General features: G+C 26.9%; 10 protein-coding genes across 22 annotated transcripts in view; 8 read left to right on the top strand and 2 right to left on the bottom strand.

Annotated features, from left to right (window-relative positions):
- Window positions 1-1,121, top strand: part of sns (sticks and stones) — a 118,186-nt gene extending 117,065 nt beyond the window's left edge. Inside the window, exon 17 of the mRNA XM_011495633.1 lies at window positions 289-1,121. Within this exon, the coding sequence (XP_011493935.1) occupies window positions 289-827 (539 nt within the window). The 3' untranslated portion in view covers window positions 828-1,121. The remainder of the gene's footprint in view (window positions 1-288) is intronic.
- An 11,970-nt stretch (window positions 1,122-13,091) lies between these two features.
- On the top strand, window positions 13,092-20,454 carry LOC105359132 (uncharacterized transmembrane protein DDB_G0289901-like). 2 transcript variants are annotated; one of them, XM_011495632.1, is made up of 7 exons: window positions 13,092-13,226; window positions 13,544-13,601; window positions 15,777-15,945; window positions 16,482-16,883; window positions 17,922-18,293; window positions 19,476-19,728; window positions 20,244-20,454. In XM_011495632.1, the coding sequence occupies exons 1-7, from the start codon at window positions 13,218-13,220 to the stop codon at window positions 20,346-20,348; spliced, it is 1,368 nt and encodes a 455-aa protein (XP_011493934.1). In that variant the 5' UTR covers window positions 13,092-13,217; the 3' UTR covers window positions 20,349-20,454. The 2 variants fall into 2 exon arrangements, with proteins under 2 accessions (XP_011493934.1, XP_011493933.1); XM_011495631.1 differs by having other exon boundaries at window positions 20,241-20,453.
- A 938-nt stretch (window positions 20,455-21,392) lies between these two features.
- LOC105359436 (lisH domain-containing protein ARMC9) lies at window positions 21,393-26,571 on the bottom strand. Its single transcript, XM_011496048.1, has 16 exons — window positions 26,483-26,571; window positions 26,287-26,416; window positions 25,980-26,056; window positions 25,661-25,903; window positions 25,294-25,571; window positions 24,778-25,145; window positions 24,567-24,697; window positions 24,327-24,410; window positions 24,159-24,272; window positions 23,718-24,029; window positions 23,521-23,648; window positions 23,334-23,421; window positions 23,074-23,264; window positions 22,264-22,343; window positions 22,158-22,185; window positions 21,393-21,717 (listed from the first exon to the last, which is right to left on the bottom strand). The coding sequence occupies exons 1-16, from the start codon at window positions 26,549-26,551 to the stop codon at window positions 21,585-21,587; spliced, it is 2,454 nt and encodes an 817-aa protein (XP_011494350.1). The 5' UTR covers window positions 26,552-26,571; the 3' UTR covers window positions 21,393-21,584.
- Window positions 26,572-28,350: 1,779 nt separating this feature from the next.
- LRR (capping protein regulator and myosin 1 linker 1 leucine rich repeat protein) lies at window positions 28,351-42,895 on the top strand. Its single transcript, XM_011496047.1, has 23 exons — window positions 28,351-28,673; window positions 30,050-30,147; window positions 30,221-30,271; window positions 30,350-30,546; window positions 31,066-31,243; window positions 31,334-31,572; window positions 31,646-31,782; window positions 31,956-32,143; window positions 32,208-32,285; window positions 32,514-32,642; window positions 32,680-32,875; window positions 33,131-33,527; window positions 33,704-34,136; window positions 34,934-35,151; window positions 35,975-36,350; window positions 37,621-37,638; window positions 37,729-37,888; window positions 38,175-38,439; window positions 38,711-39,079; window positions 39,486-39,820; window positions 40,083-40,361; window positions 40,836-40,912; window positions 42,725-42,895. The coding sequence occupies exons 1-23, from the start codon at window positions 28,637-28,639 to the stop codon at window positions 42,839-42,841; spliced, it is 4,572 nt and encodes a 1,523-aa protein (XP_011494349.1). The 5' UTR covers window positions 28,351-28,636; the 3' UTR covers window positions 42,842-42,895.
- Window positions 42,896-48,091: 5,196 nt separating this feature from the next.
- Window positions 48,092-49,752, top strand: LOC105359127 (uncharacterized protein C20orf24 homolog). The gene is made up of 4 exons (XM_011495620.1): window positions 48,092-48,407; window positions 48,917-49,020; window positions 49,092-49,221; window positions 49,607-49,752. Exons 1-4 carry the CDS (start codon window positions 48,306-48,308, stop codon window positions 49,646-49,648), a joined length of 378 nt encoding a protein of 125 aa, XP_011493922.1. The 5' UTR covers window positions 48,092-48,305; the 3' UTR covers window positions 49,649-49,752.
- Prpk (TP53 regulating kinase) lies at window positions 49,606-59,228 on the bottom strand. 5 transcript variants are annotated; one of them, XM_011495624.1, is made up of 4 exons: window positions 59,152-59,228; window positions 50,522-50,732; window positions 50,189-50,455; window positions 49,606-50,119 (listed from the first exon to the last, which is right to left on the bottom strand). In XM_011495624.1, exons 2-4 carry the CDS (start codon window positions 50,718-50,720, stop codon window positions 49,872-49,874), a joined length of 714 nt encoding a protein of 237 aa, XP_011493926.1. In that variant the 5' UTR covers window positions 50,721-50,732; window positions 59,152-59,228; the 3' UTR covers window positions 49,606-49,871. The 5 variants fall into 5 exon arrangements, with proteins under 5 accessions (XP_011493926.1, XP_011493927.1, XP_011493925.1 ...); XM_011495625.1 differs by lacking the exon at window positions 59,152-59,228 and adding an exon at window positions 54,501-54,524; XM_011495623.1 differs by lacking the exon at window positions 59,152-59,228 and adding an exon at window positions 53,977-53,998.
- On the top strand, window positions 52,871-56,344 carry LOC105359129 (uncharacterized). 2 transcript variants are annotated; one of them, XM_011495628.1, is made up of 5 exons: window positions 52,871-52,929; window positions 53,336-53,846; window positions 54,513-54,831; window positions 55,274-55,629; window positions 56,107-56,344. In XM_011495628.1, the coding sequence occupies exons 2-5, from the start codon at window positions 53,642-53,644 to the stop codon at window positions 56,166-56,168; spliced, it is 942 nt and encodes a 313-aa protein (XP_011493930.1). In that variant the 5' UTR covers window positions 52,871-52,929; window positions 53,336-53,641; the 3' UTR covers window positions 56,169-56,344. The 2 variants fall into 2 exon arrangements, with proteins under 2 accessions (XP_011493930.1, XP_011493929.1); XM_011495627.1 differs by lacking the exon at window positions 52,871-52,929 and having other exon boundaries at window positions 52,951-53,846.
- On the top strand, window positions 56,914-84,160 carry nuf (rab11 family-interacting protein nuf). Of its 2 annotated transcripts, XM_011495629.1 has the most exons (12): window positions 56,914-57,063; window positions 57,946-58,069; window positions 65,696-66,047; window positions 69,117-69,404; window positions 73,248-73,325; window positions 73,516-73,554; window positions 74,203-74,320; window positions 81,042-81,206; window positions 82,128-82,497; window positions 82,929-83,095; window positions 83,177-83,245; window positions 83,678-84,160. In XM_011495629.1, the coding sequence occupies exons 3-12, from the start codon at window positions 65,926-65,928 to the stop codon at window positions 83,798-83,800; spliced, it is 1,539 nt and encodes a 512-aa protein (XP_011493931.1). In that variant the 5' UTR covers window positions 56,914-57,063; window positions 57,946-58,069; window positions 65,696-65,925; the 3' UTR covers window positions 83,801-84,160. The 2 variants fall into 2 exon arrangements, with proteins under 2 accessions (XP_011493931.1, XP_011493932.1); XM_011495630.1 differs by lacking the exons at window positions 56,914-57,063; window positions 57,946-58,069 and adding an exon at window positions 59,214-59,291.
- A 2,171-nt stretch (window positions 84,161-86,331) lies between these two features.
- Window positions 86,332-95,045, top strand: LOC105359126 (D-3-phosphoglycerate dehydrogenase). 2 transcript variants are annotated; one of them, XM_011495619.1, is made up of 7 exons: window positions 86,338-86,367; window positions 89,426-89,564; window positions 91,004-91,155; window positions 92,436-92,788; window positions 92,938-93,156; window positions 93,705-94,133; window positions 94,760-95,045. In XM_011495619.1, the coding sequence occupies exons 2-7, from the start codon at window positions 89,430-89,432 to the stop codon at window positions 95,002-95,004; spliced, it is 1,533 nt and encodes a 510-aa protein (XP_011493921.1). In that variant the 5' UTR covers window positions 86,338-86,367; window positions 89,426-89,429; the 3' UTR covers window positions 95,005-95,045. The 2 variants fall into 2 exon arrangements, with proteins under 2 accessions (XP_011493920.1, XP_011493921.1); XM_011495618.1 differs by lacking the exon at window positions 91,004-91,155 and having other exon boundaries at window positions 86,332-86,367.
- Window positions 95,046-116,905: 21,860 nt separating this feature from the next.
- Window positions 116,906-134,998, top strand: Hipk (Homeodomain interacting protein kinase). Of its 5 annotated transcripts, none has more exons than XM_011495614.1 (16): window positions 116,906-117,369; window positions 121,231-121,587; window positions 122,174-122,266; window positions 122,383-122,601; window positions 122,948-123,320; window positions 123,833-124,047; window positions 124,360-124,671; window positions 124,986-125,165; window positions 125,255-125,398; window positions 125,488-125,652; window positions 126,064-126,545; window positions 127,941-128,222; window positions 128,639-128,798; window positions 129,071-129,294; window positions 131,842-132,300; window positions 134,655-134,998. In XM_011495614.1, the coding sequence occupies exons 1-16, from the start codon at window positions 117,028-117,030 to the stop codon at window positions 134,848-134,850; spliced, it is 4,203 nt and encodes a 1,400-aa protein (XP_011493916.1). In that variant the 5' UTR covers window positions 116,906-117,027; the 3' UTR covers window positions 134,851-134,998. The 5 variants fall into 5 exon arrangements, with proteins under 5 accessions (XP_011493916.1, XP_011493917.1, XP_011493919.1 ...); XM_011495615.1 differs by having other exon boundaries at window positions 123,833-124,050; window positions 126,070-126,545; XM_011495617.1 differs by having other exon boundaries at window positions 123,833-124,050; window positions 129,107-129,294.
- The last annotated feature ends 9,181 nt before the right edge of the window (window positions 134,999-144,179 follow it).

Here is a 144,179-nt window from a genome sequence, read left to right as displayed (position 1 = left end):
ATAAAAATGGCTGATAGGTCTTCCAGTGATTACTTATTAAAAGCTTTAACTGAATATAACGAATTGAAATAGATTAATGACTTAAGAAAGCATACGCTTGTACACTTATTCATTCCAAAGAAATAATTCTACTTGTATGGACAATTAGACCAATATATTAGTACATCTGGCACTTATATTTGTCAAACGGTCTTTCATATTAAAAAGTGAAAGAACTAATAATGCATATGTAAGAAATATGAAGAAGAAAAAAATTTTTCTTTTACGAGGACTTATTTATTTGCACAGCTTCGAAATCGAGCTACATCGGGAACCCGAGCCCTGCCCCGCCCTCCGACGTAAACTTCTACAGCGTGGAAATGGAGAGCGGCCGCTTCATAGGATATGAGGCAAATCCGAGCCCGGCTCCAACCTCGACGATTCTCGAGGGTCCGGGCCCGGGCGCCTACTATCCGTCATTGAGTCCGGCCTCCACCCATCACCATCAGCAACAGCTTCAACAACACCAGCACAATCAACAGCAAGGCAACAGCCTCGGCAGCCACGGGACAAGTCTCCTGATGGGGGTCGGCAGCTTTGGCGGATCCATCGGCCTGGGCCCAGGCATGGGCACCCTTACCCGGACGAGGACTCTGCCACGACCCGTGCCCCCCCCAGACGTCACTGTTATGACTGCTGGAACAAAATCACCCCTACCCCCGACGGTACCCCCCCCGCCAGCTACATTTGCACGTGCGGCCCCCATCCCCGTACATTCCCACGGGCATCCACTGTCAACTTTCACATCGACACCGCAGTACTCTGATATTGACGGCCATCTCGTCTGAGCTCTCAGGTGTGCTGAAGCTGCCGAGACGAGCGAATGGTACAGTGACGAGGACAGCACCAGACTCTAATTCTATCTCCAGTCTATGCTCCGTAAGCCCGCCAAATAACCCATTGAATAAAGATCAAGAGATCTTACGATCCAGACGGTGATAAGCCATCACCATTGGTCGAGCTCTCTATTACACGGCCTTGCATTACGATCCATTATGTTGGCGTATTGCAATGCATACCTATACATATTATAATGGGCTTTTTTGCATACCTGTGTATGAGCAGGACCATATAATTAATGACGTATGGTTAAAATATATTCGACGAACGATTCTAACCAATTGAACATTTCATACTCTTTATTCACAAATACCCTGTGTGTGAATTTAAAATATTTCCTCGTTACTTTATTGAAAAATTTTTATAAATTTCTTCTCAAAAGTTGTATTTCCTTTAAAAATCTTAATACCGATGATAATCGATTGTCTAATGCTCTGAAATCTTTTTTCCAATATGATAATTAAGTGTACACGGTAAAATGACGATAAACAAAACGCATTATAATTTAAAATTTACACTGGTATTAATTGTAATATATAAGTTTTCTTCCATTTTACTCAACTGATAAAAAGTAATTTTTTGTAAAACTAGACACATGACGAGAAGAACTATGAGTTTATCGCTGCAGTTCTTTAGCAAATTGTATGAAGAAGAAATAATAATAATGTACGTATAGACACCGTCGATCAAGATTCGGTGAACTGCGATAGTTTGTACAATAAGAATTTACGTTTGTGTGTAAATACTGCGAGATTGAGAGAAAGTGATTTTAGGATTTTAATATATAATGCGAACGATTATTCGTATAGATCACTATTCGTTTATTCAATTTTTTTTTAATTTAATATTTTATTTAGTTATTATTCTTCTCTGAAAATTTGCTGTAACCAAAGTTTTATATAGTTATTTTAAAGAGATAAAATAGTGTGAAAATCATCGATCTGTTTGTTATTTATTCAATGAAAAATTTTGTGTCCTTCGATGATTTTTATTGCACGCACAAACACACGCACACGCGCGCGTACACACACACACACACACACGCACGCACGCACGCACGCACGCATATATATATATATATATATATATATATATATATATAAATATTCCTTCCTGAATGAAACTTAAGGAAATACAATCTGCATACTGATTCTCTTTTATTGCGATGCTCAATCTCATAAAATTATCAAATTTTCAGAGGAGTTTACTTTTATTCTATCAGATTTATAAGTAAACGAACAAACAATGAACAACACAGACAACCACTAGGTGATCGTGACGTTTTCAGTGTCGCTTCCAGATAAGTCAATATATTCAAAATGTAAAGTTAGTATTTAAGTATATTTAACGATGACTGACGTTTTTCTTATAATAAAAAGATATTTAAAAGTTCACAGTATATTTGCCTTCCATATAAATTGCTGTGTCAATACATAAGAACAACAAAAACAGACAAAAAGAATTCCGTACTGAAATACATTATTATGCATCGAACACGAATGAAAATGAAATTAGATATCATACGGTGAGCGCAAATCGGTGCAGAAGTCTGCTTTTTTTAAAATAATTAATAAAAATGTGAAAAATCATTCAAAAGACATAAATGTCGTTTCTCATATTAGTATCAAATCTTTCTAAAGAAGACAGTAGCATACGTAATGTCATTACGTTGCTAAATAACTGCTTTTTCTATTTTTCCCTATATTAAAAAAAAAAATTCTGTTTAGGATTAATTTATCTTTTATTTTCAGATTGATCAACATGTACACTGAAAAAAATTAATTAAACATGTTATCATATACATAGTACTGATCGAAAATTATTTTTTTAATTTAAAAAATAAATTACATTTTAATCTTCACATTAATTTATAAGCTAAATTAACCTTGAGGCATCGTTAAAATAGAAATTTGTATTAAAAAATATGAAAATTTAAATATTAATTAATTAAATTAAAATATTAATAAATTAAATACATAATTAATGAAATTGAATACAAAAATATGATTAAAAATGATTGGCTAAAATATTACAAGAAAATAATATTCTTTTTAAGTAATTTATTCTTTTCAGTGTACAGTTACAATAAATATGGAAGATACAATTCATGGCAACCGAGGGTCACAACATTCTCTTAAAATCATATTAAAATAAATATATGCATGCATTTCAGCTAAGTGTTTGTATTTATCTATGCAATATATTTTTCCATTTATTTCACATTGAATTGATCATGTAAATAGCATAAAGTAAGCAAACACAAACATATACATCTACACAAACACAATGTGGTAAAACAGTTAATACTAGACATGGGTATAAAATAATAACAAAAGTAATTCAAATGGATCATATGAGGGTCTCGCACTATGCTGTAGGCAATTTATTGAAAAATAATACTCAATACAGTATTAAAATCTATACAAGAGAAAAAAAATACAATGAATCAAGTATACTACCGCGAATATAACAATAATCAAACTTCATCGGCACTTTTTTTATTTCATATCGAAAGCCTAAGTAGTTCGTATATCTATTTTTTAAAACAAAATGAACAAAATAAAATCTGATGAAGCAATATATTCGCGGTAATAAAAAAGTATCTAAAACTTTTAAATATACGTTTTTGGCCTATCGTAATTATACATTCATACACTGAGTATAAAACACTATTTTCCATGTTAATATGTCACGTTTAAGAAAAGCAAATATTCATTTAATTCCACTTATTTATACAAATGGATACATTACAAAATATATATATTTTAAAATCCGTAGATCCTTTTTCGTGGTGAAAAATTTTCTGTGATTTTGTTGTTTCAAAAATTATTATGTTTGAATAAAATATATTAAAAGTGTACAACGAAATACGTACACTGTAAATAATATTACAGCTAATAGCTGTCATATACCGAACGTGTACCGTTATGTTAAAAAATACTTTTAAAAAGAAAACGTTTGTGTAGCACAATATTACATATACTGTTATATTGGTTATTGCGATGATTTGTTATAAAAATGAGAGAAAGTTTTGAGGCTTACGAATAACCGTGTATTGTTGAATGATATACAATAAAAAAGTTAAAAATAAAAAAGAAAGATTCATCTGTTATAAACATATGCGTAGTCGTAGAAATGCGGCTTAGACTGATGAATTGAGACGGAAAAATAGAAGAAAAATGAAAACAAAAAGCGGAGTAATCAACGTATGCTCAATTAAAAAATATGTTCGCGTATAATTAAGAAGTTCTATTTACATATACATGTTTTATATTTGTAATTAATGAATTATGTATCAACTTAAATATTACCTGAAAGAGTGGGAGAAAGTAAAAACAACAATTTCATAGACTATGTAATCTCCAAAGTATTCGCTTTATAAAGCTCTAGAAAACTGTTCGATGCAGCGAAAGTGTGATACACTGATTTTAAAAAATTGCTTTCTACCAAGTTTAAACAAATTTCTGTTATTTATTATAATTAAATACAATTAACTTGAATAAAGTTTGAAAAATAATCTGGTTTTAAATAACTATTTATGAAATATCCTTAGAAAGAAAAATTTAGTTTTACATAAAATATAATATACTTTTTGAATGGAACACCTTTATCAGTATTTACAATTTTTAATCAGTGAAGCGGAAAAATTCAAATGGTGGTAGTTGCGAAACGGATATTCGTCCACAATAGTACCTTGGAGATGGACATACCATCTAAAACGATACGGCACGATGTTTGATATTTACATGATTAACGAAAAAAAATAATTATTCCGTTGATTATTCTAAGACATAGTCAATCCTAATTATACAATCATTAATATTATGAAGGAATGCGAATGAGAAAGAAAAAAAATGTGCGAAATAAAAATTAATCATCTTCATATGTAAATAATGTATATAACAGATTCTTAGATAGCTATTAAAAATTGAAACAGCATTACGAATTACATATATCAATAATTAATAAAAATGAAAAAAGAAAAAGATCGAGAGCTTTTATAACAAGTTTAATGTAGAGTCGATGCTTTCATCGCATACTTTACAATTCTGCGCAATTTTTTCTTTATCAAAAATACTCATCATACGTGGTGGTAGCCCTTTAATAAAGCACATGAAATAATTAATATTACTATGTATGATTTTTAAAAAATGACGAAAACGAATGTATATGCACGACCGAGTGCGCGAGAAATTTTGAAAGAAACCATAAAATAATAAGAGCTGTATAATTTATTTCGAAAATATGTGGTGTATAAATGAAATAAATATTATGAAATTAATGAATAATACAACGTTATCATTAGGTGCACAATACTGGCCCATTCTATTTACAAAAAAAGGCATTCGTTATTGCATTATCTTAATAAAAAAAAAGACTTAAACGATAAAAAATTATAAGGCACTATAAATAGAAAGCATGCCTAATCATATTTTTTATGTTGAGAACGAATGAATATTTTTTCGCGATTTTTTCATTCATTAATCGAACGAATAAATATTTCAGAAACAATGCACCGACTGTACGACTTTTTATCAACAATATTTCCCTTCTTCATTAAACTATTTATTAAAAAATTTATAAATATTGTCACTCAATACTCTTTTCTAAGCTACCTTATGTTTCTATTATTAAAAAGAATACTTTCAAAAAATTCCTATTATTAAATAATTCAGCTAAAATAGCTGAAGTCCGCTACGATGTGATCATATATATACAATTTTCATGATTGAAAACCTTATCTACACATAAACATCTATAATAATATTGGATCTTACAAAAGTATTTAAGAATTTTAATGAGGCAATTCATTTTGTAAATGTATTTCGTAACATCCAATTTATATGTTATAATATTTTCCAAATGATATAGCATATAATCATCCGCCATAAATAAATGCTCTTAAATAATTAATAGGTGAGATTTAATAAAAGTAATTATTGTAACTAAATTAAAGTTAGCTTTAAATGAAGCAGAAGAGAAAGAAAAAAATTCCGGCAATTTGTCCATTTGTGTCAAACTTGTTTAATTTGTCCGCGCAAAAAAAAAAACCAATTGATTCGGTACGTGCGAACGCTTCCACCTATGTGCCAATACATTAAGTAAATGTTTTTCGATGTGTAATGTAAAAGACAAAAGAAAATAAAAAAATCGTGTGAACTTATGCGCAAAGACAAAACATTTTCATCATCAAACTCGTTTATATCCGTAAATATTACGTGTAAACAAAGATTTTAAAAAAAAAAAATGTAAATCCTCCGTCTTAATTAAGTAAATGAAAATGAAATGAATGAAAAAAATACTCTCAAGATCACTCGTGTAAAATTATATAATAGCATCCCATAATGAAGGGAAAAGTGAAAGAGATATCAAGAATGTGTGAGAAAGAAAGATAGTAAGCAAGAAGGGAAAAAGCTCTCCGAAACGATAAAAAAAACTTGTATAATATAAGTAACAAACAAAAATTCATCGTACATTAATTATTGTACATATATATAGTATTTTTACATTCTAATTCTAAATTCCATTTCCGATTCTAAATGGTACAGTACAGCTCTGTGTGCTTCGCCTGTCATCTTTGCATTATTACACTAGATAAACAAAAATCAATCATTTGTTTTATTTGCCGTTGCGAGGAAAGAGACTATGCTTATATAATTATTTCTTATCGTAATTAGTTATTATTTAAAATTATATTACGTTATCTTTATCTGTAGTATGTAAGATAAATAATTTTTGTTTAGTATAGTAAGCTGTTACTCGACGATTCCTACAACCATTTTGAATTATTTACGCAACAGGAAGGTCGATCAATTTTATACTTCTCAAGTCCTTCGCATTTTATTACATTACATCAAGTTATTACCAACTATAATGTAACAATAATGAACAAATTTCTTTTCATTCATTACCATGTCAATGTTAAAATTACAAAACAAATGCACGAAGGCAGAGTGAAGCTTAACATGCTAGTCCTTAATTTAAAACCAAAGTACGACGATGAAAATTACGTATAGCTCTTAAGCGAATCTCAAATTAATGAAGGAAAAGGAATAAGAATAAAGCAAAGAAAAAAAAACAAGGATACGTCATACTTTTATGTCTTCGCGAACAACATAAGGAAGATGATCTATAAAATTATTTTTGTCTTTAAATGACTCAGTCATAAGTAATTACAGCAAAAAAAGGAGAATCAGGATCCGAAATAAGATGCTAGACATTTAATTAAGCCCCCTATTTTACGCATACAATTTACTTACAATCATTTTTTTTTTCTTATTATTATTATTAATTATTGTACTTTTTTAATATACGACGATTTGTATGTTATTTTACATATATAGAAGGACTTTTATCGATTTGCAATACGGAATCTGTCTCTGTACATTGTTTTTCTATTGCAACTATTAAAAATAATTTTAAAATTATGTTTATTTGGTTTTATTTACTCAACCTTACAATATTTATCGCATTTGTTAGTTTGAATATTATTGATCAATTAAATGACGAGGGATATGTAATACAGTACTTATTAAAAATTTGTTCAAAACAACAGCATTTTATATACTTATGAAAATGAAATATTAATACTTGTTTTATTTATGAACTTTCAGATTTGGACAGAAGTATAATTTCTAATATTGTGATACTCGTATAAACGAATGAAATATATTTTAACGATAGTTCCAAATTTTCTTATCGATAATCGAAGAAATTATATTGATATCATTATAATATATTCGTAAGACAAGAGAAAGCAAAAACATTGATTAATTTTTATTGATTTAACATTATTTAAAAAAAATAAATAAATAAATAAACAAATAACCTTATGGTATGAAAACATAATTCTATCATCTATTCCTATGATTACTATCAATTCATTCGAGATATAATGCTGACTACGGGAGTTTTTATGAAAAAATTATTTTCTCCATTCACGTATCGATCAAGCTTTTTTCCATCTAGTAAAACTTACAAGTTAAGATAATAATAGCACGATAATCATAGAAAGCGAAAAAATACTTCGTAAAGAAAGGCATACCGATCTTCCGTCGTTTACCTCGTCCAATTTAATTAATAAAGTTGTGGCATGGTAGTTCCGTGACAAGACTGAACGAAAAATGTCCTCTGTTTCATATTTATTGTTACTCTCAGCTTTCTCCCTGCACCGCGGCTAAGTATTTGCATCCTGAGTATATTGCGATTCCATTTCTCCCACGACTCTCCAAAATATGATGTAAAATTAAAAAGACATATTCAAAAACGCAAATTAGAGGATGTATAAAATAATTACCTTCTCTTCTGTCTTCCACAATTTCTATTGTTATTTCAAGAATATAATACGCACGCACGTAGGTCCAGTTGGTTCGCGCGTACTCCAATATACGAAGATAAATGGTATATTCTCACATTTTGATACATATCTTTCTCCTCTCTCCAATTTAATAAATTTTGGTTCCTATAGTTCTCGAGGGATGGAGCTCTTTGTCCTTTTGCATTTCACATTAACTATGTTTCATAAGCGTATTTAAAAAATCTAATGATTATCTTTTAAATTCAGCCATTTCAACCAATCTCGCAAACAGTTTAACTAAACATAATAGAAATTTGTATTGAAAAACTGTATTGCTCACTTGTGAGTATGTTTTTTACGCTCAGTGAAATTTACAATTTTTACCTCTTAATTTTAACCTTTGAAATTTCATTTCGTTTAACATAATACACAATATTCTTTTTGATATTTTCTCTTCATTACGATTGTTCAACATCAAACTCAGTACTCTCGGAATCGTTATATATTATATTTCTATTACAACATTTTACTTTTATTGTACGTAACACGTATAATGTCCCAAAGTAATTTCATGTACAAAAATAATGATCAACGCCATCAATGCATGTGCATACGCAAATCAAGTATTATTAAGATTCTACGTAGATATCAAGATTAGTGAGTGATTGTATGTGGATTAGAAAAGCAAAAGGAATCACATTACATAGATTAAAAGACCTCCACTCGTGTTTTGAATTCGTACTTTTATGGCACGGTACGTGATTTTAAAAAGGCAATCCTATCGTTTCTCTCTTTCGCCGTTACGAGAAATAATTTTCTCCCGCACTTTTTCTTATATGCAACCGCAGCCTTTTTTTTAACTTTTAAATGTTTTTTTTCGAATAAAGTTCTACAATTATAGATTTCAATAAAAAAATTCACAGATTTTATGGAACTAAATTATAATTACAATATTTATATTTGAAAAAATAAACAAGATATTCTCAAAGTTATGATAATATAATTTTACCTTATATAACTTAAGAACTATATTGAAATACCTTCGCTAAACACATTAGTAAAATTATTATTTAGATATGAACTATATTTAAATAATTTTCTTTAAACTACAACATCTCAGAAGATAAAACAAGTATTATTCAATTTTTTAATTTTTCTATAATAAAAATATATACTTTCATTTTTAAGTAATATAAAGTATATTGATATGATAAAATATTTACATTCTATTATGTATAACTTTATATTATGTAGAATTAATTATAAATAATATTATAAATTACAGATTTCAATATATTCCAATGTTTTAACAGTACACATGCGATTAAATAATACGAAATAATGTAATGGATGTTTACTTAATTTCTGATTTTACTTTTAATAAATGGTTCTTTATACATATTAATAATTCAGGACACACAAATTCACTTGATTTCAGAATACAGATACATAATTTGTCCATATATGTAATATAATTGTAATTTTTGAAAATTATAAAATTGTGAAATAAATTTTTGTTCGGTCGTTATAAAAATATCGATCTAAATATAAAAAGTAAATTTGCATATATAATATTGTAGGGTACACAAAATTGTCAAATTATTATTTTTATATTATTCGCATATTATTATTATTTATTTATTATTATTCGCACTACGCGCAAAATATCTTTAATATTTAAATTATATGGAAGGTAACTTAATTTCCTAATAACATGGATTTGATTATACACAGACATAATAATATCCTCAATTATTCAATAAATTACAAAGGATAATCGATAATCACAAATAATACATAGGTCAACGACCCGATGATTCGACAAAATGATTAAATCAGATGGTTAAAGTTAACCGTTACGAAATGACCATAAAAGTAATTCCGAAAGCATAATTATAAATATCGATGATTAATTAGACATTTTATTATATCTATTAAGGTAATAGAGTAATATTATAAAATATTTTAAAATTTCCAAGGACATAATCGAGAATTCGTGGACGTAAAATCAGTATCGAAAAAACATAAATTTAATCCCGATTTCAGAGGGACTCCATTGAACCAATCTTCATTTGACAATGTTTTTAGAATTATGAGCACGAAGGTGTGATGAATGTCAAGGGCTCGTATCTTCTAATAGCTAAACTCAACTGCCATGACGAGAATGCACACTTTCTCCTGACGAGCGTCGACTATACTTTAATAAATTCATCGTCAGTATGCTGGCTATCGACGCTATCATGAAAACTAGCTCACGGCACGTATTATCTCGTCTCGCTCTTAGGAGTCTGCGGTAGAAATCTGGATTTATCTCCGTGCGGGTTTCACTTGTATTTTACCGCTACGTGTAAAAATGGAAAGTTTCCCTTTCGCCGCGAATGCACAATGCGTAATTGCAGGTGACCATGACCTTGGCATTGGATCGTCAAGCTGATCGAAAACGAAATACGACCTTATCTGCGTTACCTCGATCACAACTGACATCCTTTTTTCAGATGTTCCAATTGGTCAGTCGTGAAATCATAGGTAGTAGATTTGAAACAGATGAATCTTGAAAAATGAAACTTTTTATGGTATTGAACAGTACTGTTTAAATAACAATAAAAAATTTCTTAATTATTCGCTGGATAAAATATTTATAATGCGTGGCGTGCGCATGTGTCATAAAAAATAAAACAAAGTTTTGACACTTTTGGTAAACAGGTTTAAGAAGTAATTATAATACTTTTTACAAGTATTGAACATTAAAGGGAAATTAAGGAAAAAATAGTAACACCAATTGATAAAAACCTTTATTTCAGTGAAATACATACTGTTATATAATTATTTTAAATGTTTAATTAATTTAATAATTTAAAATTTTATTCAAATTTAAATTAAAGTGAATCGATATCGATAATCACAAAACTTTCTCATTTTCATTAATTATTAAATACAATTTGTTAAATACAATAATTTTATCTTACGTATATAGGAATCAAGGATAATTTAATCTGTGTTACCATTAAAGCATTCATCGAATGAATTGACTTTATTGTTTGAATTATCTTTCACAGCAAATTTAATGGTAATACAAAAATCAATAAAATTAAACTTGAAACCAAATCTTTTAATTAGAAATGCATAATCGGTAAACATTCTTTATTAAAAAAACTACCTCGTAAAAAGTAGATTTACAATTTCTTTAATTTTTCATTATTTCAACATGAATTTGTAAATAATCTCAAATAACAGAAAATTATTTTAATAGGAAAATATAAGGTACACTAAGTTATTAACATTATCGCTTAAACTATAGACATTTATCACCCCGACTATTCAATATATGAGGAGATAGTATAAATCAGATCTAACATTCGTAACTAACTGTACTTTTATGATATCTACTATTAATAAAATTAGTTTAAAAATTCAATTTTAAACTAAAGCAGTTTAAAAAGATTACAAATATACATATGAATTAAGTCATATTATATATTTTTATATATAATATCTATATATATAATAAAATATGTTTTGTAATAGCAAATGTTTTACTTTTATATAGAAATACACTTTGTTAAAATTTTATAAAAATGGAAACCTTTTAACAGGACATAATATCGACGTCCCTACATACATTTGCAACATTAATTGTGACAAATCAAATTGAGTGAAAAAATTTATCAAAAAATATCCATCAATAGCGACCACTTTAAAACAAAACGTAAATAATATTAATGTAAACAATTTTATAATATAATTTAAAAAATTTTTGCATATATAGAAGTTTATTTTCATTTAGATATTTTGAAAGATTTGTTTACATACATATACAGATTCAAGTAAGCAAAACTAAATAAAAATAAATTAAAATTTTTCCAAAGTTATTCATAAAATTATAAAAATAATACGAATCATACGAATATTAAATTTTATAGTACTATTTATAATGAAATAATATAATAGACTTTTTGAAGTATAATTAAAAGTACTTATACTAAACGCGTCAAATTTTTTATTTATTGTAAATAACTATTGCAGACTGTCCAAATGTTCATAATTATATTCGCATTGTAGAATAGTAATAATTTTTTATGTTAATATATACATCTAATATATTGAAGGTATGAATTTTACATACACAAATTTTGCAATAAATAGGTTAAAACATTGAATATTAAATTACATCATCATGAAATTGTAAATCAGTCGAATCTTTCATTAATCCTGATAATCCCTTAATCCATTTAATACCCAATTCATTACTAAAATAATATCAAAGTCACTTAAGCTATCCTCGATCGGCATTAATGTTCGCAAATGCGATTATCGATATAACTATCAGAAACACTAAGTTTCATTCGGTTTGAAATATACAAGTATGTTTAAATTAATGAAACATAAAAAAATAATTTCATTATTTCAAATAACATTATGCCTGCACGCATTTAATATCGCTGCTAAGAGTAACTTCTCAATTTTTATTAATTTATAAAATATATGACTTTAAAAAGTAGCCTGAATCAAAATAATCATCAAGTAAAACATAGGCATTGTGGCTCTTGAAAAGTGATAACTTATATCTATCAAGCGTATTCATGAAAAAATAGCGATATCTCTATCGATACTGACATCAAACAAAATGCATAAATCTCTGGTGTAAATGAAGAAAAGCGTCGACGTTAAAAAGTTTTCTCTCAGCGGTAAACGAATCGCGTCCCCTCTCTTCCGCCCCTCAAAAGACGAAAAGCGAATTTTCCTTACCCAATTGTCGCGCTTCAGCTAAAAGCTTTCCCCAGATGCGCATAAACTCAAATCAGGTTGATGGACTCCCACTCTAGGTACCACTGCCAATGACCCGGGGATGCCCAAGAGAGGGTAAGCGTATGCCTACAGCAGTATAAAACGCTAATACGCGAATATGTATAGATCAGTCCGTGTCTAGATATAGGAATCTGTATATCTGCTGAAAAAGATTGAAAAGGCACGTAGTTGTTTATTTGTTATTTCATCTAAGTGCAGAAAGTGCTTTAAGTGCTGAGTCGTCTGAAGAATCAACATGTTGCCTGTAAGTTCATTGTGTTAATTATTTGTTAATATATTTCTCAATTTATTCTCTCCCTTCGTTATAATACGAATTTTTTAATTTGAAACTTTTTCAAATGCAATCGTTATAATCGTCACTCGAGTTTGCGATAATTCAAATTCTATAGAGAAAATCTATTGCCTCAATTCAATTAACGTTCTGAATTATATTATAAAATTTTATTGCTGAAAATTTCTATAATATAATTAATTATATGAAGATTATTTATTATACCATTTATGTATACATATATATATATATATATATATATATATATATATATATATATATATTTTTAGATTGTTTTTGCGGCCTTATGCGTGGTCACAATATCGGCTGAATCTTCATCGATCAACAGTAAGTAAGAAACTAACAGAAAATTCAAATAATTTTGTACATTTAATAAATATTTTATAATTAAATATACTCTATAAATTAAATATTTACCAATATTAAAGTCATATTAACAAAATTTACTTGCCTTTATTAAAACAATAAAGGTGTTATATAAAGATATAGTAAAGGATTAGACAAGTTAAAAAGTAAGTCGCAGTATTAAACTAATATGAAAAACCGAGTAATTAATAAATAATAATTTATTTACATGTATAAATAGATCAAATGTGCATATAATTTTATTTTTCTTTAAATAAAATATCTGTGGAGAATATTTCACTTCCGTCTTTCATAATTTCATTAATGCTATTAATGAAAATAATAGCCTCTAATTTATGGTATTTATTCATTCTATTTTATTGCCGTTATATGTGAAATAAATATAAAAATTGTTATACATTTCCTAGAAGTTATAAGGAATGAATTTATGAGTGATAATTATTATAAAAATTAAAAAAAGCCCTATAGTACTGAAGCAACAGAATAAACAGGATAGAATAATATGAAGTGACTTTATGCTTCCTTTTTGGCGCAGTACATCGAAACTTACGTCAATTTTCTATTCTCCCACTAACTTCAATATTTTCTTTTCCTTGGTCTCTAGTTAATAAGGTTACCATATATGACTATTCTATTATATAGTGTTGTTTATATTACAATATAAGTTCATTGTAACAGCTTATGGAAAGAAATATTTTTCGTGCATTAAATTAAATTCAATAATAATTCAGGTTAAATGCGTGACACCTTTAAATTGCAATTGAAATACGTACTTTAATCAAACGCATACAAAAACGTAATGTTTTCCTTTTAATCGCGCCAATAATCGCATATACTTAAAACACGGCTTTCTTCATTTATTGAGGCTGATGAGCATCGAGCGCCCGTACTTGATATTTCCTCATATCTAATATTTACCGGCTAATGGGCAAATTGCACATTGGCCGGCAAATGAAAATCCAGGCCCATAGTCGGCCGCGTGACGGCAGTTCGGCGCCTGATTGCGCCGTAGCCAAGGCGCAAAAGAAAGCAAACAGTCGTAAAAGGTTTCTGCGATGTGGCCTCCGTCGACCGGGAAATCGTTTTACGTGCCGGCGCTCCACTTTCTTTGCGCGTATATATGCGCGCCCCGTAATTGCATGCACGGCACACATGCTCAGGACCCGGGAAAAAGGGAAAATACGCCAGGTGTCAAGAAGCGATTCCCTCCTTGCCGGCTTTCACCGGAGTGGCGCCTTGTTTCCTGGCCGAAATACCCGCTTGCGTTATAATCAAAGTAGAGAAATCCACGAACAATAGAAATTGATTATCGTTATTATTGTATCCGTTCGGTTGGAACAGAATCGATTTTTTCCCCACGTTGGCGTTCATTGTTTTTATTTGTTTGCCAATAACAACGAAAATAATTATACTAATAGTAGACGCAGGCAGAAACCAGACGGGCTGCTATTCCTTTATGCGTTACTAACGGTATACGGAATAAAATATTTTTATTAACGAACCATTGGAATTTAATTTGCCAATAGTCGATTAATGATTTACATATTTGCCATAAGCGCGAGGATTTTCAAACCAAAGAAAATCAGCAATAACGTTTTTCTGGTTAAGAAAAAATATGAATTATTATTGACGCAAAGCAAAAGGGGGTCTTTTACACTACGAAGAGAAATTAAATTAAAATTTAGTAGAATGAGCTTACAGGCAACAGGTATTTATAATCATAGGAACTATTTAACTTGGTAGAAAAGGCACACATCAATATAAAAAGTTGAGAAGAAGGTTGAGAAGAACTTATAGCCGCTCTACAATCAAGTAGATTCCAATTAATCATGAAATTAAAAAAAAACCGCAAATATAAATATAGTCTTTTTTATATGAATAATTATCAAGATAGTAGATTACTTTACAGATATTACTATATATATCATATTGGATAAACTGTGAATTGTATTAAAGCATATATTCATGTTAGAATGAGCTATTTGTAAAACTATACATAAATAACAGAATTTTAGCCGCCTTTTAAAATTTTAGTAAAAACAAGATAACAAATCCACAATAGTAATGGTAGCTTAAGTTAACTGAGCGAAAATTAAAACGATAGATAATTTAAAAGGTTTCGATTGGTTTTATAAGGTTACTCCTCGGGTCCAAGTAGCACGCGAGACTACGAATATAGTGGAAGCGGATACTCGAATGAAAAGCCCAATTACGGTGACCTCGGGAGTACTTCTTTCGTCACCTCTAGTGGATCTCCTTATTCAAAAAGCGATTCACTTTTCGTATCTGATTCCAGTACTGACAGGTATTCACCAATTTTATCTTAAGTAATATAAGCAAATAACTGCCAAGAATTTAAATGTCCTAGGTCCTAATTCATGATGTTCAAGATATGCCCGATTTTATCATTCTTTAAAAATGTTTAATAAAACTGTAATAATAAATAACACGCGTGAATATTCTCACGATAAACTACAAAAAATTGTTTTCATCCGATTATATTGCAATGCAATTCGTACATTTGGTATAAAATAACTTGTTTAAAATATGTCTTTGATCACTTGAATCCTTAATACTTAATAACGTCACAAGAAAATTATAGAATCAGTGTTTTCCAATTACATACGATGATTCTAAAACACGAATATCCAGATATTTTCCTATAATATTGTGATATCAGCTACTATTAGATTATTGTTATATTAATAATTTTTAATCTACATATTCGTATAAATGGCACTTTCCTTATTTCATATATTGAAAGCGCATACAGCTTAAACAGCTGTTCAAAAAATTTTTAAGGCAATCGATACATAATAACGATTAACTTATATCGCATAGCGGAGACCCTCGCGCAAGCCTTACGAGTAGCTTCTACAAAAGCAAATTCGGTAGCGAGGCCGTAGTAAACGCTATAAGACCAAGTTCGAGCTCCTCATCTGGGAGTGTCACTTCTTCGGCGCCATTGGAACAAGCCGGCAGTCGGTATATCAACGGTGGAGAGTATCCCCAGGGAAACTCTGCGGGCTATTATGAGAATAACGGTGGAGCCGGCGGTGTCCAACCTGGGGCTTCTTCCGCCAGCGAGTACCCCGGAAGTTACGCGTCTGCTGGTTACAGGGAGCGCGGACCCTCCGAGCACTATCGACAACCGAGCGAATACAGTCAGTCTAGACCCATCTACAGTGGATACTCTGGCGTCGGCGAATATACCCAACTCCGGCCGACGAGCTACAGTCATGGGTAAGCATTTATCTTACGTAGGTCTAACATATTCTGGAAGCACAGATTTTCATTCGAGGAAAATTTATTAATACCATCATTTTGTTCCTGTCGCAACACTATCTAAGTTCTTACTAATAAGTGTGTACGCACGTGAGGTGTAATTAGTATATTTTATAAAAACATTAATATTTATCAATAAAAAGATATAATAATAATTATCAATGAGTATGGAACGTAGATTTACCAATATTTATTCGATACGTACAGTCCAGCAACTGATTTGTCCCATTATGAATTAAAATAAGTCGATTCGACAATATATAAAGGAACTCTTTTATGCGATAAGGAACATTTTAATTCATTCTAACACTGTTAAAATCATGAACGAATATATTACGCAAGTACTGTGGTTAACTTTCAATGATAAGTAAAATAAAATTATAATTAGTAATTATAAAACAGATTTTCCATTACCTGCATATTCCCAGGGTTTTAAGGAAATAAATATTTCAGTTTTTCTACATCTCTAAAATCTTATGTTTTATACTTTCTTAGATACTTCTTAGAATTAATTATTTTGTTTGTTACTTTAAATACGAAACTGGAGTACTATTTATGTAAAAGAACATTACCTAGTACAGGCGAATGAGCGTTTAAATTAGAATACTATGGCTTCGTAAACTTTTACTAACAAATTGTAAATTTCCCGGTTTAATTAATAAACGAATGTGATACAAATGCTTAATTACATATCTTTTTAAGAGAAAGTGATCTGTGTGCACCATTAGGCAATAACATCGGGTAAAAGAAAAAGTTTTCACTACAATAACTAAATAATATCCAACTCCTTGCGTTTAACATTACATTTCTATAAAAGACGTAGATATATGAATGAATAACAATGAAATCATCGATCTAACTTTAAAGACATTATAATGACAGAATCTAAATCCAAGCACTTCGAACCGACTCTTCCTCCGCCGCCCCTTTTTGATTCGCTCACTCTTCCTAAAAACTTACACTCTCGGCATGTAAATATGAAATCGTCCCCAATAGGAACCCTATGGCCTCAGCACTCGTTGGGGGTGAATACCCAAGCGCTCCACACCACCACCTCCATCAGCACCAGCAGCAGCAGCAGCAGAACCACCACCACCACCGCGAATATCCCTACATCTACAAAACCTATGTAACGAGTAGTACCGGAGGGAGTAGTAGTGGTGGACCTTCGAGCAAGTATCAGACAGTCCTCGGCGCTCTTAAGAGTCTCTTCACTGGCGGTGGCAGCGGCGGCTCTGACCCAGCATCCAGCGCCACCCACGTACCGGCCTATTATTCCTCTAATAGCGCAATGCACGCAGCTGCGCATCACGGACCAACTTATTCCCAGTCTGCCCCCACAGGACCTGGTTACTATTTTGCCTCGGGGTAGGTTCGATCGATCCCGAGCTTTCGATACGCTTGCAAAAGCTTCTGTTGTTTGGTATGCACTGACACGAGCAACTGTCGAATGCAAAACGTGCCTGGATAAAAGTTATAGCGTCCCTTCCATTGAGAAGAATGACCTTTTGTCAATATTATCGTTTTACTTATCAAGCATTACAAAATCGAATTTTATCAAAAATACTTTTTATGCATCTGTATGCGCATTGTATAGGTGTGTTACAGCTCGATATAAAATATTTAATTGAGTTAAATACAATTTCATTTAACATATAAATCTTCAGCATAAATAGTTAAATAGATTACTATATTTTTCCAGAATTAAACTTTCTTAAGACATTTTTCGGAATTTTTTATTCTAACACAAATAATGAGATTTCCACTTTACAATTCAAATGCCCGTTTCATGTTTCATGCTAAATGATTAAATTTCGTACTCTAAGTTTATTATCATTATTATTATTATTATTATTATTAAATTTTTATTTTTTTATATTTTAAAAAATTCACGCTTTCATATCAGATAATATTTATTCGAATTACTATCGACTTTCGTTTCTTATAATTTTTTGCTAAAAATATATTTTGTGATGAATATTAAATTTGGTATGTCTATCGACTGTTTTTTTCATTCATTAACAATTACACATATATCTTAGTAAAATCTTTATGTAATTATATTCATTATAAAATATGTAGAAATAATTTTGTATTATGATTATTGTTTACAAGTAGTTTCATAATACTGTATAGTAACTTCTCGATGAAAATCGTCAGTGAAAACATTTAATTTAAAATTTGATTTACGTAAATATACTAGGTATCTTTGATAATTAAGAAAATCTCATTAAATAATCAAATAATTCTTTAGTAAGATTATTTATAAAATAGAATTAAAAGAAAAATAACTGTTATTTTTTAAGTGAAGTATTAATTAGTAATAATTTAACGTAGTTAATTGATTTGAGCGTTATTCTTAAAATTACTGAGAATATATGATTTAATTGTAGAAATTGTCTCATAATCAAATATCTAAACAAAAATTTACTACTAACTGTAATAATGTACTCAGGGTTCAAGTTCAAAATAAAGCACTTTAATAAAATGACATATTGTGGTTGATGAAGAATTCGTTTGGATGTTAACACGAAACTTCGTATTCTCTAGTCCTGGAGTTTCTGCCTCTGGTTCACTCTATTCCAAGAGCTACCCGACAATGCGCTTCATGTCAAGCGGCACCAACGCCAGCAACAAAATTATTGTAATTAGAGACAATGGCAGTACTCATTCATCGAGTTACTCGAATAACGGAGGTTCAATCACTGGCGCATCCTCGAGCTACCCAGCGAAGAGTAAAATCTCCAACTTCGCTCCATCCAACACGGGATATGCATATGTCGCGGGCTCGCCAAGTGTCCTGGTTAGTTAATAAAACAGTTGATTCTTTGTGAAGTTTTATGGCTAATAAAGCTCGATGATACCATAGAAACAGGTCAATATCATCAATGCAATGCAATTTTTCAAAGCTGACTTAACATATTTTGTAAGAAGTGATATTTCGCATTATTAAAACATTCATATTACAATACTTATTATTTATTTAATCTAAATTCGGCAACTATGAATAGGATTTTTACATCAGTATTTAACAGTGGAGAATGAGAAAACGTAAATTTATTGATTAGTATTTGTGGCAGGTGATGCCGATTTTAAATATCGAAGAAAACAAATATAAAGCATAAGTTAAATGGAAAACTTAGCTTGCGAAAAATAATTTACAAAACGTATCCTAAAAGCTAGTCCAAAATAAATTATGACATAAATTACAAAATAAATTATTATAATCCAACGACAATTAAATTAATTTGTGAAAGGAAAATAAGTTATCGCGTAACTTATAATTACATATTTTTAATAATTATGTATAAATAGCAGGGTTATACAAGTGGCTCAAGTAGCGGATATCCTGGCGGATACTCAAACGGTGCAAGTTTCACAGGTAGTCACGGAGGCAGTACCTTCCTCGGATACTCGGCTTAATGCGTAACGCTGGATGACGGGCGTTGTGTTGTCCTGGCATGGAAGTATTCCCGTGCACTGCTGAGTTAAAAACGTGCAATTTAAAGCAGGAGTACAATATAGTATAGGGGGAAAAAAAAATTGCCTCGAACAAAATTATTGATGACTTGTTTGACACACGCAATTTGTTGCCTTGCCTTTTCTTAACGAATTCCTTTGATTTTATTTCTTTAAATAATGTATAAAATGGTTTATTTCTCTTTTGTGATTCTTTAAATTATTTTATTATCATTGAGATTTTATTACAAATTTAACTAAAATCAAGAGAATTTATAGTATTATTTATATAATGTATTTCAATGCTTATTATTTTTTTTGTCTATTTTTATTTATTTATTTATATATATATATATAATTAACGTTTAAAGTATTCGAATGGAATGGTCAAAATATATATTGGTAAATATCACATTAATGAAAAAAACGATTGTGATAGAATATCTGACGAAACACTTAAAATAATTTCTATACATCTTTCTAAATACTCGCACGAATACAGTTTGTAGTTATATAGAACTAAGCTTGCATAGAACTGTGCGGTAAAAAGCTAAAAGTTATTAAGCAGCTGTTTATAAGAGATGCGCTAGAAAAGAAATTGAAGTCGAAATCGTAAAGTACCTGAGTCTTTTGCTTTACGCGAGGGGAAAATACGTGTATTTCCATAATGGAACAAACAAAAATAGTAACATGCACATAGATAAAAAAAATTAATTAATACAAAAATTAAATTATATTAGTACGATATAAACTTTTTTTGTTAAGATCTCTATCAATTTTAAGATATTTGTTTTTAGCGCGACATGTAATTGACACGGAAATGTTATTTAAAGAATTTGGATATTATAATTTAAATATTCATAAATAATAGGAAACTGAGTTGATGCATTATACTTAACTCAATGAGTAATCTATTTTCAATTTTTTATAATATTTTATTCAAGATGTAACAAAAAAAATTATATTTTTATACACTGATCTAAATTTTACAGAAGTGAATCGGGTATCTTATCGATACATGCTGTGCTTAAATTTGTGAATATTTATTAAAATGTATTCGTAATATAATGCCTATCTAGCTATATTTTCTAGGCAGTTGTGTTTGTATTGATTTTGTTAATAAAAATATTTTAATTGACAAAGAGTGCATATATTATTTATGAAAAAGAAATTTAACGTTAAATTTTTTAATTTATTTTCTCAATTTATTTCCTTTCGGCCAGAAGATGGAGGAGTGCGCATTATTTTTGGTTTTGCTAAAAAAACAGCTTCTTCATTGTCTTGAAATTTTATTCCGCCTTTACTAATACCCATTGACTTGTTGAAAGAATTACTAAAATATATATTAAAATTAATTATTTGATTTATCTGTAAAACGTATCGTGTATAAATAATTAAATTAATAAATTTATAAATGAAAAACTTTTTAAAATAATGTTTATTTAATTTGTACTTAAATATAAAATATTTTTAACTGATTTGATTGAAATTAGTTTGCCCAAATGTTGTACAATTATTTCTTTTGAATATAAACGTTTATTTGTTATATTCAAAAATAATAATTTATAATGTAATATAACATTAATCATTATTTACGTATCTGTGATTTAAAAGTAAGAAATGAATAAAATCCAATCATATTAAAATAAAATTATTCAAATAAGTATTTACATAATGGATAAGTTTATTTATATTTCAGTTATATATCAATATAGTTTTTTAGAATCCAAAGAATTATAATTTAATTATTTTAAAATATACATAAATACTCACAATTCTTCTGTAGTACTGTTTTTCGTAGATACTACCAACAGAAAATTAGTAGTTAAAAATCATTTGTTCTCATTAAAATATGGAATTATGTTAAATTGTTACATACTTTCTGTTTTACAATCATTGAATTGAGTTCTACTTGGATCAATAATCTTTGAGACATTTAATTCTACCTTCCTACTCTGTCTAAAACATGAAATATATAATAATTATTAAAAGCTAGAAAATGATAAAAAAAAATAAAGTAACTATTTTAGAACTTTTTTATAGCCGTTATTTTATTGCTAAAATTCATGTTTAATTCATTTAATTATATTGATAGAAAAAAATTTTTCTTTATTTTATAATTTTTTATAAATCATTTATAAAAACTGTTTAAAAGAAAATTGTTGATAAATAATTTTTTTTGTTATTTCATTTTCTTGCATTAATTACATTAATTAATTTAAAATATGAAGTCTTATTTTAAAAAGTCAGTAAATGAAGTAAATAAACTTAAATGAACATAAAACAAAATGAAAAAATAATTAATATAACATAAAAATTATAAATTATATATATAATTAAAAAAATACATAATTTAATAAATTATATATAATTAAAATATATTATTATATATAATTATGAAACATAAATTATAAAAAAAATACCTGATGCCTAGTATCTGAACAAATATCCTGTAGCTAATCGAAGATAGACACTATAATTTCTTTTTTTAGTATTGAATTTCGTTGATTAGATTATTTCGTATTTTATTAAGTAATGCCTACAGATTACTTAAATTAAAAATAAATTTAATCTATTCATAATTTAATTTATATTTTAAAATTAGTATAAATTACAAAAATTATAATGAAAATAAATTAATCTTTTTATTAAAAATTAATCTAAATAGAATTATGCAATATTTACTAACTTAGATAAATAATTAACTATAGGTTTAGTAGATATGTTTAATATCTTTTTAGTAGAGTGATCTTTTGGCTGTAAAATAAAAGTTGGAATAGAATAACATGTATCCAATAAATTTTCTCCCTGCAATTCTCCTACAGGAACTTCAAGAGGATCATTTTCATCTAGTTCTTTTTCTAAAACATTAAATATATCCTGTAAAAGAAATATTAAATTTAATTTCGTAAAAAAAAATTTATTCGTTAAATAAAACTGTTAACTTACATCATCTTCATCTGGAAATTCGTCGTCATCTGATAAGCTTTCATTACATTCCCTCTTATGGATTTTTAAAGTATGTAAAATATTTCTTCTTTAATAAAAATATAAAAAATAAAAATAAATATAGATAATTTATTTATAAACTATTTTTTACAATAAATTGAAGTACAGTTTAATATTAAAAATTTACCTTAATTCTTCATCACTTTCCATACAATAATATTCCAAAATTTCTGTAAGATGTAATTTTTTAGCCTCCTTATTTATTTCATTATTTAATAAAAAATTTTGTAATGCACCGTTTATATATGGCAATATCTAAATATAAAAACAAAAACAATATTGACAAAATTTTAAGACATTATTTATGTATAATGTAATACATACTGATACACAATCTGTCGATAATAAGGTTATCATTGTTGAAACTAATAATGATGCAATTAATGATGCTCTAGACCGTGCAGAGCTATGCAGAGAAAGATTCATTAATAAAGCACAGGAATATTCTAATCTATAGGCTCTCACTTTGAAATTTTCAGTATTTAAATGATAGATTAACCACTCAACCAAATTGACTTCAATCATATAATTTCTCTCCTGTTTTCGTAAAGACATTTTTTGAAGAGTAGCTAAAAGCATATCAAGGGTAATGGGATCATTCGCCATATTACTACAATTATCTAAATATACAATAATCTGTAAGTAAAATTAATTTTAATTTAATAAAATGAATAACTTGAATATATAAAAAATGAGTAAAACTTTTTAATCTAGATATACAAAAAATATGTTTACTCTAAAATAATATAATAAAAATATTCTTACAGTGTTTAATGCTATTGGATTAGAGGATAAGTAAATTCTACCACAACTCAATGATGCTAAAGTATTTAAAAATCGCGAAGTTGTTTGCTGCATAATATTTATAGAAGTTGTTGAATTAATTGGTTGCAATAAATAAAGTAAAATATTATTCTCGTTAATATCTAATATATTTTCTTGTAATTCTAATAAATCCTTATTAGTATATTCATGAATAATATCATCTCGTTGCTTCGGTTGATTTAACGTAAGCTTCTAAAAAATTATATCATTTGTTAATAAAAATGTTATATGATCTTAATAATAATTTATATAATAGTCTGTTCAATTTTATTTATTTAAAAATCTATAAAAATATCTATAAAATCAGTGAATGGACTATTTTATGGATATACATTTTATGGAATTTACTTGACGTAATGCTTGCAGTAATAGTAATTTAATTTTAATGTCACCAAATTTTAAATGGAGTTTTATTTTCTTATAGTCCAATAATTTAGGAAATAGTGAAATATTATTTAGAATATTTTTGTTGTCAGTATCTACATCCTGTAAAACAAATTTTTATGACAATAATTGAAAAATATTATTGTTCAAGAAAAAATTGTTTTAATGTTGTCACATACCTCTGAATTAGAATGTGTATTTCTATTGACTCTATTAGGAAATATTTTCAAACAAGCTTGTAAAATCATATCTAAATGAACGGGTTGACCTTGCACAGAATTTTCTAAAGAAACAGTCAGAATTTCAGCAATCTCATTTATTTTCAAATAATCCTCGTGAAGTTTGTAAAAATGAAATTTTAATTTTTGATAGTGCTTGTGAAGATTGAACAAACGCAATTTTATTATATTAAGCTCATCATTATTTATGGAGGGTTTGTCAGCAGTGACAATACTAGAAGTTACTACATTTGATATATGACATGGTTCACTCATTAATGCACTGTCAGTTTCAATAGCGCTTATAAGTGTTTGGGTACTCTTGCTTAAATTAAAATAATTTATTAATACAATCAAATATAATGAATAGCACAATTCAAACATTTTTATTTGTCAAATTGTGTTTTTTTAAATTTAATTAATATATATTTTATTAAAAAATTTTATAACTTTAAATTTAAATTTAAACCTACTTTGTACTTAAATTGTCATCTTCAGTTCTATTGGCGTAATGTACAGCCCAATCTTCTATTTGATTATTTTTAATAGCTGAATAAATAATTTGATCTTTCGATATTGACTTGCTCTTACATTTAGTAAATTTATTTACGTGTTTAATCGCATTATCAGAAAAATTATTACTCGTTAATGGCAGAGTTCTTATTACAGGTACATCTCTACATTTATTTACATTTGTAGATAAAAGATGGCGAAAGACTTGTAATTGTTGTTTGTATAAAAGACTCTCGTTCTAAACATGACAAATAGAAATATTCATATATACCAACAAAAAAGTGTGTAAATATAAAGTGATAATTCTTTCCCATCTATTATTTTTACCTGAAAAAATGCCTGTACAAATTTTTCTATTTCTATAGTTAGTTGTTCGAGCCAATCAATGCTAAATATATGACTCATAGATTCATCTTCTTCTGGATTAACAATATTTGGTAAAGTAAAGAGTGTCATAAATGAGCTATCTTTCAATTCCATTATCAATTTTTGTCCATCGATAGATTTTATAAAATATTCCAATTGCTTCATATTATCAACTGCTATGTTATCTTGTTCATCATCAAACTCCTGTATTAAAAAAAATTAAATTTATTTTAAGATATTAGTAAGTAAATTAAATAATAATTTATTGATATTACAATACCTTTTCATTGCTAATTGTTATATATTTATCAACAAAATTCTCCAAAATTTGGGACACTTTACTTGAGCAATTGGAAACTATAGATTTTTAAAAGTGAAATAGTCATAAAATAAGGTATGATCTTTAAATTATTATTATTATATATTTATATTTAAATACTACAGTAAACAATGAATTAATAAATGACAGTTTTTATATTATATTAATATAAAATTTAATTTATAAGTTACTAATTTTACATAAAATAAAAGCATAATTTCTTGTTGAACCTAATTTATTTAAATTTTACTGAAAAAATTTTTCATACCACAATTGATATTCTGATGCAGTTGAACAATGCGTATTGGTAAAATAGCATAATGAACTCTCAATTTTAATGTCATTATTTTATATTCAATGGATTCTTTCAAGTCTAATGGAAATGATGAATTCCAGATCTATAATAAAATAATATTTAAAATTATTGCAATATTAATATCTTGGTAAAAATAAATAATATATACTTTAAAGAATTTCTGCCAATTTCCAGATAAATATTCTGCCATAATTTTATTACAATTTTGCGAGGCCATTCCACTTGTTATAAAATATTAATTCTTAACATTTATTATTGAATTAATAATTACTTTATTACTGGTACAATGTGAAAAACAAAAAATATAACTACAATATATTTTTTGTGGTTATTTTTTATTTAAAAAGAATTAAGTAAAGAAGATAAATATAGAAAATGTACAAATATAAGATATATTTAAAAAAAAATTATGTACTAGAATATACTTGTTCAATATCAAATTTATATCATTTTCAATGAAAACATTAATTATAATTAATCTTTCGAATAAATTATATAATCATCAATTAATTAATACAATTAAAATAATTATGAAATGCAATGCATAAAATATTCTATTATGTAAAGATATATTTAATTAATCTTCTGTGTTTAACTCTGAATTTTCCGGCGCTTTTATTACATGTGCACAACAAAAACTTGTACGATGATTCATTATTTTCCTTTATATTTCAAATTAGAAAATCAATAAGAAAAGAAAATCAATAATTAATGAAAGTAGAACAGCATCCAAGTAATTCCAAATAATTCTTTAATATTAATATTAGTATTAAAAATCAAATTGAAATTATAATGTTTTATAATTTTATGCGCATATTAAAAGTAATTAATATAGCATTTAAATAATGTATATTATAAATTGTAGCGTAAAATATTTTCTTACTACGTATTCTTACGCAAAGTTTAAAAGACCAAGTACTCAAAAAAGTATTAATTATTAAACTAATTATTTCCGATAAACGAGATAAGAACAAACATTAAAATAAATTGTTAAATTGCAGAGCAAATTTTTTTTTCTAAATCGATTTGTCATTTGATTCAGAAAAAATCCTTAAACATGTGATGACACTGTCGTCTGCGAGACCACACAACAATACACAACGCAACCACTACTCATGCAAATACATAAGAAATACAATTAGCCTATAGATAGCGCAACGTTCGCTTTATCTCTCAATGCCAAATAGCCAAATGTGATATTATTACTAATATGTTTGGAATAAAAATTTTCAAACAAAATGTCTCCTGTCCGCAACATTTGATCTTCGTAAATTAAGCCGTACCCATCATTCGACCATAAATAAAATGTGAAGGAAATAAATGCTTATAAGAAAGTATCCCGATCGATCCTTTTAAGGAATCTCCCATGGAAGGAACATACTCGAGCAACCGCTGGTGAACGAGAGCTAATTTGAGTAACCTGGAAAAAGAAGAAGCGCTCTCTGTATTTTCTCTATTCGTCCCCGTTCTCACGTACCTCCTAATTAAATTTTTCTCTCTAAATACATCGCGCAAAAAGAAACGGACAACCTACATATTATATTCTGGGTCTTTTCACGCTTTCCGCTCTCCGCTCGCCGCTCTCCGTACAAAACTACAATCTGAAAATTGAGTTGCTCGCACTATTCATCCTTTCAAGCGAGTGTGCGAGCGAACACGTATCCTAGTGTAACCTCAGCACACGAAGGTTCTCGAGATCTGTCCCTCCCGTCTGTCAGAATAAAAAACACCAACACCAATCCGACTCCATCTCCACATGGAAACGTTAAACATTATTACTTTAAGACAGTAATTCGGTAAACACGGGGGCGACTTACGGGGACGACCCCGGGATCCTCGTGTGCGAAGAGATAATGATTCAAGTTCCGATTTTCGTTGCGCACTTGGAGGTCGAACTCTGACAGAACTTAAGGGCAAGTATCAACCTGCGTTATATAAGTCCAAGTAAAAGCGCGCGTAAAAGACCGCTGCTGCGGTCCAAATTAATCCTGTGTGTGACGTGCGTGACGTGCGTACTTGCGCGCCCCCCTGCACGTATGCGCTCGCGGTCGTGCATGTGTGTGTATGCGTGCAACATGGCGAAAAACTGCAATACCGTGACTGATGGGTGATCGAGTTACGGCGAGTTTGCTCGTTGCTCGGCGGCAACCTTGTCGCCCTCCGCCTCCTGAATGACCTCGAGGTATCGTTCTCGAGGCCTCTTTGGGGGCAGACCATCTCCATCAAAGTGGATACTTACGAGATAAGGGAAATAACAACTCATACGTGCTAGTTTGCACGTAAGTAGCGAGCGCGCCGCAAAATGTCTACGAGATCGCAGCTAACCAAGGATTTAAACGGTGATTCTCACTTTAGCATTCCTTGTTTCTGCTCGTAGATCGCACGCGACTTTCGAAACTAAGCACCTTCTTGAACATCTCGAACTCGATTTTATCAACCTCGCTGCCCCACCCCCTTCCTTACACAATAATACTGTCTACTGAGTTGTGTGTTTCGTCTTTGTCTTTTTCTTTATTGCCGGTATTGACGTGCAACTGTGCATGCACATCAACTATTTGCTTGGCTTATTTCTCTCTGACTATTCTTAATTTCTTGTTCTCAGTTTTATTTTTTTAAATCAAATAAGATCCACATGTAAAAAGCCATGATTTAAATTGTGTCAAGAATTTGGTAGTATTGAATATTAAAACAGGATTATTACCAATATATGATGATTCATGTGTGAATTATTTACTTTTCGTACAAAGAACATTTTTTTACCTGCTTATTGAATATTGATGATAAAATCTTACATTCATTTTATATCTGTCCTTTGTATCCCATAAGTAATACTAACACAATAATAGCAATGTATATACATAACTGTTTTTAATCTATTTAATGAATATAATTATTGTAATATAATTTTATATTTTAATATCCTATATTTACCTATTTTTTCTACCGTATTCTACCATTGGTTCATAGAATAGAGCAATAAATTAATGTCATTAAAGTATTTACTGCTGTCAGGAAGAATAATAAATAGTTTTATTAATGAAATAATATATTATATATCACAGATGTAAAATATTCAGTCATATTTAATTTATGATTAAGCTCTAAAAGTTATTAAAATATTTTTTATTTGTAGAGTTTTTTCTTTTTTTTAATTATAGTCTTTAATTAAATACTTAATAATTAACCAACAATAATTGATTTGTTTGACATATTTAATAATTTATTTTATAATTTTTATACATATACCAAAAAAATGTATTTTTTATGTTGGGTAAAAATGAAATTTTTATTGTTCATAGTATTAATTTCTAAAATAAAATTACAATCTTTTTATTAATGAATATTATTATTAGTTAGCAATATAGTTTAATAGTATAATATATTGCCATACTTCTATAATAAAAGTTTACATTAAACTTTTTTACTTTATTTCAAATTTTTCGTTAAAAAGTTGTTTAAAGTGTATTAGATAAGAAACTTTTATAATAATAAAATATGCTTAAATTAAAGTTATATATAAGTGAGCTATTTGCAATTAATGTTTTATATAAAAAAAAGTATTTTGTTGCTTTATAGTATATTATAACATAATACAAAATATTTTATGTCAAACTACAATTGATTTATAAATTTATATTTTCAATTATGGTAATAATACATTTTTAATATTTACTATATAATGTATCAGATAATTTACAATATTTAATGTTTACAGAGTCCGTAAAGTCATTATTAGGAAAGCATGTGAAAATATTATTGAAAAATGTTGTTAAACTAGAAACAAAACCAGATAAGCTTGAAAATAGAGTTTTAGTAAGTACTATTTTTGTTAATACTACGATTAAAAAGGGTAAATGTTAATATTTATATCACAATTTATTTTTAGGTATTTTCACCATGTCGGCTCTTCCTTTTAACAGCAAAAGTGCCTACAAGGGTAAATTGACTCAATTATTTATTTACATTTCACTTTATTCAAAATAAATATTTATTTTTATTTTCATTCCTTTTTCAGATTGATTGTCATTTTCATTATTTGGAAATATCATCAGTCGAATCCAAAAGAGCCAATCAACTATCATTAACAGTTGGCGAAAGAATATACAACTTTGTTACTATGGGTTTAGGAAGTGTGGACACATCAGAGGTAGATGCAATGATTGAAGCACTTCACACAGCTATTCGAAACATATTTCCTACAGTACCTTTAAAGTAAATATTTAAAGAATACAAAAATGTATTAAAAATGCCAAAGTATAAAACAAACAGAGCAATTTAAATTTGAAATTATTCGTGTACATTGTAGAAATACTTATTTTTACCATTTTATAACATTCCTATAATGAGTTAACTAAAATATTTGAATTTATTTGATTGTGTGTGTGTGTGTGTGTGTGTGTGTGTGTGTGTACATTTGAAAGTATTTACAATAAACTAAAATATTTAAGTTATTATTATATTATAAAAATTTATTTCAAATAAATTGAGTTATATACAATGTAATAATCTTTATTTTCAAAGAAAGTTATAACTTAAATAAAAACATAATAAATAACTATTAATTTCTATATTTTAATATAACCAACCACTTTTAAATAATATAAAATAAATTTATTAACAGTTTTAAATAATTATCGATGATTATTAAAATTATTCGTTTGCTTTATACTTCTTAATAAGGAAAATTATTTTTACTTACAGTTATTTAATTTCTCATGTTCTCAATTTTAGTTACGTAATCAGAAAAATCGACGTAATACCTGTAAGCAGATTACAAAGCATACGAGGTAGCGATTTAGCAAGAAGTACAGAAGCAACTCGACATACAGGTCCTTGTGGTGGCTTTTCTACTCAATATGCTTGCATGTGTGATTTGCATAATGTACCTTACAGAGAAGAAGTTGCCTGGGTATATATATATATATATATGTATATATATATATTTACTTTATACAAGTATTTTTAATAATATATTATATCCAATTTTTCATTGGTTTAGGATGTTGATACAATATATTTGTCACATGATACCAGAGAATTAGATCTAAGAGATTTTGATCATTTAGACCAAAAAGATTTAGTACCAATTATATCAGCTTTAGAGTATAATACATGGTTTACAAAATTATGCATCTCTCACCTTAAACTTAACCATGAACCTTTGGATAGACTATTACATGTATTGAAAAGATCTCTTTCAATTCAAGAAATTTACTTAGACAATATCGGAGTTAAATGGTATATTTTATCTTATTCTTTACTTTATATAATAAATGAAGTTTCCTATCTTTATTAAATAATAATATTTCAGGGATTTTGCACATAAATTGTCTTTAGCTTTAATTGCTAATACAAATGCTGTGCTACATACTATAGACTTATCCAGCAATACTATCGAAGATAAGGGAGCTTCAAGCTTATGTGGTGCAATAGCTAAATTAACACAAGGTATTGCATAATTTTAAATGATAAAAATAAAATTTTTGATTATTAAGTAATTTCAAATTGTGATAAATGGATAATAAATGAATAAATGTAGAAGTTAATATTTTCAATTTATGTTGAAACTCAGTATATAAATAAGATTTGAAATATATTTTCTTTATTTATTATAATTCCAGGTACTCCTCACACAACTGGACCACTGGGAAAATTACCAAAGGGTTTGCAAAAATTGAACTTGGCACGATGCGGTTTAACAGGAAAAGGCGTAGGTCAAATAGCGCATGCTTTAAGTTTAAATCGAATTATGCCTACGAGTTTGCAATATTTAAACCTTGCTGAAAATACCTTAAAAGATGATATAAATGTAAGTTATTTTATACTTAAATATATAATGTATAACAATTGAAAATAATATTTATATTTTTTAGAATTTGTGCAGTTTCTTAGCTCAGCCTAATGGAATTACTCATTTAGATCTAAGTGGCACTGAAACAACATTAGAATGCGTTAGTATTGTAAATAAATTATTTATAATTTGATTTATAATCAATATTCAAGGAAATTGAAAAGTATTGAAAATGTAATGTCATTTTTATTTGTTTTAAATATAATTATTACTTGATCTGAAATAATTTTAATTAATTATTTAGTATGTAATTATATAGAATTATATTATAGTATTACCTCTGAGTACATAATTGCTTAAAATAATTGTTTATTGAAATTTTTTTCAGCTTTTTGGTGCTTTATTACGGGGTTGCGCAACGAATCTAGTCCACTTAAACGTCGCTCGCAACTCATTCTCAAGCAAAAAAACCAAAGAAATTCCTCCAAGTTTCAAACAATTTTTTACAGCCTCCAAGGTTCAAACAATTTTTTACAGCCACTCGTTCCCTTAAGTACTTAAACATCTCGTTCTGTAAGCTCCCCCTTGAGGCACTTAAACATCTATTACTAGGTTTGGCTTGCAATGAAAGTACAGTGGGCTTGGAACTTGATATGAGTGGCAATAATCTTGGCTCAATGGGTGCTCATGTACTCGAATCCTGTATCCATGGTGTTAGATGCATCGCTTCTCTTGATATCTCTGACAGTAGTAAGTTTAATGTTAATTACTTTTATATGTATGCACAAAAGAATAATATAAATTATTTTCTCATATTTTAAAAACGGGCAGACTTGTTTATGATCAAATTTACATCGACAAGTTGGTTATGTATGCAAACTTTATAAATACAAATCAAACTTAAAATTTATAATGTATTTTTTAATAAAACATAACAATTAGAAATTGGCCAATCAACGTCAATTACATTAAATTATTCTTTTTATTTCAATTTTATTTCAACAGACATGGACGTTGATTTAGCACAAGTAATCACTGCTATTGGAAAAAATAAATCTATTAAACAAGTGTATATGGGTCGAAATACTCTTGGTATGAAGAGCAAACATATAGCCGTTGTAATGGACTCCCTTGTACAAATGCTCCAGGAAGAAGACTGTGTATTGCAGGCATTACATCTACCTGATTCTCGACTTAAAGCTGATCTGTATAATCTCATTAACGCCCTCGGCAGCAACGCCTGTTTACGTACACTAGACATCTGTGGCAATCAAATTGGTGACCCAGGCGCTAGACTGCTTGCCAAAGCCCTGCAAATCAACAATCATTTAAAAACTATTGTATACGATAGAAATAATATTAGTTTACAAGGTTATGCTGACATTGTTCATGCATTAGAAAGGTAAACTAATTCCTCGATTTCTTAATTTTCATCTTAATTTTTACAATTCAACAATTATTTTTTAATGCAAATAAACTATAAATTTAATACAAATATAGAAGGTTTATTTTTATAAAAACGTATATCTGAAATATATTATCCTAACATTTTCAATAACATACTACTCACTCTCTCAGAAATTACAGCGTTAGGCATATGCCATGTCCAATTCATGACCTACAACCATGCATGAAAGCTTCCGCAGAGAAAACCGAGCAACTAACAAAAAAGATTCAAGATTTGCTACAACGTAATGTTGCGCCATGTCGAAATAGTCACGGGCAAGCATTCCGACTTCAACAGGGTTTTCTACTCAGCTCCACTCAACACATGGTTGACCGTCTTGTCGTACAAACACAGGATACAATCAAAGCAATTGCTGCTGAAATCTGTAATGCTAATAATGATATCAATTATGCAACGGGATTGATTCGAGACGCGGATAATTCAAAACAGTTACTACCACGGCTGCACGAGGTGCTACAGAGACGAGACGAGAATAATCCTGTGGAAACTAAGCTTGCAGAAACAGCAAATCAAATTCATAAAGTTGTGTCTACCTATCTACAGGTAAGTTTATCATTATTTTTGTTTTAACTTAAAATGCGTATGAATAAAGACATAATTAGGAAAGTTTAGTAAATATTTCAAATCGAATATGAAAACATTTATTTAAATTAATATTTTAATATTCAATTCTTACAACTTAGCAAAAAAGATTTAAAAAAACATGAGAACTAATTTAATAACCGATAGATACTTTTTTTAACACAATTATCGCATTCTAAACAATTTATTTAAATAAAATAACGTTTTTAATTATTTCAATAATATTGTTAGACGACAACTGACCTTCAAAGTTAATAATTTAATTAATCGCTTATGCTATATTAATTAATTCTATAATCAATTGATTGACTTATTAAACTTTTAAGAAGGTCATTTAAAACAAAATTACAATATTTACTAAACATCGACAAACATAATTCTAAAGATTTTTCAAAAAGTTGCTTATAAATATCGCACGTATTTTTGTATTATTAGTTTAAACATCTTTATATTACAATAAAACAATTTAATGATTTCAATTTTATTGCACGTAAAATAATTTATGACTAAATTAGGAAACCTATTAAACTAGATGATTCGCGTGTTATTATTTTATAATTTCAATGTAATTTACAAATAATTTATTTAGTAAATATTTCACAATTGGTTACTTATATAGATGAATAAAGGCGATAATATATCATTTAACAAAAAATTCATTATCGCCTTCAATTTTAAATTACGCAAAAGAACAAATTTTTATATTTAAATGTAGATTAAGTTTTATTTAATTAAAAGCACAAACTTATTATTTATAGGATTCCTTAGATACAATGCTTAAATGTGCTAGTGAACAATGCCCTACAATTCTGGAACAAACTGTTGTTAATAGAGATGATGATTATGATGATAACGAATCGCTAACTTTAGAAAAACACCTTCGAAATTCCTGTAAAGAAAAAAATAAATTGACATTAGATTTTATACACAGTACTATTACTGAACAAGCTGGAGCAGACATCATAAATAGAGTAAAGTAAGTAACTAAATTATCAAAAGTTTAAAAACTATTGTTAAATATATATATCAGATTTGTCATATTTATCTATTTAAATAAATCATTTATTTTTCTATTTTATTTTTATAGCTTATTATGTTATTTTACAAATTTTCTAGTTTAAAATATTTTGTTTACTTAAGCAAATATCTCATAAATCCTAAATTTAAATCACACATAAATTATTAACAATATAATCTGTAATATAAAATTGTAATGCATAAATTACCGATTATAAAAAAGTTACTTATTTATACATTTTAACAAATGTTATCTTATTAATAATATAAAATAATATATTAGAAAAAAAAGAATAATTTATTGAGAGAGAAATTTTGTTTACAAATTATCTAAATTAGAAAAATAAGTGCAACAATCTATTTCACACATAAAGTTTATCACGTTTACTTGAAAATATATATTTACAAGACACTTTAAATAGTCTCATTATATTTTTAATTATATAATTTGATAAGATCATTTTTACTGTTTTTTTTTCAACTGTCCAGATATTTTTATAAATATGCATGGTACAGAAAATCAAATTTCCTAAAAACTTTAAATCACGTGCTGAGCAGGAAGAAGGTCTCATTATTGTAAATTTCAAAAACAATTTATCCATTATAAAACTTTTAATCGCAAAAGTTGTGTATAAAAAAAAAATATTTTATGAAAATATAAGAAAAATTCCTAATGAAAAAAACTAAAAGAAAATCATTCGATTGCCCTCGCAGCATTCGATGAAAAAAATCGACATGCCGTATATATTAATCGATTAAATTTGTATTTCGTTGCTTGTTAGCGAGCTGAATCTCGTTGTCGCCGCGCATATCTCGGATCGCATCACGGACCAAGTAATCGAGTCCCTTTCTACGAGCTACAAGTCGCTTATAGGCGAGTGTGAGATCCGTACCCGTAGTAGTACACCAGACGTTCTGCGCCCGAGCGCCGGCTCAACGAGCAGCACTGGTGGTAGTGTAATAGGTGTGGGGACGGGCGACATGTCACTCAGTCTTTCCACGGGGACACCAGTCGTTGAGCGAATAAGCCTCGCAATGGACGAGGAGGACGACCGGCATTCCGACGAGCGCTCCCTCCTTATCGCCGGGGACAGCGATAATCGCGCCCTACTGGGCAAAGCTATGGTACGACTCTCAGCCGAAGATGAATCGCCGCTGGTAAGTTTTGCACTTATGAAATGTAAATGTGCATATGTATCCGTGTAATATGCCAAGCTTGTGGTGAATGACAAGGGTATGCACCGTAAATACTGATATTGCACAAATACATATCCTTTCTTTGATTTATCTTGCAGAATATTTTGAAAATTATTTTAAAATGATCGTTGGATATATTTTTCAACATTTTTAGAAAATTTTTAATAATACCTTCTTCGATGTTTTTTTTATTTAACAAGCTAAATCTAATACAGGTATTTATTTGTATACCGTCTATTAAAAATGTACAAATATTATTTAAATAATGCAAAGCCTTGATTTTTAACTACAAAATATTTTATCTATTCTATTATTTATTACGTCATTTGCTATCTTCTAATTATCTATTATTATAAAGTATAAATTTTTATAATTTATTTTTTCAATTATTACACTTTATTTAATACTTTTTTTTGTATCCTTGTTTAAAATTTAAAAAAATTTGTAAATAATTCTTCAGTATATATTTTTAATAAATAAAAATTACGATTGATTCAATCGAAATCAGTGCAATAGTTTTCGACAACAACCAATGATACTGTTATAATAATATTTCTTCGGGTCAAATATGTTTCATATTTTAATTTAAACATATTTTAAAGTAAAATATATTTTTAATCGACTAAAATATCATTAACAACTATAAATCCTCTCTATTTTTTTCTACATAAAAATCTTATGTTTATGACATATTTACTTTTAATAAGTTCAATAAAATCATAGTACAGTCAAAAATAAATTCAATATCATTGTTGAATCTACGATACAATGAATCAGATCTGAAATTGTTTATTTTAGGATTACGTTGATTTCTCTTAATGGAAAATGAGTATCTCGAGCGTGACGATTAGAAAACATGTAAGGTTTTAAGACTATACAGCATCACCGATATGCAACAATTTTACTTTTACTTGAATGACTGACATTTTCTTTATTTTACAAAATTTATAACATTTAGTTTGTACATTGATTAACAATTGTTATTACTTTGAATGATGATTTAACGACATTTATATAATCGAAAAATGAATTATTTTCTTATTTTTATTAAGGAATTTACATTTTAGTTAAATAAACTATATATTAATTATTTAATCGTATTCTTTTTACACATTATAATTATTTTATTTTTGAGAAAAATGATATACACATATATATGTTTATTAACGGGTAACATGGTACTAACACATTGGCTGACTCATTCTGCTTTTCCTTACCGCATTACTTGCAGTTGGAGTACTTGAATCTTGTAAGTATAATTTCTTAACGACTATTCATTAAATATTTAAACTTAATAAAAATATATTATAAATAATAATTGTAATAATCATTTCAACAGGCAACGCCGCATTTGTCGAACAAACGAAAGAGTTTGCATGGAAGAAAGCTACGACCTAAATCTGTCGTGGATTCTGTTGAAGGCTTATCCGCCGATGACATTCCAGATCTTTTGCCGTCGTCCTCGTCTTCCTTACCAAAAGGCCAACAAGGTCAAGAAGGTAATTGATAAAAAATATTTATTTATAACAATATTTTTGTAAAGAGATTTCATTGGTATTTATTTCCAAAAAAATATGAAATTAATTCAATAAGAAAAAAAAATTAACAATTTATTCATTTAATAAAAACTTTCTATACTCCTTACGTTATAAAAAAAAAAGAACTAAAATACACGTGCAATTAATTGTTGACTTAATTCCTTTATTACTTCTAATTTTTCCAAGTTTTTCATGTGTAAAAGTTAATCAAAAGCGAAAACAATGTACTTCATCTTTTTCATTATAGGAACATCCGAGAACGAGCATTCCCTGACCGAATCACTAGACTCTGTCTCAGAACTACCATCGAATGCGGGCGTAGGTCAGCAACTACAACATTTAGTAAAATCGAGACCGCGACGAACAAAAACGCGAGCTCCAACGAGACCGATGCTACGACCCGATCAATCACATTCCAACGACGGTATAGCTCTTGGCGAGGGTCTTGATGTTTTTTTTAGACCTACTACACCGACAACACCAATTGTTGGCTCACCAACAAGTGATGACAGGTAAATATATTTTTTATATATTTTATATCAAATATTTATTACTAGGTTTTGCAATAGTTTATCATTTCCAAATTATTTTTTACCGTAGTTTGCCAGTAATTTACAATTATTAATGCAATTAAAATATTGTACAGACGTGAACAAATAAGAATTTTTGATAAATTAACAACGGATAATTAATATATAAATAATACAAACATTTTACAATAATTAGAAATTCATTTCATGCAATGTTCATGAAATTAATCTGATCCTCGCTTGGACTTCATAGCTCACTGAACACATTCCCAACAATGATGACAACAGGTCTAGATAGCGGCAGCCCAAGCTTATCCACAGCTTATCAGAAGGGTGAGTCCACAATTAAAAAGAATGCACCAAACACTCCGATGCTCAAGAACCTCCATACCGAGACATCATCGCGCTCGCGTTCCAGCGATGACGTCGCCAAGTTTTCACCCCTCGTTGGACGAAGGTCGCATGGAGACTCACCACTAACTGCCTCACCCCTCACACGTAGAAGTACGATAGAGAGCACGAAATGCAATTCCGAAAAGATCGGGCAAGAGGTCGCCATCGCCGTTGCTATAGTTGATCAAGCGGGTAGGGAAGAACAACATATTATATTAAAATATCGGAGGTATTTAATGTTGAATACTAACACAATACAGTGTTATAAATTTAGCTTTTAAAAGAATAATAAATATATTTATAAAAGTACTTATAACAATGTTTGTATTATTATACTATAAATAATTAATATTTTTAGGCTTGCAAATACTTTAACATTCTGTTCTTTTAATTTTAATAAGAACGATATAACTATTTTATTATTAATAGAGTTTGAGAGTTTGAGAGTTTAATAGAAAATTACAGAATTTTGTTTCAAATATATTGGAAAACAATGTTTCTTATCACTTATCTATTTTTCTTATTTCAAATTATTCGCTTACAAGTATACCATGCGTTTGCAGTGTATACATTTCTTATTATTTCCTAAATTATATAAAAAAAATTCGTGAAAACTTATTACCATATACGATAAGTGAGATATTTCCATTTTTTATAATGCAAATGATAATTGTAGGACAAGCGTCAATGACAATTACGGACAATAGCAAAGAGCACCAAATCGGTGATTCAAGCGAGAGCACTGGTAAAAGCGTCATATCATCGGTCCGAAGGTTCACCGCAGCCGGACACGGCCACACCAGTCCAACAAACGGAAATATCCCGAAGAATTATATCTTAGAGACGGCAAAGTCGCCTGTGTTACGCTCTCTGACGACCAAGAACAATCAACAGCATGGTGACCGACGCTCACCACCAACCACTGCCCCGAAACCAAGACCTTGGAGTATGGCAGCCGACAGAAAATCCGGTTTGTTTAAAATAAACTTTGTTATATCAAAAGTTTTATTATTTACCATTTTATAAATTTATTACCAATGTTTCAATAAAAATGTATACAAATAGTTTTATTAATATAAAAGTATAGAAGTAAGTAATACAAAATATAAAAGTAACCAAATTTTTCTTAAAAAAAAGGGGGGGTAGTCGACCAGTTTAATTACTAAAAATTAAACTACATTTTCATTCGCATTGAGTGTAATAAAAATTAAGCAATAACTTTAATCGTACAGGAGAATTTAATCAGCTGTTAAGCGATGGGTCGAGTCCTAATACATCAGCGGGTAACACACCGGACTCGGGTGATGCGCTGGACGAGTCGACCGATAGCGGCATCTGCGGCCCTGCTTCCCTGCCCCCGAGTCTCACAGCGAGCTGTATCGTTGGGAGCTCCCTCGGGAACACTTGCGGCCTGGAGAAACGTTCGGTGCGTGAACTGGCAGCGAGCTTATCGAAAGGTGGGAACAGCAGCGTGACCTCGAGCCAGTCCAAAATCAATAAAAAGGAAAACGGTAAAATACAATATAGAGAAAGATAAGAAGCATTTTCTATATTAATATTTGAGCATCAAAATATTGATGAGCACGTAAAGCACGCTTGTAACATCACACGATCTCTTTTAAACGCTAGCCAAATCAACTATTAATTTATCAAACTTACATTTGCATGAGGAGTATAGTTTGCATTGCTGTAACTGTTTATGCCAGATCAAATATTAAAACTGTAATAATAAATTAATAGGTAAATAATAGCGTAGCATCCAGAATATCCTCAAAACATTTGAATTTCAAACATTTATGTTCAAAGACATTTTGTCGTTACTCATTATTGACGTAGTATTGGGCATCGCAAGAAATATCGTATTTTATTATCTTCATTTCTTATAATTATTTATAGCTATGATAATGTAATATCTACCGAGATTCTGTATGCACGAGTGACCCTTATAATTTTTGTTTAGTGTTGCCTTATGTAATTTATTTTAGAGCATTCCACAGCATGGAGATCTGTTTTGCGACGGTATGTTGATCCTTCATCATCAACACAATCAACCTCTCTCAAGGTATCACAGTTTTATCTTCTTTTTTTTTATTCATTATTAATTATTTATTCATTATTTAACTTGCTATTATTATTTAATAATATTATACACTACTCTGAGCTTTGAAATGCAATAGATTTATGTTTGTAACTTGTAATAGGTATCTGCAACTATTAATTCCTTTAATAAATTATTTTAAACTATTTGACATAGTATTTTAGTGTGACGAATACTTTTAATCAATTTTTATGTAACTTTTAACGAAATTAAAAATCGAAAAACTTTTTGAATGAAAATAAAATAATAACATTGAGATTAATCCTCTTTATTTATATTATTTACAATTTAAATATACAAAAGAAATTTAAAATAAAGAAATGCTCAAAAAAAGTTTCAATAGCAAATGTCGGATGCATCGAAAAAAGATATTAATTGCCAAACATAATTCCGAATCTTCTAATACTTTAAAATAATAAAATCATAAAGATCCATAAAACATAAATTTCTGACAATAGCCAATAGCAATTGAAAGTAAAATATAACGCATATTTTAATCATCAATTTGTAGACTATTTAACAAGCTTTTAACTATTTTATTGCTTTGTATAAAAAATCTACAATATCTATCAGTTCATTCTTTACTTACCATAAGTTATAGCATATAATCTATTGAAAAACTAATATAAAATCTGATGTTGTAGGCTAATGACTGTGTCGATTTATAATCAACAGTTCTTTCATATAATTATTTTTCCAAATAAATTATGGTCACAGAGTATAAAATTTTATTAGTGTTCCCAATTAGGTTGTGCACAACACTTTGTGCAAAAGGAACACTACTAACGCAAGTTTACCTTTCATGTAGGCTAATTCTTTCTAAAATAAGAACTATATTTTTTCATTTGCAGAACTTTATTATTGATAAATATATAAAACGATATATTAACTACTGTAACAACTATACTTATTCTTGACATTTTTATTTCAATTTTTATAAAAATGATTAAAAAATGTTCGAAAAATATTATATAAAATTTTTCAAATATTCATCATAAAGAGGATTCATAGGTTGCATTTAGATTATTAAAAAAAAAAAATGAAAATCAAGTTAAATCTAATCACTTTGAGCTTTAAATACTTAAAAGTAAAAGAAACTATTTTTCAAATACAAAATTCTTTAACCCTGTTTTAAAGACATTATACCTGTATTTTGATGCTAATCTAAGTACCCCAGAGAACGTGACGAATTTCGTCGCTTTATCAATAAACATAATTAGCTTACAAATGATAGAACTTTACCTGAACTAAGAAAAATTTGAAGTTCGTTTTAAGAAAAAAAATCAAAATAATAATGTTCGACTTATTACACCAGAATGCCGTCTTAAAATAAATAATTCGTACACTTACTATTGAGAAGACATAAAATAAAGACATTTATAGAAATTTATTAAATGCTTATTTCTTATAAATAGCATGAATTACTAATTTAAAAAATGTGTGTGTTAATTATAATAAATTAAATATAATTCTAATTTTATGAAAATTATCAATTATATTCTTATATATATCGTATCATTCTTAATAATGAATAATGATATAAATTTTAATTTAACTTAATTATTTCTTTGTTCAATTAATAATTCTAATTTTTATTAAATATTCCTTACGTATTAACATTATCTACATATCCTTTTTATTTACAATCAAAACATAAAGATTTATAGTGAAAAATGTTTTTATTTTGTCAAATATATTAAAGCAGGAATAACCCATTTAATGTGAAAGATAAGAGAGAAAAACTTATTATCATCTGTTTTTTGTTTATGTTCTCAGGTACAGGAAACACAGAGAGAGACTGAGCCTAACCGCAGATTGGCTTTCAAACTCCGACGCACCTCATTCCTTCGTGATTCGAATTTCAATTACGATAACGACACAGTTGATGTATAGGGAAAAAGAAAGAAAAGTGTTTTTAATAATGAATCGATAAGAATCATTATTCAACAATATTTGATGATTTAATACGTTGAAAATTATAATAGAAACCAAAGGCCAATGTTTGAAAAGAAAAACTTTTACTTTTGCATACAATTTCAGGTAATATTGACAAATATTTCATAAAAATATATATTTTTTATTTATCAACTGTTTATTAAATAAAAATAATCGTAAATATCAACACAAGTATACTACAAATTACATATAATTAAATTTTTATTATTCTCCATTTTAGTAATATAAATTTACTCTTACATGAATATAAACACTTATAATAAATCAGTTTTACGAAAATCTTGTTAAATATAATAATGCCTTAAATCAAAGAAGAACAGTAAAAATTTTGAATATCAACATGACCTTTGATAAAAAAAAATTGCTTAGAGCAATTAATAAATGAAAATAATATTAAAAGAGATACTACTCTTATAAAGCTGATCTGCTATTTGCTGTTCGGTATAGAACTAAGAAATAATTTGATTATAATCGAAGTAATAAGTCACATATATCAGACACAAATTATACAGTAATTATCTTATTTTTCTTTCTTTTTCTCTTTTTAATACTTGATTTTCTTTAAAATTTTAACAATCAGATGCATTTTTAAATAAAAAATAATCAAAATAGGAAAATTAATATACCATAACAAACATATATTTATAATTCTTTTAGATTTGACTTTATTACATTCCAGATAAGTAAATAGAAAATAATGGAAATGAATATGATTATTATGGCCCATTTGAGGTGCCTCCTGTTTAGTTCCAACAGTTCTAATTTAACTTTTATAATATTGCAAGTTCAGACTTTATTTCTGACAGTGGGTGCTTAACCCTATGTTATTTGCGCTACCTCATTATCTTTCGCTGCTCTCGTTCATTTATGTGAAAGCTTATTTTCAAACTTCACATCTGTATTACAAAGTCAAAACAACAATTATACAATTTAGTATTGTATCATTGTAAGGTGATGATCTCTGTATTATTATAGAATTTTGTAATTGTTATATAATTTGTAATATGGTATTAGTTATACACTTTCTCAAAATAAAAAATGTTAATTTAAAATTTATATAAATTGGTAAATAACTTCAACAAATGTTATTATTTACTGTAAGAATAAAATAAACTATCTTGCAAATTATTTGACAATACGTATTCTACATTTTTCTAATTATTATTATTATTCTCTCTCTCTCTCTCTCTCTCTCTCACTCTCAATGTAATGATATATTTTTTTAATGTGGCTACAACGGTACTTTTAGTTTATATACATTTAAATAATATGAAATGAGTAAAGAAGCACCTACTATTAATTATTGCAAATGATAAAATTATAAGAAAAATTAATTATTAATTATTTTCAAATGGTCAATGATAATTACGCTAATGGTTAACTGACAAAGAACAAATATTAGCATGCGTTAATAAATTATTTATCGTTTTTTGTAATTTTAAATGATAAATATATTTTAAAATTTCAGTATTTCGACGTTATCAAATATCTAGTGAAGTAGAAGTATTTTGTTTATAATTTTTTGTATAACTATTTCATATATATATATATATATATATATATAAAAAACATACTAAATAAACAATAATAATTTTGTAATATTGATAGATTATTTCCGATTTTAATTATTAAAAAAAATTTAATCGGTATTTAATTTGTCAATTTTCTTTTAGCATTGTAAATTTATATGAACTATCTATTTTGGTTGATATTTGAGAGCATGAGTAACGAAGAATAATTAGTTTTTAAATGTTATACACAATTAGATAGCTAATTTATTTGATTAGCTATTCTAAAATTCCAGCTGAGTGCTTATAATTCTGATACACCGCACTTTTCATTTTTCAGAATTAAAATTGGCCTCAACAATTTTTATGAATAGTAATTTTTCATTTTATTTGTAATATTGTTTTAGAGAAAATACCAATATTCTTCGTGTTTAGTATTACTTTAGTCTGCTAATTTATGCACGAATTCGTGCACTTGTAAATAAGGTTGTGTATAAGCAAATTATTTAAGGTACAAGATGAAAAAAATTTATAGTTATACCTTCATTTTTACAATCGCATGACCGTTACATTAAAAAAGCAATTTCAAATTAAGCTATATATTGTATAAAGAGCAAATGGATATTATATTATTTAGGAAATAAATGTAGGAATAATATATTTTATTAATCATATTGAATGTATACTTTAGTATAATTATAAAATTCGAATGCATTTACAAGATTGTTTTAATTGGAAATTTCTTTCGAAGATTATGAGAAAATTTATTCCGAAGAATGGATTTTAGTTAATTCATCGATCTTGCGAAATACAATCTTTTTACAGTAGTTAAAATGTTGAATAATAATCTACTTTGAAATCTACTATCGGCATTGATATAATTTATAATAACTTATTAAGCATTAAAGAATTATATTAAAATATTGAATTGATTTGAATAATATTTTGTGGTACCATATATTTGTATCAATTGCATGAAAAATATGTTCTTCGATTTTCAAAATTCGTAGTTATTCAAAATCTGTTGGAATGTTAGTTTGCATTAGACTAATATAAAAAGAATAAATTATGTATTACTTGCAATAGTATTAATTTTAATGATGATCTAAAAAATGAATGATTTTCACATATTTGCCGGCTGCTGTTATCAATTCTGGATAATATATTTATTAACAATTCAAGATTTCAATTTTCAAAAATGTCTTTATTGAAAATAGTAATATCCATTTTCTCATTTATGAATAAAAAAGGAAACGATAATTAAATAAATGTTCAATTAAGACGAAGATCATTAATAACGTATACAATACACATTATCTTATCGAACTGCATTACTACATGATTAAGCTTAATTACGTTTTTATTTACTTAAGCACGCAACCTTACGATTTTCAATATTACTTTTAATAATTTAAAATGTCAAATTTTTATATTTATAAAAAATTTATACACAATAGTAATAATTGCACGTGCTTTAAGTATTTTAAATTATAAACACATTTAAATAATATATATTATTGTATTAAAATATTTTAGCGTTTAGTAATATGTATTCATTAAAAAAAGCTTTTGAAAAAAGTTGATAAATGAAACATTTACTATTGCACGAAAATAGACATTGACTATGTTTATTTTTAATAATGGAGCATATCATATAACGAATTTGATGTGATTTATATCAATATTTTAGTAAATTCATTATGGATTAAAATTCAATTCTTTGTCGAACAATTTTGTAATATAAAAAGGACTTGACTATTTCTAAATATTAAATTAAGCAATTTTTCAATTTTATAAAGCTAATTATTTAAAATTATTCTGTTTAATATTTTTAATATAATTTTAAATATATTTATCTAAAAATCGTAAGTAACTTTAAGAGAGTTCATCGGTTAATATAAAAATTATATTAAATATAAAATTAACATACCAAATAATAATTATAAAATTATTTAAATTATTTAAATTGAAATATTGAAAATTACAAGCACGTAGAACTGAATTTACTGGTAACTATTAGGCCAGTAAAATTCGATTCTTAAATAAATAATTTAATGAATAAATAAATAATCGAATCTCAAAACTGCGTGTGCCAAAATGAAGTAAAAAAAAATTAGCTAAGATTGAAACACGCGCCTGTATTGAAAATAAATCCTAGTTAAAAAATAAATAAACTTAAATTTGTGATTAAGATATTCAAGATGTTTGAAACTTGTTTTAATAAATTTTTAATTAGAATTAGATATATTAATTTTATAGTAAATGTATATATAAAGCAATTATCTTTAGCAGCATTTGCGGGTATCGATAATGTTTACGTAAATGTATACCTGTATAATTAAAAAAATTTTCCCTGTGGTTTTGAAAACAAATTTTTTTAATTATGAGTAAAAATATTAACTTGTTTACGAAATAATAATACTTAAAAATGTATGCGTGCGTCAAAGTATGTGTGAGTGTATATAATTTTAATTTATATAGTTGGCTGAGCGCTCATGGGACTAAAACTTACGATAAGCGCATTTTATGAATGGATATGGAACGACCCACGTACATGCACCATGGTGTTATTTTCTTTTCCACAATATATGTATATTTTGCCATGAGCCACTGTCATCAATTTAATAATCATTGTCTTGTCATTATTAGTAATTATATGGAACTGATAATATTAATTTTGTTGTTGTTATTATTATTATTATTATTATTATTATTATTATTATTAATACTGCTATTATTAAAAATTTACATTGTTCAGAATTTGCGAAATATATTTGGCAACTAAATACAATATGAATTGTATTTAGTACTGACATTTATGCGTATTTATGCACATGTCTCTTTAACAAACAATAAAAATATGGGATCGATTTAATGCAAACATTACATAAATTAATTCATTTATATTCATAACCGTACATATGTTTTAATCCTCGTTCTTTAATTATTTAATATTTTACACTCCAACGTATAGTATTATAATTCTTTATAAAGAAATTAAATTCTGAATTTACGCGTTGAATTTTGTATTATACGATGAATAATACTTAACTAAATAGAAAGTACAAAATTAAATACTTTATTAAGTTTTATTCAATACATTAAATAAGTCCATAATTACAGTAAAATTAATTTATAATACCATAAAAAATATATAAGTATTATATAATAAAAATTTACACACAAATTAAAATAAATATTGCTATGATATTGACTTTAAAATAGTATAAATAATCATATTTAGTATATAATTCCAAGTAATTTCACAAAACAATATTTCTTATTTGAATTAATGGTATATATTAATGGTATGTATTATTCAGTATAACAATTAATACAAAATATCGCTGCTATTCGACATTACTAAAATTTTATACATAGTTAATTAATATTTATTGATTTGAATTAAATTATAATTTTTTTAAAAATTGATTGAATGCATTTCGAATCATCCTAGCTGTCCATTTTAAAACGTTACTATTATTAGACTAATATTATATATTTTTGCCATCAAATCAGTATATTAGTTCAATGTAGTAGTCATACACTTGAAAACACTTTTTAATATTCATATTCATGAAGGTGTTACGGAGTTTAAATTTTCGCGCTTAATAGTGATTTAATTTAATAAAGCATATCACATGATAATAAAAAATAAGATATACGTGTACCTCTAACTGTAAAAATTTTTGCGCATAGAGATTGGGGACGGTGGCACAACAAGAGATACACCAATTAGTTTCCGTAGTGGTGTGGCTGGAGAGAGGGTCGCGTGAAATAAATATCGAATTTGTACAACGATGATTACAATAATTATCAGGTAGCAAGTGATATATTCCGCGAGGAATTATTGAATAAAAGATCGGTGAAAGAAAAAAGAAAAGAAAAAGAAGATGTCACGCGTGAAAGGCACAGATAGGCTAGGAAATGGCAACAAGAGCGAACCGAGCATTTGGATACGGGCGATCACAGCAAATTCCGAGTGGACAGATAAGGTAAACATAACCTTATAGTCACTTGCTGATACATTGCCAAAAAAATAATTTTACACTCATGTTTTTAGAAATTTTACACTACAGAATTGTTTCTTTTTAATATTTAAAATATATTTATAATGAAACATTACAATCTAAGAAGAATTTTATACATAATAATATAAATATTCAATTTTTTAGTCAGCTGATAATGAATACGGAAATATGCAAAACATTCGTTTCACAATTTTTGTTTTATTTTATTTTCGAAAACAGACTATGAAAATTGACCTAACGTTTCTAAATCAATAAAAAATATATCTATGTTTCAAATTACAGTTGTTTAAATACATTTTGTACATTTATTTTCTACCTTTTAACTATTAAAACATAGAGAAAATATATTTAAATAAATTAGAAAAATAACAAAAATACTGACAAACATTTTTATAAATATTTATTTTTATTAGTATTTTCTGTTAAAATTTATTTGTTAATATATGTAATTTTTATTTTATTTTTTAAAATAGGAAGAATTTCTTGATGTAATTTATTGGGCTAGGCAAGTAATTGGAATAATTGTTGGAATTGCATGGGGCCTAATACCTCTAAAAGGTTTTCTTGGACTATTATTGTAAGTAATTTAATTGATTTACATACAAAATAAATTGTTTAAAATAATATTTTTATTGAATGACTTTTTAGGTTTGTTTTAGTAAATGCTGGTAGTTTATATTTATACTTTAGTAGTTTTCAACAAGTAGATGAAGAAGAATTTGGAGGTGCATGGGAACTGACTAAAGAAGGATTTATGACTTCGTTTGCTGGATTTTTGGTGCATATCTAATGTTAAATTAATCAATTTATTTTACAGATTGAGATTATCATTTTTCTAAACTTTTTGTTACTGTTTTTTTTTTATATCTAAATAACTGGAATTTTATATATAATATATAACAAGTATTTGATTTATTTAATTGCATATTAAGTGTACAATAACAAATTTCACATTTAATTTAATTTTTTTAATATTACATTATTATTATTAATATTATTAAAATTGATATTTTATAATTAACTTGGAATACACATATTTATGTGAATTTATTAAAAAATATGTAAGTTTACTTGCTACAAATATGAAGTGTAGATAAAATTTTTATGTATTTTAATAATATATATATAACTAATAAAAAATATATAATTAACATTGATTACAGGTAACATGGATTATTATATACTCTGGCTTACATTATGATTAATAAGTACTTCCGCATTAAACAGCTGTAAAAGTGTATAAAAGGAGGAAATGAATTGTGTGTGTATTGAATATCGTGGGACATTCCTTTGCAAAAAATATTTATGAAAACAAGTTTAATGTATCCCGTTGATGACATTTTTATGTATATAAAAAATACATTTATTCTCTACACCTATAAATGTATATAATATTTAACATTTAAAAAAATATTATGTTTTATTTATTTATCCAATCATAGTACGTTTACGACCACGAGCTTTTACATCCTTATATTTAATTATTATTTCCTTTAACCTAGATTTATTTGAAAAGAATTTCTTATAATTTGTATATATTATTTCAAATAGCTCCGGTAGTTCTGCATGTGCACTCATTAATGATCTTTCTAAAACAAATAAATCTACAGCTGCATCTTCTGCTGTTGATTCAACTCTAGCTAAACCAAAATCAATCAATACTAGCTTATCTGAAACTGAATAAATAAATAATCTTATAGAGTTAAATTAATTAATTTATGTTTATACAGAAATATTTATCTCACGATTAATCTCAGCACTAATGACTTCTGATACATTTTTTATGAGAATATTTGATGTAGTTAAATCTCCATGGACAATATTTGCTAAATGAAGATTGACTATAATTTGACCAAGTTTACCCATAATTTTTTCTATTAAATTCTTTGCACTGTTATTTTTATAAACATATTGTTCAATAAAGGTTTTAAGCATTATGGCATTTTCAATGTACTGCATAAAAATGCTCCGACGTCTGAAATCGACTAAGTAAATAGCTGGAGTACTAACGCCTAGAAAATATGATTAATTTTTTTATTAAAAAAAATGGAATTTAAAATATGGGACAAATTATATACCTGCTAATTTTGCTCGAACAATGGCTCTAACTTCAGCTCGAATTCTTTCTTTAGTTAATCGTAAATCTAATTCTATATGTCTATATTTTTTCTCAAATCTCTCCTTTATTACAGTTAGTTTTCCCAAATATACTCCTTTATAAAGCCGAGCCTCTGCTCCTTGAGAAATTAATTCAAAATCTGGTATTTTGTACACCATAACTGGATTTTTCTTAAAATAAAATGTAATTGATTATTAAATGAATTGCTTTAATATATAAATTATTCTACATCTCATGTACATTCATAAATATTTGAATAAACCTCTTGTTATTAATAATTCAAAATAATTATAGATTACTTCATTTTAAAACTTTTTAAATGTCACCTTTTACCTAACTAATATAAATAACAATTGTAAACTGGATATTTATTTTCTATTTTTCATTAAATTCTTACCACTTTTACAGCACAAAATGATTATTGCAAAACATGTTTTATTTTATATGGTTATTTAAATATCTCACTTCAGAGTTGAAAAAAATATGTAATTTTATACTCTTTAATTTAAATTTTCAGATATATATATATGTTATTTTTATTTCTAATGCTAATATAGAAATATAATTTTTAATATTAATTAAAGTACAATTTGCATTTTTAATTTTCACAATAAGGCATTTTTAATTGAGTTATCGTATAGTTTGAAATTACAACGAATTGTTTGAAATTATAAAAGATTATTTTTTTTAAACAGATTTTCTGTGAAGTAGAAAATTTATTTATATTTTGAAATGAAATATAATTGTATTTTTGCTTTAATGTGAATAGCGGATATTCATTTTTAAATAGCATTATTTTGATTCTTATAACAACATAATTTTACATATCATGATAAATTGTTATTTTTTTGTTTTGTTTTGCTTTTATATATAATTAATAATCCGTTCATACTAAAATAATTACTTAATTACATACTATATTGGCGAAAATGGAATTTCGAATGTTATATTAAATATTAATATATTCGATACATAAATTCAAGCATATGAATTATAATATGAAAAATAACGGTCTATTATTTTTTATGCATAAGGCATGTAAATGTATTTAGTGGAGTATGATAACGTATGATAAAAATATATAATTATTTAAATATCGTTGTACATAATAAAATTAAAATAGAGTATAAATTGCATAATATGTGTCTATGTATCTAAATAAATGAAGTGAACGTCACTGTATTATATTTTATTATTTAAAATATTAATATTCGCTTTGATTTAGTGTCATAATAAAAGAAAAGTTTTTTACGTGTCACTATATTTCAATTACTATTTTTGATGTTTTATACAGTGCTAATAGTACATGCATACGCAATATGGCCTCCGTCATCACACAAAACATTACGAAATTGTAATATTCAATTTTTGAAATAATTAATGTTCTGTTGAATTATTATATATTTAATTAAAAAATCTTCAAATATTAATTATTCTGACATAATTAATTAGTCGGCATATTTCTTGCACATTGCTTACTTATCTTAAAATTTAAATGCTAAATTGAAAAATAAAGATGTTTAAGGTTGAAAAACTTAAAAATTCTATTAAATTTTAAGAAACCAGATAGAAAAACTATTAAATTCCTTATACAATTTATTTCAATGGAATCATAAAAAGCAAAATCCATAATATAGTTATATATTATATATATGCTCTTTCAGTTGTATGATACTGCGCTTGTTAAAATAATCCTTTCAATTCAATTTACAACTACGTAATTACAACTATGCACCTCTCAAATTTATATAAAATTTAATATTCAGTTTTACGTGCGTTTAATAAGGAATTAATTAACAAATATACATATTCAACTATATATATATATATATATATATATATAACAAATACAACACTTAATATTTCGATATTGCATTTAAAAACTAAAAGCTTTCATATTCACTCACTACGTTTCGTATTTTACTATATATAATATTTTAACTAGCGAAATTAGTATTAGATCATAACGCTGTACAAATTGTTAATAGTTATTCGATTAGAGAGAGAGCTAGCATACTACATAAAATTACCCATCATTACAAATGCATCGATTCAATTGTACAGAGCTTGAAATGGTACTGAATGTCATCGTTATATGCTTATACGTGACAAAAAAAAAAGATGAATAAATGAGATATTAATACGCTCTGATCCCATATTGCATTTACAATCCAGGACACACGGCAAACGTATAATATATCTGTCGCGTGCTACGACGCCGATTAGCCCCATGCGCTACACTCACGCACACCTACGTATACCCATATGCATGCGCATTGAGTGCGCGCGAATCGATCGGACGGCATACGTGCACATTGTTGCTGCTGCTGATGCTGTGTTCTGGGAACACAAGAGTAAAGGAAAGAGGTATGATAGCGTATCCTCCTTGTTACCTATCTCTCTCTCTCTCTCTCTCTCTCTCTCTCTCTCTCAGCTCGAGCGGGAAAGATCACTAAGAATCCTGCGCTAATCGCTTTCTCTTTCGATACTCTCGCGCGCAATGCGTATACGCGGACGTACGTATTTCGTGGGTCGCAAAAACATTTGCCTACACTCGTTAATGCAAGTATAAATTTTGTCGGATTGTGTTGTCATTGGGGGTAGAAATCAAAAGAGGTTATAAGTATATCGCACGAGTAATATACGTTAAAATTGAAGAGAAGAGAAAGGCGCAAGGGCTGCGTAGGAGGAGAATAATTTTGTCGTCGAAACGTAAAAAGTGATCGGACTGCAGCAAGTTTATTTATTTATTCTTTTTTTTTCTTTCTTGTAGCGAGTGATTGAGCCGGGCTAGACAACACTGGCCTTGTCAATTGAAATGTAACGTAGCAAGGAAGGTAAGAGAAACACTCGATTTAGATACAAACGATTAGATACGATACGCGAAGATTTTATTTTTTGAGAAGTTTTGAGGAATCGCGTAAGCGAATTATAAAAGTAAAGTGACGACGACACGCGAACAACATAATTGGATGAAAGGATGAATAAAAACACCTGTTAGTGGCTACGTACAAGTACGCAGAGTTAATTTAAGTTTAAACGTGAACGAAGCACAAGCGGCTTCGTCGGCTAATTTTTTATGCTCCACGCGAGCGGAAATAACAGGAAGGTCGCAAGGCGCATGAGGAGGAACATGAGGGACGAGATGAAGATGGACGCTAATCGACTGATAGCCGAAGTCTACAAGAGGCCCGCGCTCTGGAATCAACGGCACATATCTTATCACAACCGGGAGATGACTAATCGTGTTTGGATGGAAATAGCTGGGATATTTAAGCTACCGAGTTAGTATTAGTCATAATATTTTTAAATGTTTTTCAAATATATGTAGAAAATAGTTATTTTGCTTCTTGTACATGTTTATGACAAAAACATGACCAAAAGAATTTGTCTGTTTAAGTTAACTTATGTTACCTATGTACGTCCCTATATTATACATAGATTATACGAAACTTAATTCACTTCGGCTTACTGGGCTTATTTAAATGCAAGATTTGAACTAACTTTGCGTAATTATTAAATGTTATATTAAACATCTAAAATATTTAATCTCTTAAATAAATTTCACAATTTCAATACGTACCACCACACTGTACAGTTGTAAACTATGAACCTAACCTCTCAAATATTAAACTTGATGGTTCAGATAAAGGGAGAGCTGATTTATACTTTCAAAATTTTTTTTCTTTTTATTTTTTTTATTAATATTTTACTTATATTTTGTATATCATAAAACCATTATGTTGTATGTTTAAATATTATTACTCATAAAATTAGGATTATTTAACATGTAAATAATACAAATAAAGGTAGAATTTCTATATTAAATTGTGAAACAAATATAATATAAGTAAAATAAAGATAAGTAATAATAATAAATATTATATAATCAAAATTATTCGTATTTTTCAATTAATAATTGAAAAATAAAATTTTACCTATTTACTCAGAACCAGTGTTGAAAGCTAAATGGAAAGGGTTGAGAGATACATTTCGTGCTGAATTGAAGAAGGAACAAGTTTATTGCAAAAGCAAATATCGAAGAAATAGACCACTATGGATTCATTTTGAAAGTCTCCAATTTCTCAAAGAGCAAATGTTGCCTAGACCTCCTATTTGGGAGCTCAACACCCGTTCCATGAATCGTAGTGAAGATGATTGCGATGGTTCGCAAGAACATCATATGAATGGTATAAATGGTGATGATAATCTTCAGGGAGACCATGATGATTCATTAACTGATCACCTATTGCGTTCCTCCATTGCCAGGTTAGTTTCCAAATTATAAAGAATACAATTGTTTATTTTTTGGTATTAATTCGTTAATCATAAAATTCCAAGAAATTAGTTTAAATTCAATTTTTAATTATAGCTTTTTAATATATATTTAAATGTAATAAATTATTATTGAACTATTTAAATGGAGTGAATTCAATATAAAATTTATTTTAGTTTATATTTACATAACATTTATTTATACTTGTTTTCTCTCTCTCTTTCTCTCTGTGTGTGTGTGTGTGTGTGTGTTCATTGTTCAAAAAGAAATTTTCTTATAAATATAAAATGATTTTAAATACAAAAAATTATATATAGTTTTAATTTTTTTAAATTTCTTTACATTAGTCATAAACATCCATTTACTATTAAATATATTATGTACAATATTTTATATTTTACAAAGACGTAAACACAAATAATTTTTTAATTATAGATCAAATGAAAATGTTACTCGACAAGGAACAGAAGTTAAAGTAGAGCCAGAAGAGAGATTTGATGATTTGGAATATCATATTGTTTCACCTATAAATAGACTTAGTGATAGTGAGACTATGTTACAAACACTCTCTCCAGAGCAAGTACTATTAACTACTAGTAGCAGTGGAAGAGATTGCCTACCAGGAATCAATGGTACAGGTGATAGTGATTCCAGTGTTGGTATGGCAATGGATCCACACGATGGTCATCGCCTTGATGATAACTATTATTTTCTGTTAAGTCTTTTACCTCATATGAAACAATTATCAGCAGAAAGAAGGATGTTTCTTAGAATGAAAATTCAAGAACTAGGTATTTCGTTTCCGATTGAATTATTTATTATTTTTTAATTAATTTATCTAATTTTCAACTAGGATCTATATATATATTGAAAATTAATCTACAATTTAATATGAATCTTGAACTATCAAAACCATGTCAAAAAAAATATTTTAAAAAATTAAAATTCATTTTAAAAAAAGAAATGACTAATCCCTAATTTTTTCATTTATTTGTTAAAAAATAAAAATAGTAAAAACTAATAATACAGTTTCTTTTTATTAAAAAAAAATTAATTGCTTAAGTCATAAAAGAATATATAAATCTTTTAAATACTTAATTTTATAATTTAATGATTGAAATGAAATTTTTTAATTTAATGATTTAAATTATTTTTAGATAAATAAATAAATACTTGTTGCAAATTTTAAATTTATTAGACATTTTTCACATTTTATTGTATTTCAAAATAAAATTTAATGTTAATACGCTTATAAATCATGTTTATAGTATATGAAGAAGTTTATCAAAAGAATTCCATGTCGTCAAAAGAAAATCCAACAACTTCTTGAGTTCGGACCAGCCGAAGAAGAGAATGTCAAACCTCTTTGAGGTTCTTAATAAAGAAACGAAAGACTGAGGATGAAGAATAAAGTGTTCTGTGACTTTGCTTTTCATTATAGATGCTCCTCTGTTATCTTTTTACCGATCGTCTGCGTGCAATATTTTCTATTTAATTTTGGTTTTGTAACCTTTAAAAACAAACATTAATAGTTAAAATTCAAGTATTCTAATTAAAATTCTAATTAAAAAATTAACCTTGACTTTGAAAATTTCTGTAAACTACATATAAACTACGTATGTGTACTAAGCAAACAAGATAATAGAAATGTAATTTACATAATTGAGATGAAAATATGTAATATGAAAATCTTATTTCCTTTAAATAACAAAGTACCAGGGTCCAGGTATAAATAATTGGATTTGATTCAAATATCTACTTGTGAATTAGATGAATCAACTAATGATTGATATTGAAGAATTATCATTTTAAAAGTGATAAAGTTTATATTAATACAGTAGGTGCAGACTCTTTAGAATATAATAAGCTATGTGAATTCTTGTTAGTAAAATTTTAAAACCAAAGTTTAAATGAAAATTATATTGACATTGTTTTAAAGAAAACTATTGAAAATACTGATATAACTATTAGATAATAAGAATCTTAGAAAATATTACATGAAGATATTGAAGACATCAAAGTTAACATAATCAAGATAGTAATTTGAAACTTAATAAATTTACAAGAAGACTTCAAACAAAAAATTTAATGAAATAATAAAGGATCATACATTTCAAGAGATTATGAAATTGTGCTATATATTTCAAAGCAACAATTAATGCAAACTCCAAATTTGATGTCAATAAATGTACAAATAGCAGTGCAATCCTCATATATCACAAATAGTAAGTTAAAACATACATATTTATAAATTATTTAGTGCTTAAAATAACTATTTTAAAATAAAAATTCTCATTTTATTATTGTTACAAATTCTTTTAGATTAAATAAATTTTATGTTCCATTAGTGATGAAACTATTTAGCTGCTTCATAGAATTGTATAGAAAATATTTTTATATTATTTGCATGAATATTTCATTACTTTTAAAAACTTATAGTTAAAAAATATGTTAAATATAAAAATAAATTCTGGGCATTTTGATAGTTAAATAAATATTTACTGAGAAAAAAAATACTAAGCTAATGTTTGTTATTTAAATGTATTTCTATATATAAATAGATTATTAATTTCAACTTTAATATTACTGAATATTCATTTCAAATTACTTTCTACTAAATTAATAAACAGATTTGTGAGCAAATCAAAACTTAAACAAATAAATTGAAATATACAAAAAAGAATATTATTTAGTATATCAATAGTCATTCTAGTTATAATTATGTTTAAATTTCTGTGTTACTGAAAATATTAACAAGTTTTATTATTAAAACAACGCATTGAATCGAAGTTATTCGTTTTTTTACACTGAAAAATATCATTTTATATTTATATTTAATAGCAATAACACTAAAACAAGCAATAAATCATCTTAAAATACGATGTTTTGATCTGCTTTTTTGCATTTGCTTCAAAATTTAATTTAAAATTTTTACTTAACTAAACTTAATTTAATAATGTGCTATAAAGCTGCAATCGAATAAATAAAAAAAAGTCCTTATTTAAAACTCGAATGCGTTGCTAGTGTACACGCGTATGCACATTTTGTGGAGATGCTGCCGAAATACGTGACAAAAAAAATACTAAATCGTCATAAAATTGTTTAAGTTCAATCAACGGACAGGAAGGTGGCTGTTCTTGTTACATTGAGAGCCACTGATGCCTTTCGTACCTGACGCTGTTACTACCGAACCACGAGAGATAAGCAGCAGCCAGCGACACATCTATGCTGGTATACGAAACAGTACATATATGCATATTACATTTATTTAATATTCGTCTTCGGAATTCAGAGACAGAGTCGCACATTTACATCTATTGTCAATAAGGACTTACTCTCGCTTTGTATGCAGACTTTTTTATAGTCACATTAAAGGATATAGCCGTTTAGAGGGAGAAAAAGAATTAATGAAAAAACCAATACAAACATAAATGCGATTTTTCTTAAATAAAATTGTTGCAATATGTATATATATATATATATTATATATATATATATATATATATATATGTGCTTCTTAACAAAAAGGCACATTGTTTTAAAAAGGCAAAAGCATCAAGAGTTAATATTTAAACAGTTTATTAACTTTCAAATTTGTTAAATAATACTATAAGACATATTGGTCCAACTTAATTGAAAAAAAAGATTAAAAAATATAAAAAAACTCGTAATTGTAAGATAAGATTCATTTGGTGCCAATAACAAATATATAAATAAGCCACTTTATAGTCATATAATGCATAATTAAAAATTGAGATAAAATAAAGGATTGTTATTACTTTTTTTTATGCATAAAAATAACATAGAAAAAAACATTTTGTTATATGTATAAATATATATATATATATATATATATATATATACATATACTTAAGAAAAATAAAGAAGAATAAGGCTGTAGGCTCATTTAACCCTGCTCTAAATATCGAGCATTTTATAAGATGAAGTTTCTATTAAAAGCGGTTTGAAATTCCTTTGCATAATGCCATAAACGTCCGATGCAATCAAGGGCGCCTAAAATTCCGCGCCAGCGAAGGCGAATGGGAAGCAAATGAGAGGAAAGAATAGAAAAAGAGGAAGAGAGAGAGAAAGGATACCTTCACGTGAATAATATAACGTCCTAACTATGGCATCGTGAGCACCGCTAACAATCGCTGCCAGACTGGAAGAGCGACGTCGCCGCGCACATTAAAGAACGGTCAAGCCCGCGCTCTTGGCGCATGCGTCGATACCATCACGAGACTGGCTCTCGTCTACCTGGGAACTTGACAAAGAGAGAGAAAGAGAAAGAGAATCGGTGGGAGCGTACTTACCGGAGCAGGCGATCACACCGAGAGCGACTCTAGTTTCAGTCCTCGGTCGGTGTTTCACCCGAGTGTGTGTATTATCTATCGTGCGATTTTGCGTGATCAGTGGCATCATCAGTACAGCCGCTTTTGGGTCTTCTTCGCAGGTGCGTAACAATTCATCCATCCTGCTTTCTTCCATTGTCGTACGCCACTCATCGCCTCACCGTCCCGCCGCAGTCCTTAATCCATGAGCTCGCACAAGGCAGAGCTTTTTCAATTGCTACTACAGAGTCTCGAAATTACTTCCGGAGTCACAGTGTGTTTATTTATCGGTAGTTACGCGCGAGAACAAGTGTCCCAGTGTGCACGGATAGGTACGCGCGAATCGGGGTCGCAGGCAGTTGAAACACGAGGAGTGACGGGACCAGTGCGCGCTTTCTTACACCCCCCGCACCTCTTCGCTCACAATGATTCTCTCTCTCTCTCTCTCTCTCTCTCTCTCTCTCACTTACTCACTCACTCTGAATCTTTGACTTGCATGCTCGCTCGCGTGTCATATTAGACGCTTGTCCGTACAGAAAGGCCTTTTTTCGACATATGTTGATGCATAAAGCAGGAAAGAAGGATTGCGTATTTTCGAAGCCCTCAGTGTCCTTATGGTGTTCTTTTTCTTATTCCCGTTCCGAACGTTACGGCGGATCAGTTGACAGTCATCCTCGTGAGCGTGAATCCTTCTCATTCTTTAACTTAATATTTTGCCCAAGTATGACGTACGTTTTATTCTAAATATGAATAGCGCTGAGTATCGATAAGTACCAAAACAATGGCACTTTAAGCCGTGGAGTGTACAATCAGCAAAGTTATATCGTTTTATCTCTTTTCTCGCAAAAGTCATTAAAGAATTTATCCGCACGGTAGCGCACGTGCAATCCCGAAAATACGCTTCGCACTTGTTTTGTATGGCGTTATCGCAACACGACCGTATATCCCGTATTTTTTTCTTTATTTTTATCTTTCAACTTTTGGCGACGCGCGGGAAAAAACGATAAACAGTATAGCAGCCTTCGAACGTCGCATTGCGCTTGGCTTGCCATTGAAGTTCTTTTCGGCTAGTGTAACCGCAACCCCGATCGTAACGACAAGACGAAAAAACAGAAGGGCTTCCGTGACAACTTGGTTTCTGCTCTTTTGTCCTTTGTCAGTGAGGATTTTTCATGGATGATCGCGGTGGCAGTTTCGATTGGACACAACTACTCAAATGGAGATGGTAGCTTTTAATTTAAGTTGGCCTGAGTTTAGTAATGCTTCGATTCGAGTCAATTTGGCGGTAATCGATACGTTTATTAATAGTTATTATTAAGTGGCCTTTCGCTGTGAAGCTTCGACTACAAAATCTTGAATGACAACAATAGCAGTTTATTTCATACGCGCTAGATAACAAATTTTTTATTCGCTTCAAGTAATTTAAAATTTAATACTATACGTATAATACGAGAAAATGTAAGTAATTGTACTTTTAGCTTCAATGTTTTTTTTGTGTAATCCTGAACATGGATGTAAATCGTATATAGCAACAAAATTATTGTTATCAATCATTCCGCGAATAAAAGTTTTTTGCGATCGATTTGTTCGTTTCACATGTCAAAATCCAACATACAAACTTCATGCATGAGATTAAATCTCCGCATACTGAAAAATGAATATTAAAAATTAAAATATATTTTATATTAAATAAACTATAATTTTATTGGCAAAGTGTCACTCTTTTGCAGATGCACTTCAAAAATTATGAACTTTTAAGAAATATGCTTTACTATACATAAATTGTAATTTTACTATTATTAAAGTATTAATTATATATATATATATTTTTTTTTTATATTTTGTTTTTGATAAAATTTTTATTTTATCAAACTTAAATTTTATTAAATTTAAAATTATAACCTTTCAATGATGAAAAAATATTTTATACGTATAAATAAGATACAGTATGATGAAACTCTTCGTCCAAAATATATATTACTAGAAGTTTTAGAAAGTTTTTAATATTTTTTTTTTTGTTTTAAACTAAATTGATATATTTCTACTTATCCTAAGATTACTTTCAAAGTAGTAGTACTTTCAAACCTAAAATACACACATTTCTAACAGTTATGTTTTAATGTTGATTCGGTTATTTTGTAACTACTTGTGTAAATGATTTATGATTTTCTTACCATAATTAATAGAAAAATAGTTTAATATTAAATTAAAGATGTATTAATTAATTTACTATATGATTTACTTATGTAAGTCTTTATTTAAATGTAAAAAAGGATATTAATAAATATTTTATTGCATTTCCATTTGTAAAATAAATTTCAATTATATGATATATTATATAAAAACGACAATTTATTACATAGTTTATAATTTATCTTAATAACGAAACTTTATAATGCTGATTTTGAAAAATTTATTTTTAATCGACTAAGTAGGAAAATTTTAACTCTACGTCATATTTATTTAATGTTAAAATATAATTATTACAAAGATAATGACATTGTTTATATTGGATTGTAATATAATATACTAAAAAATTATTTAAAAATTAATAATATCAATTGAATAATTAAATTCGTTGCACCTATAATGTTAAGACAAAAATTTTATATAATAAATCATTAAGCAAGTAATTGAAATTGGTGTCTCGATTTTTGTTTTCAATCTTCAAAAATATTATTTTCCTATTTTGTTGAAATAGTAAAATTTCTATTTGAAGCATACTATTTAAAAAAGAAAGTATTAATCTATAAAGCAATTGACAGTATTCTTAATTATTCAGTCTTTCTTAATATCGAAATCGATAAGTCACTACAAAATTATAAATAAATCTAATGAAAAGTATTATTTGCTGCTATTATTAAATTGTATTAAAAAAATCCTTACTTTCTACATTGATAAAACTTAAATTATAATAAAAGTTGTAAAAATTTAAACCAATAAAAATTATGAATTAAAGTATATAATACATGCATATGGCAATTAAAAAATTATTTTTAAATCGATAAGTTGAATTAACCAAAAATATATGAATTTTATGATATTCTATAATGAATAATTAAAAATAATTTAAACAAAGTATCAATTTCTAAGCTTATTATAAAAGTCATAAATTAACAGGTGTTTGACAGAGTATTACATAATTTCATTAATTTAATTATATACTAATATATGACAATCAAATAAATTTTGAATTCTTAGAATTCTTCTCATCTTGTTATGTCTTGTTATGTTCATCCAATATAATGTTTTTTTTTTTTAAATATAAAATTAAATAACATATCCATATATATTGGTTATATTATAACATACATGTTTTGCAAGTTGCTTTCATATATATCAAGTTTCTTGTATGTATTTAAGTTTTAGAGGTTCACAATCAGTAATGAAATAATATTTAAACGAATGAAAGAATATAAAATATATTCATGAAAATAATTTTGTGACTTATCGAATACGAATGCTAATGAGTAGGGTAGCAATTTTTTTTAATTTTTCAAATTAATATATATTCAGAATGGAATCATTAAAATTCATTAAAGCACACAATTTCAATAGTGCCTAATACATTTTCAAACTTTAATATAACTTACAGAATAATTTAAAGAAATAGTTCAAAAGAAAGCCCACTTTTTAATAACTACTCAAAATACATTTTCAATAATATTAAATGCTCACGTAATTAATTTTTCTATTTTCACTATTCTAAGTTGTATAGTTTTAAACAAATTATATTAATGGAAAGCCATATAATAAATATAATAGTGCATTAGAAATGTTGTTTTATTTATACAAGAAAAAATCAAAATAAAAAGAAAGTGAAAGAAAGTCCATACAAAGAAGAATAAATAAACACGTTTTCAACCATTTCATAGCAAAAAAAAACTTTATTTTATACACCAAGCAAAATATATGCTAATATAATGTTTTTAAAATAATGAATGTTTTATAAAAATATTTATAATGTTTCTTAGACAAATTTGCTGAGTCACATTGATTTTAATAACAATAATATCCGTTAATATTTACCCAATTTCTTGCAACTCAAGTCCAAATTTTTATGACGTTAATTTTATAAACATACTTTTCTATAATGTCATATTACAGTTTTCAATTAATATTCTTTTTTTTTAATTATTTTAATACATAATTATTATTATCTAGTTATTTAATTATATTACATGAGTTCTTAATATAAGTGACTGTAAGGTACATAATCTAATAGTAAATAATTATTGAATATCAGAAATTCAAATTTCTTATTGTAACGCTTTTTATGTTTATAATTTCAAAATAATTTGAAGAAATTTATTTCTATTAAAAATTACGAGATAAAGGTAAACTGCAATTATAACAACAATGAAATTAAAATAGTAGATTTTCAATAGACATTAGTACAAATATTCAATATTATTTATATTGTGTAATATATATATATATATATATCATTGCAGGTAGTTGTACTTATAATATCGATGTACGTTTCGTTTAAAACATTACATTGTATATTGTGTACCATACCATACGTAGATACCATTGAATTTTAAGTTGAATATTTATAGTTAATAGAAAATGCTAATTTATTGTTATTCTCAACGAAATGCTGGAATTCAGTTTAATAATGTAATCTGGCATATATCGCATTACAACAATTGCTCATCAATTGTTAGGAACATGTAATCTATTATATGTTGCGAAATAAATGCCAGCTATTTGTAGAATATTTTAATATTGCCTTTGCATAGTCTAAATTAACAAGCCGTTCCCGTCTTTATGATTAGTTAATTAAGATGTGGTAGTCGGGAAAAAAAATGAAAGCGCCGGTGAAAGAATTCGATGAGAGTGAGATGAGAGGAAAAAGTAGAAAACCGTTCTGAAAACGTTTTGGAGCGCGAGCGTGGTATACCGTACACGCACATACGAGGAGAAACGAAGAAAGCGCATCAAAGTCAGTCTAATCGCGAATAAAAAAAAAGTATTCGTGATCCGACACCTCAAAGTGAAGAGCTGCCTATAGAATTGTTTTTCACTTGCACGCAGCCTGTTAATACGTTTCATCAAATTGATTCATATGCACTAAAAGCAAATCTTAATAGAAATTTGACGTTTATTAAAATGTTTTTACAACTGGCCAATAGATTAATTCAATTTGCTGAAGTTTCTACCTCGCTTATTTCATCGAAAGCATAATTGTCAGTATTGTAATTTAATTAAAATACTTCGTGCGTTTGTCAAACTAGCAACGAACGTAGTCATTACACTCGGTGATTATGCGTGTAAAATGTCGATGGCTTTTATATTGACAATAAATCAGTAAAGCAGTTGCACTTCGAAAGGACAGATTTGAGTGAAAAAGATTTTGTAGGTTAAGGAAAAGTGGGCGTCGAATATTTATGCCACTCGCCATTACGCACACGCGCGCGCGACTTTTACGTTCAAGCGCAGCCAACAGCATTGTACTCATATGCAAATATATGAAGTTTCTTGCCGTGATATGTACATTATTTTAATTTCAATTATTACAAAAGATGAATGCCTACACAGCCTGAAGACGAAAATTACCATTTCCTAATTTAAATAATCCATATTTGCGTCCGAAGAAACAATCAAAATCAATTAATTATAAATAAAACGAGCTTTATCGGATATGTTATAATACGATTAGATACTAATTTTCTCACATTTAATTAAACGTTTGTATTGACCTTACTACGTAAACGCATTAACATTGTTACATAATCGGTCGATCGCTCATTAATAAAAAAATCGCTTTAATTGTCATCATACTTAAGCGCCACGTGTTTTATAATAAACTGTCAGTGAAATTTAATTATAAGTAATATTATTGTCGAATTCATAAGGCTCATTATACTGACAATCAGGATTCCGTAATTATAATGAAATGACATTGGATTGTTTAAATTTGATCGAAGCAAATGTAAAGAAAAAAATGGCTTTGCTGAAGCCGTGAAGAGACGTGTAGTCGAACAATGCCCAGACAGGCATATCGCGGCCGGGACTAAAAGTAAAAGTTTCATCGCAACACGACACGTAATTGCGAATCCACTTGACGGGCGCCATATCGACTCAACGCATTATCATCTTCCCCACGGAACGTCGTAGAACAATAACATTGAATTGAACGCTTCAAAAATGAAATAAAAGCAGCGAGGGAATGAAAGAGGAGAGCCTAGAAGACGCAATCAGTCCGGCGAACTTACAATCGGTTATCGCTTGCAACGCTAATCATCCAACGTCGAGCTTTGACCAACAGAATATATCATTTTTCTTAAACTCCTTACATCGCGTGTACTCAATCGTTAAAACGTCATATCTCATGGACTATCAGTGTATGCTGGGAAAAAGTCACAATGTATAGATGGTGACAGTATCGATGTAGATCGAATCATTATTGTTGCGTCGTAATTTTTTGAAACCACGCTTAATTAGGAGTGAGTGAGCGAGCGAGCAAGTTGTGGAAATCCAGGCACGCGAGCATAAAGGATGAAACTCAGGTATTTTGCAGAGAAGAGAAGCAGCAGTGGCAGCAGGCTGCGAGCATTTCTTGGACGTGAGTCACCGGGCGCTCGTTCGACCTCCTCTCCAACAGATTGCCGGCAACCTGCGGCGGAGGAGCAACGGCGGCGCGCCGAGAAAAGGAGCGCCGCTGCGGGGGCAGAAGGAAGACAAGGAAGAGGAGGCGGCGGTAGTGGTAAAGCAGGCGGAGAAGGAGAAGGCCAAGGAAATACCTAGACGATGGTGAGCTCCCGAACTCCGGGCCTCAGGAGTGAGAGTCTGCAGGAGAGGAGTAGCTTCGCTAGCATCAACAACGGGGATCCGTCGTCCCTTGACGCCGCACTTGAACGACAACGGCCAAGGTATGTACAGCTCGAAAGAAGAAATAAATTCGGAATTCGTGTATATAAGGTGAGGATGTGCTTAACGTTTCCTCGAAAACGAAAAATTGCTCGCAACTATAGAACTATAAGCACACAAGCACAAGGATGTGCCGTTTGCGAGAAGTTTACTGTAAATTAGACATCCGCAATAAAAGAGGCAATACTTGGTATTTATTAATTCAATGCAAGATGTAACGAAATATCTTTCAATACACACACACACACACACACACACATATATATATATATATATATATATATATATAATTTTAAGTGAAAGGCTTGCAAGCATTCCATAATAACTTCTATCAGATATTAAAATTTCATATTTCCACCGATCTCTTACATAAATATTATGTGCTAGTTTTTTCTTCTTTATCATTCTTGCAGTTTTCTATGTTATCAATTATGGACTATTAATAGTAATTTCTATGGTAAATTTTTGCTTTAGATTTTAGAATTTTAGAGTTTTTTTCAAATTATAAAATAACGTATGTCTCGCCGGAATGGAGAAGGGAGGTTGGACAACCAATGAAAAATTAAAATTTCGTTATGCTAATTGCTGTTATGATTTCTTGCTTTTTAATTTATATTCTACGTGGGAAATAATTTTTTATATTATAATCGGTCACATTATATTTTGTAATAAATATAATAAAAACATTCTCACAGCTAAGTATATTGTACGTATTGTTGGAAATAATTATCTTCAACAAAGATATATACAAACCTTTAGTCAGAAATGTATGTCACGTCATGTCTTTTGTGTATTTTCTCTTGTCCCCGTGAGAGTTTTTGAGAGCACCTTGACATTCGTGTGGAATATTATTATGAACTCAGTGCAAAGAATCATTTTGTGATAATTTGAAGAGTTTTTCTAAAGAATTAACATTGGATGGTCAATTCACAATAATGCATATTTTTCTTTTTAATACAAAATTGACATTTATATTTATCACGTAAAAACTGAATTTTATTTTCATGCGCGTGTAATTCATACAATAATTCAATTCATACATTATGTACTACTATTCTTAATATAAAAAAAAGAAGAAATAAATAAATAAACATCACAGTGACTGATAACACAAATTTTACAGTGAAATAACTAAATTAAAATAAAAATATAATCATACTTTAAAATAACACGTTACTTTTACTTAAATACAAAATGAACTGCCAAAACAAACTTAAAATTACTTTATCAAATTGAATTAGTATATATTAATAGATAATTTAATTGGCTAATTTATGTTGAAAATGCATTTATGTAGTCATTAGCGTTAAGTTGAAATTTGTTTTTGATCCAAAATAAAAAAAATGAAAGTAAATGTATGAAGAAAGTTTTTCATTTTAGAAAGATTAATTAATTAGTTTTTAAAGATGATTTCACAATTAATTCAAATGTTTTTATATTTCTATTTTTAAGAAATTTATAAAAATTGTATTTTTCGTATTTTATCTTTTCGTAATACATATGACTGCTATGATGACTATATGATGCTATAAATTCGATAAACTATACCTATCATATCATATATCATATGATCATAAATATCATATCATATATATATATATATATATATGTCATATATTTATGCCTTGTGTATTTCAGCAAAAATTTATTGCTCAGTTCACTACTAACTATTTGTATTATTTTTTAAAATATATTTCAATAATCATTGCCTTATCAAAGTTAAATAGCTATTGAAATTACAAATATTAAAAGGAAGAGTAAAAGTTGGAATATACATTCATGGAAAAATAAAACATTCGCGACATGAATCTTATCAAATAAGGTATAAAATGAGAAAAATAAATGCAATGCACTATATGCGGCTGGGGGGGGGCGGGGGGGGGGGGGGGTATGTATGTAATAAATGCCAGTCTGTGTCAGTATATAAGGACTTGGCAATCGTTATACTAGCGTATATCTTTCTTCATTTTCACCTTCAGTACGACTATGCGCATGTATGAATTCATACATACGCGTGGATATACGCTACGTGCACAACACGGAATACACAAATTATAAATGTTATAAAAAAAAGTTTTTATAAGATAATTATCAACGTAATGTGAACGATTGTTGTTTTTATATATAATGCTGTACATATGACTAAAATATGATTAGAGACTTTTAATAATTTATTCTATATATTAAAGCAAAGTTTTCTTAACATTTATATATATATATATATATATATAGGCAGACAGATCAATGGATAAATAGATGAATAGATATGTAGATAAATAGATAAAAAGATACATTTGAAATGTCCTTAAAACTCTTTAAAAATTGCGAAGAACATAAAAATAAAAAAGAAAATTGTTTATCATGTCGTAGGAAACCATGTATCGAAAGTATCTATGTAATGCCTCCAATTAATTTATATACAAAAGTTGAACACTGATTTCTACATTATTTTAAAAAGATTTTTATTAATATTGTAATATAGTCGGTTATTAATTTATTAATCTTGTGCTGCTAGAACAATAATTAAATTTAAATGAACTAAGTATTATAAGAGCAATAATAATATCCTGCTTTTAACCATTATTTTATTTTGTATAACTTTGCTCGATGATTTTATTGTAAATAAAATATTGGACACTAACAATAAGGCCATTTAAATGCGATATTATGAGATAAATAAATCAATTATACTATAATAAAAAATTATTGTTGTTGTTGTTGTTATTATTATTATTATTATTATCATTACTATTATTTAACATTAACTATAATTTATTCTATAATTAAGATATTGATCGAATAATGTATAATATTTTCAAAGGCGAATAATAATTGAGTAGAAAACTATGCTATTCAGCAGTGATAATGTACAAGCTAAATAATTGCAGCAAATATATGAATACGATATATTCCCACCAGAACGATTTTTCGCGTTAACAAAAGACAAAAAAAAACGGTCATATGTATTACAAAGCAAAAAGGTGGTATCCTCAAAAAGAGAACAGTTGTTGGTACCGGTTGAGGTATCGATCGGTCGCGTGCACACGTACATTCATAGGTTCTGTTCTCAGCTCATCGACTTGGAGCCAAAGCGAGCCGACTTCACTGTCATCGTCATCGGTGGCGGGGACACAAGATTGCGGCCCTTATTCGGCCAGTCCCGTGCGCTTAAGCAACAACGCAGGCACTAACAGTACGGAACCCGGCAATGAACACGTGGACGTTATCGCACCCATCAGTAACCTCGCGGCCGACGACGAGGAGCGCTACGAGGCCTTCGGTATCATCGACGACACGGACTCGCCTCAGGGCAGTGGATCGCCGACTACTTCGCCAATCGCCGGTGCCAACCTTAACAGGTAATTGTATATGTCATTTGACGATAGGCGAGCGTTTACCGTTTGACTTGCTTCACTGCAAATTTAAAAAAGTGACTAAAAAGAAGTGTTTAGCAAAGGTGTATTATAACGGATGTGAGATACCCATTGAAAAAATTACCTTGCCGTTTAGGATTGTGTTAAATAAACGTTCGCAAAAAAAGTAAAATTAAATTTATAGTCCTCTATATCTATTTTGTACTCTACCCAGCATATTTCACTAGTAAACCAAATAATTAAACATTTAGCAGAAATTATGTGGCATACTAATAGATTGTGCTTACGAACATCATACAAAGCTTCCAATTACTTTACATTAAAGGTAATAATATAATAATATCGATATTTGATATTATTAGCCCAATAAAAGTAAATGTTGCATACAAATAATACAAGTACAAAACTTTCAAATATACCATCCTTTGTATAATCATACGTAAAATAAAAAATAATAATAATTACAATTTTTATTACATAAGACTATTTATATAATAAATTATAAATTTTAACAATACAAATATGGCATTATTTAAAATTTCATAAATTTAAATTAAATCTGTGCAGCTAATGGTGTTTTTTATAACTCTTAAAAAAATGCTCTACTTCAATAAAAATGATGAAAAAAATATTGGCGATAACTAAACAGTATGGTAAATTGAGAACAATAAAGAACATTTGTTCCCATTACTTGCACGCACATTACTACGAGTATAAAACGTTTTATGAGCTGGATTTATTAAGCATTTTAATAAACACAATTTCAATGTTTATTTAAAAATAAAAAGAAACATTTACAACAAATCGTTTTATTCAATGTATTTTGTTATAGTTTATCTTTAAAATTGTCACATTGAATGAAATTATTCAGTCGTGTCTTATTTCTTTCATATAAATTAGTTATTTACCGAATTAAATAAAAATTCGTGAAATTAATTTTATTATTTTCTTATCAAATTATCAAATTAATCACTTATATCTTTTGCACAAATAATAAAATATTCAGAAATATTTTTAACAATTTTACTTTATCACATAAAATTAATTGTTGGCAAACTTGATCAGATTCTCATTAAGATATTTGATAATTATTGCTCTATCATAATGCACCCATACGTGAAAAAGTATTCATGTAACATTTTTTATCGAAATTTCTGTCTACATATTACATTGCTGTCTTTCTAAAATTTAAATAATACAACAATAAATCGTGAATTGTTAAATTTAAAGCATTCAAAAAAATAAATATTTTACAATGCAAAATTTCTTTTCAACTATTCAATCAATAGGCATAATTAGACCATAAAATTAAGATAATGGTAAAATTATTATTAAAAATCAATTACCCACTAGAAATTTCTGTACTATAATGTATGTATTAAAACTTAATTCTGGTGATTAAAATATTTATCTTATTAATATTTTTTTGGTTATTTAATACACACATTAATTTTTTTAATTTAAAAATTACGATTCAATATAGCCATTTTAATTGCATTATGTAACTTGTAAAATTTACCATTTAATTGTAAACCATTTAATCTATTTTTCATTAAAAAAAATCTCAAAATTTATAAAATTAAAAAATTAAATAATTTATATTTTTTTGTAACTCAAAGACATTCTTACAGAATGTCTTGATTTCATAGTTATTACAGTATGAAAATGAATATTAATATCCGTTTAAAACAAATTTAAGATTAAATAAGTCGATTAAATACTATATAAATGAAACAAAGCAAGCTTATTACAAATAATTCATATTTCATATTTCTTATATTGATGCATTACGTCGCTAAGTGGGTCACATCTGTATTCCTGCAAATATTTTGTTAAAAAATATTTTCACAATGTATTTTAACACTTTTTATTCTTTTTATAACAAATATTACGTATATTAAAGATTTTAAAAGAATGTATATACTGATGAAAATAATAATAATAATGTGTGATATATATTATATATCTTATGAATTTATGTATTAGCAGTAATTCAGTATGTTAAAAATTTGTATAAATAAGGCATAATATAAGATATACTGTAAGTGTGAATATTTTCTATTAATAATATATTTATAACTTTGTGTATATTTGTATCATAAATGAACTCACGGACAACTAGTTATCCAAGATACATTTAATCTATAATGTATCGCTTAACTGTGTAATAATTAAATTGATTAATAAATAACCACTAAACTTCATTTATAGATGTTTGCTTGTTCTATAAGTTAAATTTGGCTTATAAAAATATAAAAATATATTCAAGTAATAAATACTAATATAATATAATAAATAAAATAATATTTTACAGAAATTAATTGTTAATGTAGATAATAAGAAATTCTTATTTGCAAATTAAATATCTACTAGCATACAAATATATTACTAGATATATTCGTATTCTGTTGTACTTGGGATGTATTTTGAAAATTACATACATATATAGATGATACATGATACACTTAGTAATATCTGCATACGGATTAGAAAATTGTTACACATTTTCAAATTAGTTTTATATTAATTTTCATTTTATTAATATTCATATTTAGTATTGTATAACATTACATAACTAAATTTAGTTTTGCTGAATATCAAACAGAAAATCCTAATTTAAATTTTAATCACACATTAATAAAACGCGTAATTATACGTAATAAAATTCGAAAGCACTGGAGGATTGTAAGAACGCCATATTTAGATTGAAAAAAATCAATATTTAATATGTAACATTGATATTAAGGCCACAATGTCCATAATTCGGATATGGTTAAATATTGTTGTTACGTACCATGAAAAAATACTAATTTATCTTTTGGATTAAAGCACGTAATCATGAAAGTAACAGAGCAGAATATCAATGCATAAATATAAATATATATATATATATATATATATATATATATATATAATACCATTCGCTACTCAATTTATTACTATGTACTTAATTGACTTTTGTTTTTAATAGTCAGTATTTTAAATTATATTTATAATATAACATTTGTTATATTCTATTGATTCAAATTCCAATAATATAATTTAACTAATTTTATGAAATACACAAATTATACCTGTCCAAACAAGAAATGTGCTTCTAATCCCTTATTATCTGTCCTATAACCATCTTAAGTACAGTTGATTCTTAGAACCACCACTTCCATTAAAACCTTTGTTCATCTTTGCCTGCACTCATGCTATAACATTGAATTCCCTCGAACCTTTTAGAACCGTTAATTTATAATATTTAAAGTCGAGCAACCTGAAATTACGTCAGTTGACAATAAACGTTGTACTAAACTGCAGTATGAAATGAGAACAAGTTACCTTAAAAAGTACTTTCTTCAAGTTGAAAAATATTTGGCTTTTAGTATTATCTCTTGTCAAGTAGATATATCATTTTAATTATCGCCATACATAATGATTCTAGTATCATACGTCGTGAACGTATATTTAAATTATATTCGCCAATCGTAAGTAAATTATTTGATTACGTAAGTTTATTATATCATGTGCAAATGTGGACAGATGTATAATAATACTGTTTGCGTGTGTGTATATGTGCATTCTCAAAAAATATATATGATCTGCAACAAACAACAAGATGCACGCATATGTATACAGAAGGCGATTATTATTTAACTATATATTATATATTATAGTCTATATTTGAAAGCATAAGAACTAATTTTTTAGCGTTTATTATGCATTCTCTACGCGTATAAAATACATTAAAATGTACATTAAAACACTAATTCTATTTCAATAGTAATTTTTATTAAATATATTTGTGCATATATAAAGCCTATTGTTTCATTTGAATTACAGAAATCCTCGCAGCCCTAATTCCATGCTTCTGGGAAGGCACACGTGGCTCCGGGCTTCGCTTGGCCGTTCACCGGCTAGGTAAATATATTTTATAAATTTAATATTAACTTTAATTCATATATATATATATATATATTCATACGAATCCTTATGAAAAGTAAAAACAAAAAAATATTAACGCGATTGATAAGATTACTGTGGCATTAGAAAATCAAGGAGGGAACCTAAAGCGTAACTAATGAAATGCCATCATTTTTCATTCCCACAGTACCAACAGGAAGCGGTTAAGTTCCAGTGCCTTGGCTAGGTGAGTACTTATAGCTACATACAAAATGCAAGTCGACAGACATTGAGCCTTAGCCTTACGATGATATACTTAACAATGAATCCAGCTTTATTGATCGTGTTATTGATTTTTATAACAATTTAATTTCGATAGGAGTTCACGATAAATTAATCATTGATTTAACTATTAAATTTTACCGTCGCAAAAAGTATGATAATTTAATTAATATTCAATCTTATCAATTATTATTAATTTTATAAATAAAAATAGATTGTTTAACTCGTATGATCGTAATAATATTCCATGTTTTATTTTCCTTCAATTGCATTAGCAATTTTATACGACCTTATCTTTTATTTATAAAATTGTATATGGTTTTATTGAATTCTGATTTTGCCACTATTTTGCTTTAATAAGTACTCCATACATTGAATGAAGGTTAACTACAGGCATTATCGAGTAAACGCCCCTATTGATAACCGAAACATCGTGAACAAAAAGACTTATTACATTATTTATTTATATTAATATACATTATACATTATTCATTACTTTAAAAAAAAAGATTGAATGTTGCAACAAATGTATCTCTTTATAAATATAAACGAATTTACATTGATTTCTTTACCAAATATCAATTAATAATATTTGTTATTTTAATATTTATAGTCAGCTCTACAGAAGCAGCAGTTTTAATAGTTCTGGACGAGGATCCATCTGCGATACAGCCGACGACGTCTATAGTGACGTTTCTTTGGAAGACGATGTTATTGACCTCAATCATCGGGTGAGTTTCACTTTGTATTCTTACATGCGTATATGTTTTCCCTTTTTTATTTCTTTTTTTTTCCACCATGTACGTACTTTTCTAGAGCCATAGGTTCAAACGCACTCATTTTAGTAGCTTCGAGAGATCTTCAAATGTGTTAAGATATATCGAAAAACGAATATTGCAGTGTTTCATTTTATATTCTAATGTATTTTTAAAAAATATGAAATATATTTCCGATTATCAGAAATTATTAGATTAAAATATACTTCGATCGACTAATAAAATATTGTTTATATGCATTATCTAGAATATTTTCATAAATTTTGATTATTTGAATAATGGAATTTGGAATTGCAGTAGAATACAGCTAGATCGTAATAAAATATTTTTGTATTTAATTCCCGTTGTAAACATAAGCTGCTTTATGAGTCAATCTTATGAATGGTGATACTATAGCTTTTTTCAATATTTAATTATAGAATTACATTATAAAGAAAAATGCATTATATAAATAATAAATATGGTTATTTTATTTTATTAAAGATCACAGCTTATTCTTAGAATTACTTTGCATTTCAATAGTTCATACACTTTGATAATCACTTCACAATATATTATTGCCAATTTAATACATATTTTAAGATTCTTTAAATATAAATACATTTAAGTAAAAAACGGGTTTTTGACAAATGATGTTGCAATAAGAAATGGATTCAAGTAAATATTTAACTCAATTAACTATTAATCCAACTTTATTATTAATATTACAGTACGCATAAGAAATGAAAAGTTTGCTCAACAAACTAATCTTTTCAAATGTTAAATTTCATTTATATAATTTATGATACTCATTTTTTAATAAGAATATTAAAAATAATATTAGCTTTATTACTACAGCTTTATTTTGTTAAAATTTTATCAGTATGAGTATATTTATATAAATATAAATATGTACATTAAATTATTCGGATACACAAATTGTTTCAAAACAATTAATTTTCGAAAAACATTTTGTTTATTATCTATATTCTATTGTGAATATACAGTATATAATGTATGAAATAAAACAAATATTGGCTTAACATGAAAATAATGAAGTTGCCAATATAGCGCCTAGTTCGTTATTCATTTTTATAATAATTTGCAAAAAAAATCAAATCCAAAACATCTTTTCGGCGTTAACATCACAAAATCAATTATTTCAGAAATCCTCCAAATTAACAAGTTGAAAAATGTTTAAGTAAAATATACAAGAATTATTTTTATAAAAATATAAATAAAAAAAGTAAAGAATAAAAAAATTAATAGTAACTAATTAAACAACCGAAATATGGCTTGTCCTGTTAAACCGAAAATACCAATGTTCGTTTGGCCTGGATTGCCAATTTTAGCCTTAATATGCGCTGCTATATATTATTACTTATATGTAATGTCGGAAGTACCGACAGGAAGACGACGATAATAAAATTGTGCAAAAGGTTTGTTAACTGTTGGTTTTTTTATATTAATGATTATTTTTTTATTACAATAATAAAATTGAAATAAGGAGCTTAAGCTTGACAACAAGATAAATATTTTAATTAATTGTAAATCAATGCATATAGAATCTTTGATTAGATGTTTTTCAATATATAATGTTTGACCTTTTACTTAAGCATTTTATATTTTTCGTCGGCTATGTAGAAAATATTGTAAAAAATATATTTTGAAACTTTTTATACCTCAAATTAACTCACGAATTTAGTTGTTAATAAAATTTAATAAAAGATCTGCTGAATTGCATGTAAATTGTCAAAAGCGAAAATTTTGTAATTTTACTAAAGTTAAATAATATAACGAATTTATAAAGAATTTTAAACTTTTTCTAATTTTAATTTAAAATTATTGATCCTTCAAATCAAATTAAACTTTTAATTTTATTTTAAATAATATAGCCATGTTATTATCAGTGCATTTTCATTATGTCACTAATATATTCATAATTTTGTTGCGTTTAATATTCAGATCTAAAAATTATCAAAAAATTTTCAAAATTTCTTGAAACCAATTTGTAGTATAATTCAGGCTTTTAAATATTTTTGATATTTAAAGTCCAATCACTCATCTAAAGTTATGTAATGGTAAAAAACAATAATTAACTAATAAAATAATAAATATATATAAGCTGTGTTATAATACATATCTATGTACATTATTTGCTATAATACATGATAATAAAAACTAAAAGTAAACCTATACTAGAAGTGCAAAATACATTTATTTTTTTTTATTTACTGGTTAATAAATATTTTGTAAAAACAATGTAGTTTCGTAAATGTATCCATTTACAAATGCATATGTTATGTTACTCTATATACTACATCAGTTTTTTATATAAAAATTAGATGCTCTGTTTTATCGACTTACATCCATATCAATTCTAATCATATTAATGAATATTTATTGTAACATAAAAAAAAGTTATGTAAAATAATCTCAAATTAAAAAAATTTTTTTTTTTTTTTTTTTTTTTTTTTTTTTTTTTTAATATTAATGTTAATTTTTTAACGCTATTCTTATAGAATAACAATAACGGAATAAAATGTATTGTTCATTACCAATTATCAATAATGCCAACGTCTAACTCTCAGGCATTATATCATATTTTTAGACAGGCGATAATTGGGTTGATAAAACAGTTATCTACTTTATACTTGCCGATCCGATTCAATGAAAAAAAAGAGCAACGCCAATAAATCACGAGCTGTCGCTTAATATAACCCAATTTCCACCATCTTTTGTGAAAATCTAATGATGCGCTGAAACTCGTTTTCTTAATAAACGAATCTTCGCAAACTCGATTAAAATAGTGAGACTAGCAGTAAATAGAAATGCGCGCGTACACGCAAGTCCCCGTCCATCCCCTCCACTCTATTATACCCCCTCTCTCTTTCTCTCTCTTTCTCTCTCTCTCTTTCTCTCTCTTTCTCTCTCTCTCTCTCTCTTTCTCTTTCTCTCACTCACTCGCTCTCTCTCTCTCTCTCTCTCTCTCTGTCTGTTCTTCCTCATGTACACTGCCATGTAGCTATGTGATATTTCGTATGATCGTCAAGTCACATCGTCGTCGTCGACGCGACAGTGAGCGCTGCCTACAATTTACGAATATAGAACCGCTAGTGTACTATCGCCGCCGAGTCGTCCGTATCCACGCCTGCTTTCTCTTCTCTCACAAAGAGGGGGGCAGAAAGACAGGAAGAAGAAGAGAGAGAGAAATATTTCACGCGCATATATATTATAAACAGTCCGTATCTCCCCCTGTGTATGCTTGTTTTTATTTATTTGTTTTTGTTTTACTTCGGAGAGTGACCGATAGATTGTGTATGGCTCTTTTCGTACGCTGCCGTCGTAGTTTTTCGTCAAAAAAGTTACGCCAGTAACTACGTGATCCGAGCGAAGAAATAGGGCTTAACGTTGTAATTACGAGCTGTGCGTGCATACGTGCGCGTGTGAGCTACATTTTGTTTTCGTTACGTTTCTTTTACAATTGTACGTGCTGCCAGTGACAAGCTTTTCCGCCGATTTGCTCGGGTCTTGTTGATTTTTTATTTATCTAAACCACATGGCTTTCTCCCGTGGTGCTTTATTTGTGCGTGCGCTTGCCCGCCGCGTGAGTTAACGATGCTACTTTGTAGTATTAATTTTTTAGATAGAAATACCTGTGAGTTTTTAATAATAATGATAATATGATAATTTAAAGAGTTGTCGAGATACAAGCTGTAATGATGTTAGTACATATGATGTGCGCGTATTGATTTTTTAAGTTTTGTTACATATTGTTTTAATGAAGCAAGAGCTTATAATTTTCACTTACTTCGAGAACCGTAAATGCACATTTTCACATTAGCAACAAATATATTAGATCAATTTAAATTAATTATAATAATTTTAATTATCTATAGAGCTTTGATTGCACGTTTGATGAATTTAAATTATAATAATTTAACCAAATTTTTATAATTTATACGGTTATGTTGTAAGCGTGTTGTGTATAATATATGTTTACAAGCAGCAAGCACGTTATTAAGAAATGAATTAATTAAAAATATATAGGGGTATCGAACATTATTTCATTTTAATTCAATGTATGATCAAGCAAATATTATATAAACTAGGAACTTTATCTTAACAGAAAAATATTTTTAACTCGATTGATAATATAATTCGATAAAGTAATCGCCTTGATGTAATTCTTTAAAATGGATTTAATTTTGAGTAATCTTCTTCTGATTTTGGATGTATTTTATTACTTAAAAGCATAACGCGATTAGTTATATTTTTTGTACAATCTTGGTAATGGATGGAGATGATTTGTGAGACATGATATTAGAACACTAAATTATTATAAAATCAAGCAATCCTACGATCGAAGCTTTTTTAATTGATGTAAATATTTAATGAATAAGTCATTATGGAAGTTAAAACTAAAAATGTCTTTCTCAACGAACTATGAATATTTTGTAATTAAATTATATCACCAAATTGAGAACCTTATTTAAGAGATTAAAATTTTGTATTCATACAGCGATTCCGAAGATTGCTTGATTTTCAGTACAGAATATACATTATATTATTACTACGTTTTTAGACTATTTTAATAAGAAAATGTTATTAATAACAAACAATGAAAATGTTCAAAATATTTATAATGTAATACATAAATAAATCCCGAGATAAAATTTTTCCGGTGAGTTATGTTTTAAGTTTTATTAACAATTTTTATCATAAAAAATCTTAATGAATACATTTATTTTCATTGATTATGTTTATTTGTTATGTAAGTATACATTTAGTTTGATAAAAATACAGTTATATTAAATCTGTCGAGCTCTCGGTCAGTTAAAAAAATTATTCATATTATTTTTATACAGAAAGGAATTATTAGAATCTGCAAAAATAAAGTTATTTTTCGCAAGATAAAATGTAATTTATAATATAAATATATGGTTTATTTGTATTTATTTATAACACAAAGAACGATTCGAAAATTTGTATATAGTATTTTACCTATAATATAAAAAAGTATTATTTATAATTGTATTTGTATAAAATTAAATGCATGTAACAGAGGTATAAATAAGATAGATTTTAATAGTTTTCTGCAACTCAAGTAAAGTTTATTACTCGATAATTACGTTAAAAAGAAAATTAAAATAATATTAGAAGGCTTGAATAAGCATACGCTTATTATGAATAATATTAATTATTAAGTATAGATGCATTCATATTGAAATATACGAAGCCATGCAAAGAAAGAAAGCATAATACGTATATAAATAGCATCTTATAAATTCGAATTCGCTAATTAATTTATTTTGTTGATTGTTGCTTTATATCTTTGCATTATAATGCTTTAATATCTTTGCAATTTGAATCAGTTTCCCGTTTTCGTTTCAAGCTAGGCGAAGAACTCGACAGAATCTCGACAGAAACGACTAGTAATATCGTGGGTGGTGGTGGTGGTGGTGGTGGTGGTGGTGGTGGTGGTAGTGGTTGTGGTAGTGATAGTGATAGTAGTAGTGGTATTGGTATTGTTAGTGATAGTGGTGGTGGTGGTGGTAACGACGGCGAGAACATTGGTGTTGGTCGGTAGTTTGGTGCCCGAGTGGCTTGTCGATAAGTCAGGGATGCCGTGGATCGCCAGGGTGTGAAACGGTGAGTCCCGTGCATTAGCATGCGAAGCGATGGAAGCGGCCTCGAAGGAGGAGATGTCCCCAGTGACGGGGTCGTCGTCGCCGCGGCGCAGTGATCGATGGTCTGACGGTTGTGGCAGCAGCGGACCGGCTTCCTTCGGTTACTGCAATAGTGACGGTTCGCCCGGCCTCGAATACGACCTCTGGGAGGGTCAGTTCCAGTTTCTCGGCGAGTCTAGGCATCAGAGTGAGCAGCAGCAGCAGCGCTTATCTGCCCATCAGCAAGTAAGGAACACGAAGATGAAGGAATGGCCCTCGGATTTTTTTGTTTCTCGACTGCGATTAATAGGGAAACTATTAAGATCGTCAGTGTGGAAGAGGAAGTTTCGTTCGATCGTTCAAAGTTTCGTTATACCTTTAATTTTTTTCTATAATTTTACTCGTGCTCATAGGAAAAATTGGATATTTTTAAAATTGACATGTGTATATATATATATATAATTATTATATTTATATATTACAATTATTACCTTGTAAATATGAATATGATTCGAGTATAATGTCTTCCAAGAAAGGAAAAGCTTATTAAATATTCGATTATTTATAATTTCTCCTCGATACTGATTGCCCCTTTCTTTTTTTCCTTGTATTATAATTTGAGATTTTTACAAGTTCAACAGGTTATTAGTATGCGATTCAATACTCCATAATTATATTTCCATTATAATAAATAAATACATTCCTATCTATATTTATAAATATAAGTAATACTACTGTGTATTTGTACTAAATAGTAGCACTGCATATTAGCAATTGCGGCTGGGTTCAACAAAGTTTAAATCGATATGTGTTGGTTCTTGAATAATACTGAAAGTATAAATACCAAACATATTTTATTATTACTATATTAGTTTAAAGCATTTAAGCATTTAAATTTTAAAAACACTGCAATCTTCTTATTAGCATATTGTAGACTCTTGTTTGCTAACAATTTTAAAAGACCAGGCGTTTAAATCACTTTTAAATCTATTATTATCACTCAACCCAAGAACAATGTTTTCTTTCAGGTTCAGATGATCCAGGAACAAATGCATGTGCTCGTGGATACGCACTCTGCAGGCGAGGAGAAGTATGCTAGGGTCAAGCAGGAGAATGCAACACTACATGTAAGGATATTAATGCTCGAGGAAGCGGCTAAGGATGTAGAGGCCAGAGCAGAAGAGAGATTGCAGGTATGTAGCCGTTCTTATTTTTAATTTACGATGTATTTACGATGAAACTGTTTCACAGTGGTAATATGCTTTAGTTTTGAAGCAACGATGTGTACGACAGTCTGATTTTGGCACATTGTAAATTTGTCTTGTATGTTTGTCTACATAGCTGTATATTTTAATTACTGATACACCGAATAAGTGTCGAATAATTTTTTTATCATATTAAATTATAAAAATTAAATTATGTAACGATGCAACCAATTTACCTTGTAATAATAATATTTCTTAAGAGCTTAGCTTGTTTTTTTATGATAAACATCAATATATTTTGCTGATATCGTAATGTTGTTTATTTAATTTAATGTAGTTTAGAAATATTATATCGAAATTGGCACCTAATGATCTTATCATTAGAATTGAAATGTGTAACTGATAAAATGACGACCATTTGACATTTTTTTCAACAGAACTTTATTATCTTTGTATCAATATATTATATTATTATTAACAGAAACGAATAATAATAATAACGAGAAATTTACTTCTTTAATATAGCTAATTATAATTCATACTCTTTAAATCATATTTACTAAACTCAAGACAATTCCTCGTGTAATGAGAATTTAAAATAAATATTTAACTAATTGAGGAGAGACATATTACACATTGGAATTTTAATTATAATATTCAAATATTTATCTATGTCTCGTTATTGAATTATATAGCAATATTATAAATATATTAAAAATATTTATTTTTGTACAAAAAGGATAGACGAATTTTTCAACTATGAAATACGAAATTTGCAAATTTGTGTTAAAAATAAGATAAATATAAAAATTGATGGTGTGTATTCTTTTTTTTTACAATTACATAAATTTATATATTTAAAGTTCTATTTTTAATTCCAAACTAATGAAAATTTACTTTATCGTTTAGATTGAGCAACGGAGACACCGAGATTGGGCAAGTCGACTTGAACGCGAGAAGGAGTTACAACTGGAGAATTGGGCGATAAAGTTACAATCCGCAGAACTTGAGAACACGCGAATACGAGATGAGACATCGCGTCTACGTGAACAGCTGGAGAAGCAACGCACGGAGAAGGCGCGACTGGAGTCGATCCTTGAGGAGGTGCGACTTGAGGTCACAGACGCGAGGGAATCGGAAAGGCATATGTCCCTCAATCTTAATGAGGTAATGCGAGCACTCAAGAGAGCCGAAAACGAGCTCACCCAGAGACTCGATGCTGAACGTAGGATGGAGGATATGACGCAGGAGATGGTGAACCTAAGGACACGAAACAAAAGTAAATTTATTCGTGGTTATTTTCTTGAAGCATTAAAATTTTATATGAATTTAAGATGCAGAAAGTGAAAATTCTTTAGTACTTTAAAAATGTTATTAGTTATTGTATTATTCAAGCAATGAAAGTATTTAAAAATTTTTAATGAGCACTTAATGAAAAATTAAAATAATTCCCATTAATTTCATGGAAATCTTTCTTTGATTAGAAGTAGCAAGCCTAAAGTAATAATAACTTTTAAATTCTTGTTTATGTCAATACCTGGACAATAACACGAAAATCATATAAAATATATTCCTACTTTGAATTCTTTAAACGTATTTATAAATAAAAACATCAATTTGTGATACTCTGTAGTAATTATTTATGCTAACCTAATAAATGAAATAACGTAAAAAAAATGGTAAAATATTATTTATAATATATATTTTCAGATTTAGAAGAATCTCGTGATGAGTTACAAGCAGCTGCTGTTGCTCTACAAGCTGGCCGTGAACTTCTTATGCCAAGTGGACAAGACCCAAACGACAATACAATTAATAGAAAAAATAGTCCAAGTCTTGCAACTGAATTACTCTTAACCAGGTCAACACATGATCAGGTAAAAAAATTTGTTTTAATATATTTTGAATATTGTCAGGATTTTTGTTAATTAATGAATATTAACGTTTTCCTCTTTTAGGCTGATGGTATTCAAACTGAGAAATCTAGCACTACTGAAATTTGTGATAATTTTACTACTCTTGCAGAGGTAAAAGAAATTCCTATAATAATTGATTTAAAATCTAATGTATAAAAATTCGACGCAAAACAATTATTACTATATGAAAGAAGTAATTAAAATGTGAATAATATAAGGCCTATATATTTTTAAAAATACATAACAAATCAACGATTACGAAACAAATTCGTAACTTTTATACTTTTTATCTTTTGAACAGTAATGATTTACGTATGCTAAAGAATTTTATTAATTTGTTTTTAATTTGGTTTTTAATCGCCATATCATTGTGTGTTTATAACGCAAAAGAATATTTATATAGATACTCATTTTATTAATATTTTAATAATTACAATTACAGAATGAATTATAAAATTTTTATTTTATATGCAAGCAATTTTTATATTGAATATTTTAGCAATTTATTAAATTTCGCCCATCAAATAATCGAATCTTTTTCAGGCAAAACAAGCTTTGAAAGAACAACGTGAAGTGAACACCCGTCTTCGATCATATATTGACGGCATTCTTTTAAACATAGTTGAAAATTATCCCCAACTATTAGAAGTGAAGCAGCCACAGTAATGCAAGAATAATATTCCACTCAATACTGATTAATATACATTTATGAGTGCCGTGTGATGAGACAGTAAATGAATACAACCACAAGCGTTGCAATTTGAATGTATAGCTATCAAGATAATTAGAAGAATTGCTTGCATAAGTGCTTACGGCAAAAATTAAAACAAATATTTTGTATATACAAATGCATTTGCAAGATGAATCGAAGAAAAAAAAGAATTTTTAAGCCTACTTCATCTTTATCCTATGCTTCGGCTAGTAAAATCTGTGATGGGAGAGAATAGAGCTTCGTATTAATGTATATACGATTATTAATATTATTGTTTTACTTTAAGCAACTATTAAAGATCTATTTTTCATGACAACAAAGTTGTAATATGTTTTATCATTTCCATAGATTCCTTATACCTTTTCTATTAATTTAACCTTATTTTCATAATGGTATTTTAATAACGATATTTAATAAGAAATAACGTTATTATAATAGTAATAATAGTAACAACGATATAAATAATAAATAAATGAAAATAATAACGTGATATATTAAATAATTAATAGGTAACCTCGTTAATACCGTCACAGTTTCATATTCTATATTAAAATAATTGACATTTATTTATGTTTAAACATTTAAAAAATATTAAAATAATTTGAAAGTTTTTAATAAATTTTTTATTCTAAGTTTTCATATATAAAATGAAAATATATTTCCAATTTAAAATATCACATTAGAAATCGCATATTTTAGTACTTATATTATATTTCTTTTTTTTTTAAATAAACCATTATATTAGTACATTATAATGAATGTACGGAAATATGATTGACCATTTTCATACGGATATTAACATTCACCATTTTCCACCAGCACCATTTCTTTATGTACGATATTCTCGCACATTTACAAACATACTTATCCATCATTAAAACTGATTAAATATCGTATTTTATTATTTTATCTATAAACAGACGATAATTGATGAAGAAATAATTTGATGATATTTATTATGTATATTTGTTTATATACTATATAAATATTCAGTAAATATATATATATATATATATATAAATATATATAGACAAACCCAAGAAGCGTTTAGATACTTAATTTAATATTTTTATTGAATTACGTTAAAGCAGATTCATTATTTGTATTAATTATTATCAAATAAAGATCTGCTATATGTAAATCAAATGAAAATACAAAAAATCAATATTAATTGTAAGTAATTGCTGAAAATATAATTATCGATTTATATTAAATCGTCTAATCATGTAATTTCTATATATATATATATATATATATATATATATATATAGGAATTGCATATATATATAAATTTATAACCAGATAACTATATTTATACGTATACAATAATAAAAGTAATAAGCATCTGAAGCTTATCGTGTATTACACCAAGTGGGTAAATCATAGCACACGGTAAATTAAGATTTATTTTTTAAAACAGAATTCCTGAAATGAAACCTTCCTCTTTCAGGCTTCAATTGGTATATATCTCCACTTTTTAGGATAAAGTGGATGATAATTTTTTAATAAAATTTCATATTACAACTTTCGATATGATTCACGATTACTTATTACTTTACAAATGTAAATCAATGCGATGCATAACGTGGCTCTGCAATAAAGCCTCTTTTGTCTGCCTATAAAAATTTATAGAAATCTGTCCATAGTTTTATATTTTCGGAGCCTAACCCGATTATATGGTAGAGAGTTTATAAGGCTGTGGTATTGCTATTCCATTACCGTAAGCGTACTTTACACGGTAAGCAGTATGCTTGACGGATTAATATTAAATATTGGCGCACACCGAACGAGAGATAAAAGTCGCTATTTTGTCCTCTTTTTTTCGAGCTGGTAAATTTTGTCATTCATAAGATTAAATACATTCTAATCATAAAATGGATCGTCGTGGGCTCGTTATGTTTCTAAAGAAGTCTGCATATAGTCCATTAATTAGTACACGACTATTATTCGTCTTTAAAATGGCGCGCGTGGAGCATTATGGAAATAACGAAGAAGAATCGTCGTCACAGAGTGTCGAATATTTAACACTACTTATAAACTCTTACAACGGCTTATTAGAAAAAAATTTAGTTTCTTTTTATCTAAAAAATTGTAATATTTAAGTGTAAGAGGTGATATGCAGGCCCACCCATTCAATGGCCGAAGCATTTACACTAGCATTCCATGAAAGTACAGTTGAACCTGTTTGGAGGCGTCATCTTGATAAGCATAGTAAGTGTCGTTTATACTTGTAAAAGCGTCATGAATACGTTCGTAAAAGGAGCGGTGGTATGTAGTAGTTCTTGAGGAAGGCTGGAGAAGTCAAAAGAAACCACCGAGATGATATGGTTACTGACGCGTCAGGATTGCTAAGCCCCAATCTTATTGGCGAGTGTTTATCATGGGAGTGGGGTAACATATACCAGATAATTTCGTGGATTCGTTGGCACGATCGCACAAGATCGCACAATCTCCAATATCCGTGCTACCAAACTGACCAAGAGAGTGGTTTATCCAGCTGTTGTTTAGTGTATTATACGAGGTGGGTATTTTAATAATTTATTTATTGTTAATTTCACAATGCACTTATTAAGCTGTTATTATGCTATTATTATGCTGTTTAATATGAAAGAATTCTGAAAGAATTTGCCGAGCGATTTTGCCGGTATTTTTAATGTATTTATATTTTTCATAAATGTTGTGATTGTTTGATTTTAGTTTCAATTTGGTTAAAAGCTTTTTATTTTTTCAAATTACGACAAAAATTTTTTAATCTTATAATGTCGATAATTATAGAAAATATATTTTTTTTCTCATAATTTCGAACTCACGAAGATATGAACAATTTCAAACTCTTGATTAATTTATTTATATAGACTTAAAATGGAAATTAAATATTTTAAATGTTGAAACTTCCTTAAATATTGCATTAAATATGAATAGTTACGTGAGAGTTAAATGAAATCTTTTTGTATTGTTCATGTGAATGATAACTTCATGTGCATGGTAATACAATTTATACAATTTATTGGTAAACAATTATTGATCATTTACTCGAAGACTTAAAGGATTATGAGTTATTATTCATTATTTAAATTTTGAATACAATTAATTTAGTTGTTTTGTATCAATATCAATGAAATCAATGTCATCCAATAATTAATATACATGATTCGCTTAATGTTTACAATTGTAACATTTGATGAAAATAATCTGCAAATAGATTTCACAATTAAAACTAAATATACATAATTTTTGTAAATATGTTTAATAAATAATATTTATAAAGATTATTTTTAATATATATCGTATTATTTTTAAATACACGAATAGTTGTTTTCACGTAAATTTTGTTTATTTCATTTTTTGGAATTTTTAAATCCTAAAATCGTGTACGCATGCACGCCGATTTACCCCCCACCCCCCACCACTGACCAAATGTAAATTAAAAATATTTAAAATCTTTCATAAATGTGATCAAATAACGAGAAAAAATACTTTGAAGAAGAAACATATTATAAGAAAATTATTTCAAAAAATAAGAAAATACCTACTAGTTAGAAACTTATACTCTTAAAAATTAGTAAATTCTATATTGCATAATAATGAAAATCAAATACATAAAAAATTTCTACTTTATGGATTTAAAATTTTCTTAACTCTTGATTTTTGTAATTTTATATATTTTAATATCTTCATCAATATTTAAATCATTACAAATATATAAATTAATAAATATTAAATAATTTAGCAAATAAAATTAAATAATAAATCAGTTAAACATGCAGACCTAATTTTTACTAATTATATTGTAACTGTGGAAAATAAAATGTTTTATTGAAAGTATTTGTAAAAAGTCGAAGGAAAAATTAAATTTTCCACTGTAAAAATGATATTTGTTAAATTTTAAGATTTTATTGATTTTAATATATTTTATTTGTAAATTATGAATTCATTTTATTTATAATAAATTATAATGTCATTTATAATTATTGTTAAATTTCTTATGACGTTTCAACTAATTTATAAAGAAAACTTCAAAATAATTTAATATTAAGAAACTTGCACATATAAAAATCATATTTATAAATTGTTCATATAAATCCATATAAATTGAAACATCTTCACTATTAATATTATTATATTTAAGATAGAACTTCATCATTTTCAAGAATGTGATATTTTCCATAATTTAATAATAATGATTTTATACCATCGATGATAATTCTAATATTTTATACATTACTTACTTTTTTGATAAATAAGTAAATTGATGTGAAATGTACGTGAAAGTGCAGTTTGGTAATTAGAAAGTTAGTTGGACTATTTAGTGCTTAAGTTATGGAAAATATTGATAGTCTTATTATCGATTTAAAAACCTTATATTTAAGAAATTAAGGTATTATTAATAAAAATAATGTACTTTCAGATGTAATTTAGAGATAATTTTCAAATCGTGTTTTCAAACAATTTACAACCAAATATGTGAAATTGTATTATTTTTATCTTCTATAACTATAGATAACTATGTATAACGATTCTTTTATTATCTTGTAAAGATTAAACTTCTTAATGTAAACCCTCAAGATTAGATTTTTTACAAAGTAGAAGCAATATTAATAATTTTATTAAATTGTTATATTGTTTATAACTTTGAAAGAATTCGCGTGGAACTTTCAATCTTTAAATATCTATTGGTGTGTTTGTTGCTTATCTTATTTCAGGTGTTTTGTTAAATAACATATTATTCTATGTACTTTAATGTAAATATTCAATATGAAATAAATAAACATTAAACAAGTATCTTCTTTTAAAAATCTTTTTAATCATTAACATTAATTATGTTTTGAATAATTTGAATAATTATCTGTGACAAAATTAAATTAAAATTTTTAAATTATAGATTTAAATGATTTAAATAAGAATTTTTTAATGAATAAAGCTAATAAAACTTTATTTTTTAATTTATAATCAAATGAAATGATACGTTAAATATAATAAATAGTCTCATAGAATAAAATGTAATATGTATTTTCTAAAGTATAACTAAAATCTTACTTATCGTTCTTTTATTTTATATTATATTCGACAAAATGTTTCAATATTAAAATATTATTTGAATATTAAAATTATTATTTCATTATCTAACATTTAATGTTTTTTAAATTTATGTGTTCGATGTATTTATCTTTCACAAATAATAGTTGTAATAAATGATATTTCAACTTAAATAATTTTCATTAAATTTTATATTCTTTTTAAATATAATTTATATTCTTAAATATAATTTTTCAACTATTACATAACTTATTTATAATTTTAATTTTTACATTTTCGTTATCGGCTACTTTAATTAAACAATTCATATGTAAATAAGATATTTGATATTCTTAAAAAATATCTTAACGAACTAAAACAAAGGTTAAAATATGAACTTTGTTTTTATAATTGATTGAATCATTATATATCGTACAATGCAGTAAATGGGCTCATTTATTTATTAATAGAATGGATGGAAATTGTAATGAATGAATTTGATTTTTATAAATGTAAAATTTTATTGTATATTAAACATGTATATATAATTTCTTTCCTTTTAGTATAATGTCGGTGAGTCTTAAAAGTGTTCTAATCAGTGATGAAGTTGATTCTAAATGCGCCGAGTTATTAAGGAAATATAAAGTTAATGTAGTAACAAAATATAAACTAAAAAATGATGAACTTATTGAAGAACTTAAGGTAAGTTTTTTATATCAATAATATACCTATTTTCACGATAAACTATTATTTTACTCAATAAATTATAAAATAAATTTTTGTAAATAAATTTTTTTTACTTTTTTTCATACTTTCACACGAAACAAATGTATAATAAGTACGATTTTTTATTTCATTCCATAATTTAATTAATTCCTTATTTAAAACGTTATGTATACTTATTTAATTTAAAGTCCTGTTAAATTTATCCAGTACACATATACATTTATTAGTTCACAAAGTTTATATACTTGTTTTATAGTAAATAATTATATGATGTATATAATATTGAAATATTGAAAATATTATTATAATACAATTGATAAAGATCATATAATTAGTTATCATCATTTTTTATTTTAAATTGTATTATTTTATCTCAGAACATACTCTCAATTTAAAAGAATACATAGCTTGGTAAGAATATAACGTACGCATTATAGTTATTGGTATTTTATATTTAAAAAATTCTATTAAAAAAAATGTATTGAAAGCAATAATACGCTATTTATAATATATTTAGATTCGAAAATATTTCTGGAAATACTCATAAAACGTTAGAAATTAAATGAAATTTACTAATCTTATCATTGTGTTCAAGTAATAAAACTTTACAATACAAAATAATATAAAATTATTATTGTTCAAATAATAGTAAAATTACACGTAATAACAATAAAGAGCAAAAACAGAAATAAATAAAAATAAAATTTTAAATATGTTAGATCTTCTGAACACTCGCCAAAGTATTACTCGTCTATAGTGTTTCTTCATACTTCGGTTAAATTTTATAATATACTTTTAAATAAATTATAGACAGATAAAACAAGAAAGTGCGAATATTATTTAATAGTACATAGTATTTCCTACATTCAGACCTTCAAAGTGAAGGATTAAATGGCGAAAAAAATCTATTCATCGTCACTGAGAATTTTACTATTGTACGTAATATACATTCCAAAAAAATTATTGTATTTTTCTCTATTTTAAATCTATAAATAATTATGGAATATAAATATAATATGTTTGAAAGTGCAGAATAAAATCAAAAGACAGTTATAAAATAAGTTATTCAAATATATGAAATGATAATTAGTTATATAAGCGCATTTAGAAACATATATAGTTTTATTACAGAGCCTAATTAATCCACAATCACTTTTCCCTTAAAATAACGACATCGAAGAATAGTACGAGAAGGCAAAAGTTCTGGGGAACTTATATCGAACCATGGATCCGAGAATAGAACATTTCAAATTTGTTACATTGTAATTTTTATTAAATTCATTCAGGTCTCCACATATTAAAAACGATGTTTTTTTAAATTGTCGATATATTTCTTTGCAATTATGTATATAATTAAATAAATTCTGGCGTAATAGTTTTTATAGCATAAATAAAAAGATTACATTTAATTACAGAATCATGATGGCTGGATCGTACGTTCAGAAACTAAAGTTACAGATGATATAATAGCTACAACATCAAAGCTTAGGATTATTGGCCGTGCTGGTACTGGTGTTGATAACATTGATATATTGGCAGCCACTCGTAAAGGAATAATAGTGATGAAGTAAGTATATTATATTTAATTGAAAAGAAATATATCGGCAATTTAAATAAATATACACATATCACTACTATATTCTCTAATTTACTACCCAAAAATTATCCGTAACATTAGAATTTGATGCAAGCTTCTTCGAGAGAAAAAAATGTCTGATTTTTTATAATATACAATTGTTTAAAACAGTTACCCAATTAAACAATTATAGAATTATTTATATTTAAAATATTGTTTTTTCAAATTTTTTTTATTTAAATTTTATATTGCAGACTAAATTTTCAAATTAAAAATACTTTTTTAACAATACCTTTTCAATTGTTATATATCTATTATTTTCATTGTGCATGAAGATTTTTTATCGAATTTATAAAATTAGATGTAACTTTTTGAATAATTTGTTCCTCTGTAACTGAGGAAATTGCAAATAAAATAATACAAAGATCAGTTAAGTTTTTACTATCTATTTTGCGTATCTCATTTAAATCCCATTCAATTTGCAACATTTTTGTCTCATATACTTTAAAAAACTTTTTCATTCTAACACCTTTTATATTAACTATAAAATATTGAATGTTTCGAATCAAAATAAAAATTAAAGTATGTTAAATTTAAAAAGATTAGTTATTTTACTTTTTAATGAGATATCGAGTAACTCCTTCGATAAGTATTCAAAATAACAATTGTGTTTTTGTTAAAATTTTTATATAAATATCCCATATAAATATGTGATGAAAAATTAATATATTTAAATTTTATGCAGTTTATGTATATATTTTTTTATTATAATTGTTTTGGAATTTTTATACTTAGTTATTTGTAATTAAGTAATGTTGATACTGTGGGTTTCATGATGAATATATCTATTGATTTCGTATCATATAAAGTATGGTTATTTAGATATAAAATTGGGTAAATAATTTTTGATTTTCTATAAATAAATTTTACTAATTTTAATTTACGTAAAAATTATATTTCAACGGTTCAGATTGTTAGATTGATATACAAGTACAGATCTATCTATCTATCTATCTACATATATATATATATATATATATATATATATATATATATATTAAATGAAAATTTAATATATTATTTTTAAGAAAGGAAAAGTAGGATCTTTTGTTTCAAATTAAACTATTAAAATAGCAAATCTACAATAGAGTAAACTATTATTTTTGCTATTTATATTTAATGGCTTAAAATTATTTATAATCCTTAAATATTTAAAAAATAATTGTATAATTATTATTACTATTAATATAAAAATGACAAAATTTTGTTAGCTCACCCGGTGGTAACAGTATTAGTGCTTGTGAATTAACATGCGTGATGATTTCGGCCTTGGCGCGGCACGTAATGAAGGCTAGTCAGTCTTTGAAAGACGGCAATTGGGACCGCAAACTGTTCGCGGGTAGTGAACTCTTCGGTAAAGTTCTTGGTATCATTGGCTTTGGTCGCATCGGTCGTGAAGTCGCCCGTAGAATGCAATCCTATGGCATGAAGGTCATAGTTTTTGACCCATTTCTCACTTCTGAGCAGGCTGCTGAATTCAATGTCACTCTGCATAATTTGGATGTTATATGGGTTACCGCCGATTTCATTACTGTGCATACGCCTCTTAATGTGCAGACCAAGAGTAAGAATTACATTTTGCTTTTCTAAATTGAATTTTTTAATTTTTCATAATTTTATGAAAATCTATCGTTCTCTGATCATTGTCAAATGCAGGAGCGCACGCAAATTCGCCTAAAAGTTGCGCATTTATAAATTAACTTTTCTTTCTAGATTTGATAAATTCTGAGACTTTAAAAATGTGCAAAAAAGGCATTTATATTATAAATGTAGCACGAGGTGGTATTGTAGACGAAAAAGCACTTTTGGAATCAATTAAAGCAGGTCATTGTGCTGGTGCAGCTTTGGACGTTTTCACCGAAGAGCCTCCAAAAAATCCAATTATTCTTGAACTTATTAAGCATCCCAATGTTATTGCGACACCCCATCTTGGTAAGAACCAAACAAATTATCAATTTATATGTATATTATATTAAAAAAATAAATATAATTTCTTTATAATATTCTTGAATTGATTTATATTTTTGAAAAAGTTTTTGCAACAAAATTACAATTTTTTATAATGTCGAAACTATAAATAAGCAATATAATGAAGATACGAATATTTAAATACATAACGATTATCGCTAAAAAATATTTTCATTAATCTTTATACATATGCACGTATTATACTTGTAATAACTATTTATAATTTATATATTTTATACCTCTTTATCACCATAAAAATAATTTATAAAAATCATAAATCTAATGTAAATGAATTGTCAATTTTGTACTTTTATTTGTAGTAATATGCTAAAATTTATTTTGGAATATATAATATTGTCTGTTTTATTACAAATTTAAATAAACAGCTATACATTATGTTCTACTTGTAATAAGAAATTGTCGAAAATTTATATCATTAATACATAAATTAATAATAAATTAAAACATAGGAAAAGAAAAAAGTTATTAATTAAATAAAATACATAATATAGGAGCTAGTACAGTTGAAGCGCAGATACGTGTTGGCACTGAAATAGCCGAACAGTTTCTGTCAATTTCTGGTTTAGCTGCAGAGTATCCTATCACTGGAATTGTTAATGCTCCGGCGATAAAAGCAGCTATCAAACCAGAAAATAAACCTTGGATAGAATTAGGAATTCGATTAGGAAAAATACTTAGTAAATTGGTGAATGCTAAATCTCATATTACGATTGAAAACAGTATTCATGGTTTGGATGACATAAATGAATCTTTCTTTAATATTGCAATTCAAGCTGGCTTCCTACTTAATATTTATGAAAATGTGAATCTTGTAAATGCTTCGGTTCTTGCTAAAGAATGTAACATTCAAATCAACACACTTCTCAAGTATTCTTCTTGCAATATTATTTCCCTCAAAGCTGGTGATCATTTAATTACAGGTATTTATATCAATTTTTCTAATTATTATAACATATAACAGATATGAAATTCAAGCTTAGATTATGCACATATACGTTTATTGATTATATTATATTAGATAAATTTGTTGCGTATATTTAAAAACTTTATTTATGTATTAATCATTTATAAATACCAGTATAAGACAACGTTATATGAAATAATATTCTAACATATAATAATATTTTACTTACTTCATAGTAAATTAACACACGTATAAATATCTGTTTGATCATAAATTCATTAATTTAATTATTATGTTGCATCTCTATAATGTCTCTTTCCTTTTTTGCAGTTACATAATACATGAAAGTGTTTACGTAATTGTAATTTATCTATAAATTCCTGGAATTTTCCAATATAACACTATTTAATATATTTTTAAAAATTAGTAGTATTGTAGGACTTTTATACAATAACAATTTATACAATGAAACCGAACATTAGGTATCTAAACGTATAATATTATACAACTTATAGTATTAAAGTTTTCGTTAGAATATTAATATTTTCATATGATTTAATGCTTTGAGCATTAAAATAAGTAATACAAAATTTATGTAAATTTATAATCTTCTAAATTAATGGTGTGTTTTAATTTTTCTAGGCACAATACGTGGAGACAGAGCTGTTTTGTTATCGATCAATGATTCGATTTTTTCCAGTGAAGTTTGTCTACCGGAGCATACATCACTTTATTTAACGCATGAACTTGAAAATCTATCAGAAATTCTTAATACTCATAGGCTGCACAAAGTGACTGTAAACAGTATAAATCTTTCAAATAAGTGGGTTCTTGTTCACACAAACAAACCACAAACTCTCCCTGTAAATGGCATAAAGTATTATTAAATTCGTTTTAAACATTTGTATGTAAACGCATTTTGAATACATTATAAAACTTTTTAATATATATCATACTAATAATTCAATATTTTATGATCAAATTTTTGAACAAAATACTCAATTTTAAACATATTTGTAGAAATTTGGTCATTTCAGCTATTAAATATGATATGAAAATATTGCATCGATATAAATTTAAATCAAATTCTTTTATTTATTAAATAATATGTTCTAATTTATTTCTTGCAATGTTTAAAAATGAATAAGATGGCTTTATAAAAAGTTTTGATCTTATATATACATATATACTATACATTGACACAATTTATATTATATTTTTATTCGAGTCGAGTGATTTAATTAATAATCAAACCAATAATTGAATTATACATTTGTAAATGATAATGTTTCTTTTATAATATATTTCGAAAAATTAATATTTTCAAGAGTATAGTGCTTATTTTTCTGCGTTAAAAAGTTTATAAAAATTTTATTATTATTTCGAATTTAAATATTCTATCCAGAATTATATAAATATTTCATAAATTACTATGAAATCTATTAAATATTATAAATATTATACGAAAAAAATGAACTTCTTAAACAATATAATTTGAAAAATATTTATTATTTGATTAGACATATTGATTAGAAAATGAATTATACTTAATAACTTATAGATAGTTTTATTATTTAAATAAAATTAGCACACAAATTTTTAGAGGAATTTTTTTTTAAATTCAACACGATGAGCATAAATTTATAAAAATTATTAATGTAACTTTTAATTAATTTTAAATATTTATTGAAAATGATAAATTTATTTTATGACACTGATGATAGAAAACATAACGAAAACATTTTATTTCTTGATTTTAAAAACTTAGATAAGAAAGCATAAACTCAGAATTAAAATTCTATTACTAATGGATTATGACTTTAACATATTTAAATATTTTTTTTACAAACAACCATATCGTGTTGCCGAATTCTTTATTGCATTTATAGAAGGGATTGATAAGTATGTAGATGGTATTTTGTGATCTATGTGTTTTGTCAAAATTGTATCTGTTTATGAAAGTACCAAATTTATTAATAAATTGCACAAAAAATGTTGATTAATCTCTTTTTTATAGACAGATTTAGACAATCATCAAGCCTTTTGAATACTTTTACTCCCCCTATGACATTTCATCACTTATCTTGTCTCACTTTTTTTCCTTAAATACGGTTTTATTTCTAATAACATATACAACTTATGTTATAAATTGTTGCATGTAAAAGTTACAATAAAAATTAAAGTACAATTTATCGTTGCTGTTTATGTAAAATAATTGTCAACTAAATTCGTTAAATAATTATTGGAATTTTAATAGACAATATCGCATGATTATAATTAAATATATACCTATTAATTTTGTTAATAAAATTAATTTGCCTAAAATTTGTTAATGAACTATCAGCTTGTTTTAATTGAAATTTGAGAAGAAGCCAAAAGTAATCAAGCAATCAAGAAGTTTAGTAAAAAGTACAACCTAGAAAGTTTTCACAATTTGTAGATGGAAAAAAAGAGAAAATTATTTGAAAATGATTACAAATGTACTTTTATTATTATTCACAAATCGCCATCATAAGTTTTTAATATTTCAGAAATTAAAAATTTCACTTTTAACAATAAATGAATCTATATGCAACGAATATATATATTGAAAACAATCTGTATATTAAAGCTCGATATCGTCGCAAATTCAATATTCATCCAAGTCGTAATGTTTGCGCCTATTTTCTATATAGCGTATGCTTGATGCTATTAAGGCTAAAAGTTTTAATGCTTACTTATGCGGACTATTATCAACTCATAATCAATAATTTATAGACTATATAAGTTGCAATTTATGGTCAAATAGATTTACCATCAATCGAATTAACAATGTATAATTATACTGCACATTAAACACTATTTACTGAATAAATACGCTTATAAATAACTTTTATAATAGTGTAATTAATTATTAATAATAATTTCGATTATTATATTAAAATATTAAAAAGTAAATAGTATCTATTCACTAAAATTCTTTTTTCTTAATTAATTGTTTATTTATTGGATAGTTGACTTATCGAAAAAAATTTGAACTATATGATTAAAACATTTTTGTTATTTTTTTATAAGATTTTTGTATAAGATAAGAAAGTTATATATAATTTGTATAGTAAATTCTGTAGAATAGTAACAATGAAGTATTTGTTTCCATCAGAAAAGTTATCTTTTAATGCATTTGATTATAAGAACTAGCGAAAGCTTTAAAAAACTGTTCAAAACTTTCAATATACTTGTAATATTTTTCTAAGGTAGTGAAGTAGTAGAACACAAGAACTTTGTAAGAGAACAGTTCAGCGATTGCAACCAATATTGGCGGTACATGTAAGCAATAAACTAAGAATCACATTTAAAGCTTGAAGTTAAGTTCATTGGACTCTAAAAATGATAACTAATATATCCATATTCCAGAATCAATCAATAACAATAAAGATAATTGAAGTTTTCTAACTTAAAAATATTATTTTTTAGTTCGATAAAATATAATAAAATATAAAGGAAATAATAAATATATCATATAAACAGGTTATTAAAATTTTATTTATATATTTAAATCGTATACTAATACTTATGAGATATTTGCTATTTAAAATACACTATATCAAGTCACATCATCTTATTAAAAACTAATTAATAACGATAGTAGCAATATCACGATTTTCCAAAATAACCAAAATTAAAAAATAGTTACTGATTTGTACAAACTATTTATTTTGTAAAAAATCCCTGTTTTTATTTTTTAATAAGTTTATAAATACTATTAATTGATGTAGTGTAAATATTATACATGAATTACATGATTAACTTATATTAAAATACTGTAATGTGGATTTTATGGCACGCTACTGCTACTCTTTAATATTCAAAATAATTGTATCATTCTTGTTCTGTTGCAATTGTAGTAATTTCGTCATTACAATTACCATGTAAACTTGATGGTTCATCTATTATATACATCTCTTCGTCGGGAATCTTGAATAAAAATAAATGGAAATTTATTTTAATGTATTTATTATAAAATTTTAAACTGCAAATTTTAACTTGGTACAAGAATTTATTTGTAATCAGATAATTTTATTAACAAAAAATTAAGGAAACAATTTAAAATACTTAAATTAAATGTTTGTGTTATGGATAATTTAATTTTATTTATTTATTAGAAATTATAGAAAATAATGGAAAATAAAAATAATTGAAATATTAGTAATTATGTCCATATAAACATTTCTCCACGGTTATAAGTATATATAATGTCAAGGTCAATTAAAGTAAGCCAATTAGGGGTATGCATTTATCAATTTATTATCATTATTATTATTATTATATTTATGATATATAGAAAAATATATATAATTTTAGCAAAGCAATATTCAATGTTTAGTATGTAAAAAAAAACTTATATTTTTAATAATATTTATTTAATAATATATCGACTTTATTTCAAATTGTTCTTTTAGTCAAAGTGCTTATATGTTCTATTATAATTTGTAATAACGGGGTTTACGCATTACAGTAATAATATTTTTTATTTTCCATTACACGGGTATTGTGTTTTTATACATTTACTTTCGATATGTACATTAAGTGTCTATAACAAAAATAATTTATTAAAATAGCAAATTCTATTCTTTAATAATGAAAAATATATAACTTTTCAAAGTTATCTTTATTCTTATCTAGCAGGTTTTTCAAAAGATATTGACTTTAAAAATCCATATTTTTATTTAAAATTGGATTTGAATTTATATTATTTTAAGATCGTTTTTATTTTATTAATATAAAGTACTTGTGTCTGTTTGATACTCATGTTTATTTTATAAATTTTTTAAATATATGAAAACACATAATTTGGGAACTGAATTAAAATTTAATAGAAATAATATTATATACGTTGAAATAAATTAATTAAAATAACATTAAATTATTATTTCTTAGTAAATAATATATATTTTCATCTATTTTGTAATATTATATAAGATAATTAAGTTTTATAATCTTTATAATGAAAATATTTAAGAAATATTAAAACAATTTTACTGTAATTAATTTCATAACACTGCTTACAGGAAAGTGATTAATATAATATTATGAACTAATTGTGGTCAGTATTTATTTGAGTAAAAGGTAACTAATAATAACAACTAGTGTTTTAAGGTTAATAAATTTAAATTATGATTATAATGTATGATATTTATAAATATATATAAATTATAAATATAAAAGCTGATACATTTAAATAAAAGAGTTTGAGTATGAATTTAAAAATATTGCATTTATTATGTAATAAGAATATTGTAAGAGTTAATGATTAATTTATATATTTCATAGTTTTTAATATTTCCCAGTATATTTATACCATATTAATATATTATATTATATATTTTTATAGTCTATGAAACTTAATTTGCTCATAATATATTTTTTGGTTTTGAATTCTACAATCATTATATTTCTACTGAGGTAGTCGGCTCTTAATGATTTTTATCAAATTATGTATACTAAAACGTACTTATACTTTAAGCCAATTAATACAAGCTAGATGGAAAGCTTAATTTTAGTTTTACTATTAACAAAGTCAAAGATGGACCTATCTTCCTTGGCCGGCTTATCCACTATTATAGATACTAAGAATAAAAACATAAATTATACATAATTGCTAATACACTGTGTTAGAAGTGATATTTTCACAGTGTTCGATCTCTTATAACGTATTATTAATTTACATGTAATTTAATGATCGTAAATTGATCTAACATCAATTTTTGCGTAATGAACAATCACTTAACAGTCCTACTTAATTTTTACTCACCATGAAGTATTTATAATTATTGTCCTACAGTTAGACACTCGTAAACATGGAAGCAAAGCAGTTTAAAAAAAAATCATGGCCTAACCGTTATTTTAATGTTCAGCGCGAATTCTTTCAAAAACATCAATTGAATCTTCGTCTTGAATGTTTCGAATAGTGGACTATAAATTTTACAAAGTTATTTGTCCTTCAGGTCATTACAAACAAAGTTTTGTTATATAATGAAATACACATTTTACAAATGTTGTATAATAATGCGAATTTATTGACATTGAAGAGAACTGAATAAAATTATTAAAATTACTCTAATATCGAAACTTTAATTGATTAAATAAGTTGTATCATAACAAATATATAAAATAGATATAAATAGTTAAATAATAAATAAGGACATAACGCCACAAGAGAAATAATAATATTAGAATTAGAATTAGTATTAGATTTAGAATTAGAATTAGAATTAGATTTAGATAATTAGAATTAGAATTAGAATAAAAAAAATTAGAATACTATTATCTATGGTATTTAATTTAAATGTGAACATTTCAGTTATTTACTGTAATATCTTTTTCAACGTTCTATATTAAGATTAATTAAAAGCTAGAGTTAAGTGAAATTTTTTTAAATAAAAAAATTGATACCGTTCAATATATATTAAAAATAAAAAAAAACTATTGAAGTACCGTGACAAAGACGATGGTTGAATATGATGGTTTTGAAAAGTGAACCAACCTCAAGGATACCATACGGATTCTTAAGAGCCGATGTGTTAAAAGGGAATATGAACATAGACAACATTATTTGAACCACGTTTACTTTTGCAATTTACGGACTGTCTCGTACAGTTACTTAAAGTTAACAAAATTATATAAAAAAAATTAATTTAGTTTTAGTTTGTAAGATACTTCACGTTTTCTGGAATAAATCTGGTATAATAATTTAAAGTACTTGGTTTATCTTACACTGGCTTATCGATATTTAAATTAGGTAGAAATGAGTTTCATATATTATCCATTAATGAAAGGTAAAATTTGTGGCTTCAGCAATATCCAACAACTGCGATACATTGTAGTTATATTGCGTTATACATCTATCAAGATAGGAACAACGTAAATGAGGGACCACCGTGATATGCAATGTAGGAAAGAGGGGTAATATTGCGTGAACAAGGCAACATAAAAGCAGTCAGCGCATATTAAAATCAAACTTGCACTAAGCAACTTTTGGAGATAATAGGCAGTAGTAGTATTCCATATCCGTCAATTATATTATGTAGAATATAATATTATATTATTAATTGTAAAAATTATTATAATAATTTAATTGTAATTTATCCGATATTAAATAAATAAGATATTTTAAAACTCAGAGTTCATGAAACTGCGACAATAGCGTACACTTAATAAATAAATAAAATAAAGAAATTTTGAAAAATAAATACTGAAGATAGTTCAGTATTATCTATGTTGTAAATAAATTCTCATCCCACGAAAGGCTATTAATTAGATGCTATGATTAGTAACTTTTAGGAAGTAAAGTTGCCATATTTACACTTGACATGCAGGTGCTTTTTTTTTATAGCTAATTGTAACATACAAATAACACGAGTCGTTAATTTAAGATGTTGTCTTTGGAAACAGTCAATAAATAAGTAATTTTACTTAATTTGAAATTACCTAATAGACGCTGTTTATCAGTTATTAAAACATAATAGAAGAAAAATACTGTTGACACATGTGAAAAGGATTTCTTCGTTTAATGATTATGTATTACCCACACGAATCTGCAGTGAGAAAAAAATAGATGAAATTCATGGAAGAAAATGAAAATTAATTTTGTAGAAAATAAAAAACTTTGTTAAAATTTTCATTGTATTGTTTGTATATTAAACGATGAAGCTTTGAAAGAGAAGTAGATATTATAATTTAAAGAAAAGCAGATTTTTAAATTATCCAAAAAGATGTAAATCCGTTTGGGAATAACAAACTTTAATAATTGTCTAATATCAAGATAAATTACAAAATATAAAAGATAATACAAAATACAAAAGATAAATACTAATAAAAAAAATGAATTAAAAAATTAAATGCCAAATTTGATATTGTTAAAAATATTATTTAAAAACTTTTAATAATTTTCGAATATTTCAATAAAAATATATAAATTAATTATTTAAAAAAATATAAAATATAAAGATACTGAAATGATTTAGGAATGAATCTATCAAATAAAAAATTTAATTAAACGTAATATAGATGTAAATGAGTTTAACACTCTTGGAATATAAAATCTGACTACTAAGGGATAAAGATTTATTGTTATAGTTAATTAATCTTTACATTAATAAAAATGTATATGTAAAGCTACAGAAAGTTTATGCTAGAATAGAAATTGAGGATTAAAAGTAACTAGAAATGAGAAAAAATTATAACTAACAACTAATTATAGTTGATATTAAAGTTTATAACGAGAATTTTTTGTTAAACTAAAAATTTTCCATGAAGAATTCAATGAATCTTTACTGTGTACGACATTAACAACTACGACTGACTTATACATTATAAATGTTGATTCGAAAGGTTTTAAATCGAATAACAAAAAATAAATAAAATAAGAAATAATAAAATAAGAAAAAATAAATAAGAAATAATTATTGATTTAATTATTCAATTATATAGTTATTAATATAATATTCAATTATATTATATAGTGAAAATTAAAAAATTCGAAATAATGAAAGAATGAATGAATGTACATGAGATTTTATAATATTTTATTAATTAAATGTTATATATTTACTTTATAAATATATTTTTTATCTATAATTTCAATACTTGCTCATTTACATACATGAAATTTTTGAATGAAACAATACATTATATTTTCATTTAGTTTATAATCTTTATTAGTCTTTACCTGGAGTAATGTAAATAACTTTGTGGTAAATTCGTTAAACAATTGGAATAAATATTTATAGTCATGCATAAATTAAGAAGTAAGACTGTCTTTCTAATAGAATTGAATCTAGTTTATATTAATTCAATTTACAAGAGAAACCATGTAAATTCAAAAAAATTAAACACTTTACAAAACCGTTTAGATGTCGAATAAAGAAGAATAATTTATTACGAGATGGCTATTAAAAAATTTTGGAAACACATTTATAATGTTGTTGGCATAATTTATGAAAAGATATAAGGATTGCTTTTTTCTCTTCTTAAGTATTTAGATCGTTGGATTCTTGGCTAATTAATATGAAGTGTAAGCACAAGGGCGAAGTGGTCGACGATGGAAAAACGGCGTGCAAGCTCGACTCCATCGGTGTGTCTGTTACATCGAAAGTGTCGTTTCATTCACACTTGAAAATCATAAGAACAATTTGAATATATTTTGTATATCCTAATAAATAAATTATCTCGTATACGCTTTGCGAAATATGCTTTCCTTGCGTTATTTACTGTGCCAGTCTCATATTGATAATCAATTTCTTATAAATAAAATTTACCCCAATTTTACAACATTCGTTACATAAATAATATAACAAAAATGAATCTTTATTTAATTATACGGGCGCCATCATCAATTACAACTAACAAAGAACGCCATTATTATTCATTAAAGAGATAGCTTGTTGCAAATTTTTCAATAAAACTGTTTGGCAATTAATACGATGCAAATTTGAATTTGCCGCCACTGTTTGACAGCTCGGACACGTTGTAAAAAGTAATGGTGCTGTCGAATAAACCACGATAGGACGCACGGGGAGCACAAATAAACCAAAGCCTGAAGCATTTGGAAAAAGTTAGAAGAGCAAAGTCAAAATTGCCGAGGAGAAACTACATTACAATGGCACATACCTACTTCTCTAAGATATCTTTCTACCTTCTTCATGGCCGGGCCTACTCTACTCGTACTCGATCGTCCCTTTTCTAGGTTACATTCGCAGACCAGAGAGAGAGAGAGAGAGAGAGAGAGAGAGAGAGAGAGAGCGAGAGAGAGTGAGAGAGATTAGATTCGCCGTTTATTCATTTCGGACTTGAGTGCAGTGTCGCATACGGGTCTGCTGATCCACGGGGGAGCCAGGTAGGCAGACCGGCAGGTATCTTTCATGAGAAAGACCGTGACTGTAGTTGCACGTACGGTGGGCAGGTACGGGAGGAAATCGTCGGAGCAGCGCCGCATACATTGGAGATTAGAGCCTCCTATTGGCACAGCGCCGTAGTAGTATCCGCTCGTTTCACTTCTACTAGTGAACGCTCTATACCGTCGTTTCTGTTCCTGACTGAGTCGACGGTGACTAGTGGCCGTAGCGAGGAGCCAGGAGCCAGGTGCGAGGAGCGACCATCGAGCACCGAGGGCTGCTGCTACGCTCTCGTTTTCTCCTCGAAATTAGCGGAGGATATACGTTGCGATTGTGCGAGGGGAGAAGTGAGATAGGAGGAGGCACGGCAAAATTCTGTCTATGTATGCCCGACGTTGTGCGCAAAGTAACGCGCGCGTACACACGAGTAGCAAGAAGAGCAACGTCGGAGAGGAAGAGAAAGCCAAAATGAATTACCACGGACCACGAAATCGGCATTGACGACGATGCACGGCCATCGTCTACAGGAGTAGCTGTCGCGTGTGTGATAATTGTATAAATAATGTGTGTATCAAGGACGGGACGACCGATGGCGATGACCACGTTGCCCTGCAACTTTGGTTGTTGTGTTGCGCAAAAAGTGCCAGCGCTAAGAATCTTGCGAAGGTAGAACGGCTGTAGCGTACGAGTGGTTTAAGGAGTGACAGAGCACCGGAGAGAGTGAGAAAGACCGAGGAGCAGAAGAAGCGATAAAGAGAGTGAGTGAGAGACAGAGAGAGAGAGAGAGAGAGAGAGAAAGTCGGTGGAAACAAGAAAATCGAGGACGCAAGGGCGAAAGAAGAAAGAGAGAGAGAGAGAGAGAGAGTGAGTGGGAGGGAGTGAAAGAAGCCAGTGTGGCTAAGGAGGGAGAGAGAAAGACAGAGAGAGACGGTACAACAAGATGGCTGTGTAGCTGAGAGAAAGCTAAGCTTGTTCGTGTCAGCCAGAAAAGCTGAATTTCGACGGCAGGACAACGAGATTTTGAGGGCTCGGCTCGTCACACTGGAGTCTGTACGCCCGAGCCCGAGTGTACCGAAAACGCGAACCAGGAGGTGTTGCTGGAGGAACATGTCGACCGCATTAAGACGACGATATTGTCGGGCTCATTGTACGTGAGAAGCGGAAAGAGGACGCAATCGAGGAAGAGAAAAATAAAGCCGAGAAAAAGAGAGAACGTGAGCGAGAGAGAACCTGGCTGACATAGAGACGAGAGGTAAGAGATAGGACCCAACGTATTTTTTACACTCTTTACAATACTTATACCGCTGTCTTACTCCATTTTTGCCTGAAAGAATGTTCGTTGAGAATACACCTGCCGATCAACTACTCGTAATTATGAGGTTTTCTCAATGAACATCTAACAAAACATTTCACCTTTTTCTCTCCTCTTCTTTCTTCTTCTTTCCCCTCCTATGAAAGATTTTCACCTTTTACGTGGAGAAAGAATTCTGAGCCTCCCCGTACATACAATAATAACTTTCTCCTATCGCTGCGCCACCACCGCTTAATTTTTCTTTCCTTCTTATTCATCCGTTTTTCATTCGTTAAAACATAAACATTTTACTCGCAATATTTTTTATATTTATTTTCATACTCGCAATTATTTTTCATAAATGACATTTTTTCAGTTTATTTTATTAAAATTATTTAATGTTTTCCAAGTTTTTAAATTATCGAGTCCATTGGAGATTTTTATTTGATCGTGAAAGTCTTGTTATTCTGCAATAATAATGGTGGTTTTCAAGTTCATTTGACATTTAGCATCACCAATTTGATTTGAACAGATGCAAATCTAAAACCCAAAGTTTACAAAAAAGACTTTCAAAAATAACAATGCTATATTTGAAGTTTGCTTTATGAAATGCTTGGATAAAAGACAAAGAGCCAGGGACGCTGAAACCTAGAAATAACATTAAATAATTAATGCAGACGCATCCTTATTCTTTTTATTAATTTTAATCAAATCAATTGAAATAGGTTAAGAGTATAATGATTAATGGTCATTGCTAGACATTTAAGACGAAGATGATGAAATATTTAACTTTGATAATTCTTTGCCAGAAGTACAAATGTTCATATGCATGAAACATTTTGAAGAGATTCCATTTGGATTATATATGAACTAGGCCAATGATCATTAAAATAAATATTGCAACATAGAATCACAAATAAAGTTAATACATTATTTTTAACCATTTGTCATTGTAAATTTACATTTACAAGCAGATGATTTGATTTATTTGCAATATTGTCAGAGTGCGTAATTTCAATTTTAAATATTTTTTTTTTTTAATATTTCAATGATGGTTTACACGATATAATTAAATATTTTATAGTACCGAATGTAGGATATGACTTAATTTGATAAATATAACTGAAAATAAGAATAAAGTTAATTAATAAAAATATATCATTTTTCAATACTTTTAATATTCAAATTTAAGTTTACTCTTTTTTTTTATTTAATGTAAAAATATTTATAAGGTAAATAATAACTTAAGAGTATTAACTTTATGAAACTTTTCAATGTTTTATTCTTTAAACAATATTAAATGATTACATTTTAATAAATTATAAATAATAATTAATTTTACGTTAAAATAAATAATTAAGATAAAATAACATTCTTTTTTTTCTAAGGCAAAAACTGTTTATTGTAATGAATAACAAGAGTTTAAATTGAGAACCAATATTTATATAAACCTTTTAATTCATTATACTGTAATATTTATTTATATAATTTATAAATTTATATAATATTCAAATTCAATGTAATTTAAAGCAAATATAACTTTACATTCTAAATTATAATTTATAATTATATATTACATATTATATATTATACATTATATATTATATATTATATATTATATATTATAAGAAATAATTCCTTTTTTAAGATCCGTATCCAGTAATTGCACTATATAGTATATTTTCATTAATATTTGAAAGAAAAATTTTTTTTTCATTATGTGGAAATAGCATCATTTCTAGACTTGTATATCCATTTAGCTTAAACATTAAACAGTTAAATATTATTGAATTTGGTAATTATGTCAATAGTACTTTAGTCCTATTTTATTTACCTCTATATTTAAATACATAATATTATAAAATTAAATTATCATTATTATGTAATATGGTATATTAAATTGTTTATTAGTTTGTATTCTTCATATTTTATAATATTTTTTAATTGTTATATTTTAACTTTAAATTATAAATTATATTTTCATACGATAAGATTATTATTCCACTATTACTGTATCACCATCAGCATAAATGAATTAATTTCCATTTTATTAATTTTAGAATATATATAAATTATATATTTATATTATATATATAAATATACATAAATTAAATTCATTTTGTATTAATTTATTATTTTCACAAATGATAGTTGGTTTAAAGTTATTTCTGGTATTAGTATTCCATTGTTCTTGCATAATACTCTCATTCTTAATTAACTGTAAATTGACTATTACATTTATAATTTAAAATTTTTATATGTAATCATAAATTGAAAATGTTTTATTTTTATTTAAAGAGCACATTAGAAGTTGACATAAGACCATTAAATTGGGCTCTATCTTAAAAAAAAAAACATTTATTATACATTTTCACATTAACATTTTCATTATGACTAATTTTAGTTGATTACTATTTAATAATTTTTTCTTTATTTTCATATTATTTCACCAAGAAATATTATAATATATATACAATATAATAATAATTATTATAAAATCTTCTTTATAAATCCAATGTTAATAACTTATATTAAATTTTCAAAATTCGATTTTTACATAATATGATTTATCGATTAAATGATTGCTGTAAACATGGATAATTTTTTTTTCTAATATTGACATGTATTAATTAATTATTTATTAAAATTTATTACATACTAAGTACTTATGTAATATAAAATATTAATTAGTTTTAGCAGATATTTATTATTGCACGATCATACAATTGAAATATATTCTATAAAATAATTTGTATATTCATATATCTTTATATAAACTTCATATTTACAAATAACAATTTATTCTAATTGCAAATGTATTAAATTAATAAGTTATTTCAATTGAATTAAGTATTTTTCTTTCTGTATTTTAAAGACCGATAATGCTTATTTCAGAAAGTTTAATTGAATTATGGTAATGATGATAATAAGAATTGTCAAATTTCATAAATTAAACGATTAAATACTAAAATTTCTAAAATGTTATATTACTTACAGCTTTAAAAATTATTTTATTAAATTGCCAAGTATCATCGATTAAAGAATATATATATACTTGAACTTTCATATGTATATTTTAAAGCATTTTTTAAATTGAAATATGGCAAATGTTGTTAAATTTAAAAAAAAGTTCCGAAGAATTTCACCTTACAAATAAAATATTTTACATATATACAATACATTTCAACATTTAAAAAGTTCATTCGATTTTATATTCAATATACGCATGAATTAATTTTTAATATCCATGTAATTAGTGTATCCAATCATTTGATTCGTTAACTAATATCGGCAGTTTAGAATATTTTTGAAGAATATTTTTTAAAACACGCCTTTTATATTTGCATATTATATTATTAAATATCAAATTACCTACCCGCCTAAGCAAAGGACAAAAATAATTGAATTTTATAAAATAAGAAAATTGAAAATGCAAATAAATTTTCATGGAAAATATTGTTAAATTTTAATTAGTTAATGTTATAAATGATAACTTTAATCTTATAAAATGTATTTTATGAAACTTTTATATTCGCTTTATATTATATTTATGCTATATATATATATTAGTATAAACAATAAGAAAAAAATGATAAGCAATTGATGAAACCATTATTTTCTTAATAAATAGTATATAAATATTTTATTTAATTCATTAATATTTAGATACATCAGTTTTAAAGATTTTATTAAAATTTAATATAAAATACTTTAAAATTATTCAATATTTACTGGATGTTGATTTAATAAATGTTTATAAAAACATGTATTTAAAGGTTAGAATGTTTTTATCTTGATCATATAGTCTCATAATATCTTTAAAACATACTTTTTTATTGGATTAATGTTAGTTTTTTATCAGACTATAATGTATGTTTTAATTATTTAAAAAACCGTCATTAAAGCAGTCCAACCTTTTAAAATTTAATTTCAATTTGTCGTTACTTCATAAGTAACTAAAAATATATTCAGTTAGTCAGTTTATTTTTGAAATTTTATAAATACTCAATTTGTTCTACTTTTCTTTATAAATAATTTTTTTTATTAAATATGTTTATATGTAAACATATATGTCACTGAAAACGTTTAATTATATAGTATAAGTCAAATTAGTCGAAGTATAAACCAAATGATTTCACGATGAGAAATGTTATAAGTAATTAAAAAATTCACGGGTTTAATGAAATTTTTAATATATATATATTTTATTAGATTATTATTGTTTAAAAAAAATTATAATTTAGAAATCTATATATTTTTTAAAGATTATTTTTATTGAAAAAATTTTTTCATTTTAAAATGATTTTGTTTGTAATGTAGTTGCAATATATATTACTTATACATTTAAAATTTTTATATTTTTATATATATTACAACATGGTATTTTGTAATATTGATCTTTAAAAAAATCATATTGCTTTCTTACAATATTTCCCTTTCTTTTTTAATGGGTTTTCTTATTAATTAATATTCTCATGAAATTCGAACAATACGTAACCAACACTTTTAACATTTTGTTTATTACTTTTAAAAATAAATTACGTATGGGATACCAACATTTCTTGCATCTTCTTTTAGGTATCTTTTCTCTTCTCGATTGAATCATCATTTTTTATTTAATTTTTATTCACAATCACGCATTGTACAACATTGTATTACAACATTTTATGCACCGTTATATTACGTTTTATTAGAAAACTTTATACACAATCATACGAAACAAATAAGGAATAGATAATAACTATGTAATATTATAATCACATATATTTTCATATATATATATTTATACATAAACATACACAATTTACGTACAAGAACTCAACTTTTCAATCAATGATTTATTTTAATTTCATAAACGAATATTTTTTGTAAAAGTTTGAAGAAATAAAAATGATTCTTTTTACTGTCGCTTTCATGTTTAAATATACTTGTATCAAGCTACAGTAATATAATTAAATAATATAATTATTATGTTTATTAAAAATGTTACATTATTAATTTTATAATCTATACAATTATTATATATTTTTAGATTACTAGTGTTGAATAATACAAGAATAAATTTTATGATAATTAATATGTATATGTAATTAGAATATGAAATACAGAAATTAGTTTCAATAAAAAATATTCACCCTTTGTAATTGTTACTCCGCTTTTACAGAGAAAAACAGTAACATTTAAGAAAACAAATATTTTTACATTTCTTAAATCTATAAAAATTAAATCTTTTAGAATTACGATACCAAAAGCTCTAGATAAATAAATCAAAAATATTTTCGGAAATACTTCAATAATTGCTACAAGGAAAATTTTTCAATAGTTTTTTTTTCAGGAAATTTGGTTTTTAATTAGAAGTCTATTTACTGTCATTTTGTTTATTTTAAAAATTGACAATGCTTTATTAAAATGTCTAGATATTATAAAATCAAAGAAATTTCTGTTGCTTTAAATAAATTCCTTGTAATGTATTACTTTTTGTATGAAATTCTTATATATTAATTAATTAAAGGTTCATTTCTTGAAACCTCTATAGACAATAATAGATACTGTTTATTACAAACCTTTTGACAAATTATAAATAAAACGATTTTATCTAAGCGTGTATTAAAAAATAAGCAAATCATTTAGAGAATAATATTTAAAATTAGATGTAAAATATTGAATATGTTCATTATTTTTTTGTGATTTTTTAAAATATTTAGACTCTAAAACTATTATAAGTATTCTCTTACACTTTACCGTATTCAAAGATATCGTCTAATTAAAAAGTCAAAGCGATTATTTGCTGTAATCGACTTATGATATTTGAAAATAAATCCTCAAAGTTTCCAAGTCCAATATCAAATATTTTTCATGTTACAGTTTTAAAAACAGAAACTTGTAATAAAAGAATTTATAATACTTAAAAATATTGCTTAATTTATTTATTTACATTTTTTTATTCTTTCAAAATTTAATTAAAAACTCAAACATTAATCTAATGAGTTTAACTGCATTGATAAATGATTAATGAGTTAATAAATCACGAACAGTATTTTTCTATATAAGTTAGATGTTTAAATTAAACTAATTTTAAGATCCAGTATTTTATATATTTATTTTATATTTTATATATAGTATTTTATATTTAGCTTTAACGATACAATTAAACTTGTGAGAAAGTTGAGTCGATAGTTAATTAACTTTACTAAAATGATTCTTAGAATATAATAACCAATTGTTCTTTCTGGCAGTTACACACATATTGTCATCTATTGCCTATTGCCATTAGATCCACAACCTATATTATGTTATTTGCAAAATACTGACACCATTTTCTCTAAATTTTTGTTATACCACACATCGCTTTAGCACATTAGCTTTTTCTGTTCTTTTTACTATGCCTGTTGTAACTACATTCAAAAATAGTTCAAACTATTTTCACTTGGTAGTATTATTTTTCCTTATTTGTTAATAGTTTAGTATATAGCATATATTCAGAGATACTTCCAACTACATTATATATATTTTAAATTTAAAAACACAAAATCATTGTCAATGTAATATATTTTGAATCCTTTTCCAAATATTAAGGTTGCATATGTTATTTTAAGAAAGAAATTGTAAATCCAAATTTCAGATAGTTTTCATAATAAGTATTCAATTTTAATTGTAGATTTAATGAAAATGCAGATTTTTAGTAATATAAGTATAATTTTTCATAAAAAATTTTTGTTTGAATCATTCTTATTAAAGATGTAAGAAAATATATATTTTGGTAACTGTTTATTGACTTTTTAAAATATTTATATATTCTTAATAATAAATGTATTTTTTATACTTGCATCATTTCTTATATTAATAGAAAATTTGATTTTCATTAATTGTTATATTAAAGATTAGATCAACAAATTAAATGAAGAATATTCTATAAGATTTCAATGATATTTATATTAAAATATGCTTAGATATTACAAAAATATGTATTGTGTGATCATCTTGTATTTATTACCATTTTAATAGTGTAATCTTTTAAATAGAGTCTTATCGCCTTTCTTAGAAATTATCCAATATTTACATTGCGTTTGTTTAATGTAAATTAAACACAAAAGTTAGGAAATAGATCTAAAAAATTAATAAACGATGATAATCATATAATATAATGAAGAATTTTTCATAAATATCTTTACCAATCCCTATGTATATATTATTACATTTGAGTGTTACCGGGTGATTCTTAAATTTTCTTACTAGGAAATTTTAATTTTACTCCTCCTTCGGGGAAACTATAAAAATTCAAAAACTTAATATTTTCGTTTCTTTGTGAAGATTTGTTTAGCAATTCACAAGCTTGTTATTCATTTTTGTATTGTCTGATGATATTTGTATTTTGTGGATCATACTTTTATAGAAGGCTTCGCATCTGGAAGAATAATAATTCATAATTCAAGAAAAAAAAGAAACAAAAAACAAAATAATAGAAAGATAAAGCATTTATTAATAAATGAAATATCAATAAAATTTTGGTAGCTTAATGAATGATTTTATTATTAATATTAGCTATTACAAATAACAATAAGAGATAAAAATTATGAAAGCAAATATCGCCTAATTATTATTTAATAATTTATTTGTCTTCGATCATTTATAATAAATTAATTCTATTTTGCTAAAGTTTAAAAGTTTTTAAATAATAATGATATTGGAAGATATATTTTAAAATTTTTTATAAATTTAAAAAAAGGAATTTTTTAGATTATTTACGAAAAATTCAAAAGAAAAATAAGTAAATTTTGTATAGGCATATTCTATTTGTATAAATTATTTGTACTAATAATATCAGAACTTGATATACTATTATTGCTTTTTTTTAATTTTCAAAATAGTGTCCGTAGTTAGGATTTTTATTATTAAATTTTTAATTGTAACAAAACATTTTACAATTTATAATATTTTATAAAAAAAACATTTTATAATATTTTAATAGATTTTTTATATTCTTTATAATATATATAATGGATATAAAATAAAAGAGGAATTATTTTAAAATATTCTTTTTTAAAAAGTTTGTTGAAATAAAAAAAAAATCGTCTTACACAGTTTCAAGTATATGTTTAAAAAAAGTCCCTTTTCTGTAATATATATCCACTACATTTTAATACCTAAATTGAATTTTAGCATTTTTTTAAAATTCAAATATAATTATAGTCGGGCTGGATAAGAACTATTTGAAAAATTCATTTGATTTGAAGGTATTGTAACTATTTACAAATCATTTAAAATTTTTATATTTATAATTTTCTATTATTTGTTTTACTCTTGTTGCATCGAAAGTTTATTAACAAAAATATATTATTCTATAAATTATCTATAACAAATGTGTATATATATTATTTCATTTCAATAACAAGTTTACATATGGCATGTATATACGCGTGTGTGGGAGTATAAATGATTTATAAAGTAGCATATAGAATATTCTAAATAAAAAATTTAGAAATCTTCATTTTAAGATACATATTCCATTCACGAAAGTAGATATATTTGGTTTTAATATACTACTGCATTATGATTCTACTTGTAATAATTACCTACAAGACCCAATACGTAGATGTTGTTCTGTAATGATCATATTTGTATCATTCTGTATTCGTCATATATATATAACATATATACCATATATAACACAAGTTGTGTTAAAAAAATATCACTTTAATAGCTGAATCTTCATATTGTTTCAAAAGCATTACAAACTATTTGTTTATTTCATTGCATATTTAAAAAAGTATTGTTTTAAAAAAAAAACAAGTTCGAAACAGAAAAAATAATTACTGTTGTAGATATAAATAATTAAAAATAAAATTTTCAATATCTGCGGTTTTTTTTTAAATTAAAATGATTAAATAATAAAGTCATTAAAGTTTGAAAAATTAAAAACATAACTATATTTTCAAAAATTATTACTATTTAAAGCGATTAAATGAAATATATAGTAATATATATAGTAATATAGTACAATTTGTTTGTAATTTTTCTTACATCATGTAGAAAATAAATTAAATGAATAAGTTAAAATTTTCCGTTCAGCTGCGGGTAACTAATATTTGTACCATTTATGTCCAGTCAAAAGGCATTATTCATTGGGAAGTATGCCTAAACAATATTTGTTACTCCTACACCGTAATTGGAACGAAAAACATTAATGAAAGTGAAATGGGATATCCTACAAGAAAGTTTTGCGTCTACAAGAATGTTTAATGTCTTTTTTATTTATGAATTATAAAAGACTGTATTTCATATTTATTAATAACGTAAACAAACGTGAACTACAGATCATTAATAAAATATAAATGATATTTATAATAGCAATGATCAAGCTCTATTATAAATATTATTGTTAATTTATATATATTACTGTTTTCTATTAATATAAATTTTACTATGCAGCTTACTTATACATATATAAAGCCAAACTTTTAAGTAATACTAAAGGAAATATTTTGCGTATAGTTAAAATTAAGTAAAATTTAGATGAAAATTATAAAGTAGAAAGATTGTACATTAATTATTTCTTATATATTTTTTTTATTTTTCAGACTTTATATTTATTATTTACACATTTATGTATTTATTAGAACTTATAATTATAGTTATTAAAATATCTGTAAATAATTTTTACATATAGATTATTTAAAAAAATGTAGATTCTAATATTTAGATTTGTTTTCTCTTTAAAAATTATATTGATTTTTTAAGGATATTATTGATTTATTGCAATAAAATGTTTAATTTTACAAAATTGACTTGAACGTATTAATAACTTATTTTGAAGTTTGCAGATCTTTGGTTTCTTGCTTGATTTTTTTTCATAATTGATTCACTAATATATGGATAATTTCGATGTTGTTACTTATTTATTTAATATATTCTTGGAACTTTATCTTGTTCAAATTTAAAAGTCAATATTATAAAACTTGATACAAGCTAAACTAAATGTGTAAATTTGCGCGGCTAAACTTTTTTGAATTCGTGGAAAATAATGTTTGGAGCTGGCCACACATTACACGTAGTAGTAATCAACGTAATGAATGTGATTAATTATATATTATAATATATTGCTGTTGAATATTCTTATATTTAACTATTAAAGAGAAATCATAAGCAAAGTATATAAATATTCTCATTTTGTATTATAATGTTGGTGATATTTTTTTCAATTTACTCTCAAGAATAAAAATGTTTTCACATGGCATGTGCGATTCAAGTTTTACATTTATAAATGAATGTGTATAGGCAATTTAAAGATTGATGAAATTGATTAGATATAAGCATATCTTTAACCGATGATAAGCGATATAGGGTTGATTCAGTTATTTTATGCGTTGATTGAAAAGTATTGTTTAGCGACGATAAATACAGAACATATTAATTAGAAGCATCCTATTGCTAATTATATTCTGTATGATTTTCAAATACTTATGTCTATGATTTGACCTACATTTTCATACTATAACATTGAAAAGCATACTTTTTAACAAATATAACTTGCATTTTTTTTTCGTACTAAATTATTTTCTTTACATCTACTTGATAAATTAATAAATTCTTAATTCATATATGAGTTTGTCTATTAATTATTCTTTTTATAATGAACTCGTTTAAGTCATATACCCATATATTTTTGTTATTATTATCTTAGATTTAAGATTAAGATTCTAAGTTATATTATTAAATTACATCATTGTTGCATTTTTATTAGGAAATTGACGTTTATTTTTACTGATTTAAAATAATAGAGCGCTTTTTTTTAATTCAACTGCAACCAGTTGCTTATAATATACACTACCTGCATGCTTTCAGAATTTATCTTATTTGTAGTACATTAATTTTACATCAATGTCGATAATTTTGCAATTTAATCAATAAAAAATAGAATAGTAAAGCGACCGAAAATTCTAGTTTTCACCAATATTCCAATCTCGTAATAATAATGAATATTAATATTAATGATATCTTTAGCGGTATTTCTTTTATCTCTTACTTTACTGTTTTAAACAAATTGCCATTAAACAATGCTGCACAATGATAATTTATACTATCAAGGTACGTTCTTTTATTAAATAAATCAGAATATTTTAGAAAATTGTATAATAGTGTAATTTAAAAAAAAATTAATCTTGTAATTAGTAAATCTTACGCTGTGTGTCGATTTCTAACAGAAAATGAGTGAAAGTATTTACATTTATTAATAAAATTTAATAAATTAAGTGTGAATGATCAAGACTACGTAATATTAGTACCTGAAACATTAAAAAAATCTAGCCCATTATTAGTAAACTATAAAATATAATATATGAAGGCACAGAAAATATAACGACTTAAAGTATCGTTTAAAATTAAAAGACAGTTTTCAACAGTCTAACGATTTTGTAAATTAAGTACTAAAATAGTTTATTTATTTGTTTCAAAATTATGTTAATTGATAAAACAAAAAGACAGACGCTGCATAAAAATATTGAATAATATTTATTTTGCGTTACAACCAATACCTACTACACACAACTACGTAATAACTAATACATTATCTCATATAATATCGCACATTAATGAAATGATAGTAATCCGATAGCCTTATAGCACTTATAGATATTTTTGATTAAATATATCGAACTTCAAATAAATTTTCAAATAACCACGTCTTAAATTCTTGATGTTATATATGACTTTATAATAATTAAATAATTGCTTTGACGCCGCTTTAGGGAATGTGTGACATGTTCATCCAAACACAGCAGACGAGCAGCGTCAACAGCAGCACCAGCAGCAGCAGTAGCAGCAGCGGCAACAATACCGCACACCACCACAGCAAAAAGCGCAAGTTGGAATACGACATCGGCCATTCGGTCATCCAGCACGCCTTGGTCCAATCGACAAGCGATTACCAATTGGATAATCCTGCCCTGCAGCGATACTCTGTTAACAGTAACAATACCGCGTTCAGCACGCTACAGAATAATGGACTACAAAAGCAGAGTCCAAATCAGCAGACTTTGGTGCGAGCCTCCACGATCAAATTATTAGACACGTATCAGCGCTGCGGGCAAAAGGTGGGTGCAATTGTTCGACTCCTTATTATTAAACTGTACAGTTTCGTATATTGAATGAATTTTTTATCGAAAAAAAATGAGATGTTCCGTAAGAATTGCTAATTTTAGCAATTCTTTTTAATTGCTGTGCTAATGGGGATGAATTAATAGACGACAGATTTTCTACAAGAAATACGACGATGTATGTCAATATACAAAATTCTTTTATTTATTTTAAGAGTATTCAAATTTTATACACGAATTACTTGTGAATTAAATGTGATAAAATTAGGTAAAATTTTTGCGCTTCATTATAAAATTTAATAGAGTAAATAAGTAGAATAGTGTGGGTTTTTTACATTAATCATGAGTACATGTGTAAATAATTAAAAATCGATTTTATGATTAGTCAATTATATATTAAACTTCACTTTAATTTATTAAAAAAAAAAAAAAATCACGATCGTGCAGAAAATAATTTTTAAAAATAAAACCAAAAAAGGAGAGTATTTTATTTTAACTAAACGCATTTGCGTACCATCAAAATATATTTTTGAAAACTGTGCATACCTTAATTTCAGTTTATTCTATATAATAATGTTTTTAATAAGACTTTGAGTTTATGCTTTAAATATTTGCTTTTAAAATACTTAAGATTTCGGGTACTTATAATAAATTTCATTTGCAATTAAATTTTTTTAAGACGTTTCAATATTTAAATATTGACAGTAATATTGCATATAAAGTGCAAATAAATTATTTTCACGTACTTGTTTGTTTACACTCAAATGAGAGTTTTTAAATATAACATTTTTGTAAAGATCGTAAAGAATTCATTGTTTGTTGCACAATAATACCGAAACTTTATTTATCTCGAGTAAATCTGTATATTAATTTATTTTATTTATCGATGCCATTATTCAAGTTCATTATGTGGATCCATAATATTCTTCAGTACTGACTATCTTATATATTATGCCAAACCTTAATTTTTTTAATTGTTTTTAATTAGAACACGATAATTCTTATAAATGGATAGTTTCAATTTTAATTATACGATATTTTTCACACTTTAGCCCTATCATTTAAACTTAATTTGACCATCATACCTGTTGATTATTTTTGTTTTTCAATTACGCATTAGATTAGAACTTTAAAGATTTTTTAATGAATTTCTCTTTCAATGCATGCGCACGCAAAATAATCACCACTGCCATAATAGTCATTCATAAGATTAAGAACCGACTAAAATTTCTAGTGTCATTAGCTTTTAAAGCTGATGTTATTTTTACTACCCTATAATAATATTTAAAATAGATGCCTTTCAATATGAAATTGGTTTTTGTATTATTTACTGTACAAATGCGAAATCCTTTTTAGCAAAAGTTTTAAAAATATCTCGTAATATTTAAAAAATTAGTTAATGTTTTAAAATTACTCGTGACTTTTATTTTACATCTATTGATGATCATATTCTTTTTGATATCACTTCGCACTAGAAATAAAAATAAAATCATTATTAACAATTAACAATTAACAATTCAGTTCCAATGTCAGCTCCTTTTCTTTTAATTCATACAGTACTTAATTAAATTATTGCTTATAAAACTGATTTCGTGGTTTCAGAGACCATTATAATATAATTTCTATACGTTTGAATAATCAATTTATGTGTTTAATAAAATCATATTCTTTGAGCAGCACCATTAATTTATATTTCATTTATGCAAGCACAGTTAGAGTATTTATTAATTCAAATAGTATATTCGAATAGTCGTAGTAACTTCCCAACGTTACTGAAAACAAATGGTACGGGATATCTGTTTTTCTTTATAATTTGGTGGTAAATAGTCCACATATTCATTATTCTTTTATGAACTAAGATCTGCAAAGAACAAGTTTTGATTATTTGTTAGTTCTTTCATTATACATTTGACCTCTTTATCCCCCCCCCCCTGTTTATGTGTCTTCCAAGGATATGCTCTGTTTTATGTTTTGTGCGCAGAAAGGCTTCAACGCCTAAGTACTCGAATGTTGTTATAATTATATAGTATAATAATAGGTATCAATTCATTATAATCAAATTGGTTTCTCTTAAAAATTACATTCAGACTTCAAAATTTATCATAAGAATTGGCAAGACGTTCAGAGATATGATTTATTACGAATTGACCATTAATCCAACTTATATTTTACTATTAAAAAAGTTGAATTGAAGGTAAGAGTTAAAAAAAAAATTTAGACTTCTGTCAAGGCGTTTCGAATACATCATCAAGTTTGAGAGACATATCAAAGAATTTTGCAAATACGATTTGAGCTTAATCATTTGCGATATGTACGCCTATATAAATATTGAGATGGTCTTTTTCAGGCGCACATATCCTTTCGATCTGTTAAATATCACTAATTAAGCAATGTAGATCTTTCAGACAAATGCAAATACCGTCACAATTATATTTCAGTAAAAACTATTAAGAACATAAAAAATAGATTTTTCATTATGTCCTGCTCTTTGCATTTTCATATGAAACAATGAACAAAGTTTGGTCTATCCAATCATGATATGACTTATGTTCGGACTTTGGGAATCCATGTTATTTTTAAGATAAATTTACGTTTATTAATTTGCAGTTGATAAATTAATATAACAACTATTTATTAAATAGAACAAAAACGTATTATGAAATGTAACATTTTTTTATTTTTAAACAGTATTATTTGATCAAATAAACATATTGCATTTTCGGCGATAATTTATTACGGTTTCATATTATTTGTTTTATTACATTTAATGAAAAACGAATAACAATAGATAATTTTTATCGAATTCAATGCTTATATGAAGTCACAAGTACTTAATACATATTCGGAATTGAAACAATAATAATAACAGTAATATTATATATTATATATTATATAAATGCTTCTGTCAGAATGATTTGAGCAAATAACATATTTATTCTTTTTGTTAATTAAGATGAAAATTATAAAATAATTTTCCTTAATATAAAAGATGATTTATTCTTATTAAGTACAGATCTCATTTCAAAAGTCCTAATCATATTCTAATCATATTAAATACATATTTATGGATTTTTTGATATTGATATAATCATAAATTTTAGAAAATTTTGTTAAACAACGATACTTTATATCATTTAGTAGTAAATGGTGCTAAAGCATTAACAATATCTCTAATATTTTTTGATCCTCTAAGTGAACATAATTTACTAATACATTTCCTAGTATAATAAATAGCTATCATAATAAAGGTGTCATCAAATTTTTTCACACGAAGATAATTAACAACCCAGTCTTCAAGTATTTTATAATACATTACATCATTCAAAGTTTTTAAAAGATTATAAAAGGTTTGGATTCACATCTTGTTAAAATATTATTTATCAATGTGCTCTGAACAATTAAATTGCATTAACTTGATTTACATTTTTAGACAACTGTGTATAGATAATTTGGAAATTGATGAAGTTGATTAGATTATAAGGATATGTTTAACCGATGATAAGCGATATAGGGTTGATTGAGTTATTTTATGCGTTGATTACAAAGTATTGTTTAGCGACGATAAACACAGAACATATTAATTAGAAGCATCCTATTGCTAATTATATTCTATTTGATTTTCAAATACTTATATATTAATGATTTGATGTATATTAATTATAGAGGTTAACGTGCACACGCTGTGATCGCTTTAATATAGGAAGAACAATAAAGTATCATAAGATCATAATATTTAAATGTACAGAACCTAATACGTTGTCATATAATAAATGTATTGAAAAAAGATAAATAAGTTTTATTATTGCAATCAACTTATTATTGTTGATACTCGATTTTAACATTTCCTATTGAATTCAGAGGAAATCGTGGTCAAGAGAGGGTGAGAGCTTGGCAATTCATTCCATTAACGCGAACAACATAACTACAGCCACAGCAGCGAGCACGACGACTTTAAATTCGCAACATCACAATCAGCAGCATCAACAGCAGCAGCAACTACCGTTGCAGCAACAACCACAACAACAGCAGCAATCGCACAAGCAATCTAACGCAATGACTTCCCACACCAAGCAGGTCAGCAATAACGGTAACGGTGGCGGAGGCTCTAATCCTCAAGGTGACGGAGATTATCAGTTGGTGCAACATGAGGTTCTGTACTCTATGACCAATCAATATGAGGTCCTTGAGTTTCTAGGTCGCGGAACTTTTGGTCAGGTTAGCAAACACATTTTTTCTTTTTTTTTTTTAAATGATATTTTGTATGTATAAATTATTTTCAGTAACCATTTCGTAGATCTTTTTGTAATTTAATTACAATTACAATGCTTTCAGATTGAATAACAATTTATATATTTACTTATGCTTAAATATTTCTAAATATATAGATTAATTTAAAATAAAATATTCAATTTTATTATTATCGTCTGAACGAATAAGCGTCTCTTGAATAAATAGACAGAGAATTTTATCGATGATAAAGTAAGCTCGTTAAATCGCTTTAAGGTGGCGTTAACATACCATTTAGTAAATTTTTATTTTTTTTTATTTTTTTTATTATTATTATTTAGCACGGAAAAGAAAATTTTTCATGAAAATAATTTCAACACAAGCTTCAATACATAACTTTTTCAACTAATTATAACGTAATATAATATAATAGATACAAATTTTATTAAATGATGACGATATGATGTCATAATGATTACTATAATTATTTAGAATTGTATTTAAATTTCTTATATAATATTATTATAAACAAAAATATTAAAGTGAAATATTAATTAAAATTTTTTTTATATAGGTCGTCAAATGTTGGAAAAAAGGAACAAACGAAATAGTGGCTATCAAAATTTTAAAAAATCATCCATCATATGCCCGGCAAGGTCAAATTGAGGCTAGTATCAAATAATATTAATGCATCTATAATATTCATAAAATTAAACGTTTAAAATTAAAGCATTTGTTATTTTAATCATTTTAAAACTAGTATAAAGTATTTTTATTCTTTAGGTCTCCATCCTGTCACGTCTTAGTCAGGAAAATGCGGATGAGTTCAATTTCGTACGTGCCTACGAATGCTTCCAGCATAAGTCACACACCTGCTTAGTATTCGAAATGCTGGAACAAAATCTTTATGATTTTTTAAAACAGAATAAATTTTCACCTTTACCTCTCAAATATATCAGGCCTATTCTTCAACAAGTTTTAACGGCATTGCTTAAATTAAAAGTAAATCTAATTATATTATTTCTACAATGTTTTTTTTTACACTTTTAATATTAAAAATAATTTTGGTAAATGCAATTCTATAATACATTAATGTATATTATTATAATTTTTTAAAGTAACAATTGTGTGAATAGAAACAATACTTGAAATTGCGGGTATTTAATTTTTTTTTTTTTTTGTATCCTGTCTAATGGATGCAGAAGTATTATTAATTTAATGGCTTTTTATTTTATCAACAGCATCATTTTCTTTTAAAAGAAAATACTTACTATTACGTATTTTAACCAAAAATATCAAATAAAATTTTACAATTTATTCATTTATTTTTCAAATTCATAATTTCTAGCAATTGGGTTTAATCCATGCAGACCTTAAACCAGAAAACATCATGCTCGTTGATCCGGTGCGTCAACCTTATAGGGTCAAAGTAATAGATTTTGGATCGGCTTCACACGTCTCAAAAGCAGTGTGTAATACGTATTTACAGTCTCGTTATTATCGTGCTCCTGAAATCATCTTGGGATTGCCATTTTGTGAGGCCATTGATATGTGGTCACTTGGTTGTGTAGTAGCTGAGCTTTTTCTAGGCTGGCCTTTATATCCCGGTAGCTCAGAATATGATCAAATTAGATATATCAGTCAGACCCAAGGATTACCGACTGAACACATGCTCAACAATGCTAGTAAAACCACAAAATTTTTCTACAGGGATATTGACAGTAAGTTGAACATTGAGTTTTCTTTTTCGATGTACTATTTATTTCTAATAATATGACTGATTTGAATGAGAAAATCGAGAGCATATTAGATATAATATCTACAATATGAAATACGTGAATTTACAGTGAAATTTCAATATGCAAAAGTCTCTTACAATAATATTTTATAAAATATGCTAGACAAATAATAATATAATATAATTATAAATAGCAAAACTTTTAATTGTATCAATTGATAAATAATTTTTTGTTACATTAAATTTTTGTATTATTATATTAATGAAATTTAACATATATTTTAATGTATATAGTATTAATATATTTCTTCCAATTAGTTATATATAAAAAGACAAATTCTAGTTACTATACTAATATGCACCACAGAATTAACTCACGTTTTTAATCATGAACGATTAGTTTCAATTTTTATTGCAAACATATTAAAGTAAATTGAATACAAATTTTATTTAAATATGTATTAACTAAAATTGATACAAATTATATTATTTAAGGTACATACCCTTTTTGGCGACTTAAAACACCTGAAGAACATGAAGCGGAAACAAGTATCAAATCTAAAGAAGCGAGAAAGTATATTTTTAATTGTCTCGATGATATTGGTCAAGTGAACGTACCAACAGATTTAGAAGGAGGTCAATTATTGGCTGAAAAAGCTGATAGAAGAGAATTTATAGATCTTCTGAAAAGAATGCTTACCATGGACCAGGTAGTAATATCAATTCACTTTTGAAATAAAAATTTTCTTTTATTATACTGTTGATAATAATTTCAAGCTCTTCATTATTTTCGTTTTAATATGTATTTAATTTAGTTCTTTGGTGTATTCATTAAATCATTAACTTAAAATTGAATTGTTTTACTTTTAGATGTAGACATTAACAATGTTAGAGATGTAGACATTTAACAAGTATTTTTCATTTTCAATATAGTTATATAAATTTAGGAAGTCTGTGGATGCGTGCGTGCGTGCATGTTTGTGTGTATTGAACCATTATATCAGTAATATTTTCGACTACAGGAGAGGAGAATAACACCCGGGGAAGCTCTAAATCACGCATTTGTAACATTGGCACATTTAGTAGACTATGCACATTGCAACAATGTGAAAGCCTCAGTGCAGATGATGGAAGTATGCAGACGTGCAGGTGACTTTACCGCTAGCCCCGCTCATCATCAAGCACCTCCTGCACCTCAACCACCACCTCCAACATCATTAGTTGCTAACTTTGTTCCGACAACAAATGGAAGCGCTGTTACACTTACTTTTAACAATCAGGTGCAAAGACTTGTCCGTGAACATCGCACTGCACAATCGGGATATGATAATTTGGTAAGAAATCATCTGATTATACCTGATATACAAGAGTAGAGTGGAATCAAAGATTTAAAAAGATTCGAACAAAATTTATTAGTAAATAGGAAATTTTATACTAGTGTAAGACTTTTAAAAATTATGTTTATTGAAAAGAAAAATTATTAAAAATTATCTGTTTATTTTATAGTGATTTATGCATAGATTTCTCTCTCTGTGCATGGATTAAATATTATTACTTAGTATATTATTTAATTAATCATTACTTTTTAATTTATTTAGTTTTTTAATTGATTAAAATGATTATTTCAAAATATCTTTTGAAATTTCAGTATCAAATATATAGTAACAGCAGTCGTAGAGCAACTCAGTACAGCAGTTCGTCTAGTGGTTCCAACAGTGGTAGGAGCGGAGTACATGACTTTCCACATCAATTAGTACCAGGAATACTCTGCCCACCACCTGGTTATCAAACGATGCCAAGTCCCGCGAAACACGTTGTTGTTACACAAGTAAGGTTTTCGTTTTTACAGAAAATTGATAATAAAAATACAAAATTGTTAATAAATTTGTTGTGCATAATATATAATCAATTATTTAGCCTACTCAAGCTCAACAGGCTCCTATTCAAATACAGCCTTCCATCATTTCTCAGCAAGCAGTTGCGGCAGCTGCAGCTGCTGCTCAACAACAATATGCCGTACCAGTGTCTATGGTAGAAACTGGTCGCCAAATGCTGTTAACTGTTAGTCATTAATATCGTTAATATATACTTGTTTAAATTTGTCTGAAAATAAAAAAATTATTAATTGTTACGTATTATTGTAAATTTAGAATGCTGTACAAACTTCTTGGCCTGGCGGAAGTAGGCAAATGGCTGCGATTGTCCCTTCTTGGCAACAATTGCCTCCTCAACATGCCGCTATTCAACAACCATTGTTAAGCGACGCTGGAGATTGGGGTAGACCCTTGATCGTCGATAGCACAGCAATTTTACAGGTAAAATATTGTAACTTTGAAATACCACAAACTTTATGAATACTCGGTTAAAGATAGACGGAACAATTAATTTTTATATAAAAGATTTTCGTCAAAAATCTGAATTTGAAGGATTGATAAAGTAATGTATTCGTTGTTGATTACTGGTAGTTAAATTGTATATATAAAATGAAAAATTCGAAGGAAAAAACTGTGTCATTGAAATTTACGTGATTATAATTTTTGTTGTATTTCTAATTACATTCACATTTATTATTATCGTCAATAAAATATAAACTCGCTAAACGAATATAAAACAAAATTACCATGGAAAAATCGATTCCGCCATGAAAATAAATTAAAAGAAATAATTTAGAATAAATTATAATCAAATTATATACGTGTGTCTAATTTCTCTTGGTTTTGGGGAAGGATCAGAGGCCAGTGTTCCCCGTAGCAGAAGTCTATAACACGAGTACATTAGTCGAGCATCCGCCTCCTCAAAATTGGGGTAAACGGAGTGTAAGCAAGCATCACCAGCATCATTTGAGTGTGCCGCAGCCGTCCCAACATCGTAGTCATGAACACAAGAAAGAACAGCAGCAACTAAGTCCAGTAAAGAAACGCGTGAAAGAGAGCACGCCACCAAGCAATCTACGTCGACAGCAACAACACCAGCACTCACCTCCCCCCATGCAATCCTCGTCCTCGTGGCAATCACAACCAATCATCCAGTCCTCGCAATCTCATCATCATACAACCTCCAAGTATCATCAGCATCAACAGCAACAACAGCCTGAGCATCATCAAGTTTCATACGTTAGACAGCAAACGATAACTATCCATGACACACCCTCGCCAGCAGTCTCAGTAATTACCATCAGCGACAGTGAGGATGAGTCACCAGGGAAATGGTCAGTTCTGTTGAATTTATCCTCTACATATTATATTTTCTAAATAAAAGTCAGAACAAAGTTTTAATTCTTAGTATCTAAGCATTTTTAAGTATCTTTGTTTATTAAAAGTTATACTTTTTCATTATAGATTATATTATAGAATGAAAATCTTGTATGTTATTTTATTTTATTATTTATTTTTTATTTATTTTATTATCTTTGTTATACTGATTGATCGTAAATTATTGAAGTCAATTATTTTAGAGTAATAGTAAAGTACTTTTAAATAATCCAATAATGCACACACGAATAATATAAAAATATTATTCAATAAACTTTGAAAACATTTTATAATATTGCTATGAATATTTTATTAAATTATTACAATTGGAAATCGAACATGTACAATATTTAACGAAAATAAATATAAGGATAAAATTTGAAATTTTTCAGATTTTCGTTTATAAATGTAATATTAAAGAAGTATACTGTGATTTTATATAATAAATTCACCATATAATTTCTATTTTTTATGCCTACATCACCGTCTACTTGGTAATTAAGTTAATAAAATAAAATATTATCTTAAATTAATGGCAAAAGATTTAGCGAATTCAGATTTATTTATCTTTTTTTTTTTTTAATAAATATTTGCCATGCGTCTAGTTTGGCTTTGCTTTTTTTATAAACATTTTATTAAAAAGCACTCTGAGAATCACGATAAGATTTTTCGAAATGAGTAATTCACATAATTCATTTCACATATTTAAACTTTTCAATACTTTGGTGCATTTAATAAGACTTAGACTTAAAATAAAAGGTTGACCATAATATTTTCCTCGTGCAATGACATTACAGTTTGTATTATATTGATGTCTATTTTAATTTTTGCTTATGATGGTTGAATATAACAATCGTATATTGCATCTTTCTGACTATTGTCTAACAGTATTGTCACAGCAAAACAATTAAATACTTTGTACAAATCTTTGGAAAATTAAAACAGGAAAATGATTGAAATAGTTTTTTTTTATTTTTATTTTTGATAACATAATTGCCTGTTGTCAAAAATTAGAGATAGTAAAGTATCTCAAGGATATTAACGATTCATAATAGAACCACATAAAAATTATAGAATTTTTATGAAGAACGCGAATTTTTCTAAGCTGAAATGTGAATTTATAGTCATTATTACTTCAAGTTGGATTAATCAGTAGAATTCATGATTTATGAAAATTAAATCCATCGTAGTTACATAAAATTTTAAAAATTGTGAATTATTAACTAAATGTACCACGCTGTATATTGTTCTTGATAAAACTCGCGTTATTTGTTGATATATGTTATTTGAGAGAAGGAATCCAATCTCAAAATTGTAGTATTAATTATTTTTCTTTGCGTTCATGGTGACAGTACTCAATCAGCAACACGTGTGGTGCACAATCACAGTCAGCAACAAATACAACAAACGCAATCAACGAATGGCCACTCGAGTAGTTCACACAGCAGTTCATTGCAACGGTCTCAGCGCAAAAACGTAATCAACTGCGTCACTGTAGGTGACAGCGACGGAGAGACCAGCCCAACCAGTAGATCCCATCCAACTCACCTATACCAGCAAATACCACAACACCAACAGCATCAACAAACGACGCATCATATCAAGCACGAACCGCAGCCACAACACCATATTAAGTAAGTTAGCTTTCCTTTTCCTTCGCCTTTTATCCAATAGACACATTGTCGCAATTTTCCTTCCACACAATACATATAACGTATACGAGATAAAATTATTACTTCAAAACAAAAAAAAGGTAAGCAATAGCTCGAGTCGAACATCCTACTACCGTACGTCATTTAAAATACTTTCATTATCATACAATTATTTCAAAATTTACAAAATCGTCTTGCTTTAATTAATCAATTCAAAAGTTGTTCAATTAATCTTCATCGGCTAATCTCACAATTCAATATTTTACACTTTATCATTTGATAAGCAACTAAACAATGGACGGGAGCAGTCACGTGCTCTCACAGTAGGAGTAATAATACTTTACAGTAATTTTTCCCGTAATTTTTTCAAATGGCAATTTCTTTTTATTCGTGACTAGTTCTGGCTATTCCTCACAATCGCAAAAGAAGCGTCTATTGGCAAAAGTACAGTCGGAGTGCAATATGATAAATGTACCAACTAAACCAGAGCCTGGCGTTGAGTATTTGGCACCTCATCCCTGTCATGCTGCTGCCTGCAAAGAACCACCTACATATCAGGTACGCTTATACTTCATAGAGCCGTTTAAAAATATAAAACCTACTAATCACTCGACATTTTTAAGAAAAGAAAGCCTAAAGAAATATTTTCCATATTCTTCTTTTAGCCACGTGAAATGATTAAAAGCTCATATTTATAAGGTATATTTGGACGTGTTTGTTTTTTTACAACAAATATTGAAAGCATTTTGAAAGTAATCTTCGGATAGCTCGAAAGTTTCTTATATTCTTAAAAATGTGTTGGTAATTTCGTCTGGTCGATATTTTTCTAGGATGACGGCTATGATATGCATGACTACTTCTTGCAGTATGTAACAACGAGCAGTGCACAACCACATTTACTGGAACAACACATCGTTTATACTACCGGGGCCGATAAGCGTGTGTCGTGGCCTAGTAAACGAACAGAATATAAGCACGACTATGTACAGCCACCAGCAGCACACTCGAGAGATCACCAAAAATGGGCCGTAGCCAATCCAGTGCATCAATACAGGTAAAAATTATATTCAAAAGTAATTTACGTCCACTTTAATACAAAATAATACATAATACAAGTGATTTAAATCGATGCATTATTCATAAGATTTTTTTTTATTTTCTTTGATATTTTTAGAATACATTAAATATATTGCCATTATATTTACCAATAGATATTTTAATTTTAATTTTAATTTTATATCACTTAATAATTAATTGTATCAATATCTGTATGGTTATATGAGTTACAGGGAGTCTCTATTTTACTACAGTTGTTCTCATTTTAACATATTCTCATGTTATAATTTGCACAATCAATTTTTTGTTAAGAATTTTTTTCAAAAATTGCTCTATCAATAATTTTTAAATAATAATTCATTATTCTACACTATAGATTATTATTGCAAATAAAAATTGTATTCAAACACGATCTTGCAGTATTTTTTTAAATTCAAAGTTTCATGATAGACGATGTGCGCCCACGTATGTATTGAATTATTGGAAATATATTAAATATAAGCTTTCAAAGAAAATAAAAGGAAAAACTTTATGATTAAGGTATCTATTAAAAACACTTAATATAGTGTTCGGTATTAAAAGTGCACGTAAGTTACTAAAATGTATAGTATATATTCATCATATCATACTACGCTTTGGAAATTGACAATCATTGATTAGTTGAAGATTGTTTCTTGTTTTTTTTTTACTAAAAAACAACATGATTAAATTATTAAAAAATGATCAATGTTAAATATATCTTTTCTTAATACTTTTGTCTCGTTAATATATTATTAATTTTAATGCAATTTATAATTGAAACAATATATACATAAAAGAAATATAATAAAAACATGATTGTTACATTAAAATCACAATATTTTTTATCGATTCTATTTTATATTTCCATTATTAATATATTAATATTAATTAATATTAATTATATAATAATATTAATTAATGATACATTTATTGTTGAGAAAAATAAAATAATTATGTAAAATTATGAATAGTATGTAGTAATGGTTAGTTATAAAAGGTAGTGTTTTAGCTTCCGCGTTATAAGCCTTCATTCATAACCCTCTTACTTTTACTTATTCATATTTTACTTTGCCTGATTCATTTTTGTGTTCTTTAATATTTGTTTAGCCATTTATCTCTGCATCTTATTCCGGTTGATAACAACACGCGACTAAAGACAGCTGATTTTTTTATTCTTATACATTATCCATTTTATATATTAATTTATTGTTTATTTTAATTTTCTTATAAGTGTTTTTATTATAGCGTTTTTTTATTTTTATTTTTGTTTCACCATGGCCTATCTCTCCCTCTCGTTGTTTATTATAAATTTGTTTTCTCGACATCGAGGAACGAATTAATTAATTAATTATGAGTTACTATTTTAAAAATATATTTGTAGGTGTATTTGAGATAATTTGACCACTGCGAAAATTTTTGTTTGTCTTTATTAAAATGATACTTATGACTTTCTTTTGTCATTTAGAATTCAATCATTGAGCAGTAATTGATATAAATACACATGTGAAAACTAACAGTTTATATTAGAATAAATTCACGTATACTTCTAATGCAATTACGATTTCTTCCTCTCAAATATTTACGTTCCATAATTTTTCTGTAAAAAGTATTTGAATACCCATTAAGCGCTCGATATAAATAAAACGTTAAGGAAACGGATTCTTGATACAGTTAATCAATAATGTTTAACCAATTTTTTTAATATTTCAATTGAATTAGATGAAAATAATATTTTTAGATTAAAAAATTCATTTTTATACACATTTCAAGCGTTTAGAATTAACCTTTCAATATATTAATGTTCATTTTAATATCGATTAAAAATGAAATATTTCCTAATAACTAATAATTATTGATACTCAAATATATAATAAATAATGCTTACATATATAATAACAATAAGCTTATTTATATATAACAGTTATTTATAAAATTGATAATTAACTTCTACATAAATCAAAATTATAAAAAATAATATATTTATATGTGGGGTAATTTTTATTTTTATAGATGATTATTGCAAAATACTAATTTTAAATTACTTAAACGAAAAAAGAATTTTTATGCTTTAAAATCGACGAGAAAAAAAGCTCATAATATTGTAAAAAACAAGATTAGATATCATTTTCTTAAAAGTTCTTTGAACGTATGTTTGATATTAAATTGATTTTAATGTCAAAATTTATTAATCGTGACAAAATATATCACTCACTTTTAATAAAATTACAAATGACATCGTCTGCCGAGATTGTACAATGAATTATCGTTCAATTTCTACATTAGTTTGTACGTTATTGTCCTTTAGAGCTGAATCTGGTAACAATAGTACTGATTATAAGGTTAAAGCCTATTATGCTCGAGTACTGATAAAGGTAGTAAGGCGAATTTCACAGAGACAGCATAATTTGTAGAACATATAATGGTAAGAGTGAAGGTTGGTTGTAGTTGAGCTTGAGAACTCCCGCAGCTGCGTGTCATACTATAAAATCGTTAAAATGGTTGGTGGGGTGGTTGATGGTTTCAGGCAAAGCCAGGTAGTGAGCACCGCGGGAGTACATCCGAGCCACGGCGTCGGTGGCCACACACATGTAAGCCATGCACACCACAGTCACCATTTGAGTCCCGTAGGCTCCGGGGTTGTGGGTTCAGCTGGCTCCGTCGCTGTTGCTAGCAACAGCGTTGGTAGCACCGGAGTGGGAGTCGGAGCAGGAGCTGGCGGAACTGGAGGTCCTGGCGTCGTCGGGGCAGGAGGTCGCAGTCCGACTGCAGCCGGGCCTATAATCGCCGGAGCCCAACATCTCGGGCAGCCTCTCTACCAGGAATATGCACACGCAGTACGCCCGAGGGCCCACCCGGTACCGCCACCCGTCTACGTCACAGCCGCCCCAAGCCAAGCGCCTAATGGCATACAACAGCAACAAGTGCCCACCTACCAGGGATTCACACCCGGGTGGGTACCTAGACATCTAGTTGATGCATGCACGTGTGTACCACTTTTATTATCTATTTTATTCTTAATTAGATTTAACATTATTTACTATCATTTTTGTTTTTCCTCGTATAAATTTAGGGAGCCTACACTCGTTATTTATATATATATATATATATATATATATATATATACATGACCGATCATTGTAATCAAACTTATATATTTAATTTATTTTATTTTTTATCATTGAGAATCCAGTCATTTTTTTCTTTCTTTCTTTCTTTACCCATCCACAATTCAAATTGTAAGTTTTAAATTGTAATTTAATTTCTTCTTCGTAAGTATTCAGTAGGACGTTCTTAAATATCGGCATATACAATTTTTAATACTGATTTATTGTAATACATGAATATATAGCTGGTAGTTTTGGGAGTTTAAAATCTTGTACTTGAAATTTATTATACTTTATTAAAGGTGATTAAGCTATTATCGCACAATATCTTTATTATCTGTTTTATAATTCGTACAGATTTAAAATACAAAACTGTCGAAGTAAAATAAATATAAAGATTAGTTTTTTAACATCGTATATAAACAGATGAATAATATTAATTATATTTTATAATTATTTATAAAACTTAACGTTTACATAAACAGTCATCTACGCCATTCAGAATATATAGTTATAACATTGCAGATTTTCGAATCGTTCGAATGTATAAAATGAATGATATGAATGATATAAAAAAACATATCACTGGAATCTTAGCATTTCAAAATATATCAAATCTTTTGCATTTGCGTATTTAAATATTAATTTAACTTTTTTTTTATTCGAAAATTAATATTTCAGTTCTAAAATTATTAAAATAATAATAATGAATTAGAATTTTATAATATGTAATAAATGTTGTGTTTGATAATAGAATTTATTAAGCTTACAATATTCAAAATGTGCAGTGGGCCATTGTTTCTAAATTGAAATTCTAAATAAATTAAATGATCATGAATTTACGATTAATAGTTCAATAGTTTTTCTATTTCTCGCATTATTTATAATTTTTAATTAATTTTAATACTTTTTCTCTAATTTTATACATCTGTATTAAAATATTTTATTATTTCTATTAAATTAGAATTTTAAAGATTTTAATTTTATTTATTTAACTTAACTTTATTGTGGTATACGGTTTATATAGTGTAGTTTAAATAATGTAATGATATAGTTAAATTTGAAAGATGTTCACGTATAGTTTATGTCTTGATTACACAATGTAATATTTGGTAGTGCATTGCTCTCTTTCAACCTTTTATTTGACATCATTCTTCAGCTTCATTTCATTTCATTTTACTTAATAGCAATACAATGTATTATTACCAATAGTACTGATCTTATTCAATCTAGATTGTTACCAATAAAGATACAAGTATTATTTAAGTATTTTAATAAGAGGCCTGTCAAGAAATTAACTTGTCTTTAGCTATTGCTTAATAAATTAAAATATTATCAACAATTGACATTTATTCATTAAAATTAACGTTGATAATTTTTTTTATCAAAATGTACAAGAACACAGATGGTTGCATATTTAATTGAAAAAATGTTTATCATTTTTTAACCACATCAAACAATGAATGTATATTAAATTTTTTGACAACTTGATAAATAATCGTCAATTTTCCTTTTTAAATTAGCTAAGTCTCCTAGTAATATAGCCCAAAGTATTTTATTTTCCAGGCAAACCTCTTATTCTTACATAAAAAATAATTTGTTTAATTTATATATCCATTATTAATTGTTATTGTATCTGCAGGTCTAAAATAAAACGTACTTTTGTCAGATAATTTACCTAACTGTTTTGTAAAGTTATTAATCAGTTTATTAATATATTATACATACTTTTGAAATATTTTTACGCTTATAAAAATGATGTGATAAACTATTTATTGTATATACATAAAAGTGTATTAGTTTCAAAAGGACATTCTAAAATTTACGAGGCAATTGCAAAATAACGAAAATCTAACGAATAATTTTGTATAATCGAATGTACGAATTATGAACAATGGTTCGTATCGACGCTAAGCCTCAAACCAATCGTAATTCATCGTTTCGCGCTTATTCAATGAACCTTAATAACACGAGTGCAACAAACAAAAAAATTAATTCTCAAATTAGTCACTATACTACCCAGGAGGCACCGATCTTTTTGTCCGCGTCTTAAAAGTAAAAAATATTTCCGAATCTTTTAATCAGCGCCGTCTCAGACCATCGGACCATGCGTGAAAACCAACGTCGCGCTGCATCAATAAAGCATTAATTATATTTCGACAGAGCAGCTGGGAGCCAAGACACAAAATTCACTGATACATCTAACGCACAACAATGTTTTAACTGTTTTCAGCTCGTCCCCATTAACGTTGTATGATTCTAGTCGAGCGCTTCCGCCACCGGCCCATCACAGCTCCGCGAGGCCGTTGCTCGCCTCCCATGCGGCACATCCGCTGCCGGCTCACATGCAACCCACTGCGGTTTATGGCCTCGCGCCCTTATCACCAGCTAAGCATCAATACCAGTCCGGGCTCTGGTTCACCGAGTAAAATAATTTGTCTTGCGATCTCCCAACAGGGCGCCTCTTCCCCCAAGCCTCCAATTGCGGTTGACCAATTTGTCAGCACATTTCTAGATTTAGTAAAATTGACCTTTCTTTCCTCATCCCTATTTTATTCACTCGTTCATTCGCTCTCTCGCTCGTCCTCACTTCATTATTATTTTTCTTAGCTCCCCTCCCCCATCCACCCTTCTGCCCCCATCACACACGCCCCCCCTCTCTCTCTCTCTCCCCCACCCCCTCTCTTCACACATGTATACGCATGTACATGCACGTATCTGACTCTCTGTTTATGTGTATTTCGAACTTGGAAGCTGTACGATTACTCTTTTGCTAACGAATAACAAAACGAAATTGAACTTTATAAAAATAAAAATAAAAAATGACGCTCACAACTTACTTATAATGAATATTTATTTTCAAATCTAATCGTCCTATTTTTATTTATATGAAGTTTAATTAGCTGCAATTGAGTCCTTAAAAGCCAATCGCGAAATAAATATTACCATTTCTTTTCCTCACATCGTTAATTACTCAAATATCTTGCTTACAAAATATTTTTTAACAATTTATGAAGATTTTTTATTCTATAAACTGTCTTCTATCTCGGCTCTTTTACCTAGGTCTTGTGTGATTTTTTTAAAAAGTTGAAATATTAGCAATGATGAATAATGAATCTGGAGCGCGAAGCACCGCGGAAGAAGCTTTCACATTATTTATATTGTAGTCGAAATGCCGTCGGACTAAAACATTTGACCAAATATTAACATAATACATACAACAATTAAAATAAATAAAGACTTTTAAAAATATAAGATGAAAACCGACGACGACTTCTACAAAATTATGTATTGATAATCCGTCCTAAAGGAAAAGCCGGAAAGGATCTTTTTTGACTCCTACTCACTGCCCAACCAAACTGTATCTACATTTTTTACATTTTTCAAGTATATAATATGCATAAATCTTAAATTATTTTATCTCCGTTTAAGTGAAATTTAACACTCTAATAAGTCCAAGTTTTTCCATTGTGCTTCGCATTGCTTCTCCAAGATAATAATTAATTGTAGTACGACTGCTAAATATAAAACTAGATTATATAAAACAAAACAAAAAAATTAATAAAAATAAACAAAAGTTATCTGTACGAAGAGAATATAAATGTTAAAAAATCGAAAATGTAAAGATTGATAAATATTATATACATTTGTTTTCTCGTAAGGATTACGATCACGGAAAAATGAAATATTTTTAACAAAAAAAAAAAACAAAAAAAAAACAAAAAAAAGCAGCGATTTTCCACATAATAAAAAAGTTTATTTGGAAGCTCGTTGTTGTAAAGATTTGAGCAGTTGATCGAAATTCCATCATAAGAAATCAAAGAATACTCTGATGATAATCGTGTTTTGCCGATCGAGAAGAATTTGATCAAATCATTACCGATCGAAATACCTACTGCTAAAATTGTCATTGACTGTACGAAATATATAACGTACCGATGAATATGCGAGTCTGCATTTTTAATGATATGCTTTATGCGTATCATGCTTATAAACATGCGTGTATCTGGCGCGTGTGTATGTGTATGCATCTATGCGCGTGTACACTTATTTTAGAGTTCTTATCTTTATATGATTTTAAGTTTCAAAGAAAGAAGAGTAGCGTTATAAGTGTATTATTTTATATACGTAGAAGAAATTTTGAATAGCTAATAAATTTCTGGGGTAGTTTATAAATGAAAGTACCCCCGTAGTAAACTTTTTAAGGTTCCCTTCTTCGTGACTAATATAAACATAAATTTATAGAAGGCACTGATGATGTCTTCCTACCTAATATTTATTTATAAATTATACAGTCCTTTTTAAAGATCATACTGGTATGATTTAGTTAGGATTCTTGTTATTCTTATCTTGTCGACTTGATTTTGTAATTTACTTTTCTTCTTTTTAAGTTGTCACCATCGAAATTTAAATAGGTATACGATTCGTAAGATTGTCATTCAAATTGTTTTTCACGTAATATTTCACATACAGAGATGTTGTACATCAGAGAGATATAGAACGAAACAAACTATTTATTTCTCCTACTCTCATCATTCATTGTAAACTATTATTCATTTAATGTGTATTATATCTATCTACGATTGATTGTCGCTACGTTTGCGACTTTTGGTGTATGATAATTCATCTTGCTATTATTTTTTGTAATTAATTTTTGTTGTTATTATACCGTTGTTTCGTAGCTTGTAAATAGGGAAGCAATGAGAGGCATAATATGTCACTCTTGAAACTTGTTGATTTCGAGGGCTGATGTTTTTCTTCGACTATTTCAAACTTTCATCGCATTAAATCTTGTACCAATTGGTATATCATTTTCCTTGTCATTTTTCTTTTTCTCTACTTGTACTTTAAATAAGCCTAGTTTAGCATACACTTATTTATGTGCGTAATTTATAAATGTATTGTGTCGTGAGTAAATTTGAAAAATATGTTCAAAAAGATTCAAATCAAATCAAATGCTTTACACGTCGTAGTATTGATTTCTCTTTCTAGGATGGCTTCGTCCTATTTTTATTCATTTAGGATAGCATTGCATTACGTAGGGAACAAAACATTAAATAGGGTAAAAATATTATAGTTTACAAGACTAAAAAGAATTTATCTAATATTTTATGTAGTGAATAAGTGGTATTCTGTTATAGATGTTGTACATAACGTTTCTAGCGTCGTCATATTCTCTCGGATGTTGCTCGCTTTTTACTAAGAAACGCATGCAGTAACAGTCCCATGTTCTTCTCTATCATTGTTGATCATTAATAACGTATGTTGACGACGAATATCCGAATTCTAAAGAATTTTCAATTACTGTAGATAAAAGAAATAATTTCTCGCGATTGCTTCAGCCAATCTAAATATAAACAATAAACTTTTTTATAGATAAAAATACGAATACACTATCATACACAAATGTTTATGAATGTAATTGCAATTTCTAAATGGAAAAATTTTATTTTTGTATGATGTTTTTCTTGCTTCTCAATGAATTCGAATCATGTTTGAATTTTTATTATTTTGTGTTTCATAATAATGAACCATTGGACACGCAAATTGTACTTATAACATAAGTACTTTTACTTCATTTCATTTCATTATTGAAAAAGGAACTCAATGGACAGATGATTTACATTTTTTTTTCATAACGCAAAAGAACACGCTACTGATATTAATGTGCATGAATTTTTCTAATGCATGTATTCTTATTTTTTTTGGAAATTCGGTTCTACAATTTTTATATACATAAATAGTTCTAATTAAGATTAACAAATATTTACATGATGTCACATTGTGATAAAAGTACACAAATAAATTAATTATTAAATAGGGATTGACATGTTTATAGTGATATGCGTCCAGAGCATTAATGATATGGTGATAATTACATTATATGTACAGTGTCATTATAAGACTTGCAAAGTTTCAGAAATACGTTATTTAGACCATAAGCATTAAGGAATCCTTTACTTGATAATAAGCAATTAATAATAATGCCTCATAATACTAGGAACATACATAATTAGGATCGATAATAACAAGACGTATGCATTTCCTGTAAAATAAGTTTATTTTAAATTCTCACGATATTTTTTAATTCAATGAAATTCAATTTTCAAAAATAACAAAAGTAAATTAAAAAATAACTAAAAATATATGTTTAGTGATAAAATTGTTCATTGTATTCAATTGGCCAAAATTAAAAAATTAAGTTAATTAAAATATATGAAAAATTACTATCACTAGAAATATGTATCATAAAAAATGTTTCCCACGCGAATGCTACGATCAATTTAATAAAATAAAAAAGTACTTGTACCAATGTGTATGAATGCATTATTACGCTGCTGTCCGATATCTATCTAACCACATTGATGTGCCTGTTTAATAGTTAATAATTATATTATACCTGTACGGGTAATATCAAATGGGAAATTAAAGGAAGATACTAAATCTATAGCAAAATCTTATTAATATGAGTATACGATTAATTTGATGATAGTATTAAAAATATATATATAACTACTCTAAATTATTTAATAATTTTGCACAATTGTAAATGTTCATGTACACTTTTTTTTTTTTTTTTTATCACATAACTTTCTTTTCTATACGTACGAATTTATTGTACTATAATAAAATCGACGAAAGATAGCTCAAATGTTATCTTATGTACTGTTAGTCATATCGTTGAATTCCACGTATAATACCTTGTATTTGCGGGCGTCTGTGCATGCGTGCGTGCGTGCGTGCGTGCGTGCGTGCGTGCGTGCGGGCGTGTGTGTGTGTGTGTGTATTTGAACATTCGACTATATATGCATTTGTTTTATGTATGTATATAATAGCAGTCATATTTCAGTACTCACTTCAGTAATTTATATTGATAATGTACTAATTGGTATATGACATAGTCGGGTTAATTTGAATTTTAATTTGGAGCTCATATTTTTATTTATACAATTAGAATAATAATTTGGAATATATGAAAAAATATTTTTTAACTTTTTATTAAACATTTTAATTACTGTTCACAATTATAAATGAATAAATTTTTATTGGTTATAAAAGAAATTAATTATAAAAAAAAAATCGCTGCAATCATGATGTTGATCTGTTGTGATTTTTTACAAAAAGAAATAAAATAGTTGATTAAAATTCAGAAGTTATAATAATTTAGTAAATGTATGAAATATACACAAAGAAAAAAAGCAACCTTTTAATAACTTAAGCTACATAAACAAATGAAAAATGAAAATTTAAATGATGATAATGACATAATATTTTATAAAATCTAAATAAATTTTGATAATTTTTTATCATTGAATCTATGAAATTTGCAAATAATGTCTTCTTATTAATTATATTAAAATAATTATTACATTAAATAATTATTATATTAAAAGACAAACAACAAAAATTTAATTTACAATAAATTTGGGTAAGAGAATAAATGTGCGCGTTCATGTGACTATAGCGCTATTGTGTGTAGAGAAAGAAAGCACTGATAAATAGCGAAATACGTCATTTTTAATGAAACGTGAATATACTTGTAGATTCATAAAACATTATTAAATATATTCTTAATGGCACGCAGATAGGAATATACACTATACTATATGTATGAACGGTACGTGTATATTTATGTGCAAAGATTGAACAGTACATACAAGGCATTATTTTTAACTAGAAGTTGCATTTGTAAATGTGATTCTTAATAATTTTGTGGTATTTTTAGGCTAGGAGTAGTGCCTAAAAATCAGCATAGTCTTCGAAGACGTATAAGGGACTGAACTATGGTAATGATGAAAACTAAAATCATCGTATATCTTAACTAAAATTATCGTATCTGAACTAGGTAGATAACATCTTATTTTAAATCACTGTTTTATAGCGCAAATTTAGGCCTGTTTATTTAATAATTTTATGACATGGTCCACATTTTGCATAGAAATGTGCATTCTTTTAGATTTTTATGCAATTCCTTTTTTATCTAATGCTATTTGTTCTTAATTTTGAATGAAGATAATCTTCAAGTTACTAATTGCTCTTATTTGGTAAAATTACATATTATGAAAATAAAAAACTTAAATAATTTGACTAAGAATGAGAAGTAGTTGTCAATATTTAAAAATTATTCTTAACAAAACTCTCTTCTTTAATATAAAATTTTAATAATGAACTACATTATTAAATCTTCAATTGAAATTAACCTACCATTTTTAAATGTTTAACATTTTATTGTCATGTCATTGTCGAAACTTTTGTCCATAAAAATAATGTTTTTCTATGTCACGCGTATATAATAATTGAAGTGTCGGTACTAATTTAACAATGACCAACCGTAGCGAAAATCAATGTGTTTTTTGTTGCGATGTTTGTGTCAATATTTTTTATTCCGACTCGTGCATTTGACAATCGTATTCACCACCACGATTGCCTTGTGCAATGTGTCTAATAACTCCTCACATTAAATTTTAATCCTAACGTGATTATTTTTAAATTGGGTCATGAAATGTAATGACTTCAAGTTATCTAATTGGACGTCGATTGGAATTAAATTGACGATGGACATTCACAACTTAATATTACAATCGTGAATATCACGCAAAGTATTACATGAACTGGTCAAATATACTACGTATATCATTTCAAACAAAGAAGAATGTTACAAACGAAAATTTCATTCTTAGCCAGCAGTTCTATTAAAGCGTCGTCTTATTTTTCACTTTAATATTATGACATGTTAATTATTTGGCGATCGATCTCTTGTATGAATTAATCGCCCAATAGCGCAATACATTCGTCCCTTAATTTCAATCTAAACTATTTAAAAATGACCTAAATCGTGAATAGTAACGACAAATACATCGTAACAAATATAGAAAATTATGCGTCCGCGTGCACGCACACACACACAAACACAAACACATTGTACACATGCATACACGTATAAATATTGCGTACAAATTATACTTGTAAAAAATTTATTAAGTTAGAATTGAAGTATGTATATGAGTTGGCCAGTCCGTAAATATGCATTTTTTAATAATAATTGTGTATTGCAACTATGATACTTTGAACTATAAAATTATAACTTATTAAATATTATATCTTATTTTTATAAAACCAAATAGGTCATCTTAATAACCATTTGTCCAACCTAATAAATCTAAATATGCAAAATGTAAAATTTTATTTAAAATGAAAAAATCAATTAAAATACGAATACTATCTACATTTTGTGGATTTCTAAAGCTTGCAGCTTAAAATATATTGAAAATATAATTTCCAAACTAATTTTACTTAAACATTTTTGCGACAATGATAGATGATGCTTGGCGTACAACGATAGAAAAAGTAAATGTTAAATTAAAAAAAAATTAAAAATTTCTTAACTCACGTAATATTAATCAATTTTAAGAATTTGTAAACGTAAAATAATATTTTTACGTTTAGTATATTTAATAAAAGTGAATTTTATTGTTTTTTTTATTATATTTTTTTTCAAATAATTCAATTTTCATTAAAAAATATTTCAAGATCTTTAAAATATTTCTAAGGCTATAGCAAAAGTTGATAATTAAAGTATTTCATTAAATTTTCATACAATATTTTAATATGCATTAATGAGTTAAGGATAGAACATTTTCCATAGTTGAAATTATATATTTTATACTATTCATTATAAATTAAAAAGCATTGTGTCCTTTTAAACATCGATAATTATACAAATTTAAGAGACATTTTAAATTACAGTACTCAATAGTAAATGGAAATAGCATCAAATAATAATTAACATGAAGTGATTTAAATATAAATTTTCAATCAATTTCAAATTTGTAATCCTAATTTATTTTGATAAAGTACCCATAACGATAAACAAGATTACATTTTTTTTCACTTTAATATTTATTTGATTAATTACACGATTATTATTATTATTATTATTATTTCGCCAACATAACAGAAGCATATAATTATCAATAGCGAACATTAACATTTTTAAGAATAAAATGTATAAAACTAAATTTCTTACTTTTTAACTACTAACTTTTATTATTTAATTACAATGATTTACTTTTTAAATCTAGACAGTTGATTGTAAATTTTTCAATGTTAAAATCAAAATGTAAATGCATTAGAAAAACTAATGTGCGTGTGTGCGTGCGTGTGTGCGTGCGTGTGTGTATTATTTGCATGTATATATGTATGTATGTATAAAAAAATAATATAAAATAAAATTTAATGTCTTAAAAAACCTCACGTAATGCTCTAAATTTAATAGTTCAAAAACTACATTTACTTATAAGAATACAGTTTTCGTATTATTTTAACAAAATATATTTAATCTCAATTTGAATGTTTTACCTGTAATTTCTTATTTCAATGGTATTATTAATTGTGGTATAATCAAGATGCTTATAAATTCAATACTTAAATATTGGTAATTCTCTCATTTTTGAAGTAGTTTATAATGTTTATATTTAACAACTAATTAAACGATATTTTAAATGAGTGTTGGTTAGTGATTCGACTTTTTGTGCGACTGCAGAACTATAATTAAAAGTTCAACATGATGTGTGACATTGTGAAAAGGTGACAATCGAAGGCTAAGTCTTAAGTCTAAACGTATTTAACTGAAGAATTATAAAGATCAGAATAATAATGCCTCTCTTTTCATGATAAAATAAAAATTCGATCTCGTTCGTTTAGAATAAATAAAGAATAATGACGTTCCTTTTATAAAATTCGTTACCACTGCAATTTTCAATGCTATCATTTTGGATGCCCAATTTGCCTTGTTCGTGTTATGTATTGTAATTACCAAAGCTTTGACAAATGATCGATACGGTAAGACTTGTCGCAGAGCTGAGAATTATTAATTTGCATATTTAATATTGGCTTTAAATAAATATTGCAGCTCATTTAAATTGCCAGATTCTATCCTTCACAATTGTATTCAGCTCTGCGATAGGTGACAAAGAAACAAGGAACTGAACTGAATAAAAAATTACTTTCATAGGATCTAATGTATTTGTAGCATAATCGATTAACTCAATACGTACTGTTTTTAAATTGTTAAAAAAAGAAGAAACAAAAAACAAAAAACAGGCATAGAAGCGAAGTATAAGTATATTGTAGACAGAAAGAAAGGAGGCGATAGATGTAATATAAGACATATTTTTGGATTTTGATAGATGTGCGTGTTTCATATACGTGTTGTATAAATCTTTGCGAGTTGATATATCATGATCACGATATTTTATAAATTATAGCAGAATATTGATAGGATATATTGGATGATGTATCAGGAAAGCGTTCGATTGCACGTTATTAGCGTAGATATTTTCGTTAATTGTTTTGGTAATAATTAAGTTAAAAGCGAAGTGAGTACAATTGAATGAAATTTACGACTACATGAGTGAAGTGCAATTTAAACGCCCTTTTTGTTGATCTTTATGACACACACATGCACATACGTCGATTCCGCGTTATGAAGTTAGTAAATTGTTTTGAGAAACGAAGCGCTTAGCTCGACCAAACATCAATTTAAATAAACAAATATAATGAGTATAATGGGAAATTTTTAGGGTGCTTTATCGCTTAAAGCTGTGAGTAGTTGTTTACGAATGTCCTAAGATTATTTTTCGTATCTTAAAATTGTTTTATTTCTTAATAAACGACAGACCATTGTTCCATGTCACGAGTATGAGTGAAAGTTTGATTGTCTTTAGACAATTTTATCGTAAGTCATTACCGATGAAGT

Source organism: Ceratosolen solmsi, unplaced genomic scaffold (genome assembly GCF_000503995.2).
Source record: "Ceratosolen solmsi marchali unplaced genomic scaffold, CerSol_1.0 scaffold11, whole genome shotgun sequence".
Classification (NCBI taxonomy): domain Eukaryota; kingdom Metazoa; phylum Arthropoda; class Insecta; order Hymenoptera; family Agaonidae; genus Ceratosolen; species Ceratosolen solmsi.
The sequence above is the reverse complement of the archived record's forward strand: the minus strand, read 5'-3'. Positions and strand labels throughout refer to the sequence as shown.

Bases quoted from the DNA above. Each gene is read 5' to 3' on its own strand.
- LOC105359132 (XM_011495631.1), top strand. The intron at 13,602-15,776 runs GTAAGTAAGAAA...TGGTTTTATAAG, and splicing joins TGAATCTTCATCGATCAACA to GTTACTCCTCGGGTCCAAGT. The intron at 15,946-16,481 runs GTATTCACCAAT...TATATCGCATAG, and splicing joins TCTGATTCCAGTACTGACAG to CGGAGACCCTCGCGCAAGCC.
- LOC105359436 (XM_011496048.1), bottom strand. From the start codon at position 26,551: ATGGCCTCGCAAAATTGTAATAAAATTATGGCAGAATATTTATCTGGA. The intron at 25,146-25,293 runs GTAGGTTTAAAT...TTTTAATTTAAG, and splicing joins GATGACAATTTAAGTACAAA to CAAGAGTACCCAAACACTTA. The intron at 24,273-24,326 runs ATATTAGATATT...CAACCAATTAAT, and splicing joins TATTAGAATTACAAGAAAAT to TCAACAACTTCTATAAATAT.
- LRR (XM_011496047.1), top strand. From the start codon at position 28,637: ATGTCTACGAGATCGCAGCTAACCAAGGATTTAAACG. The intron at 31,244-31,333 runs GTATATATATAT...TCATTGGTTTAG, and splicing joins ACAGAGAAGAAGTTGCCTGG to GATGTTGATACAATATATTT. The intron at 40,913-42,724 runs GTATCACAGTTT...TTATGTTCTCAG, and splicing joins CACAATCAACCTCTCTCAAG to GTACAGGAAACACAGAGAGA.
- LOC105359127 (XM_011495620.1), top strand. From the start codon at position 48,306: ATGTCACGCGTGAAAGGCACAGATAGGCTAGGAAATGGCAACAAGAGC. The intron at 48,408-48,916 runs GTAAACATAACC...TTTTTAAAATAG, and splicing joins ATTCCGAGTGGACAGATAAG to GAAGAATTTCTTGATGTAAT. The intron at 49,021-49,091 runs GTAAGTAATTTA...ATGACTTTTTAG, and splicing joins GGTTTTCTTGGACTATTATT to GTTTGTTTTAGTAAATGCTG.
- Prpk (XM_011495624.1), bottom strand. From the start codon at position 50,720: ATGGTGTACAAAATACCAGATTTTGAATTAATTTCTCAAGGAGCAGAG. The intron at 50,456-50,521 runs GTATATAATTTG...CATATTTTCTAG, and splicing joins TGTTCGAGCAAAATTAGCAG to GCGTTAGTACTCCAGCTATT. The intron at 50,120-50,188 runs GTGAGATAAATA...TTATTTATTCAG, and splicing joins CATTAGTGCTGAGATTAATC to TTTCAGATAAGCTAGTATTG.
- LOC105359129 (XM_011495628.1), top strand. From the start codon at position 53,642: ATGCTCCACGCGAGCGGAAATAACAGGAAGGTCGCAAGGCGCATGAGG. The intron at 54,832-55,273 runs GTTAGTTTCCAA...TTTTAATTATAG, and splicing joins TTGCGTTCCTCCATTGCCAG to ATCAAATGAAAATGTTACTC. The intron at 55,630-56,106 runs GTATTTCGTTTC...TCATGTTTATAG, and splicing joins AATGAAAATTCAAGAACTAG to TATATGAAGAAGTTTATCAA.
- nuf (XM_011495629.1), top strand. From the start codon at position 65,926: ATGGTGAGCTCCCGAACTCCGGGCCTCAGGAGTGAGAGTCTGCAGGAG. The intron at 69,405-73,247 runs GTAATTGTATAT...TTTGAATTACAG, and splicing joins GCCGGTGCCAACCTTAACAG to AAATCCTCGCAGCCCTAATT. The intron at 74,321-81,041 runs GTGAGTTTCACT...GTTTTCTTTCAG, and splicing joins TTATTGACCTCAATCATCGG to GTTCAGATGATCCAGGAACA.
- LOC105359126 (XM_011495619.1), top strand. From the start codon at position 89,430: ATGTCGGTGAGTCTTAAAAGTGTTCTAATCAGTGATGAAGTTGATTCT. The intron at 92,789-92,937 runs GTAAGAATTACA...TTTTCTTTCTAG, and splicing joins TCTTAATGTGCAGACCAAGA to ATTTGATAAATTCTGAGACT. The intron at 93,157-93,704 runs GTAAGAACCAAA...TACATAATATAG, and splicing joins TATTGCGACACCCCATCTTG to GAGCTAGTACAGTTGAAGCG.
- Hipk (XM_011495613.1), top strand. From the start codon at position 117,028: ATGTGTGACATGTTCATCCAAACACAGCAGACGAGCAGCGTCAACAGC. The intron at 122,267-122,382 runs GCTAGTATCAAA...TTTATTCTTTAG, and splicing joins CCCGGCAAGGTCAAATTGAG to GTCTCCATCCTGTCACGTCT. The intron at 129,295-131,841 runs GTAAAAATTATA...TGATGGTTTCAG, and splicing joins AATCCAGTGCATCAATACAG to GCAAAGCCAGGTAGTGAGCA.